Here is a 144,179-nt window from a genome sequence, read left to right on the forward strand (position 1 = left end):
AGGAACAAGTAGGACATTTCTTTACTATTTCTTTGGCTTGTTGCCAGGTTATGGAAAAATCTTTTTTTAAACCTTTACTATTGACGTGATGGTTTTTATGAAATTCTGAGGCCTCCAGCACATTTCCTATCAATAATTTATCAATCTCATCATTGCCTTGTGCTAGAGGGCCTGGCAGACCAGTATGAGATCGGATGTGAGTTATATATAAAGGATGACTCCTTTTCCTGATTGTATCTTGTAATTGAATAAATAGTGAAGTTAATTCTGAAGCATCAGGGATAAATTCTGCAGTCTCAATATGTAACACCACTCTTTCAGCATACTGAGAGTCAGTTACTATGTTGAGAGGTTCTGAAAAATCCATTAATACCAACAGAATAGCATACAATTCTGATTTTTGCACTGAATTATAAGGACTTTGTACCACTTTACTTAAATTTTCTGATTTGTAACCTGCCTTTCCTTGTTTGTTGGCATCTGTATAAAATGTACGAACTCCAGATATGGGTTTTTGCCGTACAATTCGAGGCAAGATCCAATCAGCTCTCTTTATAAAATCAATTCTGTTGCTTTTGGGATATTTGCTGTTAATTTCTCCCAAAAAATTACTGCAAGCTCTTTGCCAAGGTTCACTTTCTGTCCATAATTTTTCAATGTCCTCCTTAGTTAAAGGTACGACAATTTCTGCTGGGTCTATTCCTGCTAATTGACGAAGTCTCAATTTTCCTTTCCAAATCAAGTCAGAGATTTTTTCCCCATAAGTTTTTAATTTTTTTATTTGGTTTATTTGGTAAAAATATCAATTCCAATATAATATCTTCCCTCTGCATTAATATTCCAGTAGGAGAATGCCTAGAAGGTAAAATAACCAAAATGCAATCCAGCTTTGGATCAATACGATCCACGTGCCCTTCATGTACTTTCTTTTCTACCAAGGCTAATTCTTTCTCAGCTTCAGGTGATAATTCTCTTGGACTATTTAAGTCCTTGTCACCTTCTAAGGTTTTGAACAAATTAGTCAGTTCATCATTTTTTACCCCAACAATAGTTCGTAGATGAGAAATATCTCCAAATAATCTTTGAAAGTCATTAAGAGTCTGTAGTCTATCTCTCCTAATTTGCACCTTTTGGGGTCTAATTTTTTGTAGCTCTATTTTATATCCTAAATAATTAATAGAATCTCCTCTTTGTATTTTTTCAGGAGCAATTTGTAATCCCCAGCAAGGCAAAATTTTCTTTACTTCTTCAAACATTCTTTCTAAAGTATCTGCATTTGAGTCAGCTAGTAAAATATCATCCATATAATGATAAATTATAGATTTAGGAAATTTTTTACGTATCACTTCCAATGGCTGTTGTACAAAATATTGGCACAGAGTTGGGCTATTTAACATTCCCTGTGGGAGGACCCTCCATTGAAATCTTTTAACCGGTTGAGAATTATTATAAGTAGGCACCGTGAAAGCAAATCTTTCTTTGTCTTTTTCTTGTAAGGGTATTGAAAAGAAACAGTCTTTTAAATCAATAACTATGAGAGGCCATCCTTTTGGTAACAGAGTAGGCAAAGGAATTCCAGATTGTAGAGAGCCCATCGGCTGAATTACTTTGTTAATTGCTCTAAGGTCTGTTACCATTCTCCATTTACCAGATTTCTTTTTAATAACAAATACAGGAGAATTCCAAGGGCTGTTTGACTGTTCAATATGCTGAGCATTTAACTGTTCTTCTACCAGCTCTTCTAAAGCCTGGAGTTTCTCTGTTGTTAAAGGCCATTGCTGAACCCATACAGGCTTGTCTGTTAACCATTTTAAAGGTAGAGCTGTTGGTATTTTTGGAGGATTATCAGTTGTTGTGCCCTGTTCTTGTATAATATGGATGGCTGGTGACCACTCAAAATAATGCCTTCTAATATTTCTCTCAGCAACATGTGCTAGTTTATGATTTGTTTCTGAGATTGGAGGGATTTTAATCTGAGTATTCCATTGTTGCAACAAGTCTCGACCCCACAGGTTCATAGCTATGTTAGCAACATATGGTTTTAATTTTCCTCTCTGTCCTTCTGGACCTATACATTCGAGCCATCTTGCACTCTGTTTCACTCCAGATAATGTCCCAATTCCTAACAGTTGAACGTTTACCTCCTGAAGAGGCCAAGCTGGATGCCAAAATTCTGGTGCAATTATGGTAATGTCCGCACCTGTGTCTACCAGACCAGACAACAAAACACCATTTATTTTTATCGTTAATTTTGGTCTCTATTCATTAATAGAAGTTTGCCAAATAATTTTCTTTATGTTTTCTCCTGAATTTTCTATTCTCTCTTTTTCATCATCCTGACCAGCATGATTTATTCCAATAGTCATTTTGTTACTTAATTGCTCAGAGCAGGGATTTCCTCTACAGCTGCAGGAAAGGTTTGAACTGGTTTTGCTATGGGGGCCTGCATGAGGCCCCTCCGGGAGTTTCCCGAAAACTGAGGCAAAGGATTACCCTGTCTGTCCTTTGTTGATCTACATTCATTGGTCCAGTGTTTTCCCTTACCACACCTTCTGCATACTCCAGAAGGAAGGGGCATTCTGTTGCCATTGTTCCTTGAAGAAACATTGCTTCTAGGAATGACCTGTTTACAGTCCCTTTTAAAATGTCCTTGCTTTCCACACCCAAAACATCTAACACTCCTCAAACCTTTTGAAATTACTTCTCCTACCCACGTATCATCATGCTCATCAGCCTCAACATTAATTGTTTCTCTAATCCAATCTTCCAAATGTACAGATCTTGCCCTTAACGGCCTGATTATTCTTTTGCATGCTGCATTCGCATTCTCAAATGCCAAAGCTTCAATTATTGCCTTACTAGCTTCTGATCCTGAGACCATTCTGTTTACTGCTGAAGCCAGTCTTTCTAAAAAATCTGTGAAAGATTCTTTTGGGCCTTGCATAACCTTTGTGAATGACTCAGGTTTTTTTCCTGGTTGATCAACTCTGTCCCATGCATTCAAGGCTGCCATTCAACATAAAATTACGGTTTGAACATCATATAAACATTGTGTTTGTATTGAAGCATATTGGCCTTCTCCAATAAGCTGATCCTGACAAATTGTATTCCTTTATCCCTCCATTGTGTTTCTACATTTCTAGCTTCCTCCTTAAACCACGTTAGAAACTGAAGTCTCTGGCTGGGTTCCAGAACAGCTTGTGCAAGGTCCCGCCAGTCCTGTGGTATAATCCTATTATATGTTGACCAAGAGTTTAACATTTGCTTTACATATGGGGAATGCATGCCATAAGATACTATTGCCTCCTTAAACCTTTTAAAATCCATCAGTTCAATTGGAGCCCAAATATTTTGTGTAGCCATTTGATCAGGCATCTGCTGTACGGTTACAGGATAAATTAAGGGTGACTGTGTGAAAACAGGCTTTCTTTCTGTTACCTTATGATCCAAACTTGAACCAACTTCACTGTTAATTTCTCCTGTCTGAATTTTTACAGGTTTAACAGGTTTTTCTAAAGCTGTTATCCTGGCACTTAAATCGACTATCTTTTTAAATAGTAAAATGAGAATAAGTATGGTGATAAACTGCATAATTCCCATAATACTAATCTTTTCATATAGTTGTTCCATTGTCAGACTGCCTAAAATTTCAAACAAAACCCAATTTTCTTCCAATGTACACAGAAAACCCATTTTTTTTTAAATGTGGAAAAAATTTGTCGTTTAAATAGTTTCCTTTATGACTTACCAAATCTGCATAGAACAGTAGAAATCCTAGCGAATTTCAAAAGAGCCACCTAGTGTCCTAGGTGTGAATCCAGAGAGAGAGAGAGAGACAGAGACAGAGAGACAGAGAGAAAGCAAGAGAGAAAGCAAAAGCGAAAGTGAAAGCGTAGCTGGCTAAAGCTTAAATCCAGCCACTTGGTTCCTCTTGAGCCGAGTCAAGGCTTGGCTTTACAGGCAGGGGCCCTGTTTAGCAGGGCAGGCCTGAGCTGTTTGTAGCACTGGCTTTAAGCAAGCAGCTCACAGTCCGGCCTGAGCCCAAGCAGACCTGGGCCGGGGCTAGGGAGCAGGCTGCTCTGGCTAGGGAGCCGGCTGCTCGGGCTAGGGAGCCGGCCCCAAGCAGTTTTTAATGGATTCTTGTCACGTTGGGCGCCAGATGTAGATGTAACCAATCGTCTTTTTAAAATAAGAAACACAGAGCCAATGTAAAAAAGAAAGCCGAGAGGTCAGAGCTCAGAGATAAAATCTTACCTCCTGCAGTGCTCCTAGCTTCCCCGAGAGAGGGCGGTACTTCCTGTGTCCCTGTTTAAATAATCTTTCTGTTCTGCCTTCTCATTGGTTATAAACCCAACCACATGACTGCCTCATCACTGCCTGTAAGTACCGCCCTCCAGGTCTTAAAGGCGTATGTCTCCAATACTGGCTGTATCCCTGAACACACAGAAATCTACCTAGCTCTTCTAACCACCACGCTCTTACTATGGCTCTAATAGCTCTGACCCCAGGGCAACTTTATTTATTAACATAAAATTAAAATCGCATTTCAGTACAAATAAAATATCACCACAAGTTTTAGTTTGAAGAGTTGTTTTTTCAAAACTGCTATAGCTATACTTGATTATTTATTGGTTCTATTTGCCTAGAATACTCCTTTTCCATTATTTTATCCTAACATAATGTTTACTACTGATTATGATGTTTGTTTCTTGGAGGCAACAGACTAATAGATCCTGTTTCCTTATCCAGTCTGTTTCTGTTTATTGAGTAGTTGAAATCATTAATCTTAAGAATTATCACTGAACAATATGTGCTTATTTATGCCACTTTTATTTCTTTTGTGAAATTCTATTAGACAACTTTTATTCATGTTCTGAAATTGTTTATTGGTTCATTATTCATTCCTGGGTGTGCTTAACCTTCCCTCTAGACCTAAGTACATCTTCTAGTATCTTAGTAGAGCTGGTTTAGTCATCATACATTATTTAAATTTGTTTTTATTATTGATGTTTAATTTTTCCTTCAGTTACAACAGATAGCTTTGCTGGGTATTTTAGTCTGGTGTACCATCTGTGATTTTTGAAGATTTGTAGAATTCTAATCAAATCCATTGTGGCATTCAGAGTCTTCATTGAAAATATGCTGTTGTTCTGATAGACCTAACTTTGTGTATGACTTGATTTTTCTTTCTTGCTGTTTTCAATATCCTTTCTTTGTTTTGGACTATTACATTGTATGGGTAGTTTTTTCCCTTGTACTTGCCTATTTAATGATTTGTATGACTTTAGACCTTTATCACCATCACATTCTTCAGATTAAGAATTTTTTTGCCGGCGTTGGTGGCACACACCTTTAATCCCAGCACTTGGGAGGCAGAGCCAGGCAGATCTCTGTGAGTTTGATGCCAGCCTGGTCTATGGAGTGAGATCCAGGACAGGCACCAAACTACACAGAGAAACTCTATCTCAAAAAACTGGGGGGAAAAAAAAGAAAGAAATTTTCTTTTGTGATTTCTTTGAAAATGTTTTCTGTGACTTTTACCTGAGTCTCTTATCTTTCTTCTACACCTTCCATTCATAAGTTTGGTCTTTTGATAGTGTCCCAGGTTCCATAATGTTATATTCTGTTTTTGTTCCTTTTTTTAATTAAGAAATTCTTTATTCATTTTACATACCAATCACAGATCTCCCTTTTCCTTCTTTCTGTCCCCTCCCAGCCTTCTCCCAACAACCCAGCCTTCATTCGCTCCTACAAGGAGGTAAGGCCTCCCATGGGGAGTCAGCAAAGCCTGCAACATTTTTTTACACATTTTCTTTGACAGGATATTTCAATACATCTATATTTTTTTTTCTGCTTGGTCTAATCTGTTGGTGAAATTTTCCTGTAAATTTCTGAAATTTTAGTTTCATTTCACTTTGTTTGATTTTAATTGGCTTTTTCTGCAGAGTTTCTCTCTTCTTTAGATACTGTCTTTGTAAGTTGAACTTTTCATTATTTAATTTAAGTCTTTATAGTTTTGAGGTCTTCATTGGAGCATTTATTCATATATTTCATATTTTTTAAAATCATGTGTTTATTGGTATCTTGAAATCTTGTCTTGCACATAAGTCACTTTCCTCAGAGGTCATTTCTATGGAACTAATAACTTGTGACAGATACTTATTGTTTTGTCATTTGTGTTTGTGTATTTGAGATGGGACCTACAAATCTGGAGTTAGGTTATTGGTGGTGGTTCTTGGTATGGGATTCTTGCCTCTCTTTAGTGTACAGGTGTTTGAAGCTCTGTAGCCTGATATCTCAATTTTTTTTGAGGAAATTGGCCAGCTGTATAAGAGTTAACGAGTGCAGGTTCCGTCTTGAAGGTTTAGTGTTGATTTTAGAATGGATTATCAGAAGGAACCATGACTCATATTGAACTAAGTGAAGTTTCCAAACCCAGGAGCAAACCTTCTGTAGATTTAAAATTGCCAATCTTCAAGAATCTTAAGGGGGTGTTAAGAACTTTTCCATAGGAAACAGGTGCTGATAGAGTTAGCAATGAATGTGTAAGATCCCTACATGAAAAAGAAGGGACAGAAATTGGAACTAGAATGCAGGCATTTGACAATTACTCCTTGGGTAAGGTTCAGAGGTTAGTGGAGTAGCAAGTGTGATTCTAAAACCCTAAAGTCATAGAAAAGACAATAATTCACCAATAAATTTATTTCTGAGGATTGAGCAGAAAATTACCTTAGGTGGTGGGACCCCAGACTGCTGATTATTTGGAGAAACTGTCCCTGATTCAAGGGAATGAATTGATCCAGTACTATACAATATCCTTTGGTGCAATCCACATCCAGTTTTTGTTGATGTGGAAGAACTAAGTCTTTAATATTTAGGCCCAGTTCAAAACTATGAGGTACCATTCCAGCTCCAAATCTTTACACAGCACTCATCACAGGATGCCATTATCGTCTCTATGGATATTTTTTTTTATCTTTTTTCCCCTGAAACTACATGTATGACCTTTGCTTGGCTTTGGAGATAGGAAATGAAAAATGATACTGGAAGTTCAAGAATGGAATTGTTCCTCTATTGCAGATGCATTTCAGCTATTTCTCAAGGAAGTTGAGTTTGACATTTCTAAATACTTTATATTATACTGCCAGTGGAGCTTTGTGCTTTGTTTGTGGGAGAATGGAAATTTTCAACTGGAATGTTACTTAGCATCATCTGCTTATAAGACAAAAATCACAAAATGACATGGAAAACAAGACAGAGCAAGTGTCAAATACATGCAACTATATAAAGTATGTTCATCTTACATGTCTCATTATATCCATTTGAGTATTTCCACTACATTTTCTTCCTTGTTCTCTTCTTGTCTCTGTGAGGTTAGAGAGTAAAATCACAATGACAGCCCTACTTTACTAATTTTTTTTTAATTTGTAAGAAATACATACCAAAAGTATTTAATGTACTTCTGGAAATACTTCATAGAGCATTTTGGATCCATTTCTATAGCTTCTTCAGTGATTTGTCAATCCCCAACCACTATAATGGTGAAATAATTTGAGAACAAATAGGTTTATCATAATGACATAGATGTTCTGGGATACAGACCGTAGTAGATGAGTTTTCAGCCATATGATATGGGTCTGCAGGCAGCACCATGCTCTTCTATTGATGAAAAGTATTTCAGTCTGTTGTTCCCTTAACAAGAAGTGGGCAGCTTCAGGATGATGTTGCAGAGTGTAAAGTCACATGTATACCACCCTTCTAGTTTTTTATAAAAGAGTTTAAAAGAGGGAGGATTTGGTGCAGTCAAAAAGGAAAATCTTGACATTACCATTGATAGATTAATTGAATCCTGCTCACTCATAAGTGGATACTAGATGCAAAGCAAAGAATAACCCAACTACACCCCACAGTGCCGAGAAGCTAGCTAACAAAGAGGCATGGATTGTCCTGGGAAGGGGAAATAGATGAGATCTCTGGAGTATACTGGGGGCAAGGGGAGGCAATAGAGCGGAAGAGATGGAGAATAAGAAACTTGAGGGAACAAGATGTTCCAGCTGGGGGAGAGATGGAGTGGGAGAGCAATGAAAGAGAGATCTCGATAGGGAGACATTATTGGGTTAGGGAGAAACCTGGTGCTAGGGAAATTCTCAAGAATCAGCAAGGACGACCCCAGTTTAGATTACTAGCAATAGTGGGGAGGGTGCCTGAACTGTCCTACCCTTGTAAGCAGATTGGTGAATACCCTAACTGTCATCATAGAGCCTTTATCCAGTAACTGAATGAAGCAGATGCAGAGATCCACAGCTAAGCACCAGGCTGAGCTCCAGGAGTTCAATTGAGGAGTGGAAAGAGGGATTATATGAGCAAGGTGGGTCAAGATCATGATGGGGAAATCTACAGAGACAACTGAACCAAGCCCCACCTCCTGAGATCTTATAAACTATAGACAGACAGCTATGAAGCCTGCATGGGACTGAACTAGGCTCTCTGTATATGGGAGACAGTTGTGTAGCTTGGTCTGTTTGAGGGGCCCCTAGCAGTGGGATCAGGATCTATTCCTGGTGCATGAGCTGGCTTTTTGGAACCCATTACCTATGGTGGGATGCCTTGCTCAGCCTTGATGCACAGGGGAAGGACTTGGACCTGCCTCAGACTTTGCTGACTCTGAATGGGAGGCCTTACCCTTTAGGGAGGAGGGATGGGGGAGTGGAAGGGAGGGCTGGGTGGGGGGAGTGGAAGGAGGAATGAAAGGGCAATCTGTGGTTGGTATGCAAAATAAATTTAAAAATTCTTAAAAAGAAAAGAAAATATAAGCAACTATTAGCTGTTTAAATCTTGTCTGTTTTCTTTTTTACTATTTTGAAAATACAAAATGTAGAGATTACATTCTCCAATTGATTGCAAGTGACTGTAAAATATTAGTTCTACATTTGGAAAAGTATTTGTACCTTTGAACTCTTCACTTCGTAGAAGTCAATCATTGCAGAGATACCAGTGTAGAGGTAAGGCAAAGTTAAACATTTACAGATTGTCTATTTTCTCTGACTATCTTCATACAGTGAAGAAGGGATTGAAGTTCTTCTTGGGATAAATCAACATTAATTATAACAAACAATCTAGAATCACTACATTAAATATATTAGATGTATTTTGTGTAAATCTCACCTTAGGCTATCTCAGACAACACCTCTCCCTCCTCCTTTGCTGCTATGTATAGTCTAGCTAAAGGAAATCAGACAGGACTTTATTCCTGGTTCTGTATCTTTGTTATCAATATTTATTTTGTTTCTTTCCAACTACTCCTTAGTTTTGATACATTTATATTTAATTAAATATTTAAAATCCGAATAAGATTTCATGTTAGTCGAGGGGAAATTTTATGATGGTCAATACAGTGTTAACTAATTATTTATAAACAGTCTACAAATAATTCCATACTAAAGCTTGTTATTCTGTCAGAAGGTGACTGCAAATAATAGAAATCTTGCTAACAAGTGCTGCTGATAGAGAACACTGGCAAGGGGAGTGCTTGCTTCCACTCTAGTCTCCTGTAACACCAAGAGCGTCTGTTTCCTCTCCCAAGAGTTAGTTTTTCTAGGACTTGCTTCTGTGGAGAATCAGACACTGTTATGACTTGGAAGTAAGACTGATTTATAATGCCTCGGAGAGCCTACTTATTTATATGGTAAGTCCACTCTATTCATTTGTTTTCAAATAATCAGCTAGCATTTGACTTCTGTGAACTTTATAGAATTTTCTGTTCTTCAGAAGACATTCCTCTCTCAAAAAGAACAAATTGTGTATTTTGCAACTTATAACAGAGAGGTACCAGGTTAAATTTGATTTTATTTATTTTCATTATATCTAAAACTACTTAATAAATTACAATATCTTATTTAGAATATTTCCTGAGTTTTAATCAGTAAAATATTGGAAGTATTTCAATGATCAAAATAATTTGATTTTCTATATAGACTACAAATCCAAATCTATTAGAAAATTAAACATTTCAAACAGGCCATTATGCTCTTAAGTAGGAAAAAATATAGTAAATAAGTGTGATGATATGAAACATTCTAGTCACACCTTATCTTTTTTCTCTTGGGCCTTATTTGGTTTCCTAGTATCTTGTCAGTATGTTGATTTAGTTATTGTTATTTAAATATTTATTCAACATATACTACTGTAAGAAGTAAACACGACATATGACATATAATTCAAAGTTATATATTGCAAAAAGATAGCAGACATCATTTCTCAATACTCTTCTAAAACCTGAAGTCATCCAAAGATTATTATATCACTCTCACCGAATTAACACAAGCTAACTGCTTTAGCAGATAGTCATGATTCAGATTAAAAAAAGATGGTCCCTAGTTACAAATAGTTTAATTATCAAGCCACATTCTGCAGAAAATACTTTTTTAAATGAAGAAAAATTGATATGAATTGCAATTAACATTGCTGTTAGTAATTAAGAAGCATACTAATTATGATATGTAATTAATACTGTAATTTTTTTCCACAAGTAATATACCTGGATCTAAGTATCATATAAAAGTATATTTTTCTGTTTCATTGATTAAGGAAACTGATATTGCAAATAACAATTTATAAAAAATACTTTGTCTTTTTCCTATTAATAGAATTTCACTGTTAATTTTAATTAACACAAAATTGTACATATTTATTATGTAAAGTGTATTCTGAAATATGTGTACATATAGACTGGCTCAATCAAACTACTACATAATTTTCTCTGATATTTATTCTTTGTGATGAGACCACTCAGCACCTCCTTATTTATCAACTTGCAAAATATTGCTGTATCATATTGCTGTAACTATGGAGCCTAACGGATCACCAGAGATTGTTCGTAGCAGCCAAATCTTTTTCTTTTCATCAAAAACTCTCTAACCTCTGTCTCCCCATCTCTTAATAATTGCTGAGTTTCTGAGAGTTCAAATTGTTCTCCAATTCCATCTACAAGTAATGTCACATGGAATGTGTCTATATGTGCCTGGCTTAATTCTCTGAATACAATGTCTTTCAAGCCTATACATCATGTTGAAAGAACATGATTTTCTCCTTTGATTGGACTAAGTAGCAGTCAGTACTACTGTCTTTACTGGAGTTAAATAAGCTGTTTTCTGGAGATAGTAAGAGCATGCTTTGACATGGTATACTAGAGACATTGCATTAGAAAGCCACAAATTAACCAGTTGTTTCTTACAATGAGCATATCACCTATGTTTGTGTCACCTGTGCCCTTTTTTAAAAAACTATTTTCTTCTAAGATAGATTTTTATTAAATATTTGAGAGTTTCATACCTTCAAACAATGTATTTTTATCATAGTCACCCCCACTCCTGTCTGTAACTATCTGAAGACATGCATACATACATTTGAAATGCTACAAAACAGTAGATTTCTATACTATATTGGTTTTTGGAAACACCTTAATGTTATTCCTCACTTGGCCTCCTCCTCTGCCCTGCCATTCCACTCCTCTTTGCACTTAAACATCCCTCCACACTATTCTCCATTTTCCCCTATGTTTACCCGTGTTCTATTTTTTCCGGTGATTTTCTTTTAAAATATATTTCTATTAATTATTTGAGAATTTCATACATTCAAACAATGCATTTTTATCACACTCACCACCACTCCTGTCTGTAACTCCTTCAAAATTCATCCTCGGACTCCTCACTCCTCTCAAATTCGTCTCCTCTTTTTTCCTTTTTAAAATTTATAACCTATCAAATAGAATTGGTTCTGCTCATATACTCAATAGATATGGAGCAGGCTCTGGAAAGTAGTCAACTTATCCAGGTACACACCCTGATGAAAACGGATTTTCCTTTCTTTGGAATTAAGCAACTGTCAATAGTTTCTGTGAGTTGGGATTCATGGACTTCTTCTCTGTTCTGTGCTGGAATGTTGACTGTGCAAGGAAATATGGCTGCAGTGAATTTGTGAGTACAGCAGTTCTGTTATACACTGAAAATTTTATTTCACTCCATTCTTTCCCCAACCTCTGGCTCTGACTGTTTTTCTGCCTGCCTTCTCTTCTACGATGGGTCCTGATCCTTAGGAAGAGGATTATGATACAGATGTCCCATTCATGCCTGGGCACTTATACTTAATGTTGCATTTTGACTTGCTATTAATTTCTTTCTTCAGTAACTGCTGTGTACTATATGTACACACACAGAGACAGACACAAACAAACAAAAGAACAAACAGACATACAAAAAAAAAACCCTATCTCTGATGAGATCTGTCTGAAAGCTGCATTGATTAAGGGTATAAAAATACCAATTTAGAGCCGGGCGGTGGTGGCGCACGCCTTTAATCCCAGCACTCGGGAGGCAGAGGCAGGCGGATCTCTGTGAGTTCGAGGCCAGCCTGGGCTACCAAGTGAGTTCCAGGAAAGGCGCAAAGCTACACAAGAGAAACCCTGTCTCGAAAAAACCAAAAAAAAAAAAAAAAAAAAAATACCAATTTAGAGTTTTATTTGACTCTCTTTTAACTTAACAAAATGATAGTAGTAGATTCACCAAGAAGCCTATGAGCTTCTTAAGTGTTGGTCCTTGTCAACATTTACAGTACCAAGCCTTTCATCATTTGCCTTTAGATCTACGCAGAAAGCTGTTGGTTACTCCCACACACTCATGACACTGTTACACTGATGAACATATCTTGCCATTCCTTTTGTTATTGTAGCTCATAGGGTAAGTCACATATGGGTAAGTCTGTTCAGGTCTTTTCTCTCCTAGTAGTCTGCATGATAGTTTCTGGTATGAAACCTAGCCAGGAAGGAGAAACATTTCTTTCAGTTTCAACTATAATTTTACATGTGCTATGACCAAAGTGCATGATATTTTATTGCAATGATGACTTAGTATCAAGTTATAGTGAGCAACCAAAGCAATGAAAACGCCTGCGTTGGAAAGACAAACATGGTACGTACTCACTCATAAGTGGATACTTGATGTGAGGGAAGGGATGGCCAGACTGCAATCCACAGCTCCAGAGAGGCTAGCTAACAAGGAAAGACTCTAGGAAGGACACATGGATGGCCCTGTGAAGGAGAAGTGGATGAGATCTACATGAACAGACTGGGAGTGGGGGGGTGGTTGGTGGAGGGCATGAGAACATAGGGAAATGGGAGGGTTGAGCTGGAACAGGGACAGAGTGGGAGGGCAGGGAGGAAGATACCATTATAGATAGGACATCATGGGAATAGGAAGAGGCAGGGTGCCGAGGAGGCTCTCAGGAATCCACAAGGATGACCCCACCTTGGAGTGCTGGCAGCAGTCTAGAGGGTGCCTGGACTGGTCCTCTGGTGACCAGTCTAGTGAATACCCTAACCGTCATCACAGAGCAAACTTTGTCCAGTGACTGATGGAGGCAGATGCAGAGATCCATAGAAAGGCACCAGGCTGAGCTCTGGGAATCCAATCAACAAGAGGAGGGATTCTGCAGGTGGGGGATATCAAGATCACTATGGGAAGATGTGCAGAGATGACAGGCCACACAAGTGGAAGCCCATGAACTATAGACTAGTGGCTGTGGAGCCCCCATGGGACTGGAGTAGGTTTTCTGAATATGGAAGATGATTGTTTGGCTCAAACTGTTTGGGGGGGGGGGCACCCAAGCAGGGGGATTGGGATCCGTCCCTGGTGCACTGGCAGGCTTTTGGGAGCCCAGTGCCTGTGGTGTGACACCTTGTGCAGCCTTGGTGCAGTGGGGAGTGGCTTGGACCTGCCTAGGTGCAGTGTGCTGGGCTCTGCTGACTCCCCATGGGAGACCTTGATTTGGAGGATGTGGGGTGGCTTGGGAGGAGGCCTGGAGGGTGGGAGGAGGGAAGAGAGGGGATCTGTGGGTGGTATGTAGAGTGAGTAAAAAATTTCTTAATAAAGAAAAATGAAAAAAATAAAAAAAAGAAAGAAAATGCCCTCATTGTTTAAAGGGTCAGACGGCCTTGTCCAGTCCCATGGGGGCTCCACAGCCACTAGTCCACAGTTCATGGGCTTCCACTAGTGTAGCCTGTCATCTCTGTACGTCTTCCCATCATTGTTTAAAGGGTCATTAGGGCACTCTCAACCAACAACGTGGTGGGAGGTAGCACATATCAGACATTGTTTTTTATTTTTTATTTGTCAGTACATGACTTCTGGGAAGAGCATTAGCCATTGGGTAGGGTAATTCTGATTAAACTCCTGTATCTGAAGACATACATACATTTGAAATCTTACAAAATAATAGATTTCTATACTATATGCTTTTTTAAAAGACAGCCTTAATGTTACCCCTCACTCAGCCCACTCCTCTGCCCTGCCTTTCCTTTCCTGTCACCGCTTAAACATCCTTCCACACCGTTCACCATTCCCCTCTTTGTATCACCTGTGTTCTAGCTTTCTCCCCTAAGATTCTTCCCTCCCACAGTGATTTTCTTATGCAGCTTTTTCACTTTTTATTTTTTTCTAGTACCTTAGAGATGGAATGATAATGCCAATTCTCCACAAGATTCTCTGGAATCGTGGGATTTTTTTTTTCAAACAAATGAAGACAATTTTCAGAATTCTGGGGTTGGTTCATCAGTTCATGATATTTAGTGTAGGTATCTGGCAAGTCCATTCTATTCATTACCAGGGCTGCCAGAACACAAAGCTGAGACTCACATCTTGAACTTCAAAGCATGAAGCAGAGAGAACAAACAGTAAGTAGAAGAAGGATTTAAACTCTCAAAGCCCTCCCCTAGTTACATATTTCTTCCTCCAGCTAGTTTTTTACCTCTTAAACCTTTTAAACTGTGCAGCCAACTGGAGACTATGTATTTAAATATCTGAGGCCATGTAGAAGATTCTTATTCAAGCCACTACATATATAATTTCACAATCCAAGATAAAATTTTAATTAGAAGAGGTAGCAGCATAATGCAGCTGACATAAAAGGTGATTCAGGGAATAATTAGGAAAGTTTCAACAGGGATAGAGATATTGGGGAGAAGAGATGGTAGGGAGTGGGTTAACGAAACTAAAGAGACTTGAATAGGCCTTGCAGAAATTCATTAGTCTATAAACTAGTTATAGTCTATAAACCAGTTATATGTATATGTCTATATGTTCACATATACTGTAGGGAAAAGGGGCTGGCTAGAAAAACCCACCCTGAACCTGGAGCCCAGAATTGGGAAAGGATGGCTCAGAGAAGGCCAGTGAGAGAAACACAGTTTAGCTCAGATCAGAGCCATATCTGCCCCTGTCCAACTGACTTGTGAAAACAACCAATCACAGAGCAGGGCAGTAGAATCCTGGCCCTAGGGCCCAGGACCAGGGAAAGAAACACAGCCTGTATTTGAGATCTGAGGAAGAGAGTGAACACTTTATCCCCAAACCCAGAGCCCAGGAAATATGCCCTGACTCTGAAACTAGTACCAAAATAACACTCTTGGCCCCTAGAATCAGAGTCAGTAAAAGAAATGTGCCCTGGCCTTAGAGGTAGTGTCAAAAAGCCAAGAAAAAACAGTGAAAGAAACAGAGTTTGGCTCTGAAATCAGGGCCATCTCTGCCCTTTGCTCACAAAACTGGCCAATCCCTGGGCAGAAAATAAACTAACCAATCACAGTTGACTCCGTCCCCTAGACATCCTATATAAACTGCCTTGCCCGGTCAGTTGAGAGCTGTTTTCTCCACCCTGGTAGAGGTAGCTACTCTCCTGGACTCCTTCCCAAATTAACCTCTTTCTCAAAAGAGTATTGGGTGAAGACCTTCATTGACTGGTGAACAGAATAACCTTGCTGTGATGTCCCATAGTGGACTGAGCAAGGGGGATCTGAACAGAAGAACCTTGCTGGGACATCCCATAGTGGACTGAGTGAGAAAGAGCTGGTAACACTGAGCCAGAGATTGTGGCTCTCCAGGAGAGGAGCAGGATTGCTGTGTCCTGCGGGGAAACCATCCCCCATTATACCATCGTACCAGGAATATCCTGACATTCCCAAAGAGTCAGGATACCCTGACTTTCCCGAAGAGTCAGGATACTTTTCCTTGCTGAAGCAGTTTCCGGGCCTGACTCTCCCGAGAAGTCAGAAAATTTTCCTTTCCAAGGTTGGGCTGTTTCTTTGCAGTCCCAGCCATCAGAGCTGTGCTAAACAGCTTCAGGTGTCCGGGACACCTTCAGGGCAGATCTCTTGTTCTGAATATCTCAAGGTGTCTGGGATACCTCGCCCTCTAGGGCTGAACTTTCTCCTCACAGTTTCAGCCATCAGTTTACTAACATTTTGATGCCAAAACCTGGGAAACCAAACCCAGAGTTTTTGCAGTTTACTTACATATACAAATACACACACACACACACACACACACACACACACACACACACACACACACACACATGTGTATGTCATTAGTCTATAAACCAGTTATAGTCTATAAACCAGTTATATGTATATGTATATATGTACACATATACATACACATACACACACACACAAAAGCAAGTATTTTATATATAATATTTAATACCATTAGTCTATAAACCAGAAGTACTCTGCATGGGTGGAGAGTGCTGCTCCCAGAGGACATACATGGGCTATAAAATCTCAGTGCCAGGCATTTGTTATCTCCCTATTACTGGTTACTCCCTCACTGAGTTACTGGTCAGTGAGGTCCCAGAGGCACTCACACTCAACTGGTGATTGTCATTGCTCTAGTTGTTCACCATAACTAGATTATTGAGTACACTGTTTATTTTGGATGAAAAAAATATAAAATTAACCTTGAACTGACCCAAAACCTTGTTGCTACCTTGAATAGTGCCAGAAGCTGCTCCGCATGCTGCTGGGGAATAAAAGCATCAGTGGTCTTAATGAGCACTGTACCCTGCATGAGTGACCTCCTGGCAAGATGTGTCCACTGGAGAAATCATAGCATTATGATCACAGGAGTAACCTACTATTATCTGATTGAATATGAGGTGTGCACCACAATAAGATTTCATGCCTGGCACTGTAACATGGGTCAAAATCCCATGACTGACAAGCCATAGGCATCAGAAGGCAACTTGCTGTTTGTTTGTTTTTTGTAAATTACTATGCTATCAATGTGCATCCTAAATATTTATGCTTGTATCCATTGATTTGTGCTGCTTTCAACTTTTGGTCAAAGAAGCTTCTTTTTGCAGTAGGTAGTGATTAATGCAGGACTCATAACTAGCTAAAATGCTGAGTATAAATGATACTGAGTGCTTGACTGTGGAAGGGTTATCCTTATCAGCTTCTCACCATGCATGATTCAGAGAAATTCATGGAAGAGGGAGCAGAAAGAACTCTAGAGCTGTAGATAGAGAAGAAAACTGTGAAATGTTGACTTGTATGCCTAACGTGGCTGTTGCACACATCAACTCATAACAATTATGATCCATAGCACAACACTTGCATAAGATGAAGCCAGTAGACATCCAAGTATGGATGAGGGAATCAGAGGCTTCATCTCTATCACAGGAACAAGTGGTAGCTGCATAGTGAAGGAAAAGTATTCTCCTTTGGGGACTTGGCCTGTGGCAGGATGCTCCTGTCCACCCACCTAGGCAGCACTAGTTAGATGCAGGGGTCAATAACAGCAATAAAAAGAGAGCATGAAGTTGGGTCGGGTTGACAGGATTCAGGAACTATGTGGAATTGGTGGGATGTAGGGTGGATCAATATGATCAATATACATTATATAAATGTGCAAAACTTTCAAAGAATAACAAACATTATTTAATAAATAAAATCCTATCTGACCTATCATAAACACATATCTTAGGCTCTGAGGTAAGATTTATTATAACTCATCAAATCAAAAAGCTAACCTGCATCCTATGAAGAAAAACCTCTTAGGAGATGAGAGCTGTTGTCTACATATATTCATGAGGAAAGAGATTAAGCCCTTCTTTTACATCAATGATGGAACATGCACAGAACAGAAGCACACATTGGGTGCAGCCTGCTCTCCCAGAGGCCAGCAGTGAGGAGGGAGGTTGTCCTTGGATGATGATACTTTTTTTCCAAAAGCAAAGCAGCGGATGACATGATAGGCTGTAGTTACACATGGACACAGCCTGCAGCAGAATACCAGCTATGCACAGCTGGTGCAGTCTAATTTTAGAGCTCTGAAGCCTTGTCCATGGGCCTCTAGACACCCCCCTTCCCGTGTCAAGCTGTGATGTGAGTAGGGGTGGGGAGAAGCCTGGCATGCAGTGTTTCAGCGTCTACAAAAGTGCTGCAGACTATCTCCTTGATTCCGAACTCTGATGTTTTCATAATTAGGTATCATTCTGGACAACTTGCTTCCCCATTCTCTCTTCACTTAAAGTGATTAGTTTTATGGGAAATAAATAATCCTAGGACAGAAGTTTCATGGGTCCATTCTACAATCAAATTAGGCAATTCTTCTTTGCTGTTAATTCCTATCACAAGGTCAAACCAGACTATTCTAATGTAATTTCTTTACTTTTCTAACTGGTTTCCACCAGACCTAAGGGATCTGTGGTATCTACTAATGTTGTCATATATATTTTGAAATTGCCAACAGCACTGTTAATATTTCAAATAGCTAGTTTAGTAATACAGAAATTTATGCTGACATTAAAAGCCATCCTGAATTGCTAGTAGAGATATTTTAAGAATCTCTCTATTACTAATGTGACAAATGATGACTTTAATGGCATCATAAAGCAGAAATATGAAAGCATTATTAAAAAATTGCTTCATAAAAGAGTTATCAAGTAACTATCAGTTATGCTGTTTAGACATGATAAAAGTTCAGCTTACACACTGGACCACTTTGGATACACTGAACAAGCTCTATTATGAAACGTGGAGGTAATGAATAATATAACTTCAAAAATTGTCTTTGCTAATCTTATTCTGAGTAAATTATATTGGTTAGGAAAATTCTTACACCTTATGAGACCAATTCACATTTAAATGCCATTTTATTATGATGATGCATTTGTTCACTGCATTGACTAGATGTATAGTTTTCATGCTGTGACTACTTCATTTATTTTGGCTTAAATATTGAAATAGTGCACTTACATTTTAAAGACTTGGGACTCTGCACTAAAGGGTATCATTCTGTTAATTATTCAAATGCTATGTGGTGGTTAAACATTTATGTCCTGTGTACATCTTATCTTCTACTCTTTCCCCCTTATTATTAATGTGTCTGTAATACATGTGGTTATACGAGCTATTTGGATCCTGGTGCATATTTGATTGCAAACTGTCTGTCTTCGCAGAAGTATAGCAACAAGTCTGTGCAATCACACAAATAGTGATGGTAGAGTTTATATGCTATTTATGCATGATTCAGAACATGATTATCATATCTTTGACAGCCAGTCACCTCTGTATATCTATCAATAGAAGATGAAAAAAAGTAATGTGACCAGAAGGGTCATCTGCATTCTAGCTGTTCAAATGATTAAATTCTGTTGTTGTATAATTAGTTTCTTCAAAAAAATATCACCTTAAGCAGTATTCTAAATAATTTTATTGTATAAGTATTATCATAACTATGTTCTGGAGGGGATAGAATGAGTACATTGGTGTAATATAGCATTGCCTTGTAAAGATCATGATTATGGTTACAAGGTTTACAGTAACCCTTGCAATATGGGAGCAGGAACAGGCCCACCAGTGATGACAATGACGGGTCTTTTTCAACAATGGGGGTCACTATGACCATGAACTAAAATCACCTGCACTTCCTCTTGTGCACATTTTGCCACAGCTCTTGGGGTGGCTGAATGAGGAGGTCGGAGGAGAGGCTTTACACTTGAATTTCTTATAATTTTTCAGGTGAGCCTAAGAAACCTGGGGACCACACCTGAAGAGTTGCCTCCTTACAAGATCATTATGAATACATCACAAACTATTATATTCAGTTGACTTGCTGCTATTTGAATAGAATGTGAGGAATCTGATCATTAGTAAGGATGCAGTTACTAAGATAGGAATTTAGAGACTTCTGTTTATGTTAAATATTGAAATAATGTACTTACATTTTAAAGACATGGGACTCTGCATTAAAGCATATTATATATGTGTATGTTTGTTTGTATATATATATATATATATGTTATTGTATATATGTAATATAATACCATACATATATATGCATACATACATATACACATACACATGCATATGTATGCTTTGCCTGCTTGTTTGTAGGTACACCCATGCATGCAGTATCCACAGAGGTCAGAAAAAGAATGTCCATAACAGGCATTATAGACAGTTTTGAGGTGTCCTATGGGTGCTGAGAAAAGAACCAGGTCCTCTGTAATATCAGAAAGTACTCTAAATAGCTAAGTCATCTCTCCAGCCCCAAACTCCAGTATTTCAGTTTTACAAATGACACAATATAGGGATCAGGTGATCAGTTTTCCATCTGAAACATTTGTTTGTTCATTTTATCCCGTGTAAACTGATACCACTCCAAGATAATCCAACAATGTAACTTTTTAAAAATCATTTTATACTTTTTAATGATAAAAGCAATACATATTTAGAGGAGAAAATCTGAGCAGGATATAACAAATATAAAAGCAGAAGTAGTAGATGTTTTGTTTTTGGTTTTTCGAGACTGGGTTTCTGTGTGTGTAGCTCTGACTGTCCTGGAAGTTGCTCTGTAGACCAGTTTAGCCTCAAACTCACAGAGATCTGCTTGCCTCTGTCTCCCCAGTGCTGTGATTGAAGGTATGTGCCACCACCACCCCGTTTGAGTCTAATGAACATTTTATTCAGGAGCAAAAGAGAAGGACTTAACTTGATTAACACCTGCAAGCAACTTAAAATCATAGTCAGTAATTGTGGTATCAAGAGTAATGTCTCAGGTGGCTTCAAAATTGCTCACTTGCCTCTTTCAACTCTTTCATCATATGGCCATTAAGCTGCCTCCAATAAATGTCATTGAAGATTTCCTGTCTTTCTATAATTATTTTGCATGTTTACTTATGCAACACAATTTATCTCCATTCCTGGTCCTTCAAGTAATGAATTCTTAGATCTGAGACCTTTCAAATAGTTATTTGCTGTGGAATCAAGAAACATGGAACTGCAGCTCTTGGAAACACTTGGAAATGCAGTGTTGGAGAGATGACTTGGCTGTTAAGAGTGTTGCTGCTCTTGCAGAAGACCTGAGTTCTGTTTATAGACCTATGAGATAGTTCACAACTGTCTGGAATTCCCCTTACAGAGGTCCCTTTCATTATGTCCATGGATACTGTATGCATTGGCATTATGCATAGACAATCAGGCAAAACATACATGTAAACCAAAAATAAATATACTGGGATTTATAAATAAAGACATTTGTTTCTGAATCATGTTTTTATACCTGCATATTACTTATCTATATGATGCTAGATACTTAATGTTTCAAGGAATTATGATGTTGTGTTAGTTTTTCTTAGCTATATAATGTGTTACAGGTCTGGGAGCAACATGGTAGATCCTCCACTCGAAACTATGGGTGGAGCTATTCACCCCCACTCCCCCCAAAAACCCACCAAAGCGATGAATCCTTAACCCTTTATAATGAATAACTATGAATGTATTCTTATTTGGAAACAGAGTCTTTACAGATGTGATCAAATTAAGATAAATGCATTAGAATATTCCTGACCCAATTTACCTGACATCTTCAGAACAGGAGAAAAATACCATATTAAAAACAGAGACACATGTTAAGAACCTTGGGTTATGATTGATGCAGAAATTAGCAGGGTATAGTATCAAGCCAAGGAATGTAAAGATAGATGACCACTTTCAAAAGCTAAGAAAAAAGCAGGACATGATTTTCTCATGGTGTCTTGGAAGAAATATCTTGATTTTTACATTCAGCCTTTGGGAAACTGAGAGAAAAAACTAGTTAAAAATATTTTATTAAATTCGTTTACTACACATACATACACAGCATGCTTGTTATTGTCACTCTCAGCCTCTTTTACCTCCTTCCTATTTGAATCCCCTTCCAATAAGTCTGTTTCCCATGTTCACATATTATTTTTGTGACTCACCAAATCTACTCAGGAGCATCTGTGTAACCAAGGGGTTGGAACTAGCTATTGAAAAAAGATGGATTCATAAGTGCTATACTTAAGAAGAAGACAATTCTTTTAAAGTCAGTCAGCCTGCGGCACTTTATTAGAACTACTGGAGAAAGCTAAGCTAGTGACTAATATCCTGGTGAAGATGGATGTCTACTCCTCATCTACAAGTCAGGACTCAATACTTTGCAGCCACAGAGAATGCAGTTCTTTATGTTATCTTACTGGATACGGATTGAGTGTTGCCACCAACTGGTAGCTGACTTTCACAGTTCTTCATCATATGACTACCAGAAACAGCTGACAATATGGATGCCAGCTTTCTTTAAGCTCTGCAGATGTGCATCTCTTTCACTCTGCTCAAGCAGAAAGTCTATGCATTTAAAGATTTCCTGTTATTGTGTAATGCATGCCCATAAAGGCACTCTGTTTTAAGAACAAGTAATTTGAGCCCACAATTATAGTTATAAAATGAAATGTCCTCAGATCTGTATCTAGATTAGTAATTGAACAACTGGGAGAAATACTTAACACTTGGGCTCAGAAATTTGGGTAGGAAATTGTTAAAGTCTTTCCATCCTGGTGCATTCTGATTTATTATCATTGACAATACACAATAAAACAGTACACTGGCAATATTAGGAATTACTAAAGTAGTCATTTTTATCTTCACTCTCCATTATCAGAGCTAAAATACTGTCTGGTTCATTCAGGTAGATAAATAGATAGACAATAGGTAGATAGAGAGATGATAGATAGATAGATAGATAGATAGATAGATAGATAGATAGATAGATAGATAGATAGATGATAAATAGACAGACAGATAGATAGATAGGGAGATAGTCTCCATTTTAGCACAAAATAACTGAAGTTTGTTATAATGAGAACAAAATACATTGTCCCTACTCTCACATAGGGGTTACTGTCTTTTTTGAGTAGTAATAAGTTCTAATTTAATTTCTTCAAGTATACAAAGCAGGTACTCAATAATTTTGACTCAACAGGGAAAGATGAACATATTTTTCATGTTTTTTATTAAAAATAGTTAATATTACATGTGCTTCTATATCCTGAGATGTAAACAAATGTGAATGCAATGTTTTTATCTTTGAATTACAAATGTAACAATATAAATATTTTTCCAATTAACTTCCTGATAACTGATCTAGATTAGTTGATGGTCTGTTGTCCTTCTAGGGCATATATTGACTCTGGATAACGATAACGGCATTTGAGTGATTGCATCTTATTGGTATTTTCCAGAACAGGTACATACTTATCAAGTTCTCAAGTTTAACATATGCTTAACAAAAAGCCAGTGATTTAATGTCAGACTTTCTCTGGTGTTGTAGTTATAATAGGATTATCATCCTATTTAACTATTCTATGTCTTAATAGAAGTGTAGAAACCCCTTCTATTAAAATAGGTTACTACTTTTAAAAAGATTGGTAAGTCTAATTTGCAAAGACTATAGTGTAATACAAATTGCTAAATGATCTTTTAATAAAACCCCAGAGCCAGAATATTGAGGTGAATGCTGAAAAATCAGAGAGATAAAGGAACAAGCCACCTCTTACCTCTAGGACTCCTCAGCCTGAAAAGCTTTCCTCAGTTGTCTCCCCACACCTTATATACCTTTCTCCCCCAGCCATCACTTCCTGAGATTAAAGGTGTGTACTTCCAGTACTGGCATTAAAGGTGTGTGTCACCACTGCCTGGCTCTGTTTTGTCTCCTGGACTGAGTTAATCTCATACAGTCTAGGGTTGCTTTGAATCCACATGGATTCAGACTGATCTCTGCCTCCCAAGTGCTAGGATTACAGGTGTATGCTACCACTGCCTGGCTTCTATATTTAATCAAGGGGCTTGTTCTGTTCTTTGATCTTCAGGCAAATTTATTAGGGTACACAATGTATTACCACATTTCCCCTTTTTTGTCTAAAATAATAGAAGTTTATAATTAACATATGAAAAACTATATACAATAAGTACAATAAGTATATATAATATATACAGTCAAGAATTACAATCACAATGTCCAGTCTATAAACATTTGACAGATTCAGAGAAAGTACCCTGTTATTTATCCTATTTTGGTGATTCCAGAGTGTTGTACCTAATTCACTTTCTATCCTAAATTGTATTACCAACCAAAAACTATCTTTTTTATTTTTCAAACTTATACACTTTACACCTTTTTAGTGAGTTTCTCTTTTGAATTTTGAATTTTTTAACAAGGAAAACTATAACTATTTAGTCTTCAACTTCCTCCGAGACCTGAGAAGTAAATAATATTAACTGAGTAAGCAGGAAGTGCAAACAAGCAACTTCCAAAAAATGTGAGAAATTACAGAAACAGCTGGCTGCCTGGACAGTCACACAAGGTTCCTCTGCAACACTGGAGCATCCATCTTCAGTCTACAGGCTTAGCATATCTGACAGACTTTTCTGTGAAGCAATATTTTCTGAAGGGCCTTCCTAGTTTGTCTTGGCTGGGATCAGCAGTCCTTTGTTTTGTGTCCTGCTTGTCCACTTGGCAAGCATACTGTCAGCAGTTGAGGCAAGGATACTTTCTTGCCCAGTGGCTAACTCTACTCTTTCATACTGTCATTTCTATTTTTTTAGAGTAGTTTCAATAATCTACCTTTTTATCCTATCATTTCTATGTAATACATTTCTATATCACTACAGTTAAGTTTAAAGTAGATGGAACAATTATGAACAACCAAATCTCACTAGTCTAAATTAATTGGTTATTTGTATTGCTTTTAAGGTAAAGGTGATGTTAAAAATATTTGACCACAGGCTGACTATGAATTGCACCTGATTATCATAGTTGCCCTTTTCATTGTAAAGACTGTAGTCCATTCTCCTCTATGTGCCTTTAAATTCTAGTTGTACTTTCAGAGAGTTAGTACAGGATACTGAAAGTTATGGATGATAAATTATAATGTACCCATAATATGAAAAGTGGTGAAGGATGAAACCCTTGATTATATATCAAAACCCTGGGGAATACATATAGAATACATACATATGTTATATATGTAAATACAATATAATATAATATATATACATATACAATATGCACATATATCCTTATGTATGTACATGTGTGTTTCTGTGTGCATGATGAAATTCATAAGACATTTAAGATGTATGTAAATTAGTTTTATGAATCACTGGTTTAAGCAACTTCTCAATTAAAATTTTCAGACTGGCCTTAATTTTCTCAGTAAGAGAACACTTTCCTGTTTTTTTTTTTTCAGTTTATTCTCTATTTTTCTCTGAAGAAGAAGATGCTTTATAAAAAAATCTGCATTTCATGAGAAAAGCGATGTGATAGGAAATTATGACTTTTCAAAGCAGTTTGTCTCTCAGACCCGGATTTCTTGTCAAGTGGCACAGAAACAAGAGGGTGAAATGGGTGCTCAGCTCACTTGAAGTTAAGATTTGGTTAATTGAGCCCTGCAATAATCAGAAAGACAAAGACGATACTGACTCTTTCTCTGCCACATCCTTTGTCTTGCCTTGTTCCCTAATTCATTTGAAGTTGTTTATTTCCTGTGCTGACTGAAGTGGAGACTGATGGCAACAGTTTAAAATTCTCTCTTATCTGTTTGAAATTTCTTGTTAGCATTCCAGCTTGGCTTCCATCAAGGTATGAACACAGAAAGAATCAGATACAAACAGAGCATTAAAAATGCCTCTGCCTCCCGGATTCATTTAATACTCTCCCATATACACAACCTAATAATTCACACTCTGCAGAACCTCAGCATGTCTCTATTAGGTTTGATGTCCTCTATTAATGTGACAGCACACACCCAGAGCAACACCAGAGTGATGGGAATAGCAGCTAGGGCAGGGGGGAGCTTTGAGAGCCATGTACCAGAAGTGTCCCACTAGACATGTTAGCCCATTTAAAAACAGGTCTTGGTAAAGCTAAAATTCTGTTAAACAGCGTTAGTTTTAAGTGTGTCTATCTATAGAATTTCAACAAAAGTGGAGGAAGGCAGCACCCACCCTCTCCCTTTTCTAGACAGGAACAGAAGCTAACTTGCTTTTCTGTGTCTCTTCATTCCTCTCAGCAGGAATTAGCAAAGGAGCTGACACTACATTCTGGAAAAGGAATAGTACACACGTGGGATTAATAGTCTGGGGTTACAGGTCAGGACAGAAGAATCTGAGGTTCCATTTAAATGTTTTATGAAAGGAGTGTAAGAAGAAGAGAAGGAAAAAGAAAGCCATACCCCAGTGAAAGTTCAGAGCTTTATAAATCTCTCATTTGTATTTCTTTCTTTTTTAGCATTTTGTAAAATATAAGTAAATCAGGTGCGAAGAATGTTAAAAGAAATAATCAAGACTCAATAAATATGTTTGAACTCTATCTAATAGTAAATTTTATGCTACACAAATCAAACTTTCTTATTTACATAGAATTGGGTTTATTACCTGTCTTGTTTATATAGACACAGGTGATAATAGTGGTCAGAATTATATTTGTCTTTATCCATTATCAGTCCGTTCAGTATATTTTTTCTATATTTCAATCAAGATTTGCCACAGAAGATTTTAAGCACCGTACACAATGCTAAAAAAACCTTTGACATGAATTACAACCAATTTAACTTTATACTATGACTTCACATGAGAGCAAATATATTATTCAAGAAAATAAAAAATACTGAGTGGAATTTTTAGCTAAAACTATGTCTACTGAAAAAAAAAAACAAAATATAGAAGCCAAAGCAAATTAGACAAAAGCACTTTTATCTGTGTAAGTAACTAAATTGCTTAAAGAAATAATATATGACTCATTGGAAAGACTTTAAAATGATACACATTTAATGTAAGATTTCCTGAGGTTGAGCAAAGGAAGATTTACAAATATGAATATCTAGAAAAGAAAATCTCTAGCACAATGTCATCAGCTAGATATGACTAGTGGTGAGTCATAATTTTCTGCTCTTTGGACTAGTCTACCATTTATTAACATTGTACCATGTTGACCTTGACTTCCAGACACTAGTATCATGGCATGACAGAGCTGAAAAGGTAATACTGATTACATATATCTCTTATGTCTGAAAAGTCCAGAGATTTAAGGGACAAACTCAGTATTGATCTACTGGCATTAAGTTCCTTAGAGAAAATAGATAAGAAAGTATAAATCTGGGTTTCGATGTTGGGGAAATAAGTAGCAGTAATCATTTACATTATTAAATTGGGTAATCTCTTGTTAAGCCAACCTACTAACAATTATTCTTGTTAATTGTCTAAACTGCACCCTATTCAACTGATTGTGCCTTATGTTTGCACATAAACTAATATTATCAGGTGCTTACTCTCTTTCCATTTATGTCCTGTGCATCAGCTTATTTAACTCTTAAAAATCATCCTTTTTAAGATGAAGAACATGAATTTTTTGAGAGATAGAATTAATCTCTCAGATAATAAACCGTGGGAAGGAAAACTGGACTCAGCAGTATTGTGTAATCCGAGTGTTTCGGCTCTGCTGCATTCTGTTTTTAAGTGTTCGGTAGTGGAAGTGATGCCCCGGGTTTGAGACTCTCTGCTGTGCTATCTTCCACAATGCAGGGATACAGGAAATTGTGAAGTGATGGTGCTTTTCTTTTCTTTCTGTCATTGGTTTTATCATTTATTTATTCAACTGAAAGTCTTTTTACATCTACTACCAGGTTCTTTGGACATACGTTTTATTTAAGATACTTTTTTATTCATTTTACATACCAACCACAGATCTAATCTTTTCACAATCCTTTTTTAGAGGATAAAATAAAACAGTGGACACTACCCATGTGCTTGTGGTGTGTGTGTGTGTGTGTGTGTGTGTGTGTGTGTGTGTGTGTGTGTGTGTATGTTCTAGTTGTACCCCAACACCAGGTAGCACAGCATTCCGCTGGGCACCTGTTTCACTTGGACGAGAGCTATGTAGGGGACTGAAAATATTTCTGTAAGTAGGTGATGGCTGAGCTAAATTCGAATGATGTGATGGTAGTTTGGCAAGATGCCATTCTTTAGGAGATGCTGGGTAGGTAGGTGGTATTGGCTATCCTAAAGGAAAATAAACTACTATAAAGATATAAATCTCTCCTTGTATCATAAGGCTATTCAGTAGAAACTAGTTTTATTATGACAATGCAGCCTTAGTTTATCGAATAATTACACAGTGATATTGAACAGAAGCAAGGGTGACTGACATTTTAAATACCAGGTTAAAATAATTCATTCTGTATAAACATAAGAACATAATTGGGAAGAAAATTATGACCAGCTAATCAATAATTATTGATCAGTGACCTTTGACAAGTAACCTCATATTGGTGAATTAGTATGTTTGGTTTTTGTTTTCCAAATATAGAAGAAATGAATGATAAAAGATAAAGTATGCACCTGGAATGTCGCAAATACTTCACCAATTATATAATTTGTTCTTCATATGAGAAACATTTATTTAATGACTAGACACGATGTCTACTCTGCAGCATATAGGCAAAGGTTTGCTTTCAGTGTTAAAAGGTGGAGCCACACATCAGCAATCAGTCTAGGATACTGTTTCCTGCACGAGTTGTAGCTGAGTTCCTGAGTCAAAAGCAACTGATGCTGTGGCAGCTAAACCACAAAATATTCACTGGCACATGTTCAAGGCCACATTCATTATTTCTGAGGACACTTCCATCCCTCCCTCCTTTAGCCTCATCTATGCTTCCTTAATCTTGTCTTTCTAATCAATGGGAACTATGAGAACCATTGGAACTCTGAACAAGGAAAAGCACCAAGTTCTACAGACAAACAAAGAAGAGGGAAGTTAGAAAGTTCTATTAGATGGACAGACAGCAAATCTTCATATTGAGATGACTTTCAAAACTCTCTATAGTTCACCAAGTAAAAATGTTAGAAAAAGATAGTATTGTTTCACCCAATTTGTATGAAGGGTAAATAAATGAATATACCCTAAAAAATCACCAGTGAAATACTACCCATGTTTACTTATAGATTGTGTTTATTAATTATAATTTTCTTTGCCATTTTGCCAATCCATACCTCATAATCAGAAAAAAAGTGTATTACTTTAAAGATATAAATCTTTAAAACCACAAGAAAAATAAGTGAGTTTACTAATAAACTATAGTTGATGCCAGTCCCAATACCATGGCCTGTATGTACTTAAATATATAAAATTTTGCATTGTAATTTTATTACTTGTCTGAGATTTAGAGGTGAATAAGAAATAAAAAGCAGAAGAACCATAGAAAAATGAAGGTAAAGTAAAATAGCAACAGGGGATTCTATCTGCCAATAAAGATATTATTACTTCAGTAGATCATTTATTGATGGGAGATTCTGCCTTATTTTATTAGGAAACTTTATTGAATCAAAGTATTCTTTCTTAGTCTATCAATCAGCTTAAATTGCAGCCAAAGAAGGAATATGAAGCAATGTAACAACAGAGCAGTTCAAATCAAAAACTAAAGAAGCCCTCAGCTTTGCTGCACTCCAGTGGCACCCTCTCTGACACACAGGCTTTGAGGGAAATAAGGTGTTCTAGCTCAGGGCAACAGTCCTCATATACTGTATGAAATTGTCCTTTTCTGTAGTCCTCTGAGCAGACACCATCCCTTGATGGAGCCTTGTTTCCTTTATAACAGTATTTATGTCTTTGGGAAGCAGTAGTTTTACCTGTGTCAAAACCTGTGATCACATTAATGAAACTGTCCTGTTTTAGATATGTCTTCTATGTTTCCCTGGGTGCTAAAGTAGGAGAAAATGAAAAAGTCTGTTTATTACTTTCCCCCTGAAATGCTGACATGCTAGCCATGCTTGTATTTACCCAGCAGGCCACTGGCTGTTAAATAGGAGATCAGAGAGATGGTCAGGTTATATCTGAACACAACAGATAATATTAGTCAGAACCAAGTTATACCCTGGGTGCTCTCATGCAGCTGAACATTCATTGTGGGTTGTCAGACAAGAGGTCAGGTGCTTATGATATTAACCTATGACAACCATTTTGCTTCAAGTCCTCAATGGAAAACACATTTTAAAATTTATTAGCACTGAATTCAGTCCTAAGTAAAGACTTCAGTTAGAGTAAAAAAGACAGACAAACTCGTTCTTATGATACTAAATCATAAAGTGGGTAATAATTACAGTGTATGCAAGCAGAGAAGTTGCCTGGAGATCAGAGGTCAAATTGCCATAAAACAGAAGTCAGACAGTGGTAGCACATACCCTTAATCTGATCACATGGCAGGCAAAGTCTTTGTGTGGTCAAGGATACTGCCAAGCATGGTGACACCAGCCATTATTCCCAGTACCAACCATAGAGACCTGGAGGTCTGTATAAACAGGCAGTGATGAGGAAGTCATGTGGCTGGGCTTAGAGCCAATGAGAAGGTAGAACAGGAAGGCAATAAAAACACAGGTTAGATGGGAAGAAGTTCTCTCTGTGGAAGCTACTGCTGGTGGTAAGCTAAAGCTAGTTGTGGTTATTGCTCTGATCTCTTTGGCTATCACCTCTGATTTTGGCTCTGTGTGTATTATTTAAGAAGACAGTTTAGAAATTCGTCTACAAGGTTGTGAGGGTTGATGTGGGATGGTCTATATGTTAAATTGCTCTGATTGGTCAATAAATAAAACACTGATTGACCAGTGGCCAGGCAGGAAGTATAGGCGGGACTAACAGAGAAGAGAGAACAGGAAGGCAGAGGGAGACACTGCCAGCTGCCGCCATGACAAGCAGCATGTGAAGATGCCGGTAAGCCACGAGCCACATGGCAAGGTATAGATTTATGGAAATGGATTAATTTAAAATATAAGAACAGTTAGCAAGAAGCCTGCCACGGCCATACAGTTTGTAAGCGATATAAGCCTCTGTGTTTACTTGGTTGGGTCTGAGTGGCTGTGGGACTGGCGGGTGACAGAGATTTGTCCTGACTGTGGGTAAGGCAGGAAAACTCTAGCTACAGAGGGTGGTGTTGAACTCCACAAATCAGCATGCTTGTGCTTCTACTTGATATTTCTCCAGCACCAGATAGTTGTTTCTGGATTTAGCAGGAGACTCCAGTGAGAATAGCTGTGTTAGTTTGTAGACTATGATGCAGGTCAGAGAAGGGGCAGACTCATTTGGTCTATTTCTGGAACTTAAGTCTTATGCCTAAAAACAGCTTTTTTGTTGTTCAATAACTTGAATTTTAGGTTATCTAAAAATAGACAGTTTCAGTGGAGGAGACACCATGCAATCATTCAAGAAACTCTCTGACTTGCTGTTCTAGTCTTTGTGATTAAAATGAGATCTCCAAGAAGATTCACTTTACATAAGGAAAATGCTAATTATAAAGTACAAACTATATAGATGGCTTGGATATCATACTTATACAAAAATTAATACACTAGATACATTAGCATTTGTATCTAGTCTGCTATGAATGGTTTGAATAAGTCAGCCATCATCTTAGTCTGTTCAATTCTGAGTTACCAGAGAAGAAAAAAAAATCTAGTTGAACCTGAGGAATCAACCCTGCCTTTATTGATTAATAAATTAATTGGTCATTTCCTCTTTGTGAGCAAGTGTTTTTATAATATATATAGTGAAATGTCATGATTTGGTAATTTAAAAAATATTTTATCAACTATGAGAGAACAATATCTTCCTAACTCTCTTCCCTATCTCTTTTCTGTCATCTTCCTCCCCTACCCTCCTCCCTCTTTTTCTTCCTTTTTTTAAAAAAAATTAATATCGATTTTATTTAATGTATAGTCTAGGTTTTTCTTTTTCTAATTTTTATTTATACATCTCTTAAGCATTATATCCCTACCACAGTGTCCAGTTCCTTTACCCTCCATTCTTCCCAATCCCCTTCCTGTGGGAGCCCACAGTGACTCCACCTTATGACTGGATTTCATCTTGACTCAAAGTCAGAGAATTCAAGCTTGTCTTTACTCCTTTAGGCTGAATTATAGGATGATTGGTCAAAGGTGTGGCTACTAGATGTTTTGCTCTTCAAGGCTGGATAACAGGATATATGGCCAAAGGTGTGGTTGCCAGATGTCTTGAGAATTAATGAGGAGTTATGCTTGTTTGTTCCTTGAACCATGGTGTCCTTGAGATGGGGAGGTCTTTGGCCCGCCCCCTGGCTTTGGGAATAAAAATGCTGTGAGAAATAAACTCAGGGCTGCTGCAGTATTGACTCAGAACCCTCCTGAACCTATTCTATGCCTCTCTCTATTCTTCTGTCTCTGTTTTTCCTATCTGTTTTTTCTCAATTCTCACTACCCTATTCAGGACTGCTCAACAGGTCCATAGGGCAGACCTAACACCCTCCCTATTCCCTATCCCACAGATGCACTCCTCCTCCTTTTTCCTTCAGAAAAGGGCAGGTTTTCGAGGGATGTCAACCAAACACAGCATAACAAGTTTCAATAAGATTACAAACAAACCCTCTTATTAAGGCTGGAGGAAGTAACCCAATAGGAACAAAAGGGTTCCACAAGCAGGCATAAGAGTCAGAGACATCCTACTGCTCTCCCCCCCCACCCCTCCCCCATACTCCCACTGCTAGGAGTCCCAGAAGTACACCAAGCTACTCAATCATAACATGTATGTAGAGGACCTTGATCAGACCCATACAGGCTCCATGATTGTCACATCAGTCTCTGTGAGCCCTTATTCTGTTGGCTGTGTTCTAATAGTATCGTCAATCCCTTTGCTTCTATAATCCTTACTTTCTCTCTTCTGCAAAGTTTCCTGAGCTTTGCCTAATGTTTGCTCTCATCAGTTGCTGGATGAAGCCTCTCTGATGATGATTGGGCTAGGCACCAATCTATTAATATATCAGACTATCATTGGAAGTCATTTCATTGACTTTTTTTCTTGCCGATCATGTTTGGTTATATCCTAGGTCTCTGGGCTACCCAGCCTATGGTTCCTGGGCATTCAGGCAGTGTCAGGAATGGATTTCCTTTCCTGTCATGGCTGCAAATTGGACCAGTCATTGGTCCCACAAGTTCTGTGCTGCCATTACTCCAACACACATTTTAGGCAGGAAAAAATGTAGATGAAGGTTTTGTGACTGGGTTGATGTCCTTGTCCATCCACGAGAAGCCTTGTCTAGTCAGAGAAGATGAACAGTTCAGGCTCCATATCCCACATTATTAGGAATCTTCTCTTTGGGTCAAGCTCATAGATTCCAAGAAGTTTCAACTGCACTAGGTTTTCACATTGCCTCAGAAATTGTCCCCAATTCCAGTTATTTCTTCCTATACTCCCTCCCTTCATCCCTCTCCCTGCCTAATATCTCCTGTAGTCATCCTCACCCATGTCCAATTTAAATGTAAAATGTATTCTATTTCTCCCTTCTCAGGGAAATTCATGCACATCCCCCAGAGCCATTCTTGTTACTTAGTCTCTCTAAGTCTGGGAATTATAGCATGATTATCCTTCACTTACCAGCTAATATCCAGTTATAAGTGTGTACATACCATGTTTGTCTTTCTTGATCTGAGTTATCTCACTCAAGATTATTGTTTTTTTTTTTTAGTTCATCTACTTTCTTGCAAATTTCATGATGCCATTTTTTTTTAGCAGCTGAGTAATACTCCATTGTGTAAATGTACTATCTTTTCTTTATTCATTCTTCAGTTGAGGAACATGTAGGTTGTTTCCAGTTTCTCACTATTATGAATAAGGCTGGCATGAACATAGTTGAATAAGTGTCTTTGTGGTAGGATATAGCATCCTTTAGATACATGCCCAGGAGTGATATAGCTGGGTCTTGAGGTAGATCAATTTCAAATTTTCTGAGAAACTGCCATATTAATTTCCAAAGTGGCTGTATAAGTTTACACTACCACTATCAATGGTAGTGTTCCCCTTACTCCACATCTTCTCCAGCATGAGCTGTCATTTGTGTTTTTTATTTTAGCCATTCTGGCAGGTGTAAGATGAAATCTCAAAATAGTTTTGATTTGCATTTCCCTGGTGGCTGAAGATGTTAAACATTTCTTTAAGTGTTTCTCTGCCATTTGAGATTTTTCTATTGAGAATTATCTGTTTAGATCTGTACTCCATTTTTAAATTTGGTTTTTTGGTTTGTTGATGTCTAGTTTCTTGAGTTCTTTATATATTTTGGATATTAGCCCTCTGTTGAATATGGGGTTGGTGAAAACCTTTTCCCATTCTGAAGGCTGCCATTTTGTACTATTGATGGTGTCCTTTCCCTTGCAGAAGCTTTTCAGTTTTATGAGGTCCCTTTTATTAATTATTGACCTTAGTGTCTACACTATTGACACTCTTTTCAGAAAAGTGTCTCTTGTACTGATGCCTTCAAGGATACTCCCCACTTTCTTTCCTATTAGGTTTCATATATTTTATTTTATTTTGATCTCTTTGATCCAGTTGGACTTCAGTTTTGTGCAGTATGATGGATCTGGATCTATTTGGATTCTATTTGTAACCCCAAAAATTCTACTAGGGAGCACCTATAACTAACTGATAAACACTTTCAGTGACAGAGTGGATACAAGATTAAGTAAAAAAGAAATCAGTCATCAGTAACTCCCCTATATACAAATGACAAATGGACTGAGAATGAAATCAAGAAAACAACACCCTTTACAGCGCTACAAATAATATAAAATATCTTGGGCTAACTCTAACCAAGCCAGTGAAAGAGTTGTAGGACAAAAACTTCAAGTCTTTGAAGAAAGATTGAAGAAGATATCAGAAGATGAAAATATCTCCCACGCTCATGTATGTAGGCAGAATTAGCATAGTAAAAATGGCCATCAAACCTCTTTTCTTTGACATGACATGGTGCATAATAAATTCCTTGTGGCTTCAAAAGTCCTACATAGAAAACCTTTAGGAAGTACACTTATATGTACACAGCTTGACTACAGTGCAATTGCAGATATGTGTTTACATTGAAGATATTTAAACTATGGTTTGAGGGGCTTTAGTGTTATTTTAAACAAGGGAATGCATAGTTGAAAATCCATTACAGCTTTTGTGGAGAGGAGATGCTATGGGTTGAGTTCAGTCACTGCCTTTGTCTGTGTACTAAATCCTGAGTTAAGGTACTTTTCTTCAGTAAGGACTTCTATTCTCTTAGACTGGATTCTTATAAACTCTCATTCATTTAGAAGGGGAAATGATGAGATCTCCATGAGTAAACTGGGGATGGAGTAGGGAATGGAGGGTAGGAGATGGGGGAAGAGAATATAAGGGGACAGGATGGTAAAGCTGGAACAGGGAGGGAGTGAGAGAGCAATGAAAGAGATACCATGATAGAGGGAGACATCATGGGGACAGGGAGAAACTGGGTGCCAGGGAAGTTCCCAGGAATCCACAAGGATGACCCCAGCTTAGAGTACTAGCAATAGTGGAGAGGGTGCCTGAACTAGCCTACACCAGTAATCAGATCAGTGAATACCCTAACTGTCATTATAGAGCCTTCATCTAGTAACTGATGGAAGCAATGCAGAGATCCACAGCCAAGCACCAGGCTGAGCTCCAGGAGTCCAGTCAAAGAGAGAGAAGAGGGATTCTATGAGCAACAGGCATCGTGATCATTATGGGAAAACCTACAAAGACAAACAAACCAAACTAGTGGGAACTCATGAACTTTAGACCAACAGCTATGGAGGCTCCATGGGACTGGACTAGGCCCTCTGCATAGTGAGATGGTTGTGTAGCTTGATCTGCTTAAGGGGCCCCCTGGCAGCAGGATCAGAATCTATCCCTGGTGCTTGAGCTGGCTTTTTGGAGCCTAATACCTATGGTGGGACACCTTGCATAACCTTGTATGCAGGGGGAGGGGCTTGGACCTGCCTCTACTGACTGTACAAGGGTTTGTGGACTTCCCAAAGGAGGCTATACCCTGTTGGAGGAGGGAATGGGGAGTGGAGTCAGGGGAAAGTCTGGAGGGTTGGGAAGAAGGAAAAGAGGAGGATCTGTGGTTGGTATGTAAAATGAATAAAAAGTTCCTTAATAAAAAAAAAATCCTGCGGGGTGGTGGTGGTCCACGCCTTTAATCCCAGCACTTGGGAGGCAGAGGCAGGTGGATCTCTGTGAGTTTGAGGCCAGCCTGAACTGTAGAGTGAGTTACAGGAAAGGTACAAAGCTACACAGAGAAACCCTGTCTCAAAAAACCAATAAATAAATAAATTAATTAATTAATTAATCCTCCTTGTTAAAAAAAAAAAAGCATTTCTTGGGGATTGGAGAGATGGCTCAGAGGTTAAGAACTCTTGTTGATTAATCCATGAGTGTCGTCTTCAGATTCCAGAACCCACTTAATATATCTAGTGTGCTAGTTAGTTTTTGTGAACTTGACACAAATTAGTCACCTGTGAAAAGGGATTCTCAGTTGAGAAGTTGCCATCGTTGGATTGTCCTGTGGATGTGTTTGTGAGTGAGTCATTTCTTGATTGGTTAATACTGAAAAATCCACTGAGGGTGGTGGCACCATAGGCAGGTGGTCCTGGGTTGTATAAGAAAGCAGGCGCCGGGCGGTGGTGGCGCACGCCTTTAATCCCAGCACTCGGGAGGCAGAGCCAGGCGGATCTCCGTGAGTTCGAGGCCAGCCTGGTCTCCAAAGCTAGTTCCAGGAAAGGGGCAAAGCTACACAGAGAAACCCTGTCTCGAAAAACCAAAAAAAAAAAAAAAAAAAAAGAAAGAAAGAAAGAAAGAAAGAAAGAAAGAAAGAAAGAAAGAAAGCAGGCTAATTGAGTTAAGTCACAGGGAACAAGACAGTAAGCAGCGTTCCTCCATGAACTCTGCTCTGGTTTCTTCCCCCAGGTTCCTACTTCTGTTCCTGATCTGACCCCCCCTCAAAGATGGACTAGGATGATTGGCCATAGAAGCTAAAGAAACCCTTGCCTCCCTAGGGTGCTTTTGGTTATCTTGTTTATTACAGCAACAGAAAGGAAAGTAAACTAGCCATTGCCTCCCAAAGGTCTGTAGCTCCAGTTCTAAGGGATCACATATCTTCTCTGACCTCTGTGCATGCAGAGTTGTAGATACACACACACACACACACACACACACACACACACACACACACACACACAGAGCTGTGTATACATATACATTGACAGATGCACACAAGCCAAGGAAATACATCTCAAGAACATTTCTTGAATTTAGCACACATTCATGTTATTGTTGCACAAGACTTACAAAGATATTGAATCTCATGTAAAAATTGTCTGTTGAGATTAGTTCTATTAAGCCCTTCCTTTGAGTGCAATGCCAGCCATCTGACACGAAACACACATCCAAGTCCTCTCATGTCACTCTTCACTTGTATTGCTTGCACCAGTGTCTGAGAAGAGAGCCAAGAACCTTCCCAGTCTCTCCCTATTTAATCCTCACTACTCTGTGACCACAAGAAAATATCATATTCCCAAATATTTGGCAATTTTACAGACTTAAAAATACTTTACATTTATTTATCATAGTGCTCCTTCCTGTCACCAGCTTATTTTAAAATACGCTATTTCTTCCCTTCTTTTTTTTTTAATTCCCCTTGGCAGTTAAGGAGCATCTTAAAATAAAAGCTACAGGAATTTATAATAAAATTACTACTCCTTTCCCCCATTTCCACTTCTTCAATAAAATTAGAGAAATGCTGGTGATTGCAATAATCTGATTGGGAATTTAAATGCAAAGAAAATCAGAAAATTCTAAATTGTGGTTCCTACAGCAACTATAAAAAGACACTCAACATGACTGCATATTTATATTAAGATATAAAACTTAACAACTTCTCCAGTTATACAAATGCTATATAAAAACAAAGGGGTGGAATTATGGTTGCCATGGGAATCACAACTCTGAACCCACTGACTTTTCGAAGTTTAAATATACTGACATAGAATTTCACACTGAATATTACATAGGTACAGGAACATGCACGGGATTAGAGACAAACATGTGGCAAATGACATGAAAGGAAATAATGAACGAAATGTCACTCCAGTGCCTAAATGTCTCCTATTTATGGATCAGCCCCTCTCCCTGTGGTAATGCAGCCCATCTGAAAACAGAGCAAAATATCCCTGAGCTGTGTCTTATGAAGTAAGTGATCCTGTGTGCTATCTCTCCCTTAGTTCAGAGGTTCTGTCATACAGAAGAACCCTGGGAATTGTTAAAACTAAAATCAGTTTGATGACTGAATTAGCAATTTACTATCGTGAAACTTTTCATTATTGTCTCCAAGTCAGGGTAATAATTATAATTATATGGAGCCTTATGTGAGTTGGTTAAAGGAGATAATGTGTCTAAAATTCCTAGCTGAGATATGCAAACATTATATGGATTCTTGACTTCAATATTGAACACTTTTCACTATTCCACATCTACCATAGTAAAAACATTTTAAATTTTGAGAATTGTTAGTCACTGAAGTAATATTCTGGCTAAGCAATAAGCATTTACTAGTTGAAAAACACTTAAATGTTTATGATTGTTTAAGAAACAGGCAAAATTGGGGACAATTTCTTTCTTTTTGCCCTACATAATAATTCTTTTACAATCAGTGGTGGAGGTGGCCTTGCAGAAAAATAATTGCAATAAGAGTGACACTTCTATCCAAAGCATGTTAAGCGTGCTGTCTGCCAGGTGGCCAGCACTCTGCTAGGATAGTGTAAGTAAGTAAAAATTTTCCCAAAGTCTCACCAGCTTAGAGATTTTTATTTTATTTAGTGGAGGTAGATAAGAATCTTCTTTTCTACTCCCAGGTCACTTCAGAGAGGACAGCTGATTGAATGGTTTCCTCTTTCATCCTCAGCTTAGTGAGCCCTGGAACAATGTGATGCATTTGAAACTCCAACCATGCACCTAGGGGCTTGGGATTTGGTTCAGCAGTTAAGAGCCTTCTGAGAATCTGCATTTGATTCTCAGCACCCAGATCCACTCACTTACATTGCTTGTAACTCCAATTCCAAGAAGAGCCAAATGCCTCTGGAGCCTGGGGGGCACCTGCACTCAGGTACAAACCTCTTCATACACATGATTAAAAATAATATATATAAACGAAAGAGGCCTTTGAAAATAAAATACTATAATAGGTAGATAGATGGTTCAGTGATTTATAGTTTATACTGATCATTCAGAAGACCCAGGCTGGGTTTCAGCACCCACTTTAGGTGGCTAATAACCACCTGCAACTCCAGTTTTGTTTTGTTTTTTTCTTTTTTTGGTTTTTCGAGACAGGGTTTCTCTGTGTAGCTTTGCACCTTTCCTAGATCTCGCTCTGTAGACCAGGCTGGCCTCGAACTCACAAAGATCTGACTGCCTCTGCCTCCCAAGTGCTGGGATTAAAAAGTCTGACTTCCTCTTCTGGCCTCTGTAGGCACCTGCACACATGTGACATACACTCTGCCACATGCACTCACCCTGACCCCCCATCTGTCTACAATCTGGGTATTATTGCCAATCTAACAGTTTCTTGGAAAGGATCTCATACTAACATTAAACATGTAAATTATCTTGCATGTTCTGGTTGTCATAATGACGCTGACATGACTTATGAAATGATATCTGATGATTAACATAATGAATCCCTTGTAGCTATTTTTCCAAATTTGTATTTACATTAGGAAAGCTTCAGGCCTATAAACTGGACTGTAACCATGTCTACTGAAGTATTTAATTTATATAACATCTTTGAAGAGCTAAGTCTTAGAAGCCATTAGGACTGTGTACATGACAAAAAAACTGAGGTTCTCATGGCAAATCACATCAGAAATGCATCTTATATTTTCACCTGGTACATTCAAACATAAACCCTCAAGTTAGTCTGAGGACAAATGGTAGGCTTTGATCTGTTCTATTTGCTTATTTTAAAAATGACTTTACGTGCAGTTTGTGGAATTCTACAACCTAATAAAAGTCTTCTATTCATAGTATGAAAAAGCAGTAGAGAACTTTACCAAAAAAAAGTCAGAAATTGAAGAAAAAATCAGGTTATATACAATGATTCTCTCTCTCTCTCTCTCTCTCTCTCTCTCTCTCTCTCTCTCTCTCTCTATCATTGTGGAACAATCTTTTTGTATACCATAAATATGAGTTGCTCTTATTGGTTTAATAAAGAGCTAAATGGTCAACAGATAGTCTGGATTTTGCAGGCAGAGAGAATGCTGGGAAGAAGAAGGGCAGAGTTGTGAGGAGTCATCAGGAGATGTGTGGAGAAGCAAGATGAACATGCTGTGTTGAAAAAAGGGACCAAGCCAGGTGGTAGAACATAGATAAAAATATGGCTAGGTGTTGGTGGTGTATGTATTTAATCCCAGCATTTGGGAGGCTCAGGCAGAAGGATCTCAGTGACTTCAAGGCCAGCCTGTTTTACAGAGTGAGTTCTAGGACAGCCAAGGCTACACAGAGAAACTGTCTCAAAAAGAACAAAAAAACTAAGGGGGTTAATTTAAGATGTAAGAGCTAGTTAGTAAAATGCTTAAGCTATCAGCTGAGCATTTATAATTAATAATAAGTTTCAGTGTGGTTATTTGGGAACTGGCTGGTAGGTCAGAAAAGTCCACCTACACACACTCTCTCTCATAGATTATATATGCCCTTGCCCAAGTCATTTCTTTCTGGGAATTCTCTAGTCTTAGGTGTTTTGAGACATTTAATTTCTATGTAAAACAGGCTGAACTTGAACTTGTGATTCTCTTGCCTCAGCTTCCTGATTGCTTATATTACATAAATATGGCACCTGACTGCATCATTAATCTTTAATGTTGAAAATAGAGAAATATTTGCAGGAACTGCAAATGAACAGACCAGCACAAAGTAAATATTCTAGAGAAACAATGACTGTCATAGTATTATGAACAAACATCAAATGTCACAATGTGCAATGAGAATTAGATAAATGCAAATAAAATCTGGCCTAAGAAGGGAGTAATAGAGCAAGAATTAGAGATAGGAAAGTAAACGTAATGTGGCATGAGCATTATAGTAGGTGCCTGAGCAGTTACTGTAGTACTAAGAAAACAGCTATTTCTTCCCAAATATTCATACACATATGTACCTATGTTGTTTTGTTTTCTTTTTGTAAGATCTCAGCCATCCAGTATCTTGGAGCCTGAAAGGAGGGATACTCAAGAGGTTACAAATAAGTTGTAGAGTGCTGTCATTCTCTCCCTAGTGCTCAGTGCCTATTCTGCAGGTGGCCTCAGCAGCCACACAGCTAAGTCTTGCCCTCTGCTGTCACCGCTTCCGCCTTTGTATTGCTGGGAAATTTTATGAAGTGACAGCCTTGTGAATCTTACAAAGGAACCATAGAGGGATTATATAATTTTCCATCTAGTATTTGTTTACTCTATTTTTAACTTTGTATAGGGATATGTGGTGTGTGTGTGTGTGTGTGTGTGTGTGTGTGTGTGTGTGTGTGTGTGTGTGTGTGTGTTTGTAGGTGGTCTTAGAGGTCAGAGACATCAGATCCCCTGGAGCTGGAGTCACAAGCAATTGGGAATCACCTGGTATGGATTCTGGGAGTTGAACTCAGGTCCTCTTCAAGAGAAGTTTATGCCTGAACCTCTGAGCCATGTCTCCAGGCCCCATATCTAGTATTTTTGTTTTCTCCTATGTTGTTTCCTTTCAAGGTGTTCATGGGCATATGAGTTACTGCATAACACTAAATTCTTGCTGATTTCCAGCTTTTGCTACCAGATACATAAACATGTACCAAAGACAAAAATCAATAACTATTTGCTATTAGAATTTGATGCTTGCTGGAAAGGAAAGCAGAAACACATTTATGAACAACATGGAAAAAATCAAGAATCTAATTTTTATTTAATCTCAATTTTTATTTTGAACTTTCTCATTGTACATAGAAAGAAAATGAAAATCTTGAATAATTTTTCATCAAATATTTAACATACATAGCTATATATACACATACATATATCGAACACCCACACCCACACTTTCAAGCACCTAATATACAAGGAATTAGCAGACTGAAATCAAACACTATCCTAATTTCATTTCTGTTGTGATAAAATACCATCACCAAAAGCAACTTAAGTAAGGACTTATTTGGCTTATGATTTCCCGTTACAGTAGCCCACCATTAAGATGACGTTAAGACATGAATTCAGGTGTCTAGTCACATCTTATCCATGGTCAAGAGCAGGGGAAACCAATGCACCTGTGTTATCATGTTGCTCTCATCTGTCTTTCTTCTGTCACATATAGCACATGATGCTCCCCTTCCCCATCCCATCCCCGCCCCTGCACCGCCCAGGAAGTGACACCACCTACAACAGTCCAATTCATCCCACATCAATTAACAATCAGAATTATTCCCCATAGATATGCCCGCAGGCCAGCCTGATCTAGATAACGCCCTACCCCCACCTGAGCCTCTCCTCTCAGAAGATTCTAGGCTGTGGTAAGTTTGAATTTAAAACTAAGAATAATATGGAAAATGGGATTTGTTTCTCGTTACCCTCCAGCAGCATTACATGCATACACACACTTATTGCAATTCTTTGTAGTGAGATTTTCACAACCGCATGCCTCATCACCTGAACTTTATCTTATGTTTAATAGCTTGCTTGGAGTTATAATTCCCCAGCTATGTAATAATCACAGTGAAGGTGTGTGATTCAATGTTTAGGTACTTGTGCGATCATCATGACAGTCAAGGAAGTTTTCAGCTCCCCACAGGGAGAAAAAAATCATAACACTTAGCATTTACTCAACAGCCACACTTGCCCTTCCTGCGCAAGCCCTAGAAAGACATTGATGTGCTTTCTATCCTTATAAATGTGTCTATTCTGCACTTTTAATATACATTGAATCATGCAATGTTAGGTCTTTTGTGATGATACTTTTCAGTAGCACAATATTTTCAGGTTCATCCTTGTTGGAATATGTTCAGCATTTTGGTTTTTAATGGTTACAAGGAATCTATTGTATGCACGTACCTTATATTTTATCTTTCAAATACTGGTAACATTTAGATATTTCTACTTCTCCTATATTATGAATAATGCTGATTTGGACATTTGTGTGCAATATCTTTTATATATAGGTCTTTTGAGTGTTTTCCAAGGAATGGAATTGGGAAATTTTATTTTGTTGCTTTAAGGAAGTGCCAAACCAAACTATCTGTTAAAGTTTCTATAACTTTTTTTTTCTCTTTTTTTTTATTATTATTATTATTTTACAACACCATTCAGTTCAACATAATAGCCACAGAATCCCCTGTTCTCCCCCTCTCGCCCACCCCTCCCCCTAGCCCACCCCCCATTCCCACCTCCTCCAGATCAAGGTCTCCCCCGAGGACCGGGGTTGACCTGGTAGACTCAGTCCAGGCAGGTCCATTCCCCCCTCCCAGACCGAGCCAAGTGTCCCTGCATAAGTCCCAGGATTCAAACAGCCAACTTATGCAACGAGCCCAGGACCTGGCACCAATGCACAGCTGCCTCCCAAACAGATCAAGCCAAATGACTGTCTCATCCGTTCAGGGGGCCTGATCCAGTTGGGGGCCCCTCAGCCTTTGGTTCATAGATCCTGTGCTTCCATTCATTTGGTTATTTGTCCCTGTGCTTTATCCAACCTTGGTTTCAACAATTCTCGCTCATATAAACCTTCTTCTTACTCACTAATTAGACTCCCAGTGCTCCACCAGGGGCCCAGCCGTGGATGTCTGCCTTCAGATTCCTCAGTCCTTGGATGGGGTTTATGGCACCACTATCTGGGTGAAACGGGACCCCAAAAAAAGACACGGAGAAATGGACGAGATCTACATGAATAGCCTGGTCATGAGTGGGAACAATGAAGGGCGACAGTCGAGGGAAAGAGTGGGAGATCCTAACTGGATCAAGAAAAGAGAGGGAGAACAAGGAATAGGAGACCATGGTAAATGAAGACCACATGAGAAGGTGAGAAGGGGAGGAAGCAGAGAGCTAGGGAGGCCCACGGAGATCCACAAAGATACCCCCTCAAAAGTTTCTATAACTTTTAACTTTCTACTTGTTTAATGTGGTGTTTCTAGTCTTTTCATATCCTGTCTATCACATGTTATCCTTCTTTTGGGTTGTAGACAGATTAGTGCAAAGTAGTATCATGAACTTCTCTAAAGCCTACTTATGTTTAATATCTTTTAAAATGCACTAATTCTATGAATTTATTTGTGTTTCTTCTTTGGATAAATTTCTGTTTCTAAACAGATCATCTGCTCATTTAAATATTGATTTATTTTCTCAATTTGGTAGATTTTCCTTTCTATAGATTTACTCCTTATTTAATTTTAACAGCTAATAAATACATATTGTACTGTCATTATGTTCATGCCTCCATTATTCCTCCATACAAGCTATCTTCCTTCACCTCTGAACTTCTTTCTTCTTTCCACTAATTCCCCAACAACTACTAAAGAAAATGACAGTCCCTCAGGGAGTGGTGAAGTCTTGTATGTACCTTATCTATTCATTACTGAACGATAAAGGCTCCAGTCTTGAACAGATACCCCTTTCAGCTGTGTATTCATGATTGCAACAGCTCTGTTGGTTCTTGTCTCCATTATCTGACTCTTACATTCTCTCAGCTGGCCTCTTCCATAATATTTCCTTGGCTTTTGCGAGGAATATGGTATAGCTGTCCAGTTTATGGATGAATGTTCAACAGTCACTTACTCTCATCATTTTGGCTAGATATGAGTCTTTGCATTAATCATAGCACTCTGCAAAAGGGAACTTCTCTGCCCTAGGCTGAGTGAAGTTTATGAGAATAAACAGATGTTTAGAAAGAATTTTAGCAACATATCTATTTAGGGAAACAAGAGGAGTATTATATCCTTCTTGGGCCTGTGTCCTCCTCAGCCATAGACTTTTGAGGATATTTGTAGCCCAGGTTTCTACTCTCTCCTGCAGATTGAGCCTACAATCCAATTTCAAAGCATTTGATTACCCTAAATAGTGCAACTATTACATTGTTTTCATGTCTTACTAGAGGGTTGTAATGTAGCATACATGACCTACAACTGGATGGGACTATTGACAAGTTTTCTAACAGCCTATATTACCTTCCAGCACTTGTTAATGAATATGAAACTTTCAGCTCAGCTCCAGCTTGATTTCTCTTTCTCCTAGAACAAGAGTGTGTGGTATCTTCAGCAAGAGAGCCTTAACACCATCTAGTTCTGGTTGGAAACGGAGAGCAATGGATATATGTGTATATTGGAGGGGGAGCTCTGGGACCTCTCTGGTTTATAACTCATGGCGGGTGTGGGGGGGTGTTCTTCACTTGACACATATCTGAAAGACTATAACTTCTGAAAGCAACATTGTCCACCCATGACTCTACTTCTGTTCTAATCTCCTCATTATTTTTAATTATATTTTCAGTTTGTAAAGTAGTAGGTTTATAATGTCTGTTTCGTGCATTATAGACAATACATCTTAAGTTTGTGATAAACTTCTTTCAAAGTCCTGACACATCTGCCATACCCCAAACCAACTGAGGTCACAAAAAGTTTTCTCTCTTTTTACTAGTGTCATTTCTAAGTAAAAACATTTTTAGTTCTAGCAAAGTGTAATTTATTACTTTATTTATTCTTCTGTGTTTATGTAGATGCTTTCGTGTTTAAGAAGTATTTACCAGACCCAAGGTCACTGAGATTTATTCTATGCTTTCTTAGAATAGTTATAATTTTAGCTGTTATATTTAAGCTAGAATACATTTTGTACATATCCAAATTGTATATGTAAGGACTATTACATTTTTAAATAAAATTGTATATCCTATAAAGTAAAAATTAACCTTTTATCAAATAAAACAAATCTTCCTTCACTGTATAAACAAATAATTGTTTCTGTAATTTTTGTTGTTGTTAAGAGTGCATGAAAGACAGCAGCCATTGTTAAATTTATTTTAATCAATACACACATTCTTTACTGTTGCATCTATCAATCAAAATTCTTCTGTCAAAGTCTTCAGCATTACATGTCTCATTGACAGGCCTTGCTTGCTTAACAGACCCAGCACTAAAAAAGTATTTTTACTTTTTTTGACAAGTAATTAAATTTTTAACAATGTTCTGGATCAAACAGTTTACTCTAAATTAGCAGTCTGATTTTTAGCTGCAATTATATGTGTAAACAATTTCCTCGTCTCCCAGAGGTTGTAAATATCTTTATAAAAATAGATAGAAGAGAAGCAAGGGGTGGGGGTGGTGTTGGTAATCACCTACTCCACCCGAAAAAATAAAAAGGAAATCTATTGAAGTTAAAATTAAAAGGAAGTGTTTGATATGATAAATAATGATGAGATAATGGGTTTCTGTGGGATATGGAAATTGAGACCACAATGAAAACGAAGGCCTAAGCTAAGAGGTGATAGATAGGTTGGATGCAGATGACATGAATTTACAGTTCAGCTTCTCTTCTTTTTCACAAACATTGCCAGCATTTGGCAAGGTTATCTGTGAGTCTTTTTTGTATATTTGAGTTCTAAGAAGAGGTAGGTCATCTGGAAGCTGAAATATAACACTTATATCCGGAATCACAGGCTGGCAATACTTCCATAGTTTTATTTCTGAACAGTTCTATGTGAATCTTCTAGGCCAGGTGATGATGAGATGTTATCAGAAAAAAATCTGTCTTCTATTTAAAACCTACATAGGCTGCTAGGCAGGGGGCTTTCTAAAGGGGCTGTGCTGAGCAGAGCAGGTCATTCATTCTGCAGGAAAAGGTGGCTTGCCTCAAAGGGAAAGATCACAAATTGATTAAATATCCACAGCATTGCTATATTACAAGTTATTAAGGGCCAGTAGCACAGGAACCCTTGTCATCACTAATAAGGATTACAACCTGACTGATTTGACCTAATCATTGGCAGATAATAATAGATCTATCCCTTAAATTACTGGGTAACTTTGATGATTGCTCAGTAGCATGCAGACTAAAGCAGAGCCCAGCATGGATTTTTATCACTTATTTAATCTATTTCAGACTGAAATGTGTCAGAGAGAATACAGAAGACGTGAAACTATTTAGAGTTACTAAGATAATATTTGTCAAATATGATTTTTTTTTTAGGCCAGCTACCCTTTTCTTTAAACTTCCAAGAATATTTTTGTAATCTCTTTGATTCTTCATATGCTGTTACAGCCTTAATATACAATGCTTTTAAGAAAAACATGATTGAAATAGTCAGTTTAATACATTTCAAACTTGGAATGTTCTGCAATTAAATTTGAACACAGCTTCATGTAGATAACTAAACCTTTAGAGGGGGAATGAACAGATTTCTAGTAAAAATGATAGTCCACCAAACAGCTTTTTATAATCATCTCAGTTAAATCAATCTGTTGTACTATGATCATCATTTCAGAGGTTCATCCTAACTCTGGAAGTGTGGGAGTTATCCCTACAAAGCCTTGTCAGCATGCTTCATAGTTGCTTCTTTTGTAATAATTTTCTCTATAACTTAGTGAGCCTCATGAGATAACCTCTGTTATTTTATTTTTTGCATAAAATATTACTGGGGTATATTAAATACAAAATTAGTAAAATAAAGTCTACACTGACTTTAAAAATATTTGCATGCTGAAATATATTATACTTAATTATAATAAGTAGGTAAATCTGTGTTTAATACCCAATGAACAGAAGCGAATTAACCTCCAGGTAAAATGGCAATGACTGCTAGAATTTAGAAGCCATCTGGTGATCCATCTAAATCAAAGCCTCTCTGTCCTTACACAAGAAGTCACTTTTCTGTCTTAACTTCCAGAACTACAGTTTTACTTTGTCCACTTTTAAACTTTATGTAAATGAATTTATGTAGTACTACATCATATTTATCTCATTAAAGATTGTATTGATAAATATATCTATTAGTTTATGTGGAAAATAAGCTAATTCCTTCTCAGTGTAGTATTCAATTTTACTAGTTGATGTCAAATGGCATCCTGAGGATTGATACCAAATTACATGTTTTTCCAAAAGTAGAATTTACATGAAACACATATTTCACATTCATGGTTTAAAATTAAAAATTTCTGAACTGTTTGGTATGTTAAAGTACTAACTTCAAAATAACTCTCTAGAGGGAGAGATATCTATAGATGAAATAAGTTTTTAAAATTTGAAGTAATATTCTCTTGATATTAACAAAAGTAAAATACTGAATTTTCTTGAAATCTTGAAATCATTTGAGATTTAATATGGCTGATATTTCTTAATCTCTTTACTATATTTTTAAACTTAGTTCACTGAATTAAAGTGTTATTGGCAGTGATCAACATCTCATAGTGTTATTAAACTCAATACTTGAGTGGCTTGAAACAAATGCTCCACAAGTAATCGTGATTTTTTTAACAATAGTATTTGAAGTTGTCTTAATTTATAGTTGTATTACTTAACATTACTAGTAGTCTAAAATGACAAATTTCAGTTGAATGTTGGTAAAAACAGAATAAAGAGAGAGGAAAAAAAAACATTCTCTGAACTCCTGTTGAAAAGGGAAGTTTAATTTTGGCGCTCAGCATCAGAATGTGTTTCATTTCAGGCTTCAACCAAGGAGTACATTCTTTGTCCTTTCTTCTCGTTTCTATGAAGGCTGCATTTTTACTTTGTGCCTCTTCCTTCATTATTAAAGTTAGAAAATAAATGGAAAGTATATATTAGGAAAGTACTAGCACAGCCGTAAATACACCAATTTTATAGAATAAACATTTTTCCAGGCTAAAAGCTATTTCATGATATTAAAATATGTTTCTTAAATTTTTGAATATCTAATATCATTCTCACTTGTAAAACAGATTCTTGTAGCATTCTTCTCAACTAAGATGACTATGAGCCTTCATAGATAGTTCTATGTAAGTAAAGAAAACAGTTAAAATGTTATTATGTAAATAAGCAAGAAAAAATATCACTTAAAAATAAATATGCACCATGGGAGCCTAAGGGAGGGGTGATAATAGACCTACAGAGTGGCATTGGGGACTGGTAGAAATATTTCAATACATATATTAATTGAGTTCTGAGAAGATAGTGAGATAGTTAAGTTCATGTGTGATGCATCCCTGGGGCCTCACTCACTTTGTATCCATTTGTCTTTGATATCTTCTGTGTTTGCACTGAATGAAGCCACATGTCTTTAATTCTTTCCTATTTAATCTCTTAAAATATAATAAAATGAAGATCAATAATCTCTAAATGGTTGTTGGTAGAATGTTTGAATTTTTTCACAATATTGTGATAGTGAATTCTCATCATCTCTTTTAATTTTTATTTTTATAGATATAATATTAAACTATAACTATAATAATTTCTCCTTTTCCATTTTTCCCTCCAACCCTTCCAAAATCCCCATCCAACTCATTTCCTAATGCCTCTTTATTCTAAAATTGATACACTCTTTGTAATGGTTTGAAAAAAAATGGCTAAATTTTTGTTTTTATGTATTTTATCCTTTTTTTTCTATTTTTTTGTACATTATTGTTTTGTCTGCATATAGGTCTGTGTGATGGTGTTGGGTCCCCTGGAACTGGAGTTACAGACAGTTGTGAGCTGCCATGTGAGTGCTGGGAATTGAACCCAGGTCCTCTGGAAGAGCAGTCAGTACTCTTTACCACTCTCCAGAACTGTCTAAACAGTTCTGTCTAAATTGCTCCTGGCAGTGGGATTGGGATCTGTCCCAGGTTCATGAGTGGGCTTTTTGGAGCCCAGTGCCTATGGTGGGACACCTTGTGCAGCTTTGGTGCAAGGAGGAGAGGTTTGAACCTGCCTCAACTGAACTTTCCAGGCTCTGCTGACTCCCCATGGGAGGTCTTGCCTTGGAGGAGATGGGAATTGGGGGTGGGTTGTAGGGGAAGACTGGAGGGCAGGAGGAGCGGGGAGAGGGGGATCTGTGGTTTGTGGATGAATTTCTAAATGATATTATTAAATAAAAAACACAGAGCCATGTAGTGGGTTGTTGTTTGAGCTTTGACCTGGAAGTACTACCCCCATTGAGGCTTTGGTAATTGTCATGCCTACAAGGCGGGTGGAGACAGGAGCCCTTAAGACCCAAGATTGGGATGTGCTGGCTCTCTTGGTTCTTGGATCCTGGATGCTAAAAGGTAGATTGAGCAGAGTTTTCCAGAGAACTATGCTGGACTATGCTATACCTTTCCTGGACCCTGTAACCCACCCTTTACTTGTAAGTTAGCCCCCAAAATACCCCCCCCTGTTTTAACTACGTGGAGCTGCCTTAATACTACAACCAATAGAGCCAAATATAGGGGTGAAAGCCTTAGAGAGATCAAGAAAATAGGGAAAGCCACAGCCAACCTTACCTCACCAACTCTGCAGTTTGCAAATGCAAGTTAATTCCTGTCTACCCACACACATATGCCTTTGCTGTTCTGCCATCTGATTTGCTCTTTCTGCCCACCTACACAACTTCCTCTTCCTGCCCAGCTCTATCACTTTCTGTCTGTCTGTATAGACCTCCAGACCTCCATGGTTAACTAGTGTTGGAATTAAGGCGTGTGCCACCACACCTGGTTCTGTTTCCAATGTGGCCTTCAACATACAGAGATCCTGCCTGCTAAGTGATAGGACTAAGGGTGTGTACTACTGTTCCCTGACTTCTTTGTTTACTTATAATGGCTGGTGTTTTTTTTCCTCTGATCTCCAGGCAAGCTTTATTTATTAAAGCACAAATAAAATATCACCATATTTCAGCACAGATAAAATATAACCACAGTGGTTGGTATGTAAAATGAATAGAAAATTTCTTAGTAATAATAAAAAAGATAAAAATGGTCCTAAAGGGAGTGGCACTATTAGAAGATGTAACCTTATTGAACTAAGTGTGGCCTTATTTGAGGAAGTGTCACTGACAGGGTGGGTTTTGAGGTCTCTTTCACTTCTTGTTGCCTTTTTATCAAGATGTAGGCAGCACCATATCTGCCTGCCTTCCACCATGCTCCCTGCCATGATGGTAACCGACTGAAGCTCTTAAACTGTAAGCAAGCCACTGTAGTTAAATGTTTTATTTATAAGAATTGCCATGGTCATGGTGTCTCTTCAGAGCAATAGAAGCCCTAAGACACTTTTTTCCTTTGGTGTCTATCATCTATCCATCTGCACAAATACATGCACAAGCACAAACTCACATATTTGTTGTTGTTTTTTGTGTGTATATGATTTCAAAACTGACCACCTTGTATTGTAGAAACAATTAGCAGGTCCATCATTAGGAAAGGATCTTGTTTTCTCATCAGTTGTCACTTTCCTGTAGTTCCTCAACCAGGGATGTGGCCTCAAGAGATTTTCTCCCTTCTATGTTAAAATGTCTGTTGTTATTACCATTGTTCAGATCACTTTTTGCACTCATGTCTAGGAGATGCTGTTTCGCAGCAGACTTCCTCTTGGTATGGCTCTTATTATCTTTCTGCCCCCTGTTCACTGGAGTTCCTTAAGTTACAGAGATAGGAGCTGGGAAATAGATGCATCCAATGGGGCTTGGCTCTCAATTATCACTTGATTCCTGCATTGCGTCTAGTTGTGGTTTTCTGTGATAATCTCTGTTTGCTGTAAAGAGAAGCTTCTTTCATAAGGAAGGATAGCTACAGTTATCTGTGTGTATAAGGGTATGATTTAGAATGTGCCTATGAAGGAAAGCAGGCAACCCAACAGCAGAGTCACTTCTCCCTCCTTTCCTCCAAGTCCAATCCCTTTGTGTCACTCCCAACTCTGTAACAGACCACTTGTTTGGGCCTCCCCATCCTGTCTGTCTCAGTCTCCAGTGGATCATGCAGAACTTCTCCAAGCTACCTCCTCACACATCCCATTATCCCTGCACCCAACTCCGGCATTCTCTGGGAACCACCCTAGCCAAGCCTGCCAGACAAGTAACTAGGCCAGAGAAGTACAGGAGATAGGCATCTCCAGATATTCATTCTCCCTCCTCTCCTCCAAATTGAATTTCCCAGTCTCATCCTCTGATCTGTAGCAGGCGACCTGTTGCAGTCTCTCCACTCTTTGTACACATTCCCAGAGGACTAAGCAGATCCTGGTGGAATACATTGATTTTTCTCCCTCCTTTGGACCCTACCAGGCTCAACTCTTAACCCAATCCCATTCCTAAGTGTCATCCCCCAATACATAGAAACGCATTTTACTGTGAACCTCAAATGGCCACACCTAGCAGGATCACAGAATTCCCTATAAGGCAACACAAAGCCTTCACACTCTACTGAGAACCAGAGACAACAACAGAAATCCAGGAATGAAACACTCACTCAGCAAAGACAAGCCTGAATATCAGCATGTTGAATTGCCATTATCTCAAACCCAGATGCATAAATGCCAGCAGAAAAACACAATCAATATTAGCCAGGACAAAATGTCTCCACTAAAGCCCAACAACCCTACTACAGTAGGCTCTGAGAATTGCAATGTAGTTAGCTGAAGCACAGACAAAGACCATAAAATAGACTTTATAAATATGATAGAGGTCCTTGATGAGGAAATGAATATATCCCTTAAAGAAATCTATGAAAACATGAACAAACCATGGAAGGAAATGAATAAAGCAGTTCAAGAGTTGAAAGTGGAAATAGAATCAATAAAGAAAACCTAATACTGGGAACAGAGACTGTCTCTCACTCCTTTGCCTGCATTTGAGACCCTTTTCTTCCTGTTGGGTTGTCTTGTCCAGCCTTGATATGAGGGCATATGCCTAGTCTTATTGTAACTTGTTATGCTATGTTTGGTTGATATCCCTGGGAGGCCTGCTTTTTTTCTGAAGGGAAACAAAGAAGGAGAGGATCTGGGGAAAGGGGAGGTAGGGGGACACTGGAAGAATAGGAGAGAGAGGAGAGAATAATAAATTAATAAACAAATAAAAGAAACCCAAACTGAGGGAAATCTGTAAATGAACAATTTAGAAACTTGAACAGGAACCACCGAGGTAAGCTTCAATAACAGAATACAAGATATGGAAGGAAGAATCTCAGGCACTGAAGACAAGGTAGAAGAAATAAATAGTTCATTGAAAGAAAATGTTAAATCTAAAAACTCCTGGCACAAGACAGAAGAATAATAAATAGACTGAGAAAGAAATCACAGATACAATACCTTTCATAATAGCCTCAAATAATATAAAATATCTTGGGGTTAACTCTAAACAAGTAAGTGAAAGATTTGTATGATAAAAACATTACGACACTGAAGAAAGAAATTAAACATATCAGAAGATGAAAGGTCTCTCATGTTCACACATCAGTAGAATTAATATGGTAAAAATGGCCATTCTACCAAAAGCAATCTACAGATTCAATGCAATCCCCATCCAAATTAGTTTAATATTCTTTATAAATATTAAAAGGACAATTTTCAGCCTCTTATGTAAACACAAAAAACCAAGATAGCCAAAACATTCCTGAATAATAAAAGAACTTCTTGATATAGTACCATCCCTGATTTCAAGTTATACTATAGAGCTATAGTAATAATTACAAAACGGTATGGCACAAAAACAGACACTTTGATTAATAGAGTCAAATTGAAGACACAGACATAAAGCCACACACCTTGGACACCTGATTTTTTTTATAAAGGGGTCAGAAATATACAATGGAAAAAAAGACAACATCTTTAACAAATGGTACTGCTCAAACTGGATGTCTGCATGTAAAAGAATCCAAATAGATGCATACTTAATCATCTTGCACAAAGCTCAACTTCAAATGCATCAAAGACCTCAACATAGACCAGATACATTGAACCTGACAGAAGAAAAAGTAGGGAATCGTCTTGAACTCATTGGCACAGGAGAAGACTTTCTGAACAGATTAGCTCAGGCACTGAGATCTAGAATTAATAAATGGACCTCGTGAATCTGAAAAGCTTCCTCACTGCAAAGGACACCATCACTGGAAAAAGTAGCAAAATATTTTTGTCAAGTGTACATCCATTAGAGGACTAAAATCAAAATATATAAGTATCTTGAAAACAACTGATTTAAATAGAGAATTCTCAAAAGAGGAAACTCAAATGGTTGAGAAACACTTAAAGAAATGGTCAAAATCCTTAGTCATCAGGGAAATATAAATGAAAACTACATTGATGTTTTAATGTATACCCCTCAGAATGACCAAGATTATTAAAACAAGTAACAGCTCATGCTCGATAGGTGAGAAGAAGGGTGAACACTCTTTGTGCTGGTGGAACTGTAATCTTGTATGACAACTATGGAAATCAGAGTGGCAGTTCCTCAGGGATATGAGAGAGAATCCATCTCCCCTGAGATCCAGCTACTTAATTCTTGGGTATATAACCAAAGACACTTCATCCTACCAAGAGACACATGCTTAACCATGTTCATTGCTGTTTTATTCACAGAAATTGGAAACAACCTAGATGTTCCTAAAAAAAAAAGGATAAAGAAAATGTGGCATATTTACACAATAGAGTATTAATCACCTGTTAAAAAATAATGGCATCATAAAAATTTCAGGCAAATGAATGGAACTTGAAAAGGTCCTCCTGAGTGAGGTAACTCAAACCCAGAAAGACAAACATGTTATGGACTCACTTATAAGTGGACATTAGCTGTTAAATCAATGATAACAAAGCTTCAATCCATATATCTCCAGAGGTTTTATATAGAGTAAAGCATTAGGGGGAAAATGAAAGAGCTCCCTGGGAAAGTGAAATAGAGTAGATAGTTATGGATGGATGGGTGAAATTGGAACAGAAGGATCAAATCAGGAGAAGGAAGCGAGGGGGAACAAGATAAGGAATACAAGAAGAGACAGTAAACATTAAGGACCACTTGAACAGTAGTATGAAAACCTAATACAGCAGAAGTTTCCTAAAATATATACATATATGAAGGAGATTTAAATGAAATTGACCAATAATAGGGGAGACATAGCCCCAACCTCACATCTCTTGTCACTAAATGAAAGCTTCCAGTACAGGGCATAGGTTATATCTAATGGAGTTGTTGGCTATAGGGGTTACATAGAAACCTTCAAACAAGTAAGGCTGTTCCCAAGACTATAGATTGCTTTCCACAAATTAATGGCAAGAAGTTGAGTTGGTTCATATATAGAGTCTTCACCCCTATATTCTAGTGTCTTTGTTAGAGGAAGATATTCTGGATGCTATGAAAGGAGAAATGCAAAGCCAACTCGTTCAGAAACCATTTGACCAACAATTGTATCCTGCTTGCAAGTATGTTAGTGTAATGATGTAATAACACTTGTGTAACACATCAATATTGCTTTTGATTTAAAGCCCATTTCACAAGGTGGAACCCATACCTGACACTGTTTGGTGATCAAGAACCTAAGACTAGACATCTAGGGACCTATGGTAAATCAAATACTACTGCTCTTACAAAAGAATGTAGCAATAAATCGACTCCTTCTGATGTACTCATAGATCACTGCCTTGCTCAGTCACCATCAGAGAAGCTTCCTTTTGCAGCAGATGGGAACAAATACAGAGACTCACAACTAGACAATATATACAGAGTGAGAGAATTCAGAACACTCAATCCTAAATAGGATGTCTCCATCAGATCCCTCCCCTCAGGCTCAGTACCCTGCAGAAAAGGAGGCAGAAAGAGGGTAAGAGACAGAACTGATGGAGAACACCAAGGAAGCAAGGCCCTCTAAATCAACAGGATTAACGCACATATGAACTCGCAGAGACTGAGGTATCACACACAGGCTCTGCACAGGACTGCAGCAGATGCTATCTCCAAGTTGATAAGCACTAGCAAATGAAAGTTTAGTTTTCTCCAAAGGAATCTCACTGGAGAAACAAAATACTCTTAAGTGTAGGCTGTGTGCCTAGCATATATGACCAACAGAAAATTAACTCAAAGGCATCTTTAGAGGTTCCTAGTTTTTTAATGCTATGTTAGAGCTTTTAAAAATATTTGGTTTTAATTTTTATTTTATTCCATTAATGCATACATATTTTTCTCATTTTACCCTATAGGTCCTTTGTGTATTTATTATGGCTTCTAGTTTAGTGCTTTTATGGGATTCTTGATTGCTAATGAGAGGTCTCTGCATCTGTTATCTGTTTCTTGTGCTTTTCCTGGACTCGTTTCTTTCTGTTTGTTTTGTGCAATTCTGATGCATTAGCTTTTGTTCTATTTCATTTCAATTTTTAATATTCTTTTTCTTTGTTAAGAAATTTTTTTTGTTCATCTTATATACCAACCACAGATCCCTCTCTCATCCCTCCTCTAGATCCCCCCGATTCTCCCCCCACTCAACCCCCCCCCCCATCCCTTCCTCCGAAAAGGTAAGGCCTCCCATGGGGAGTCAGCAAAGCCTGGTACATTCAGTTGAGGCAAGTCCAAGCCCCTCCCCCCTGCATCAAGGCTGTGTAAGGTGTCCCACCATAGGTAATGAGCTCCAGAAAGCCATCTCATGCACCAGGGATAGTTTATTATTATCTTTTAGAAGCCTTTTTGTTTTCTATTGAGAGACGAAAAGGGAGTTATTCCAGATCGAAGGGGAGATTGGGGAGGTACAAGGAGATATAGAGGGTGAGGAAACCATATTCAAGATTTTTTATATGAGGAAAGAAAATCATTTTCAATACAAGGGGAAAAGAAAGAATTCAGTTAGGAATTATGCTGGCCTAGCAAAGCAGTTATAGTAGATTCTTACCTAGGGTTGATGACCTCACTAGCACCCGGGAGGTCAGCTAGGTTTCTAGAATCAGGCACGATTTCCCTCCTGTTGAGATATGTTTGCTCCTGCAAATCCTAATCTGATTTAAATTGGCCATAAATTCAATTAGACAGCTGTGGGTTACCATCAATATACAAGCGCCACTTAAGGCCCCTTTCCATATTTCTTGCCATAGTGGCTGTTGTTATAATTCATAGGGGTCACAGCTACGTGTGGATATTAATTGCTTCCCTCCCGTGGGAGCCTGAATAGTATTTTCTGGTACCATGGAAGCTAGACTGCAGATCTTTCAGTTTGGATCCAGCATGAGTCACCGGAAGCTTGCATTGCAATCTCTTTTTCAATGAGCCCCAAGCCACTCCTGTCTTATCTAAATCTCAAAACGGCAAGTCTAAGATGCAACTTTTATTTCCCCAGTCTGGTAGATATGCACAGTTCCTTAATAGTTAGAAAAATTCCAACTAATTCATTCTGAGAAAACTCCCAAGAGAAGGAAGGTACATGACTTGGTAATCCCCATTTTGCATGAACCTCCATTTTGTAGTTTTGGACTACAATTCTTCAGAATGCCTTTGCTTATTTAATTTTTTCTGATAATTATTTTTTGTCGGTAAGATTTCTGATCAACATTGCTTCATTAAAATAAATGATTTGATGAGTAAGGAAGCTTAAAATTCATATTTTGTGCTAATTAACAGATTCTTCTAATTGTTAGAATGCTCCTGATGTCTTTCTAATTCTTTCAACTCATTACTTTTTCCACTGAAGTTACAGTTCTTAAAGGAATAGTAACAGATACTATGAAACTTCCTTTCTGCATACACACAGTGCCTCAAAATACATTAATTTGTGAAAGCAGGCCAATAATTTAAAATCTGTTAATTGATGTGCTTTCCTTCCAAAACCAAGTGAAATATCTTTCCTATTTTCCATTTCTACTTTCCCATCTGGGTTACTAAAATGCATTTTTGAAAGATTACTTTTAGTTCAAAATAATGTAGCAAAACATATATGAAAAGCTGTAGCTGCTCCCACTTGCATACATTCTGGGTAGAATAGTCGATGAGATCTGAGCTTCTAGTACTACAGACAGGAAATCTAATTCATTTTTAGAAGTTCATTCTTCTATATGATTACAAACAAGCAGAGGTTATAATGCACAGATTTTTGCTTGGATCATTTTGAAGTGATAATTTTGGCACGGCATTAGTGGAGTGTCTGCCTGGTAATTTAAGAATGATAATTTTGCTTAAACACAATCATGGACATTTAAGAAATAACAATAGCAACTATATAAGAAGATAATAAAATAAATACAAAATAAATCTGAAAGTATTGTAATTTTGAAAACAGAGAAGCCCAAAAAAGAAGTAAATGTGTAAAATGGATAGCTTATTTCTTTGAATCGCAAATGTTATGCAATTTACAATTGTTATTTAAACCATTATGTGGTAATCATAAGCAGTAGCCCAAGACTCAATATGTTCCATATATATATATATATATATATATATATATATGCATGTAAATTTCAAGTAATTCTGATGATAATTTACAATGGTATTGACTGCCCTGTGATAGATTTTATAAGGAGCAATAACAATTCATGTTGATGCTTCACAGCTTTGTAAGCTTTATAAAAGCTGCCTCACTGAATATAATCCTAAATCTGGGCAACTGACCTATTTGTTTTTCTACTACAAATAGAAACAAGAGAAATATTAAGTGATTTACCTAACAATACCTAGGAATTAAAATTCTCAATTAGGAATAACAAACTATTTATAGTTTTAACTCCAAGCTTCAAAAACTCAGAAAATAGGAATTTTGTTTATATGTTACATGACTATCAAGAGATCATTAGGACATTGATTTGAAGTCAACATTCATAGGCTAAATTAGAAAACAGGTGTGTAAATTTATTTATACTTTAATAAGGTAGACAGCATCTCATAAAATTTAAGTTCCATGTTACATAAATTGATACAAGATTTGTCTTTCTTTGGGTTGACAAATCATTTGATAGATATTAAGTGAACATGCTCTACTGAAACTTACAAACACAACATTTATATAAAATCAGGAGCATAGTAAAATGAAACTTGTTAACTTATCCATAATTTTTCTGTCTTGAGTCCTGAAACTGTTTAGAAAGTCTTTGTACAAAGGGTATCCTTAAGATAATATAGGATCATCTCAATTGAAGAAAATATGGAACTCAGAGAAATTCTTCAAATAATATGTTCATAAAACCTATTTGATTTAAAACTGACCCTCTTTTAATTTACCCTCATGCATAGTTTATGTCTAATTCTTTAGAAAACTAAAACAATGGTGATGATATGTGAAGCTCAACTTTTTGTTGGATTCTCTAAGAGAAATTGGATCATAGAAGATCTTGAGGAATTGTTGTTATTCTATTCCCTAGTTGAGACTTTCCCTTACAAATATTAGCAGTGTCATCAAGACTTATAAGTAAACAAAGACCTTAACTCCATCTTTTCAGGTGTCTCTCTGCAATTTGAGGAATTCTTTCTTCCCTGGATCCTCAAGTCCTCATGTTGTCTCCTTCTCAATTCTTGTCTCCTGTAGTACTTACTGAAACCTGTGATACCTCACCCAGCCACATGCACTTAGGGAAGATTCTGGTTTTATAACCTATTCCCAGTGAGCCTTAGGTCAAAGTTCTGATTTCAGCCACTATTTGTAGACTCTAATGAACTTTGTTGCATACTATGACTTAAGTAAATACACTTCTATTTTCCTTTTTGTAAGATTTATTTTATAAAAGTTATATATATGAGTTTGTATAGAGACAGGTGGGCATATGCACATAAATGTGGGTACCTGTGGAGGTCAGAAGAAAGTATCAGATTTCCTAGGAGCTGAAGTTGCACATAGTTGTCAGCTTTCCCATGTAGGTGCTGGAAAATGATTCAGATCATCTGTGTGCTTTTAATTGTGGAGCCATCTCTCTAGTGCCCTGTTTGCTATTTTCAAACAGAGGTTGAGGGCTTTAAAACTTAAAAAACACACTGTGAATAAGCAAGGTGGTCAGTGAAGAAAGGAGATATATCATGGTGAAGTTTCAGAGGACTTACATTTCCTGGAAGGAAGAGCAGTTGGCATATCACTTTCATGTGGACCTTGGATTGAGACTCTCTGGTATGTTGCTAGTTTCTTATCATGACTGATGAATTGTGCCTTCAGGATTCAAGTACTTACTCTGTGGTAATTTTACATAATGTCCTGCTGTGGGTTCAGTAAAAATTTATCTTCCAGATCTATGCCATGAAAAACTGACATAATGAGCTTCTTTTTTTTTTCATTTTTTAAATTTACTTATTAAATTTAATTTTACATATCAGCCACTGATTCCCTTGTTCTCCCCCCTCCCACCCTTCCCCAACCCATCCCACCCCCCCCCGCCTTCCCCCCAGCCCATCCCCTATTCCCATCTCCTCCAGGGCAAAGACTCCCCAGAGGATTGAGTTCAACCTGGTAGATTCAGTCCAGGCAGGTCCAGTCCCCTCCTCCCAGGCTGAGCCAAGTGTTCCTGTATAAGCCCCAGGTTCCAAACTGCCAGTTCATGCACTGAGGACAGGACCTGGTCCCACTGTCTGGTAGCCTCCCAAGCAGATCAAGCTAATCAACTGTCTTATTTATCCGGAGGGCCTGATCCAGTTGGGGGCTCCTCAGCTATTGGTTCATAGTTCATGTGTTTCCTTTCATTTGGATATTTGTCCCTGTGCTTTTTCCAACCTTGGTCTCAACAATTCTCGCTCATACAAACCCTCTTTCTCACCAATTGGACTCCTGGAGCTCCACCTGGGGCCTGACCGTGGATCTCTGCATCCAGTTCCCTCAGTCACTGGATGGGGTTTCTAGCATGACAGTTAGGATGTTTGGCCAGGTGGCCTTCGAATACTTCAGAGATCTATTCAGAAGGCCTGATCCAGTTGGGGGCCCCTCAGCCTTTGGTTCATAGTTCATGTGTTTCCATTCGTTTGGCTATTTGTCCCTGTGCTTTATCCAACCTTGTTTTCAACAATTCTCGCTCATATAAACCCTCCTCTTTCTCGCTAATTAGACTCCTGAAGCTCCACTCGGGGCCTAGCCGTGGATCTCTGCATCCAGATTCCTCAGTCCTTTGATGGAATTTCTGGCATGACTATTAGGGTGTTTGGCCATCCCATCACCAGAGTAGGTCAGTCCTGGCTGTCTCTCGAGCATTGCCAGCCGTCTATTGTGGGGGTATCTTTGTGGATTTCTGTGGGCCTCCCTAGCACTTTGTTTCTTCCATTATGAGGTTTGAAGGCAAATGGATGGATCTAGAAAAAATCATCCTGAGTGAGGTAACCCAGACTCAGAAAGACAAATATGGTATGTACTCACTCATAGGATGATACTAGAGGTGGAACAAGGATGACTGGACTGCTACTCACATCACCAGGGAGGCTACCTGGAAAACAGAACCCCAAGAAAGACACGAGGACTGCCCAATGACTGAGAAATGGCTGAGATCTACATGAACAACCTGGACATGAGTGCGAGTAATGAAGGGCGAGAGAGAGAGAGCCTGTGGGAGCGGGAGATCCCAGCTGGATCAAGAACAGAGAGGGAAAACAAGGAATAGGAGACCATGGTAAATGAAGACCATATGAGAAAAGGAAGAAACATAATGAGCTTCTTTAGAAGAGTGAGCATGGTTTTTCAGAAGAAAGACTCTTGCTAGTTAGTAAGGATCTCATTTATCATTAAAACTCAAATGGGAATATCTACTACACAGAGTAGTTATAGGATTCAAAAAGGTCAAACTTACATTCAAATTAAAAATCATGATTATATACATTGTTTATAATAAATATTCAAAATCTTTATATGTGTTTTAATCATCCAAATCTGATTATCTTGGGGCATTAAAAGCAAAATACAAATCTATTTCCCAAATAGTTGGATAACATATTTTACTTAGATTATTCAAAAATAATTTTATGTTTCTTTACAAATTCCCTTAAGACTGTTGATTCTTAAATACACCTGGCCTCTGCCTTCTCTCTGTGCTATTAGCCTTCATATTTGATTTAGTGATTACTCTTTGATGCCTAAAGTTTTCTTTTACTTTTCCTCATAAGATTCTGACAGATTCTCTGTTTAGGCTTCTTCTTTCTTGACATAAAAAACACTCTGTCAATTTTGTCTGGAAATACATTTCAAAGAATCAAATGTAATAAGAATCTCATTACTTAAAGATACGCACACAAAAAAAGAAGAAAATGTAGATTGAAGAAGTCTTTATATGTTTAGAAAGAACTGTTTCAGGACACTACTGTATACACTACATAACACTATGCATAGAATTATCTATCAACTTATTTACATTTGAACTTTTCTGAAAGAAAGAATGTCATTAATAAGTTTTATTGAAATTTCCAATGTTTTAATATTTTAACCATAAACATGTTACCTTTAGAAAATTTTACTATTTATCCAAACAGGAATTTTAGGTTGGTAATTTAGAGTATTGGAAAAAAGGACCTCCCAAAGAAATACATAAAATTATGAATAACTTTATTCAGAAAGGCAATTATATCTACTTTTAGCTACTCTCTAAATGTCGTGCACCTCTAATATCCATTCCCTTTCACTGTCTTTCTGTCCTTGGTTCTGGGATGGCTACACAATGTGTTTATAACCAATAATAGATGGCAGACACTATTGTTTGCCAGAATTAAGACCTGATAATGCTTACTTTTGTGCTGTGAGGGAACTTTGCTTCTATGTACAGAGTCTGACTAATCTATCATTACTATATTACAAGGATGGCCACACTACCCACATGGAGGAAACATAGGTTACAACTGAGCAGATAAGATAGTCATTTATTTTAATATTTATATTTGGGAATAATTATGCAAGAGTAGATTATCAGAACACCTCTCTAAAATTCTTCATCATCAATGTAATTTATCCTCCAAGTCTCTTATGATTCAGATTGGATAATTTCTCTACTACTGTATTTTGAATAGTAGTATTTGCAGGGCACATTGCAGCTTGCAGTGTTCTCAATATTATGACTAAGATTAATGTTTTTTTTATTTTAAAATCCTTTTATGGTTGGAACATTACCTTGCTTAGACTAAGATGTCATGCATGTTCCCTTCATATACTGCTTTTTCTCTTGTCTTCCATTCATGCTCACCAAAGCTGGGAAGACCCAAGACAGTCAGTGTTCTTTGAAGAATTTGTCTGGTTTTACTCTCTGAACTAAGGTTTTTAATCTGGGTGTCTCCTTTTCTCTCCCCCTTCCCTTTCTTTCAGTAACAAGCCAATACCTCTATGCATTTTGACTTATATTTGGAGTAACATTTCAACTTATGTTCAGTTTACTATTGGCCAATTGGTGCAGATCTCACCAATTTCCTCCAATAATGAGGAAAATAATATAGGAAGAAGGAAAAATAAATTTAATTGTTAGAAATCATGCCTGCAAGAGAGTCTCCCTTGTGATACCCTTTTAGCCTTAGTGTGTGGGACAACACAGAAATGTAGGTTCCAGTTCAGTTACTCTTTCATGAGATCCTGTGTTCCTGTGGACAGAAAACCATTAATGAGAACTTGACAGACTCAGATAAGGACCTTAGTTTCATACAACAAAGGACTAGATACTAAAGTAGGTTTTGAAGTAGGAATACCCCAAACAGTTTGTATTGTAAGGTCTTGGTTATTCATCACTGTCCCAGGACTGCCTATCACAGAACCACAGGTCTTATTTCTATGCTTTGTTCACAAGCTCTGACCTTAGGCTCAGCGATGATCACATTCACCCAGTTCTCTATGACTGTGGCATTGAGATGCTGCAGAATGGGTGTCCAGTGCAAAGGAACCACACTGAATGGAAACTCAGGGGAAGGTAAACATTCTCTGTTTCTTGCCTTTGTGGCTGATACAGGTTTGTTCTGCAGAATCAGAAAAGAAGCTGAATATGTAAAATTTGATGTAATCATACTAAATACAAAAATATATGTTCTTAAAGTATCTACTTATAACTACAACTTCATCAACCTCAGAGATGAAAGCAGGGAGTCAGTGTTTCTTTTCTTTTTTTAAATTTTTTATTCATTTTACATACCAACCACAGATTCCCTCCTCATCCCTCCTCTAGTTCCCTCCTCCTTGCCTTTCCATCCCCTACCCACTCCTCATCCCCTCCTCCAAAAGGATAAGTTCTTCCATGAGGGGACAGGTAAGCGTGGTACATTCAGTTGAGGAAGAAAAAGCCCCACCCCACTGCATCAAGAGTGAGAAAAGTGTCGGACTATAGGTGATGGGCTCCAGAAAGCCAGTTCATGCACCAGGGATAGATCATGATCACATTACCAGGAGCCCCTCAAATAAACCCAGCTACACATCTCTCTCCCATATGCAGAGGGTCGAGTCCGGTTCCATGCAGGTTCCACAACTGTCAGTCTAATGTTCGTAAGTTCCTATGAGCTTGGTTCAGGTGTCTCTGTAGATTTCCCCATCATGATCTTGACCCCTGTTGCTCATATAATCTCTCTTCCCTCCCTCTCTTGGATTGAACTCCTGGAGCTCGGCCTGGTACATGGTTGTGGATCTCTTCATCTGCTTCCATCAGATACTGAATGAAGGCTCTATGATGACAGGGTATTCACCAATCTGCTTACAAGGGTAGGACAGCTCAGACACCCTCACCACTATTGCTAGTAATCTAATCTGGGCTTGTCCTTGTGGATTCCTGGGAATTTCCCTAGCACCAGGTTTCTCTCTTACCCCATAAAGTCTCCCTCTATCAAGATATCTCTTTCATTGCTCTCCTACTTTGTCCCTCCCCCACCTCAACCATCCCATTCCCTCATGTTCTTATAGTCCAAAGTTTTTCTGTGTCCTGCCTGGCCCACAGTCAGGACAAATCTCTCTCACTCACTGGTCCTGCAGCCACTCAGACTCAAATAAACACACACAGGCTAATATTATTTTTAAACTATGGCCATGCCAAAATCACCCATCATGTTCTCATTCCCCATCCCATCCCCTCTTATCCAGAACCTGGAAGCAACCTAGATGCCACTCAACTGAAGTAATCTATAAGGAAAATGTGGTACATATACACAATGGAGTATTACTCAGCTGTAAAAAATAATGAAACTTGTGGACAAATGGATAGAATTAAAAAATATCTTCCTGAGTGAGGTAACTCAATCTCAGATATACAAACATGGTATGTACTCACTCATTAGTGGATACTAGATGTAAAGCAAAGGATAAGCATACTACAACCCACAGCTCCAGAGAAGCTAGAAAACAGAGCATTTCCTTTCTGAGTGTGTGTGAAGTTTTAGGGATCTCTGTATCAGCTTATGAATCACTGGGCAGGAATCAAAAGTTACCTCCTTCAACTTATGTCAGAGGACAACTCTAAAGTATTTACCAGGGGAGCAGGGAGTGAAGAAGTAATGTATCCTAGCAGAATTTCAAATGTTAAAGTAGAGTCCTATTTAAATTCAAGGATAAAATGAAATTATCCAAAAGGAAAAAAAAAACCCTTCAGTTATACCTTCAAACTTCTCTTTAACATTAAATGCCAGAAGAATATATGGATACTTACACAGCCGTGAGGGACAAATAAGAAGACAAACAAGCAACAACGTTATCCTAATAGTGATGCTGATGTATAACAGAAATAGTAGATATAGAATCTCTATGAATAATGATGTCACTTTCATTAGAAAACACACTAAAACTCACTTTGGAAAAATTATCACAAAAATTAGTAAAAAGCATCCACAAGTGAGGACTAAATGTAGTAATAACTGAATTTTGCGAAATTCTAATAGAATTGTATGTTTATGTATGTATAGCATTTCATAAATAGTCACAGGGTTAAAAATAGTAATAGTATTAAAATTATAATGAAAAATGTACTCAGTAAATTACATAAATTATGAACAAGGAGATAAGAGCAAAATACTAAGGGAAAATGTATCAATTTACTTCTTTTATATCATGAGGATTTACTAAATAATCATTTTTATTTTTATGATATAATCATTATATTAGCTTTCCCTTTTATTGAAAATATATTTTTCTCTCAAACAATATATCCTGATTACAGATTTTCCTACCTCTACTCCTCCCAGTCCCTCCTCACACCCCCTTCCATCTGGACCTACTTCCTTCTCTCTTTCACTAGAAAACAAACAAGCTTCAAAGACAGTGGTTCTCAAACTTCCTCATGCTATGATCCTTTATAACAGTTCCTCCTGTGGTGGTGACACCCAATCATAAACTTATTTTGTCATCACTCTGTAACTGTAATTTTGCTGTTGTTATTCATCATAATTTAAATATCTGATATGCAGTAGATCAGAGTGGCAGAGCACCAGCAGGGCTGCTTAAGTAGGAGACCAGAAGCAACAGAAACTGCAACAATGATGCCTGAGTTCTTGACACATTGCACATTACAATATAAGTAATCCTAGTGTTTAAGAACTTCTCCTTTAGCTTAATATGAAAGGCATTCTGTTACACAAATTAGAATGATTAGTTTTTGGAGTAAAGAGTGGTATACATTGACACACACAGAAAACACTTGCAAAGCTATTAGTTCCTTTTCTGTATTTTGGGAAATGCACATTTGGTTTTGGATTTTCCCATGAGGCAAATCAATAAAGTAAAGCAAAATCCTGTTTATAATCACTCAGAAACCACACAATTTCCAATTTAATGCTTATTTTTAGCTTCTTTCTAGTGTCCTGACTTTGCCTTCTGTGCTTACTAATAGCACAGCTTTTATTACTTCATGCTTTTTCCAAGTATTTTTAAGTTGACAGATAATAATTGTATATCCTTATTTGGTACAGTGTTATGTGTCTATGCACTTAAACAATGTGTCATAATATTAAAAGAAAACACCATGGTTGAATCAGTTTCTGCATACTTGGATACCTATAATTGAAAACTGGTCTCATTAAGCAGCAAGTCTCATTGTATGAGTTGTGAATTTCAATAAATCTCAAGAGCTTTAAGATACTCCAGAAGTCTCAGGCATCTTCCATGGTCACTGTAAGCTATTCCTTGTCTTTTTCTGTCCTTTGGCACTGTGTGGACATCTGCACAATCCGATGTGGAAGAACTGAACTCTCTTTCTTAGTGTAAAAATGTTCTCCATTTTTGGCAATGTCATACAACATATTTTGATGATATTCTTTTGACCTCTCAACTCCTAGATACTCCTTGACTACCATACTCCCCTTATTTCAGTTTTTTTCTCCCTTTAAAAATATAAAATAAAATCACAAAAAAACATGAGATCCAATTTATGTTGGATGATTACTCCTTAGAATGGTGCTTTTCTGGAGTGAAATTTTCTTCTCTCTCAGCAGTTATCAAATGTAAGTAGCTTCTAGGCTAAGGAGTGAGGCATATACATACATGCTTGTAACAACAATTAATGAAAGGAGAAAGATTTGAAAGAGAGCAAGGAGTGGTATATGGAAAGAGGAAAGGGAGGAGAAAATAATATATTATTTTAAAATCTCAAAAAACCCCAAATAATTAGGAAATAAAAACAAATTTGACTCAAAAAAGGTCTGAAAAAGCCCTGAATGCAATTTCAGATTCCACAATATAACATTGAAACTAATCTTCACAGCATTTATCTTTAAGCTTACTTCTCAGGTTTTGATAAATTATCAAAGTCCTTGTATGAGGTCAGATTTTCTTCATATGTTTTACTCAAGACAGCCTCTCACATTAGTTTGAAAGTAGAGGCAAAGAGGATAATTCAGCTGTCTTCTGTAAAATTTGACCCTCCAGAGATTGGCAAAAATGAAGCATTAATCAGATAATTTCTTATGTTGGATGATAATTCTTTTACACAAAGATACAGTATAAGATATCCCAACCTGTTGTGAGATATTTGATTGTGTAAAGATATGTCACTATGACTGGTTTAATAAAAAGTTGATGGCCAATAGCTAGGCAGGAAAAGAGGTTAGATGGGACTTCTGGGAACAGAGAGAGCTCTGGAAAGAAGAAGGCAGAAACACCGAGAGACAAAGATCAAGCAAGGCATTCACGAGGAGAGGTAACAGCCAGGAGCCATGAGGCAGCACATAGATGAATAGAAATGGGTTGATTTAAGTTATAAGAACTAGTTAGGAGCTAGTCTACACTGAGCTTCCCCGATCAATAATAAGTCTTCATGTCATTACTGGGGAGTTGATGGTCCCCATGAAAAAGTTAAAGTTCTCTGCTTTACCAGAGGCCACACTGGCACCCCAAACCCAAGATGACTGTAAGACCCTACCCACAGACCACTAGCACTCCCTCGGTGTTGACCCAGCCTACCTCCAATTGCCCTCCCATCATCAAATTCTAGTCCACAACTTCACTGGAAGCCCCCTATTCTACCAGCAGCCACACTGCCCACTAGAACCCCAGGTAGGCTGGTTGCCTGCCGATTGTCCCCACTTTCTCAGTGCTTACCCAGCCTATCCCCAAACAACCCTCCCCTCCTCATTACCACATTTCAACTCTAATTCCATCAGAGGCAACATGCTGGACCACAGGTCATGTCAGCTCTCCATAACTCCAGCCACCAACTCAGATAGAAACGCTCTAGTCAAGCAGCAGCCAATCCAGCTGGAAGACCAAAGACAAAACAGAAACCAAGGAAAAATACCTCCATTCAAAAAAGACAAACTCAGAAATTGGCACCCAAATCTATAATTACCCAAACCCAGATTCCTAGAAGCCAGTGTAAGAACACAATCAACAACAGCCAACACTGTAAGTATATCATCACTGAAGCCCAGCCATTCTACTACTGTAAGCTCTGAATATTAAAACACAGTTGAAGCAGAAGAAAACCACCTTAAGACCAACTTTATTAAGATGATAGAGGTCTTTAAAGAAGAAATGAATAAATCCCTTCAAGAAATAAAAAAGACAAACAAAAATTTGGAGGAAATGAATAAGTCCCTTAAAGAAAGTCAGGAAAAAACACAAATGATGGAAATGAATAAAACTGTTCAAGATCTGAAAAGAGAAATAAAAACAATAAAGAAAATACAAACTTAGGGAATCCTGGAAATGCACAATCTAGGTAAGTAAAGAGGAACTACAGACACAAGCATCACCCACAGAATACAAGAGATGGAAGAGAGAATATCAGGTGTTGAAGATATGATAGAAAAATAGATACATTGGGCAAAGAAAATGTTAAGTCTAAAAATTCCTAATGTAAAATATCTAGGAAATCTGGGATACTATGAAAAGACCAAGCCTAAGAATATTAGGAATAGAAGGAGAAGAATCATGATAGGCCATGAAAAAAATTGTTTTGTTTTGTTTTTCAAGATAAGGTTGTTGCTTTCCCATTGGCACAGTGCCTGTACCTGAATCTACTGCTGTTTCAGCCAGTAATTGTGATTCTGCAGTTATTGGCCACTCCCACCAAATGTAGTTTTAACTAAATCTCTATTGCTCTATTATTTATCAGTAAAGACATGTGAGTCAGAGGCTGGTGTGAAAACCAGCTAGCTCAGAGAGATTGAGGAGCCCCTAGCTAAACTTCTGTCTTCGCTGGTGCTTCAGAAAAGAGAACACCCTTCTGCTCCACCAAACCAAAAAAGACTATCACAGTCAAAATCCCTTTCTATTACTTCCTGTGAGTCTCTCTCTCTATCTTCCAGACTCTCTCTGTTCCTGTATGATTACTTTCTTTCAATTAATTGCTGGCTCTGCCTCCTGACCCAATGCTGATTTTATTTAATTAATGCATACACAACCTTGGGGTTCTCAGTGTTATCAAATATCTTCTAACACAAAGTCTCTCTGTATAGCCCTGGTTGTCCTGGAACACACTTTGTAGATCAGGATGGCCTCAAACTCAGGAATCTTCCTGTCTCTGTCTCCTGAGTGCTTGGATTCAAGGTATGTGTCACCAGCCCTGGGCTCCAGAAATTGCTTTAAACAAAATTATAGAAGAAAATTTTCCTAACCTAAAGAAGGACATGCTTATAGACATACAAGAAGCTTACAGAACACCAATTAGATTGGACCAGAAAAAGAAAATCCCCTCACAACTCAATAAAACACTAAACATACAGAACAAAAAAAAGTATATAAAAAGCTGTGAGGGGGAAAGGCCAAGTAACATATAAAGGCAGACCTATTAGAATTATACTTAACTTCTCAGTGGAGACTCTAAACACCAGAAGGTCCTGGACAGATGTCTTGCAGACTCTAGGAGAACACAGATACCAGCCCAGACTATTATATCCAGCAAAATTTTCAGTATCCATAGATTGAATAGAAAATAAGAAATTCCATGATAAAGCCAAATTTGTAAAATATCTATCTACAAATTCAGTCCCACAGAAGGTATTGGAAAGAAGAATCCAACCCAAGGGGGTTAACTACACCCACAAAAACACAGGAAATAAATAATCTCATTCCAGCAAAACTGAAAGAAGGGAAATACATGTACATTCTCTCTCTCTCTCTCTCTCTCTCTCTCTCTCTCTCTCTCTCTCTCTCTCTCTCTCTCTCTCTCACACACACACACACACACACACACACACACACACACACACACACACATCCAACAACAACAATAACAAAGAAGCAGTAATTAACATTCATTGGTCATTTGATATCTCTCAATATAAGTGGACTCAATTCCCAAATAAAAAGAGACAGACTAACAAAATGAATGTGAAACAGGATCCATCATTCTGCTGCATACAAGAAATACACCTCAACATCAAAGATAGATATTACTTCAAAGTAAAGTGTTGGAAAAAAAATTCTAAACAAATGGACCCAAGAAACAAGCTAGTGTAGACATTCAAATAGCTAACAAAATATACTTCAAACTAAAATTAATCAAAAAGAGACAGGAAATGACACTTCACACTCATCAAAGGAAAGATCCACCAAAATGACCTTTTAATTCTTAATATCTATGGCCCAAATATAAGGACATCCATTTTTGCAAAGGGAACACTACTAAAGCTTAAATCACACACTGACCCTTACACAGTGATAGTGGGAGACTTCAATATGCCACATTTCACCAATAGACTGGTCAACCAGGCAAAATCAAAGCAAAGAAATACTGGAGCTAACAAATGGTATGAGCCAAATGGGCTTAATGGATATCTCCAGAGCATTTCACCCAAACACAAAAGAATACACCTTCTGAGTACCTCATAGAACATTCTCCAAATTGACCACATACTTGGTTGCAAAGCAAGTCTCAAATATACAAGAAAATTGAAATGAACTCCTGCATCCTATTAGACCACAATAAATTAAAGCTGGATTTCAACAATAGAACAACAGAAATCCTACAAAATCATGAAAACTGAATAACTATCTGCTTAATGACAACTGGATTAAGCCAAAAATTAAAGAAAATAGTAAAAGACTTACTGGAATTCAATGAAAATGAATGTACATATATCCAAATTTATTGGACACAATTCAAGTGGTGCTAAGCGAAAAGTTCATAGTACTAAATACCTACTTAAAGGAGTTGGGGAGATCTTGTACTAGCAAATAAATAGTATATCTGAAAGCTCTAGGAAAAAAAGAAGCAAGTTCATCTGTGAGGGATAGATAGAAAGATATTCAAATTTAGAGCTGAAATCAACAAAATCAAAACAAAGAGAATAAAAAGAATCAATGAGACAAAAAGTTGGTTATTTGAGAAATCAACAAGATAAAAACCCTTATCCAAGCTAAATAACTGATAGAGATAGAGTACCCAAATTAACAAAATCACAGATGAATAAAGGGACATAACAACAGACAATGAAGAAATCCCAAGAATCATTAGGTCATACTTTAAAAACACATACTCCACAAAATAGGAAAATCTAGAAGAAATGGATAATTTTATCCATAGACATCACTTACCAAAGTTAAATCAAAATTACCTAAGTAATTTAAATAGACCTATAACTCCTAAATAAAGAGAAGCAGTCATTAAAAGTCCCCCAACCAAAATGAGCCATGGCCAGATGATTATAATTCAGAATTCTACCATGCTTTCAAAGAAGAGCTAATACAAACACTTCTCAATTTATTCCATAAAATAGAAATAGATGAAACATTGCCAAATTCATTTTATGAGGCCACAGTCACCTTGATACCTTTATCACACAATGATTCAATGAAGAGAGTTACAGCCCAGTTTCCCTAATGAACATAGGTAGATTCAAAAATACTCAAGTGCTTGTAAACCAAATACAAGAACACATCAAGATCATTCACCATGGTCAAGTAGGCTTCATCCCAGAGATGCAGGGATGCTTCAACATACAAAAATCTGTCAATGCAATCCACCATATAAATAAATTGAAAGACTGGGAACAAAATGAACATATCTAAACATAATAAAGGCAATTTACAGCAAGCCTATAGTCAACATGAAATTAAATTGAAAGAAACTCAAAGCAACTCCACTAAATTTAGGTACAAGAAAAGACTGTCTTCTCTTTATATATCTATTCAATATAGTGCTTGAAGTTGTAGCTGGAGCAGTAAGACAACTGAAGGAGATCCATGCTGTGGGATCGTCTATATGTCAAATGTGTTGCTCTGATTGGTCAATAAATAAAACACTGATTGGCCAGTGGCCAGGCAGGAAGTATAGGTGGGACTAACAGAGAGGAGAACTGAGAGAACAGGAAGGTAGAGGGAGATGCTGCCAGCTGCTGCCATGACAAGCAGCATGTGAAGATGTCAGTAAGCCATGAGCCATGTGGCAAGATATAGATTTATAGAAAAGGATTAATTTAAGCTATAATAACAGTTAGCAAGAAGCCTGCCATGGCCATACAGTTTGCAAGCAATATAATTCTCTGTGTTTACTTGGTTGGGCCTGAGCAGCTGTGGGACTGGCGGGTGACAGAGATTTGTGGTGACAGAGATTTGTCCTGACTGTGGGCCAGGCAGGAAAACTCTAGCTACAGATCCAGGAGATACAACTTGAAAAGAAAGAAGTCAAATTATTGTGAACTGCAAATGATATAATAGTATACATAAGTGACCCCCAAAATTCTACTAGGGAACTCTTAGAGCTGACAAACACCTTCAGTGAAGCTGGTGGATACACAAAATTCACTCAAAAAAGTCAGTAGCCCTTCCAAATGCAAATGGCAAACTAGCTGAAAGAGAAATTAGGGAAACAATGCCCTTACAATAGCCACAAATAATATAAAATACATCGGGGTAACTCTAAGCAAGCAAGTGAAAGACTTGTGTGATAAAAACTTCTAGTCTTTGAAGAAAGAGATTAAGGAAGATATCAGAAGATGGAGACTAGGTGGTGGTGGTGTACTCCTTTAATCCCAGCACTCAGAGGGCAGAGGCAAGTAGATCTCTGTGAGTTCAAGGACAGCCTGGTCTACAGAGCAAGTTCCAGGACAGACTCTAAAACTACACAGAGTAACCTAGTCTCAAACAAACAAATGAGCAAAAAAATATGGAAAGCTCTCCCATGTTGGTGGATTGGTAGGATTAAGATATTTAATATAGCCATCTTACAAAATACAATCTACAGATTCATGGAATCATCATCAAAATTCCAACAGAAGGAATTTACAGACTTTGAAAGGATAATACTCAACTTCATATGGAAAAACAAAACAAAACAAAAATAAGACATATAAAACAATCCTTCATGATAAAAGAACATCTGGAGGTATTGCCATTTCTGATTTCAAGATGCATTACAGAACTCTAGTAATAAAAACTGCATTGTATTTCCATAAAAACAGGTTGATAAATGAAATTGAACTGAAACCCCAGACATCAGTCCACACACTTATTGACTCTTGATTTAAGATACAGAAGCCAGAAGTACACAATGGAATAAAGAAGGCATCTTCAACAAATGGTGTCGGTCTAACTGAATGTCAGCAGGTAGAAGAACACAAATTTACCCTGCAAAAAAACTCAAATCCAAGTGGATCAAAGACCTCAATACAAACCTGGATATACTGAATCTAATAGAAGAGAATTTGGTGAATAACCTTGAACACACTGGCACAGGAAACAACTTCCTGAACAGGGCACCAATAGCACAGGCACTAAGGATGACAATCAATAAATAGGACTGCAAGAAACTGAAAAGCTTTTGTAAGGAAAATGGCACCAGGTCAAAGCAGCAGCCTACAGAATGGGAGATATTTTTTTCTAGCAACTCCACATTCACAGAGTGCTAATATACAAAATACATAAAGAACTCAAGAAACTAGACATAAACAAACCAAATAATCCAATTTAAAAATGGGGTACAGATCAAAACAGAGAATTCTCAATAAAGGAATCAAGTAGCTGAGAAACACTTAAAGTAATGTTCATCATTTTTAGCCAGCAGGAAAGGCAAATCCAAAGGACTCTGAAATTCCATCTTATACCTGTCAGAATGGCTAAGATAAAAACCACAAATGACAACATATGCTGGAGAGGATGTGGGAGCAAGGGGAACACTCCTCCATTGCTGACAGAGAGGACAAACATGTATAGACACTATGGAAATCAATATGGCAGTTCCTCAGAAAATTGGAAGTTGATCTACCTCAGTATCCATCTATACTATTCTTTGGTATTTACCAAAGGATGCTCCATCTTACCACAAGGACACATGCTCAATTATATTCATTGTTGTTTTATTCATAGTAGCCAGAAATGATCTAAATGTCCTTCAATTGAAAAATACATAAAGAAAATATGGTACATTTACACAATGGAGTATTACTCAGCTATCATCATGACATCCTGAAATTTGCAGACAAATGGATGGAACTAGAAAAGATTATCCTGAATGAGGAAACCCAGACCCAGAAAGACAAACATGGTATGTACTCACTCACAAGTATACATTAGCTGTTGAGTAAGGAATAATCATGCAACAATCCACAGACCCAGAAAGGTTAAAAAACAAGGAGGTCTCAAGAGGAGATTCATGGATCTCCCTGGTAAGGAGAAATTGAATAGATTTGGGGGGTGATTAGGAGCAGATGGAGAGATGGGAACAGGAGGGATCATGTGAGACAGGGAGAGAAGTGCTGTGGGATGTCTTTCTGTATGCCATAAATATGTGTTCCTTTGATTGGTTGATAAAGCCATTTGGCATATGATAAGGCAGCATAGAGGCAGGCAGGAAATTCATGCAGATAGGAAGAAAAGAAAGAGAGAACAGATGCCAACCACTGCCAAAGGAGAAGCAAGATGCCAGCAGATCAGTAAAGCCATGGAATATGTGGCAAAACACAGATTAATAGAAATGGATTAATTTAAGATATAAGAGCTAGCTAGCAAGAAGCCTGACCCATAAGCCATGCAGTTGGCAAGTAATATAAGCTTCTGAGTGATTATTTTATAAGCAGCTGCAAGACTACTGGCTGGGCAGGACTGGAGAAACCTTCCAGTGACATTTGGCTGCCCAATGTGTTGGCTCGAGTTTCCACCTAAATCCTGCGAGAACTTAATAAGAGATTCTAAAATGGAGCTAAAAATAGCTTCCTAGTTGTATCTCAGGCAAACCATGAGCTACAGTATGGTGGGTTCACAGCATGCCGGCTTGAACTACAACATGGCAGATTCCCGCCGAGTTGCACAGAGGTTTCTCCAAGCCATGCAGCTCACTGTGTGGTGGATTTAGCTTTTGCTAGTACAGACAAAAAAAATTCTGGGTTACATGCTCCTTGATAGAGGCATAGACCCACTGCCTCCTGGAGTCAGCAGAGAGCATGGCTTCCAGAGCTGGTGGTGAATTATCTCCACCATGCTGGAAAGCTGAGATGGGGAGAGTGAGCAGCCACGGCTGCCATTTCAGTCCTAGCCATGCTGAAGTTCAAAGCAATAGATTCACACACACACACACACACACACACACACACACACACACAAAGGCAGATTCAGATTAAATAAACCTCTAAACGTGGGTCTAAGATTATGTTGCTTTGGAAAAGAGTTTCTGCTTTTGTTTCCACAGAAGATGAGAGCCTATGGATTGCTTCTAGGCTAATATGTTTTGATCAACCAAGACCCCCTGAGTGGTCTCCAGGTGATCCAACATCCAGAACAGCTTCAAGACAACTGGCTCAGAGAATGGAGCCTCACAGACTACTCTGTCAGGACTTGACTGTAATTCTTAATTTTCTCAGGATCCCCAAAAGATTGCCAGTGCCCTCAACTAGCAGGAAGTAGTATGAGAAGCTATGCCCAAATTCCCAAAATATGGTTTATAAATGTTTATTTTTCTTTAAAGGGGGTTGATTATAAATGCAATCTCTTTCTATTAAAGAAAAGGGCATATTATATACATGACTGGATGAAATGATAGATTATTGAATCTATTTTTAAAGAGTAATAACTTGTTTAAAATATTTTACATTGCTATGGATTTTAGTTTATTGATACAAATTTAAAGTTAATATTGTTATACTGTATGTATATTTCTACTCTTGTTTAAGGAATTATGTTTGTAAGGCTCATTTGAAATTGTAATGTATAATTAAGAAATACAGTTTAATAATTAGTCATCTATGATAATCATACTTATAGCCATGTTAGTTAAGTTTTTTAGGTATACATAGATATATTTCAATTAGGTAGGTGGTCTTCAAACACTTCAAAGACCTACAGAATGTGGCATTTAAAATGTTTTAAAAACTTAGACTTTTCTGGACACTGAGATGCATCTGCTCCTGGCAGCACCAATTTACTTCTAAGAGGAAGATGGACATTGAAGACACTCCATATGGAGTTTATCTTCTTCTTGTCAAAAATAGCCATTTGGTCAAAAAAGTACTCTTGCCTAGATTGCTGATAATATATTATATAAACTGGACATGCAAGATACATAAGAAGGTGACCACTGAACTTTGCAAGATGAGATGGTCCTTCAGGTTCCTGCTTTGCAGAGGAGACTGCCAGATATTCCACAGGACACAAGGAGAAATGACTGAAAAACTCTAGGCTGAAGGTGGATGCCCCAACATTGTAGAGAAGCTATGGGTGACTGTCCAGGTAGCCAGCTGTCTGTCATTCTAGATTTTTGGAAGTTGCTTACAATGTACTTCCTGTTTACTTAGGTAATATTATATCCTTCTGGGGTCTTTGATGTAGTTGAAGACTAGATAGTTATAGTTATATTTTTCCTTAGTTATGATAAAAGATAAATTAAATATGAACCTTTAGACTCACAAATATAGGATAGATGATAGAATATTTTCTTTAATTTTGACATATAAATAGACTAGATATTATAACTGTAATTCTTGCTTAATAACTGTTTGTTATATGTAATTTTACTATGTTAAAGTTAAAATCTTCCTTTTTGATTAGACAGAAAACGGGAAGTGCTCTGGGATGTCTTTCTGTATGCTGTGAATATGTGTTGCTCTGATTGGTTGATAAATAAAGATTTTTGCCCTATGGCAAGGCAGCTTAGAGGCAGGCAGGATATTCAAGGAGATAGGAAGAAGAAAAGAGGGAGAGAACAGACACCAGCTGCTGTCAAAGTTGAAGCAAGATGCCAGAAGACCAGTAAAGCCACAGAATATGTGACAAAACACAGATTAATAGACATGGGTTAATTTAAGATACAAGAGCTAGCTAGCAAGAAGCCTGACCCATAGGCCATACAGTTTGCAAATAATAAAAGTCTCTGTGTGTTTACTTGGGATCAAGTGGCTGCAGGATACAGAAGGGAGAGATTCATCCAGACCACAAGGCTGGGCAGGACCAGAGAAACCTTCCAACTACAGAGAAGGAGGGAGAAAGCACTAGGAGAGAAGACTGGAATTTGAGAGCATTTTGGGCATGATGTAGAATCTTATGTGAGTGAACCCAGAGAAGTCTCCTAGTATTAGAGGATATGGAGTCCAAATTGCCCACTTTCCATAACCAGGTAAGGCTCCTCACAGTGGGAGTGGGACATCAATCTAGCTACAAAATCTTCAGCCTTCAATGTGTCCTGCCTGCAAGATGTGCTGGGGTAATGGTGGTGCAGAACTTGTGGTGGTGGCCAACCAATGACTTGTCTAACTTATGGCCCATGCCAAGAGAACACCCATGCCTGATACCACCTAGATTTTGAGGAACCAGAGGTAGGGCAGTCCAGAGACCCAGAATAGAACCAAGCATAACTGGCAATACTAATACTAATACTAATACTAAAATACTAATACTAATAAATACTGATCTCAATTAAATGATTCCTAAAGATATTCTATATTAATAGATCGGTACCTACCCTAAATGTCATCAGAGGGGAGTCATCCAGCAACTAATGGAAGCAGATTCAAAGACCCCTAGACAAACACTAGGTAGAGACAGAGGAACTGGGAAAGCGGGAGGAAGAATTGTAGGAGCCACAGGGGTAGACACTAGGAGAATAAGAGTCACATAATCATCATCCAAGCAGTGTTTCAAGGGTCTCATAGAGACTGAAGCAACACACAGGAATGCTGCATGGGTCTGAGCTAGGTCCTCTGCACATACCTTAGGATTGTGTAACTTAGTGTTCTTGTGGAACTCCCAACAGAAAGAGTGGGGAATGTCTCTGACTCTTGCCTGCTCTTGGGTCTGTTTTTCTCCTACTGTGTTGCTTTGTCCAGCCTTGATATGAGGGTTTGTGCCTATTGATGTTATAGCTTGTTAAACCATGTTTGGTGGATATCCCTGAAAGGCCTGCTCTTTACTTTTCATTTTTTAAGGAAAAAAGTAGAGGAGTGGATCTGGAAAAGAGGGGATGTGGGGGCAGAGACTGGGAGGAGAAAAAGAAGGGAAAACTGCTGTTGGCATGTAATGTATGAGAGAAAAATGAATTGTAAATGTAAACAAAAGGAAAAAAAGAATTCCTATTCTAGAAAAGCTACTGCTTTCTGGGTTACACAGTGGGCTAGAGAGATGACTCAGCAATTGAGTACTGACTGCTCTTCTAGAGGACCCAGGTTCAATTCCCAGCATCTACACAGCAGTTAACCACGACTTATGATTTCATTTCCTCAGGGATCCAATGCCTTCTTCTGGCCTCTGTAGTCACTACGCACATGTGGTGCACAGGCATATGTAGAGGCAAATCATCCATACATATAAAACAGAAATAAATATATTTTGAGAGTAATAAAAATATACTATAGATGCTAATGTGCAATAAATTTATAATTGTTATTTTTCTCAGCTTTAATTTCCAACCAAATAAGCATGAATTGATAAATCCTACTTAAATAAAGCTTTTGATGGTTTGCAGCAAATTTTAAAACTATAAATAAGTTCTTAGATCAGATATTGCAAACTTGAAAACCAAAATTCTATAGACTTAATTTATGAATACAGTGTAATAAAAATGCCACCTGCATGTATTTTAACATAAGAAGACATATGATCACTTTTAATTTAAAATACTCATATTTGTGTAATTAAATATTGGGTAAAGAAATAAAATATTTAATATTCCACAAATCTAAGAGGTAGAGACAGTGAGTATCTTGTATGTGCAGATACTTGTGGATTAATCCAATGAATGTTTAGAACTAGATACAAAGAGTCAATTTAAAAGAATGGACATGAAAGAAAACAAGAAAATATACCAATGAAAGTGAAAATATAAGTGAATATTTTATAATTCATGAAAAATACAAATATATAGAAATATGTCTATTCAAAGTAAATAAGATGGAATTTTTTTCTTTTTTATTATTATTTTATTTTATTTTACAATACTATTCAGTTCTACATAACAGCCACAGATTCCCTTGTTCTCCCCTTTCCTGCTCCCCTCCCCTTCCCCCCAGCAAACCCCTCATTCCCACCTCCTCCAGAGCAAGGCCTCCCCTGAGGACTGAGATCGACCTGATAGACTCAGTCCAGGCAGGTCCAGTCCCCTCCTCCCAGATTGAGCCAAGTGTCCCTGCATAAGTCACAGGTTTCAAACAGCTAACTCATGCAATGAGCCCAGGACCTGGTACCACTGCCTAGATGCCTCCCAAACAGATCAAGCCAATCAACTGTCTCACCTATTCAGAGGGCCGATCCAGTTGGGGGCCCCTCAGCCTTTGGTTCATAGTTCATGTGTTTCCATTCCTTTGGCTATTTGTCCCTGTGCTTTATCCAACCTTGGTTTCAACAATTCTTGCTCATATAAACCCAATGAGAAGGGAGGTATTAGTATATAGCATGCTATCTTCAAAAATATCTCTTGGTCTTCTAGGTGTTACGATCTTCTTATCTAGATGAAGCACAAAATCTCTGTGCATAGCAGACACCCTATATTTAATAGAGAATACAAATCATAATATATATATATATGTATATGGTTTAGATTAATTGTTTTCCTAATCTAGTATAGATGAACTGACTTTAGACAGTTGTCTAAATGTGAGCTGACTTGTTACTCACCTGGAGTATTCTATTGAATCTTAATCCTCATCACCAATAACATCACATTTTCTTTTACATGTGAACTCAAAATATTAAAACCTGAAAAGGAGACAGCCCATCCCAAAGTATTAAAAATTTTAATAGGAATAATCTTCTAGGTTAAGGTGATGTATCTTTACATAGGAAAATTTGCCCAGAAAATACACTCTAAATACAACTTATGTATTTGAGCAATGCAATTTTAATTAATGCTTTATTAGAACAAATTACTGTAGGGAGAGGTTAGGACTGAGACACATTTTTCTTGCTAATCTCCAGCACATGTCCTGTTTTCTCACCACCATCTTGATGTGTTTATCCTGATGTAGAATAAGACCTTCTAAAGGGTCTCTACATTCCTCATTAATTTCCTCATGTTCTTGACAGTGGTGCCTTTTATTTCGTACCTGTCCCTCTGCCCTTCTCTGTACTACTTTGTGCTCCAAAGTATGATGTTCAGAGAAAACAAGAGAAGGCTTTTTTGTCCTTCAGTGTTCCGTTGGCTAAGGCCAATGACAAGCACTTACATGTTTATAGAGGATGAGGAAAATGAAGATTCAGTTTTACTTCCCTGATTTCTCACTGACACTTTGAGCAGCTCACCTCCTTTACCACACAGGTCAGCATTCTTGCGAAGCAGCTGTGTCCTTCTGCTTCACGGACACTTGGTTCCAGCAGCTACTTCCTCCGGCCCTTTTCTTGACAGGGAGAGAGCTGCCTTTCTTCGCTCCTGATCATGAGATAATGTATACTCCTTTGAGGATCTTTTAACATTTTATCTGGATGTTCTAAAGGCCCCTTTATTAAATCTTTCCTGTTAACCCTGATTGGTCACATTAAGTTCTTTTCTACCAATACTGTAACCAAAAGGCAACTACTAAATCTCCAGTCAGTCTATCTTTTATTCTTCCCTGAGATGATACATAAGCAGCTTGATAACACACTTTACAACATCAGCAACTTCATTCGGTAACACTTGTAGAATAAGTGTGTCAAGCAGTTTAATATTTACATGTATTGATTAATTTAGCATATGATTTTTTATAAACATCTGAGTTATTATTAATCCCATTAGCCAAGGCACAGAGGGATTAAGGTGCATCAGGAAACTGGGGGAACCTTTTCACACTCCTTATTTTGAGAACTCTGGTTATCCTTCATTTGCTGCTAAGAAATGTATGTGTGTTTTCTACATTTTCAGATTTTAATTTTGCAGTGACTTTTTTCATTTTAATAATTTAGCTGATTAATTGAGAAATAATTTTTTACCTTTTCATGAGTACCTTTTCAGGAACATACCTATAAATTATTAAAACTACAAATTACTTTATCTATCATGTTTCTTGTATTTCAGAATATGCAGTGTATAACCCGTGACCTTTTCATATGTGTTTCTTGCCTGATGACCTCTTCTCTCTGTTCTTGAACTTCTCAGTCCCTCAGAGAGTCATAGTCTTAATATCCTGCTTTAACTTACACATATACAGAGATCCACCAAGTGACAGCATGGAGTAAGTGGTGTGAACCAAGAACAATAAGGAGTTTCAGGATCATGAATTCATGCTGTTTTGCTACACATTGAAAATGTTAAACTGTTAGATAAGGTAAGAATCAAATTAATCATCTCAACTAACCTTATTAAAGTTATTAAAGATGATTAGCCTATTTCTGGAAAAGGCCCATTTTCCCATCAACTTACATGTGTCTTACTTAATTCATTAATGTGTCATGCAGGGTAGTTGGTTGTGATGAGGACTTCAGAGTTTGCTGTCATATATCAGATAAAAATTAAAAACTGCTTTTAGACCATGTTTTATCTATATACTAGAAGGAAAGTAGTTTTCACAATTAAAGTCATAAATACACATTAAACACAAATAGCACAGGGATCATTCCCACAGGACTGCACACACAATAACTAAAAGAATAGTGAAGAAATACTAGGAAGCAAGACCTGATAGCACATGGACATGGATAATCAGAAAGGAAAACCGATGTCTGTGACATGTTGACTTTATATTCAACATGGTCTTTTAGAAAGATTCTCTCCACCGTCTTTCTAACCCCTGAGAATGGCTGCTTCACTTCATGGCAGATGAAAGAAAAACATTTTAGCAATTAGAGTATGTGGATTCTCAGGACCTTGCCAATCCTGCAATACATTGATTCAGTTTTGTAGAGGGCATTTCTGTGCTGAAACTTTCTTAGGAGTCCTCTGATTTTTACCTTGAATACTCTTATTCATCAGAGAAAGGCTCAAGAGAGTGACATCATAAAGTATTTGTACTAGGAAATGTTTGGGTCATCTTTAAAGTTTGTCAGTATGTACCTAAGGACATGGAAAAGTTCTGAATGTGCATCCTGCCAAGGTCATACTAATCCTCATGGCACAACTGAATTATTTGACTTGAAATTTTGCCTTATTTTCTGCCACAGCACTTTTGCTTAGAAGCTATAGGTTCACTTTCTGAGAATTTCTGTGATCACACATTATTTATAGTCTGCTCAAACTACAAAATTTGCAAGGAAATGTGTCTTATTAGTAATATATTCCCCATCCTTGCCAATTTTATACTTTTACTTTCTCTTCTGTATCCACTCTCCTTGCCCACATTCCTGCTTGCTAGACCCTATTCCATATGGGATACTTGGCTTTTTAGCCCCACACCCATCAACTTAACTATTTCTTTCATGGCTCTTAGACTAGGATTCTTACTAACTCATTCTCATAGGCTCTTAGCAGATATTTCTGGAACAAAGTGAAGATGAATAATACCCAAGACTTCAGTGGTATTAAATCTCCACATAGATGGTGTTATTGAAATGGCCATGAGTAATAAATACATCTGGGAAGATTTCTAATGATGTTAGTTGAGCCATGGTTTAAACTCTTAAGTGTGCTAGTTGGTGTTAAATTATAAGGTGTGTGTGTGTGTGTGTGTGTGTGTGTGTGTGTGTGTGTATTTGTCATGATTTGAAATTTCATACAGAATATTAAAATCTGATCATAATTAAATTTTCTTCATTTCATAAATGGCAGAGGCATATATGAATAAAGAATGCATCAGATGCTATAAAGCAGTTTATATCCATCCACCTGCTCACTTATATCAAGGAATGTGAGGACAGCTAGACCTTAGTAATTGTCTGTGTCCACTCATGATAGCACTTACTGATGACAGATTAACTTCTGGTGTCCAGTGAATATTACCCTTCTGAAGAGTCCCTCATCCTTTGTCCATGACCATAACTTGCCATGGTTAATACTGAAATCAATTTATGTCCACCCATCATGTCACGAATGTAGGGACTTTGACCCTTGTTCCCAACTATAAGTGGAATGCAAAGCTTTTACAATGTGCAAATGTGAAGATACCTATAGGTGCAAATATGCTGCTAGAAGGATCCTGGGGTTGGGTGAATACAGCCTTTTCTATTTAGCAGAAAGAAAAGGTATAAGGAAGGGGAAGAAAAGCCAATTGGCTAATGTAGAAAACTATACTGACACTGAAGCGTAGAACTTCTACTTCTGGAATTTGTAACCATACTCTTGTAAAGTTTGGGGAAATCTATTTGAAGATGTTTGGAAGGGAGTTGTGAATTAGTGAGGGAGTGACACAAAGGGTCTCACACATGAGCGTGTGCGTGCGCACACACACACACACACACACACACACGCTCATAAACACATACAGCCATGAATGTGCGCATACACACATATATACAAAACATACATACACAAGTATATACATACAAACATGATAATACACACACTCATATATACATACATACATATACATATATACATATATACACAACACATATATGCATGTATACAAACACCCCCTTACCTCCCTTATTCCCCCTCACACACATGCATCCCATGTCTTTGAAAAAGTTCTATAGCCACCTTATCAGGAGATTGATACAGAGCAGTTGTCTGAAGAATGAACTGTTCAAGAATAGGGGCAGAATACTAATTGCCCAGGACTAATTATGGGCATTGTTATTTTGTTTTCAGATGATTCATGATGGAATGTGAGCAATGTCCTACTTGAGTTTTAAGTAATAGTAAGTGAGGTTTTGTCCGAACTTCTGAAGCAAAGCAATCTAGAGGGTTAGGGAGGGTTAAGAAGCATTTGTGTTTTTTATAACACAGCATTCTCAGCACCAAAGGCTATTGGTGTTAAACACCCATGTGTGTCATAGCTGGAATGATCACTACTTCTATCTAATGTTTTAAATAAATTCGGAGACATCCACATCTTAGGGTAAGAAAATACAAATATTTGTATTGGGATATAAAAATATTGTAGATATATTAATTCATGTTTGGAATTATTTTCTAGAATAGAGATTGAACTGAGGACCTTGTGTATGCTAGGCAAGCATTTACTATTGAGCCACATCCCTTGCTTTGAAGTCCTTTGTGAGTACACATGTGTGCGAAAATGTATATGTACATGCAAGCCCAAGCACGTGAACATCTAGGACAACCTTGGGTTTTGTACCTCTGGCATTATGTACTTATTTTATTGTCATTATTTTCTATTATTATTTTTGTGTGTGTGACTGCTTGACTGGTAGTATGTATATCCACCACATGCTTGCCTGGTACACATGAAAGTCTGATAAGAATGTCAGAGTCCTTGGAACTGAGTTACAGATGTTTGTAAAGCATCACAAGTGCTTTGAGGACTGACCCTGTGTCCTCTGCAAGGGCATCATGTGCTCTTAACTGCTGAGTCGTTTCTCCAGTCCCATCCATTCACCCTTTGGGAAAGAGGATCTCTCACTGTCCTGGAATTCACTAAGTAGGCTAGGCTGGCTTACTAGCATGCTCCAGTTTCCCACCTGTCTCCACCCTCCAGCAATGGGGTTACAAGGATACATCACCACAACTGTCTTTTGGTTGTTGTTGTTTGGTTTGGTTTGGTTCGTTTGTATGAATTCTAGGGATTAAATTCAGGTCCTTGCACTACTGACCAAGCTGTCTTTCCAGACCCTTGCAAATACATTTTTAATTAAGACAAATTTAGTACTGCTAAATCTTTCTATTATTAATTTGTTTTTCTTTCCCAATATTTAATTTTTATAATACTTTTGTTTTTAAAATTTGTTCTTAGAAAATTGAAAGTTGCAGATTCAGAAATCTACTCTTCTGGTGGCAGCAGCTGTTTGATATTACAAACAGGATATTTTAAAGGTTACATTTTGCTAAGAACTTTTAAGTGCAGAACATCTATATTAGAATTGCAATGTTCAGAGAAACTGGATTTTGTCATACAAGGCTCCCATCACCACACATGCAAATCTTCTTCCAGTGTTGTCTCTGCTTATCCTGCCAACCAATCCACCAAGCTCAAGCTATTCTCTGCAGTTTCTCTCTCAGCATCCACACCCAGACACCACAGGTAATAGTGATCTTCCATCTTTGGCCTCCTTATGTTTTCTGCTTTGGTGTCCATTTTCTACAGACTGGGCTATTTTATAGCTCCTCTCTAGTGTTTTGGATTCAGGATGCACTCTCCTTCATCAGTGCTTTGCCAGATATCTTTCTGGTAAGGAGGCACAATCACATTGGTTCCTTATTGAAATATAGTCATTGGTTGGTTGTGTATTTTCTGCTCCATAAGATAAAGGGATCTTCCTTTACTTGGCCATTCGAGATGATGATTATTCATCCCAGTACAGTTATGGTCTTACCTTCTGTCAGTCCCAGTAGATGTCAGCCATTCTTCAAGCATTCCATGCTTGTTGAGACTTAGAATCTTTGTTTTCAGTGTTTTCTCCGAATACACATTCTTTTGAAACCAAGTAAAATATCTGCCTCTAGAGTGCTTCCCTTTGCTCTTATCAGACAAATGTTTTGCAGCAGGAAGGGCAGGGGAAGAAGGGAAAATAAAATCTCTCTAGTTGGTGTCGAGGAAGAATTTGGAATCTTGCACATTTGGAGAAAATGTTTGACACTTTCTTTTGGAAAATATTTAGATTAAATGTAATGGGGGGGGCTGATTTTGAAAAATATATATAGAAATTACTCATATACTTCCCAAGAGATTATATCTGATTCAAAGATTGCATTCCTTCAGCCGTAGGTCACCACTAATACCTAGTTCACAGCAGCTACTCAAAACGAATTAACTAAATACATTTGAATAGATATACCAAGGAAATATCCAGCTGTTATATGAGAATGCCAATAGAAATATTGGAATATCTATAGAAATAGCTGTTATCTTTATTTATCTTCTTTCTCTCAAGCACAGTAGCTTATAGTAGTGAGAACTGAGTATTTTTTCATATGATTATCTATACATTATTTGAACAACTGTGTCCATTTTGAAGCATGCACCTTTGTGATGGATATTTTAGCTTTTGTATTCAAAGAAGGCATACTTATTTAGGCCTTTGGGGAAAATAGACATTTTACCCAACATTTCATAAAGAAAATGGAGAATAGTTTCATCCAAGTCTTCCTCTAACACCTTTTTAAATCATCTCTTCCCTTAATTATGAGCCATAGCCTTCTCTTCCTATTGAATCTCTTTCCGGCTTCACTGCTATTGACTGTTTATTCATTCCCAGGTCTCATTATTTCCTGTTTTGGGCAAATTTAACTACTTTGGGTTCTCTAAATTTATATTTATTTTTCAAATAGTACTGTATAAAACATGACATTGATTGTTTCTAGGCAAAAATTCCTTTCAACCAGTCTGTATCTATTTCTGATAGATTGGGGAAATATGAATATATTTTTTTTCTTGAAATTATTTTCTAGAAACACATTGGAGAAGCAATGCATTTAAAATAAGTTGAAGTGCTGAGAAAGAACAAAATATTTATTTTCTCTATTGTAAACTCTGTAGTTGCTAAAATGTGAAGAAATGTGAGTTACAGTAAACACTGAGAAGTCCAAAATTCTCACTCCATTCTAAGAAGGACATGTGTTAGTTAACTTGGTGAAACAGAAAAGAGAGAGAAGTGAAACAGCTTTTGTATGTTTTCAACATTTTTCTTCTAATAAAAGAAGACATTTTAATTAGAGAATAGTTATGAAAAACAAGTAAAAATAGTGTCAGTGTTTGCACACATATCTTTAAGTAGTTGTAAGGACTTTGCTCATTGGAGCTGGGTTTATGTATTATATACACTCATAAAGATTTCATTCCATATGCTCTTTGAAGCTTTTCAGTACTTTTATTTTCAAAGGCAGGATATTTTATAAGTGCCCATCCCTTTGCCAAATTGGACTAAAGTGTGATTGGCTTGGAAGAAATCACAAAGACGCTAAATCAGTACTGAGCACATTTAAAAGCTTATCTGTTGCTTCCAGCTAAAATCCTCACTATTTCCATCCCAAGATAATGTATTTTTGCCCCCACATCTCCACAGGGCAAATTTCAATAATAATGACAATTCCTTATTCTTGCAAAGTGAGTAACAGGGCAGCTTGTATATAACTTGGAAGTTGCCCAAATGCGAGTATCTGCAAACTATTGTCCCTCTTCATCCCTAACATGGCATTTTTTGACAATGACTTTGATTTAAAGAATAGGGTCATTTGAAATCTAAAATAAGCACATATCTTGGGTAATGATTTCATTACACCAGGGGTTTACTGTCCTGATAAAATATGTTGCCTAGCTTTTGTAAAAAAATAATTCAGAATTCTGTGTTGTCATCACAGAGCTCTGTAAATCTTGAATATCATTTTCTCTTTACCAATATCTACTTAATCCTCTCTATGTTTTATTTTTTCCCTAGTGGCATACCAAATAGAATTAAGGCAGACCCACAGCCAGTTTGTCACCATGGGTATTCTAGTGTGCTCCAGTCATCACCTTGCTTCACCTTTCTTATCTATCATCAACACTACAAGGGGAAAACAATGATTATATTGAGAACTTTTGGCCTACCAAGCACCGTGCCACAGCCTTTATGCAGATCGTTCAGCTTTGTGGTGGAAAAACACATCTTCATACCTTGTTTTATAGCTGATGGGAAAATAAAACAGGGCAGATTATTTTTCTCAAGGTGATAGAAACACCAAACGGTGATTTCAAAGTGCATGATTTTCCCCTTGGCCATGCAGAACTGTTTATGCACACAGCCGTTCCCTCCAGAAAGCACTGCCTGGAGACACCATGCTTTCATATTTTGTCCCATGTGATTTCCAACAAAAGAGAAAGAAAATATTTTTCTCTACTCTGTGAAAAGCACAAACTTGATTGTAATGTAATTAACTAGACAACTGCATTATTATTATTATTGCCATGTGTTTATGCTAGACCCTACTTTGATATTTGTCCTATGTTGTATCATTTAGTCTTCAGAGAGCTCCAAACAGGAAATTTTCTTACCATGATAGAAGCCATAAGACTGTTCAGAGAAGTGAATAACCTAATACAAGCCCATTTTTGCTACTAGGTGGCAATATTTGAATTCACACTTAGATGTTAATGGTCCCTGCAGGCCATGTTCTGACTGGAACCCCTCCCCCATCCCTCCCCAGACTTTCTCTTTTCAGAACAGCTGAATTTCACAGCCTCTCCTACTCACTCCAGACATCCAATGAGGCAAAGGTTTTATGCCTGGATGAAAAAAGTTTATAAAACACCAAGTCTTTTCTGTCTCTGGACTTTTACCATATTTATTAAGTCTACAGTACTACTGATGGCTAATGTTTTTAAGGAAAGAGCAAGTATGTGAGTAAGTGTGTGTGTGTGTGTGTGTGTGTGTGTGTGTGTGTGTGTGTGTAATAAATGCGTAAAAACAGGTATCTAATAATTATTTTTTGAAATAATCTCATGATACACGTAGGAACAAGGCTTTGCTCACAATCTGGGCTTTTCTTAGTGACTTTGGCACCTGACATTAGTGATCACAACATCTAATTTGAGAAATTACTATGTGAAAATCATCTGAACTAGGTGAATACATCAGTTGTAGTTAGTAACTTGTCAACCTCCCCTGTATCTAAGAATTCAGTATATATACATATGCAGACACTTCGCTGAAGTCTGCTGATCTTTTTGGATAACCTCCTCAGTTGGAGTCTAAATAAATTAGTTACTGGCTTTCAAAGCCTCACTATTGGTTTTATTTAATTTAAATGCCTGGGTAGTCATAGCTGTAGCCCTGTCTTTTTTTTTTTTAAGCAAAAGCTAATAAGGTCTTCAGTAATCTATGAACTCTGAGAAATATGTATCACATGCAATATGTTGTCTAATAGAAATTTTTCTTACTAACCTTAGGATGAAACTAAGTTTTCATTCTCTATGAGAGTAGGAGAAATCTTCTCATCTCAACAACTCCCTTAAGTAAATCTTCCATCCAACCTTCAATTCCCCTTGGAGTGGTCAACTTAATCCTTTATTCTTCAAAGTCGTTGGCAGAGATTGCTCTGGAGCAAAGATCTGCAAAATTGGATTGTCTCTGGTACTTTAGGTTCCATCCAGATGTTTTAGCATCCCGATTTGAAGGGTTGTAGTGAACGCCACAGCACTCCAAGGCGCTAAGCATCAACAAGCTTAGGAGAAAATGGCATTTTGTCATGTGATTTCAGTGACTATGCATTTATCTACTGCACCTCTACTTCACAAGATCGTAGAAGACTTGTAGCTAAGAGATGTAATGCCTAGATTCCTTGGTGATCAGAATAAGAAAAACTAAATGCTAATCCCTGGGTTGCTTTTGTTGGAGCTACCATTATTCTCACCCTACATTCTAATTTAACAAACAGAGCCAGAAATTAAAATAGCACAGCATTGTGAAACAACAGCCCTGTGCTCTGCTTCACAATTTTTTTCTGAGGAGACTTACTTCCTAGATAAACGGAAGTGACTGAGTGCAAAGATTTCTACAGGGATTCTGAGAATAGAATAGGTCTACAGTAGTTGGATTTCCACTGCATTTGTTACAGCCTTTGCTTTAATTAGACAGTCTTCTGTCATTATGAGATACGTGATCGTAGGTAACTTATAGAGAATGAATGTTTATTTAACTCTATAATGCTGTGGAATGGTCTTCCTGTATGCTGTGAATATATGTTGCTCCCATTGGAAAATAAATAAAGCTTCTTTGGCCTATGGTATGGCAGGATAAGAGTCAGGCAGGAAATCCAAGAGAGATAGGAGAAGAAAGGTGGAGTCAGACCAGATACCATCCAGCCATCCAAGAAGCAAGATGCCAGTAGACTGGTAACACCATAGCCACATGGCAGTATATAGATTAATAGAAATGGGTTAATTTAAGATGTAGCAGATAGCTAACAACAAGCCTGAGCTATAGACTAAAAAGTTTGTAATTACTATTAAGCCTCTAAGTCAGGCTTTATTTTTATTTTATAAAAAACGGCTGCTGCCCAGGTGAGACTGGGCAGGACTGGGTGGGACTGAGATACCTTAGTCTACAATATAATTCATAGATTTGGAAGCTGAAATTTCAATAAGGTATTAGTTTAGGCACAGACTTTCTAGAACATGACATTATATCAGTAGGGATGCAATATGCAAGAGGAAGGCATTGACCTGCCAGGGAGGCAGCTAGAATCAGGGGAGGTATCAGTAATGACACCTTGCTAAACCCTACCACTTAATGGTCCTATCACTTCTAAATATCACCACATTGATAACCAATTTTCCGATATGTGAATTATTACTGAACATTTCATTCCAAACCATGGCACACTAACATAACATTAAAAAATTGTATATTGTCATTTTCTGAAGCTCTCCTAGATGCCTAAAGTAAAACACAATGTATTATAAATACTACCTCCATGTTTAAGCTTTTGCCATCTTTTTTTCAAGTTGACACAAGAGCCTAGCAAAGTATGGGCTTGTATCACAGTTCGCCCCCAAATGAATTTACTGTCAAATAAATTAGCCATTAGGCAAAACTCTGAAATGAAACCAAATCACCCAAAATAATGCGGATCATGCTGGAAGGGAAGGATGAGACACTTCTATGACTTTAACAGAATGTTGTGACTACCTCTCAAGACGTTGTGTTTTTAACTTGTGAAAGAAAAAAGAAATAACAAAAAGGAGAAAGCTTCCAGTTGAAAAGCAAAGCATGTTTTAAAGAAAGTATAATAGACAAAAATGTACACAAACCCCATAAAAATAAAGTGTAAATGCATTTTCTCATGCCTATCGCTTTCTACTACAGGAGCATACTAAAATTAGCATTCCGATCTATGGTATAGGAATTCTATTACTAAAACAACTGAAGATTTTTAATATTATAAATATGTATGACTGTGAAACCAAGAAATATATTCTGCTCAAAGTTCTACTAATGCTGAATATTTTAATGAAAGTTAATGCATTTTATACAAGTGGTATAAATTATCCACTTTAAAATTAGATAAAATCTATTTGAGAAATAATTATGAGTATGTGTTCATTAGGTTGGAGTTGGCGGACTGCTGCATAAGGGCACTGGGTCACATCCTCCATCTGCACTCAATTCCGTGATAATGCCTCTGAGTGTGTTATGGCAATTGAATCTCAATATTTGGACAGTTCTAATTCACTTCTACTTCTCCTCCACAAAGCCATATCACTCTTACAAAGTGCTTGGATATAGCTGATCAGTAATAATATGTGTCTTATTTATACTTATTTCAGTACTACGTCACTAGTGCAGTCAACCCCTGTTCCATGATGCTTTAAACCCTGAAGCTTAGTGGTTTTATTATTGTTATATTCTTATATAGGCTATGGAGCTTTAGGGGAAAAAATGAAGTACCATTTCAATATTTTTAAAGTTTGTTCTTGCACAATTTTTCTGGCATTTAAGAAATGCTATCTGCCTCTATCACTCAATTATTGTTTGACTATTTTTGGGGGACCACTAGCTCACAAATAATGACACAGAGACTTCTTATTAATCATGGAAGCTTGGCCTTTAGCTTAGACTTGTCCCCAACTAGCTCTTATAACTCAAATTAACCTGCTTCTATTAATCTAAATTCTGCCTCTCTCTCAGTCTATAAGTCTCATTCTGACTTGTTCTGCATCTTGCTGGCATCTCCCAGGTTCTTAGCTTCATCTCCAGTTCCTCTCTCCTCACAGAAGTCCTGCCTATTCTCTCTTGCTTAGAATAAAATATTAAATTATTGAATCTGCTTTTAAACTAAACTAAAACAAAACAAAACGAAAGAAGCAACTACTAATCTCAAATATTTTACATTGGTAAGGATTTTTGTATATGATACAAATTTAAGGTTATTTTTGTTTTAACATACTGCATATGTGTTTCTACTCTTGTTTAATTTATTGTATCTATGCAGTGCATTTACAAACATAATGTAAAGTTCCAGTCCTTAAAGGCTGTTATTGCAAACTGTTTAGGATAATTAAGAAATGTAGGTTAGTAGTTACTCATCCATAACAATCTATATTTTTATTTAGACATAAAGGGGGAAATGTTGTGGGGTGATCTATTTGTACAGTGCGAAGATGTGTCTTTGCCAAGGTGACTTCAGATTGTTTTAATCAAGAGCTGAATGGTGAGCAGTAGCTAAGCAAGAGAAAATAGGCAGGATTTCTGGGAAGGGAGAAGAACTGGAGATGGATCTAGACATTCAGAGATATAAGCGAGATGCGGACCGAGTCGGGCATACCGAATGGAGGAGAGGTTAAAAAAAAGAAGTCACCCTTCAACTGAAGAATGGATAAATTGTTGCACATATACACAATGGAAAAAAGAAAGCATCTTCGACAAATGGTACTGGCATAACTGGATATCAACGTGTAGAAGGCTGCAAATAGATCCATATCTGTCACCATGCACAAAACTTAAGTCCAAGTGGATCAAGGACCTCAACATAAATCCAGCTACTCTGAACCTGCTAGAAGAGAAAGTAGGAAGTAGTCTTGAATGCACTGGCATAGGAGATCACTTCCTAAATATAACACCAGTAGCACAGACACTGAGAGAAAAAATCAATCAATGGGACCTCTTGAAACTGAGAAGATTTTGTAGAGCAAAAGATATGGTCAACAAGGCAAAGCAACAGCCTACAGAATGGTAAAAGGTCTTCACCAACCCCACACCTGACAGAGGACTGATATCCATAATATATAAGGAACTCAAGAAATTAGACATCAAAAGGACCAACAGTCCAATTAAGAAATGGGCTATAGAACTATATAACAGAGAATTCTCAACAGAGGAAACTCAAATGGCTGAAAGACATTTAAAGAATTGCTCAACATCCCTAATCATCAGGGAAATGCAAATCAAAACAACTCTGAGATACCACCATACACCTGTCAGAATGGCTAAGATCAAAAACACTGAAGACACCTTATGCTGGAGAGGATGTGGAACTAGGGGAACTCTCCACTGCTGGTGGGAATGCAAGCTTGTATAACCACTTTGGAAATCAATATGGCGCTTTCTTAGAAAACTGGGAATCAATCTCCCCCAAGATCCAGCTATACCACTCTTGGGCATATACCCAAGAAATGCTCATTCATACCACAAGAGCACTTGCTCAGCTATGTTTATATCAGCATTGTTTGTAATAGTCAAAACCTGGAAACAACCTAGATGCCCTTCAACTAAAGAATGGATAAATAAATTGTGGCACATATACAATGGAATACTACTCAGCAGAGAAAAACAATGACATCATGAGGTTTGCAGGCAAATGGATGGATCTAGAAAAAATCATCCTGAGTGAGGTAACCCAGACTCAGAAAGACAAATATGGTATGTACTCACTCATAGGAGGATACTAGATGTGGAACAAGGATGACTGGACTGCTACTCACATCACCAGGGAGGTTACCTGGAAAACAGGACCCCAAGAAAGACAGGATGATTGCCCAATGACTGAAAAATGGCTGAGATCTACATGAACAACCTGGACATGAGTGGGAGTAATGAAGGGCGAGGGTCGAGGGAAAGAGAGCCTGTGAGAGAGGGAGATCCCAGCTGGATCAAGAACAGAGAGGGAGAACAAGGAATAGGAGACCATGGTAAATGAAGACCACATGAGAAAAGGAAGAAACAAAGTGCCAGAGAGCCCCACAGAAATCCACAAAGATACCCCCACAATAGACTGCTGGCAATGGTCGAGTGACAGCTGGAACTGACCTACTCTGGTGATGGGATGGCCAAACACCCTAATAGTCATGCCAGAAACCCCATCCAACGACTGAGGGATCTGGATACAGAGATCCACGGCTAGGCCCCGGGTGGAGCTCCAGGAGTCTATTTAGCGAGAAAGAGGAGGGTTTATATGAGTGAGAATTGTTGAAACCAAGGTTGGATAAAGCACAGGGACAAATAGCCAAACGAATGGAAACACATGAACTATGAACCAAAGGCTGAGGGGCCCCCAACTGGATCAGGCCCCCTGAATAGGTGAGACAGTTGATTGGCTTGATCTGTTTGGGAGGCATCTAGGCAGTGGTACCAGGTCCTGGGCTCATTGCATGAGTTGGCTGTTTGAAACCTGGGACTTCTGCAGGGACGCTTGGCTCAGTCTGGAAGGAGGGGACTGGACCTGCCTGGACTGAGTCTACCAGGTCAATCTCAGGCCTGAGGGAGGCTTTGCCCTGTAGGAGGTGGGAATGGGGGGTGGGCTGGGGGGAAGGAGAGGGGGGCAGGAGGGGTATAACAAGGGAATCAGTGGCTGATATGTAGAACTGAATGGTATAGTAAAATAAAATAAAAGGAAAAAAAAGAAGCCACATGGCAGAATGTAGATTAATAGAAGCAGGTTAGTTTAAGTTATAAGAGCTAGTTGGGGACAAGCCTAAGCTAAAGGCTAAGCTTTCATGATTAATAAGAAATCTCCTTGACTTGGGAAATGTGGGCATGGGGGATGTGTTGGGGGGGATGGCTGGGGGGTGGGAAGAGGGAAGAGTGGGGATCTGTGGTTGGTATGTAAAGTGAATAGAAAATTTCTTAAAAATAATAAATAATAATAATAATAATAATAATAATAATAATAATAATAATAATAATAAAGAAGTCTCCATGTCATCATTTGTGAGCTGGCAGTCCCAAAAGAAAGTAAAAAAAAATACACAATAGTAAGCTTGAAGGTGACCAGGCCAGCAATGCTTATACCATGACTTGTTTGCAAAATGCATTCATTTGTAACTTTGCTTTACTTAATCACTACAGAAACCTTGAACACGAACCTTTATCATGTGCATGCTTTCTGCAAGGGAAGACTGGTTCAGAGGGCTAAAAAATTTCCTAAATTGATGTCCATACTTTATGACAGAAATGGAAATGCAAGGGTTTTAGTCACAGCTGAAACAATTCTAACTGGATGTTCTGAATATATGATGATCTGTGCTGTCAAGTTTTAGCTGGTGCCAAGTGTCTCTTTCCCATCATCTTTGGTGACTCCTCTCTGTGTTCTCGTTGCTGTCATTATGGATAATGCTGGGCCCAGTAGTTCCTCATGATACAGTGTTAAAGACATTGGAATAGCGAGCACTGTTGCAACAATAACATCTAACAAAGTTTATTTTTTAGATTACTACGTAGATCATAAGAGACCACTTGTCATCTAAAGATCAAAAAACCTTAGTAAATAATCTAAAGAAGTGATTCCCAAAACTGTTCCAAACCAAAATATTTTGAAAGCTACACTAATATAACTTTTAAATTCATCTTAATTCCATAAAAATTCTAAGTCATTTTACATTCCAAATCTTTTGGTCTCTGTAGCCTTAAAACTTGGTACTGAAGCATTGTGATTGGAGAGAAACCCTGTGCTTCCAGAGATGGCAATAATCCACATTTTCTTTATTCCAACCATTTGAAATATAATAAGGTTCCCCACCAAGGCATGGACCCTTACAGAGAAGAGAAATGATAAGAGAATAGGTGATCTGAAATGAAATGCTGAAGGCTCATGGGCTGTGCTCTGTTGTGAGAAAGGTCCTGAGTGGAAACAAAATGAGCTATATCACGAAGTCACAGTCTGCTGGGAGTGCTGCATCTTGCCAGACAGAAAGGAGGGCAAAGCACTGTTTATCAGTAGCTGGTTTGCTACTTAGGAGAAAGTCTGTTCATTTAGAATGGGAACGAGGAAGTGAGTACTGTTTATCAAAGTGCATTCTTTAAAATCCAGGTATGTGGGTTGTGATTGAGACACATTTAATTTAAATTTATATGATTTTGTCCAAAGTATATGGGTTTATAACAAATTTCATAGTTGGCTCTTACACATACTAAATTTGAAGAAGCAGTTGACTAGATCAGGTTGTACTACAGCCACAGAGAATTCAGGACATAGTGTTTCAGAATGTAGTTTCTTTCCACAAAGATGTATACACAGAATCTAATACTTCTCAAATCTACCCACATAGGCATTCCATTCACTCTCTTGACTGACATGGGTTTATTTCCCAGATTGAGATGAGAAATCAATTAAGAATTAAATGTCACAGCTCAAAGGGTTAGAAATTTTACTTATTCATGCACCAGGTATGGATCCTGATCCTATCAAGCTATACAACTGTCTTGCTATGCAGAGAGAGGGCCTAGTCCAGTCCCATGGAGGCTCCATAGATTTTGGTCTAAAGTTCATGAGTTTCCACTATCTTGGCTTGGTTGTCTCTGTAGACTTCCCCATCATGCTCATGATGGCCCTTGCTCATAGAATTCCTCTTCTCTCTCTTCCACTGGACTCCTGGAGCTCAGCCTGGTGCTTGGCTGTGGATCTCTGCATCTGCTTCCATCAGTTACTGGATGAAGGCTCAATGATGACAGAGTATTCATGATCTAATTACTGTGGTAAGTACTGGCTCTTTGGGGCCTACCTATGGTGGGATACCTTGAACAGCCTTGATGCAGGGGGGGGGAGCTTTGACCTGCCTCTACTGAATGGACGAGACTCTGCTGACTCCCCATGGGAGGCCTTACCTTGTTGGAGGAAGGAATGGGGGATGGCTTGGGGGGAAGCTAGAGGGGCAGGAAGAGGGAAGAGAGGGGGATCTATGGTTGGTATGTAAAATGAATAAAAAATTCCTTAATAAAATAAAAAAGTAATAAAGAAAAAAAGAAATTTTTCTTATTTGGAGATTATTTATCATGTTTTCATACAAGTTTGAAATTCCGGAAAAACATTAAGTTCATAAATATTTTCAGTGATTTCTTTTAAAATTTAACATCACTTTGGGGATTAGAATCCTCCAATCCCTTGAGTATTTTTGTCTGTAAACAAATTATGTGAGTAATAACAAAAAGCCAAAGCACGCAAGTCAAGAACGCACAGTGCAAAATGATCAACCCTCCCTAGCTGCTTTCTCTGCTTTTAACCAGGAGCTATGGCCAGAACTTACCTTGCTGAAATGTTGAAGAGGGATAGGAAAAACTAAAAGCCCATGTGGCTCTATATAAGAGTATGAATAATAATTCCAGAACATTGAGACTTTGATTGAGACTTTGGAAAATTGATGTAGTATGGACAATGTGCTTGCTTTGGGTTTAGAATAATATTTCATAAGAAAGTAAATGAAAGTCTTGTGTCAAAATTTAATCATTGTTTATTTGAATCTCAACCTTTCTGCTTTCAGGCCTACATGTTTATTTCTATCAGTTACTCTATCAAACAGATGCATATGAGTTACTTTCAAGGTTTTCATTTCCAAAAGTGATGGGAAAGAATGAGAAGAGTGGAAAGAGGGAGGGTGGTAGTTGATTTGATAAAAAAAACACACACACACACACACACAACATTGCATGCATTTATGGAAGTCTCAAGCAATAAAAAATAGCAAAATGCAGAAAAATATTTCAGTTGTCATATACAAGTTGCCTGAAATGACATACTGGCTATTGATGACTGCTGAGGAGGGAGAGTCACTTTCAATTGCAGGCAAGACCATTGATATATTGTCCATAATCTAGTGAGTGACCATTTGCCATCCTCTTTGGACAATGCTAAGTGGACTCATTGGTATATAAAAGGAAAGACTGAGGGCATGGACTTGGAAGATACAGAGGGGGAATTGGGAAATGCTGGAGGAGGGAAATGGTGGGCATATATGATCAGAGTACACTGTGTAAATATATGACATTCTTAAAAAAATAACATTTATTATTTAAAAAAAGAGTTAAAAAATCTAAACAATGTAGTCACTGAAGAACAATGTTGGCATGTCTTTACTTGAGGAGTATAAGCATGAAGAACATATTATGAACAATTATGGACATATAAATATTGTTAAAGTTCTCTTCAATGTGGACTTGCCACTTTCCATTTCCTTATTAAACTGTAGATAAACCTTTTTGTATTGAAATTTATACACTAATAATGAAACTTGTTTTTTTCCTGTTTATAATTGCCTCAACTCTCAGGAGTCTCTGGACATATTGCTCACTTTCAGGATGCATTATTTAAGAATAAGAAGAAAGAGGATGCCAGAAAAATATTCTTCTGATCCCGTTACGAGGAGGAAGTAGCCCTCAGGTACTAGGTTTCAAGGACCATGGTGATATTTCTTTCATCTTTCTATTCTTGGAATATGGCCAGGGCCAGAAGCAGCCATGTTGAAAGGCTCTGAAATGGAATGTCTCTTCAGTATTGCTCTGATTGAAAGCAGAAAGCTTGTGGGCATTTAGGAGATTTTTGTCTAAATGAAACTCTTGTTCCTTTTACGAACCCCAGAGATTAGACTGCACTGATAATAAGAGTTTAAGTTTCTCTCTCTAGAGTTATGAAATGACAAATTGCGTGCATGCCATGCTTTTTTTCACACCACAAAATGCCCTTGACTGGTGTTTCATGATCCCTTGGGGTGCAAAACCATCAAAAAAATCTTCATTCCCTTTTTTCTGATGATCATATTTTTTTAGGAAATTTAATGGAAGATGAGTCTGAAACATACATAATTTTTTTTACAGACTTTGGCATAACATTTTATTTGTTGAATATACATTAGAGGGGCAAAAACACAGCAATAATGATTTATAAAAATGTTTATAATATTCAAATACTGAAATATTTGAAAATATTGACTGTACTTTAAACTTATGGTTATTGGCTGAGACTATTCTCTGTGGTCTCCAAACACTGGTTGTCATTGTTTGACTACATATGATAGTTTTCAAAAGAGGTGAGACTTAGTGCTGGGTTGAAATTTAAATCTCTGATCTCTCTTCTCAGACTTGCTTCATTAAATTTTACATTGCTATGTTGTCTATTCCTCCATAGCAATTTTCTCCAAACATCACCTATGACAGTGGTAGTTCATTAAGTTAATGTGTTTTTTCCAAGGGTCAAGAATTCAGGAGTAAAAATATGCAGTTTGGGCTCGGGGTCTCTTACAAGGTTCTAGTCAAATTATTGGTTGGGACATCAGTTCTATCAAGCTGTGGTCAGTTCTGTATGTAGGTTCGGATTGAGGCTGTTAGTGGGTGATCTCAGTTTTGTTGTCAGGTCAGCCATTCTCTAGGGGTGATTGTTACATTGCGTATGCAGGAGAGAGAGAAAGAGAGAGAGAGAGAGAGAGAGAGAGAGAGAGAGAGAGAGAGAGAGAGAGAGAGAGAGAGAGAGAGAGAGAGAGATGAGAAACTAGCTCGTTATCTTTCCTTTTTTTTGAGAGTCTCACTATGTAGTCCAATTAGAGTGGAACTCTTTGTGTAAAGACAGGGCCTGTTTCAAACAATGAACTCACAGAAATATGCCTGCCTCTGGCTCTGCCTCCCAAGTGTTGGGATTAAAGTTGTGTACTAGGTTGCCTGACATTTAGTTTGATTTGATTTAAGACCAAAAGTCTGAGTTACATACCTTTACCCAGAGTTCTTATGGTAGAGTTATTAAGTACAGTCTACACTAACTGGAGGAGACAAGTATCATTGGGTGACATCTTACAGGCTGCCTAACATTCCTTCTGAAATATATGATCCATATTCTTTCTGTAAGCAAATCATAGTTATATCCTCCCAAAGCATCTCATCTGCCATTATTAAAGCATCAACTTGATGTAAGTGTATAGTTTATGAGTTGATAGTTCATTATTATGTGGTTTAAAAGGGATCAAGACTCTTAATACATCTCCTACTGTGAACTACAAAAAAACCGTATCATCTTCTTTATGCAAGCTCAAATTGATGAGGAAGTCAAGAAAACAACTATCACAAGATTTGAGTAAAGGAGAGGGAAGAAACACTTGGTATTCAAGAGCCCTTGAATGATAGCAGTCTTTTCTCTTCATTCTCTTTTGTGGATTGAATTGAATGGACCCTATAGATTCATATCTTTGAATCCTTGGTTTATAGGTAGTAGAACTATTTAGGAAGGCTTAGGAGGTGTGGTTTGCTTGGTAGAGGTGTGTCCTTGGGGGTATATTTTGATCTTTCAAAAGAATCTTGTCATTCTCTGTATGCTTTCTGCCTACTGCCTGGGGTCTAGATGTGAGCTCTCAGCACCATGCTACTATGCTCCCTACCATGATGGTCATGAGCTCAAGCTCTCTAAAAACCTTAAACCAAATAACATGTTTTTCTTTTATAATTTGCCTTGGTCATGGTGTTTCATCACATCAATAGGAAAAAAAATCCCCTTTAATAGAGCTATTCTTCATTCCTGGCCATTGATTCACCTTCCACCAACCAAAGTTACCTTTTGCTTCCTATGGCCAGGAAAGGGTAACTTACATGAACTAATAGATGGTTTCTCCATTTGCTGTCTCTCAGTAGAATTTTAGAAGTCTAATCACTCACCTCTTTACATTATAATTTGTCTCTTCTATTCAAAAGATAATTCTTATATGCTGTGATTATGGCTTGAGGGTCTTAAAAAATCTTGTTTCAGAGAATATATCCAATACAAATCTTGTCTACAAGTCTCTTAGCAATAATTCCTTCTTTGACTTGGGATCTTCTAAATATTTTTAGAAGTTTTGAAACTTTGTTAACTGAGAGGTTTTAGTAACATAATTAAAGTATTTGTAGGACCTTACATTTAGTTGTAAATTACCACCTTTGATATTTCTGAGGTCTAAGAAAGCATTTTATATCATACCTTGTATATCTTCATGTTTTGATTTCTTAAGAATTCCCTGAATTTAACATTTATTTGGAAGTTGTTTCTCAACTTTGGCATTGTTTACCATTGGGAAAGATTGAGCATGTTCAACATTAACTGGTGGTGATGTCTTTTTACTTTGTAGCATTTCCTTTAGTCTGTGCCTTGCCTCTTACATTTTACTCATTTTAAATTTTATTTTATTAAATTTGTATTAGTGTCTTGAGAATTTTATACATTGTATTTTAACCATATTCTGGATGGTATCAAGAAGACATCATTTCCTTGTAGCCACTCAGTATCGCTAAATCTTATACTCTATCTTTCCCATTTTTCTAGTAGTTACTGAGGATTATAAGGAGGGGTACAATATATGCATATATATCATATATGCATATATACATGTATATATGCATATATACAAATGATTTTATACATGTACACATTTATATATTTAAAAGACCCCAAAAGATTATATACATACATATATATGTCCCTTTGGGAGGTGGTAGTGATGAGAGCTCTGAAGTCTTCTACTCTTTGGCTATTTGTGTGTGGGGGTCTCTGTTTATGTTAATGTTATCACAGTCTACTGCAAATAGAAGCTTCTGTGACTGTTTTTCTTTTATAATTTGCACAAAATTAAAATTGTTTAGAACATTCATAGGCTGAAAATACCGAAACAAGTGTGAGACACAGTGTTCCTCTATCCTCTGTAGAACTGGTTTAGTGCTTATAAAGTCCATTAATCTGTTTTTATCATGGAAAGCTTTGATTTCTTCTTCAATGATTTTTATATTTTATCATAATATTTTTTAATTTTTATTTTTATTTTCTCTGCATGAGTATTTTGCCTGTATTTGTATGTGTATATCACATAGATGCCTGATGTCCTCATAGCCCAGGAAAGGGTGTCAGTCTCCTAGAACTTGAGTTCAAAACACTTTTGAGTCACTATGTGGATGGGTGTTGTAAAAATCAAACATGGGTCTTACACAGGAGAAGCAACCCTTTCAGTATTGCAGTATCTCTCCAGCCTCTGGATTACTTTTTAGGGTTTTTTTTTTTTTTGAGAATATAATACACTTACATCATTTCTCTTTCTCTTTTCTCCCTTCAACCCCTCCCGTATACCCTTCCTTTCAAATTCATGGCATCTTTTTCCATAGATTATTATTACATGTGCACATATATATACATACATACATACACAAAAATGTATATTTACATTATACAGATAAACATGTATTTCTAAATATTACTTGACCAGCCTGTACAATATTTAAAAGATCTTCCCGGCTATAGTATTCTGAATTGACAACTGCCTTTCAGAGCTTTAATGCTTGTTTTCTGAACCTTCTGGACAGAAAAGTTTTACATAAATAAGTAGGTCTTACTCTGATAGGCCTGCCTTTATAAGAGGTTCAACCTGTCTCTCAGATTTTTAATGTCCTTCTATGCTCTGTGTTTTAATATTTTAACCATCATATGTATGGGATTTCTTTTCTGGTCATGACTAATCTTTGAAGACCTTTGTGCATAGATGGACATTGCTTTCTCTAGGTTTGGGGAATTTTCTTCCATAGTTTTATTGAACATATTCTCTATGCCATCACTACACTATTCTTCATCAGTGTGCATAATGCAAAGGTTCAGCTTTTTCGTGGAGTCTCAGAGGTCTTTAACTCTATGTTTATATTTGTTTTGAAATTTACTGTTGACCTTTACTGAGTGAGATGAGTTTTTCTACCTCATATACTAACCTTGTTGGTTTTCTGCATGGCCCATTCTGTTGGTGAAATTTCCCACCTGAGGTTTGTATTTGACTTGTGGAGATTTTAACTTCCAACATCATTTCAGTTTGGCTTTACTTCAGCCATCCTCTCTCTATTTTTGCATATTTGATTGGCTTCTTCACCCATCCCTTTGCTTTTTTTCTCTTACAGTGTATTCATGTCTTCTTTGAATTGTCTGGACATACCTATGCTCATTCTTTTAAATTATTTGGCTGAAAGTTCTTCTAATTCATTTCATGAGTGTCATTATTATAAGGTTAGTGATTTGTAGAGGAGACATGTCTGGGTTTTTCATGTTGTTTTTATTTGTGCACTTGGATATATGCACCTGGAGTCAGTTTCTTGGTTGAGCTCTTCATTTTTTTAATCTTTAATGCAAAAATATTTTTATTTATTTATTTTTATTAAGGAATATTTTATTCATTTAACATACCAATCACAGATCCCCCTCTCCTTCCTCCTCCCGCCCCTCCAGCTTTCCCTCACCCCAGCTCACCCTCCATACCTTCCTCCAACAAGGTATGGCCTCCCATGGGAGGCAGGAGAACCTGGTATGTTCAGTAGAGGCAGGTCCAAACCCCCTCCTCTGCATTGAGGGTGCCTGAATTGGCTTACCCCAGCAATCAGATTGGTGGATACCCTAACTGTCATCATAGAGCCTTCATCCATTAACTGATGGAAGCGGATGCAGAGATCCACAGCCAAGCACCAGGCTGAGCTCCAGGAGTCCAGTCAAAGAGAGAGAAGAGGGATTCTATGAGCAAGGGGCATCAAGATCATGATGGGGAAACCTACAGAGACAACCAAGCCAAACTAGTGGGAACTCATGAACTTTAGACCAAGAGCTGTGGAGCCTCCATGGGACTAGACTAGGCCCTCTGCATTAGCAAGACAGTGTTGTGACTTGATTTGCTTAATGGGCCCCCTGGCAGTAGGATCAAGATCTACCCCTAGTTCATGAGCTGGCTTTTTGGAGCCCATTACATATGGTGGGATACCTTGCACAGCTTTCATTCATTATTTGATAGATTATCATTTTTAAAATTCTAGTCACTTTTTTTTTTTTCTTCTTCCAGTGGTGTCATTTATAGTGATCAGTGGAGGACTAAGTCCTAGTATGGCTGAGATATACTTTATTTTTTATGAAATTGGAATTTATGGCAAAAGCCTCTATCTTGAGTCTCCCTCTGATGGCCTGGGTTATGCTTTGTCAGCTAAATATCCTACTTGGGTCTGAGTCTTGCCCAGAATCCAATCTGGTCTCTATATTGGTTCCCCAGAAATTTTTGAATCTCCTGGAAAAAGTGGAACATTTTTGTGCATGTATGTTCCTAACCCAATATATCCACTCCCCACCTCAGCTGGCTCTGCAGCTTCCTTTGAAGTTGTTGCAAGATGCACAACACCCCATACATTAGTAGATCTTACATGGATTCAGGACTGATCTGGCTACTTGGGTTGTCAGCAACTGTTAGCCCTTCTAGGAAATGTGGAACTTACCATGGTCCTTTTGGATTTACCCAAAGTTAAATAAATCCTGACTCCACCCTAGGTACATAGCTTCCTTTGAAGTCATTGAAAAATCACCTTCTTTCTTTAATGCATATCTTACCATTTTCAAATTCAATTATTTAATCTACTTTTGTCTTACAACTTTAGCAAGAAAATACTGCTTTTTAACTTTAATATCACTCTTTTTGCATTGATTCCTGTTGTCTGAATCTTGGAGGGTCTTTTAATAATAATAAAAAAAAAAACCCAGTGCCAGATATCAGGGTGAAAGCTGAAAGATCAGAGAAGCAGAACATTCAGCCACTAGTTCTTACCTCTGCAAAATCCTCAGCCTAAAGAGAGTGAGTTCTTATTTCCTCACGCCTTCTATACCATTCTCTACCCTGCCATATTACTTCCTGGGATTAAAGGCATATGTGTTTCCCAAGCAAAGGCATGAGATCTCAAGTGCTGGGATTAAAGGTGTGTGCCACCACTGCCTAGCTCTGTTTCTCTCCTATACTGGATCAATCTCATGTAGTCCAGTGTGGACTTGAACTCACAGAGATCCACATGGATCTCTGCCTCCCAAGTGATAGGATTAAAGGTGTGGTGTGTGCCACCACTGCCTGACCTCTATGTCTAGTCTAGTGACTGGCTCTGTCCTCTGATCCTCAGGCAAGTTTATTTGGGTATACAATATATCACCACAGATTCCTTTGGTTTCCTTTCCTCTGAGAAAAAAATACTATCTATTGCATGTTCTTAGAAGTTTTATGAAAAGTACAAATTGTGTATCACTTTTGTGTATTATTCACACAAAATGAGAACTTCTGCTTAAACAGATGTTTAACAGTTCATTAATTGATCTTTCCTAATTCAGAATTTCCCCAAGTTCGTCAACCTTGTGTATTATATTTTTTCTTTTGTTTTTGTTTTACTGAAAATATATTCTTCTCTCATACATTACATTCTGACCACAGTTTCACCCCCCTTCACTCCTGCCTGCTTTCTCTCACAATCCCTCTTTCCAAAATCTACTCCCTCTCCATTCCTCTTCAGAAAAAGTTGCCCTCCAAGAGACAACAACCAAATATGATGAAACAAGATATAATAAGACAAGTCAAAATCCCTCATAGCAAGGCTAGATAAGGCAACCCAACAGGATGAGAAAAGTCCCAAGAGCAGGGAAAAGTGTGAAAGGTACACCTGCTCCAACTATTAGAAGTTCCACAAAAACACCAAACTGACAGCTATAACATATATCAGAGATTCCTGGTACAGAGCCGTGCAGGACCCTTGCTTGCCGCTTCAGTCTGCTGTGATACCAGACGAACCCTACTTAGTTGATTCTGTCGGCCATGTTTTCCTGGTGTCCTCCTTGCCCTCTGACTCCTATAATCTTTCTTTTCCTAGGGGTTCCCCAATGTTCAAGGGGAAGGATCTCCGATTTAGACTCTCCTTATAATGTCTGACTGTGAGTCTGGGCACCCACTCCCATCTGCTGCTGCAGGAGGAAGCCTCTCTGCCTCTCTGATGATGACTGGAAAAAGGACTGATCTATGACTATGGCAGAATATCATTAGAAATCAGTATATATATATATATATATATATATATATATATATATATATATCCAGTAACATGTTTGAAATGTGTAAGTACATGTATAAGTAAGTTAAAAGTCTAGAACTGTCTTTTATTTTCTCCTTAGTTTTCTGGAATCACTTTTCAATGTTATTCTTCCATGAAAAACACTGTTCCTTTTCAGGAGGCTCCTTACCCATAGAATTTCAGCTACTCAGCTAGGTATATTTGAAATCTTCAGTGTGTATTGAAAATATATAGTATTTGGGTATATCAACTTCAACATTGCATATATCTTCATGAAAAATTAGAAAATTTGAAACTGTATAAGGATACAGTAAAATGCAAATGGCCCTAGCAACAGATTTACATAGTGTTGATTCCCACACACTCTTTAAAATTTCTGTATATGATATTAATGCTTGCATCTTCAGTATGTCTATATAACAGGCAAGATATATTTTGTCGGCTGGTACTGCTAACTAGTAGTAGAGCTGGGACATGAACTCACATGCTCTGTTTTCATATTCTCTACCCTTTCCACAAACTAGAGTATTCTGAAATGTTTTGAGTTAAACATTCATGCCATATGCACTTTGCTTAAATCCCCATTGCTAGTGATTGTTTTGATGAGATAAGAACTTTAAAATGTTTTCGTGAAACCCATGGCACAAAAAAAAAAAAAAAATGGAGCTTTCAGAAGCTTAACAAAAATTCAACAGTTTGTTAGTAAAAGATTTCAGGGTAGTACTTCATGCTTTTCTAAAATATAACTCTCTGGCATTGCATATAACAACAGGTCAACAACACATATCATATCATCACATGACTGTTGACATGGTGTGAGAAAATAAACTTGCTAAGGAAACTAGATAAAATGCCAGTTAGAATTAAAAACAGCACTGTTAAAATAAAATGTTACATGCCTTTAGAAAGAACCTAAGTAGACATTTTTTTTCATTTGCCAAAGTTGACATAGTATGTTCATAGTCAGCATAGTTCTATGTCTGAATAACTTCAAAATTTTTTTATTTGTATGTGGCTATCATTTCCCTAATACCAAAGCTCAAAATAAAAAAATTTAAAACATTAGGAAATTGAATCCAATAAAATGTGAAAAGACTATCACTTGGAGATAAAAAGAGATTTAATCTTGCTCTATGAGAATGACATATGCTCTGAAGTAGACAATGAGGTTTGTAGCTTCAGTATACAGTGGAGAAAATCAAATAAGTACAGGAATTAATGCAAAAACATTACAATTCAGGATTTCTTCATGATCAAAGCTCCCAGTAAAGTAAAAATAAATAACTGTTTTAAGTAGTAAAGAAGACCATACTACACATGATTGAATTTGCCATTGGGCACTAAACTACAGTCAGAAGTGAGAACTTTGGTGTGCTACTGGATAGTAGAGTATCTCTATATATGAGCAATTTATTGTACATTTCAAAAGTACACATCCCAAAAGATGAAGTAAAAAGATGGTAAGAACCAGAGGGGTCAATGCAAGGAGTTGGAGAGGGTCAAAGAAAGAACAAAAATAGTGTAAATACAACATTTTTATGTATGGGATTCTCAAAAATAATTAAAACCGTAGAAGCATCCATACTTCAATTATGCACTGTATCTCCAATAGGCTCTGAATACCGTTCCTTCAGAGTCACACCCACCTCTACCTCCCACATCTCTAACTCTTGGGAGTCCCTAATCTGTCCTCCATATTTTAAAATTCCAAAGTTTTGTATAATATAATGATTCCAATTTTAACCTGAAGTGGATACTAGATGTAAAGAAAAGGATAACCAGACCAACTCACAACTCCAGGGAGGCTACCTAGTAAAGAGGACCCTAAGAAAGACACAGGGATCACCCAGGACAGAGAAATGGATGAGATCTACATGAGCAAACTGAGGGTGAAGGGAGGTAATGGAGGTCAAGGGTCGGGGCAAAGCAAGCTTAGGGGAGCGGAAACAGAGTGGGAGAACAAGGAAAGAGACATCATGATAAAAGAAGACCCGATGGGAATAGGAAGAAGCAGAGTGCTAGAGAGTTCCCCGGAAATCCACAAAGATACCTCCACTATAGAATATGGGCAGTGGTCGAGAGAAAGCCCTAGCTGACCTACTCTGGTGATGGGATGGCCGAACACCCTAACTGTCATGATAGAACTCTCATCCAGTGACTGGTAGGAGCAGATGCAGAGATCCATGGCCAAGCCACAGGTGGAGCTCCAGGAGTCCAACTGGTGAGAGGAGGGATTATATGAGCAAGGGATATCAAGACCATGATTGGAGAAAACACAGGGACAAATAGCCAAACTAGTGGAAACACATGAACTGTGAACCAATGGCTGAGAAGCCCCCATGGAACTGGACCAGGCCCTCTGGGTAAGTGAGACAGTTGATGAGCCTGAACTGATTAGGAGGCCCCCAGGCAGTGGGACCAGGACCTGTCTTTGGTGCATGAGCTGGCTTTTTGGAACCTAGGGCCTATGCTGGGACACTTTGCTCAGCCTTGGTGCAGGGAGAAGGGGACTGGACCTGCCTCAACTGAATTTACCAGGCTGGGCTGACTCCCCAGAGGAGACCTTGCCTTGGAGGAGGTGGGAATGAGGGGTAAGTTGGGGGGGTGAAGCTGGGGGGTGAGAAGAGGGAAGACAGGAGAATCTGTGGCTGATATGTAAAATTAAATTAATTATAAAATAAAAATATTTATTATAAAAATTTTTAGAGCTCTAGTCAAGATGTAGCAATCCACAACAGCCTCTGTATGTATGGACCATATTTGCTTTTACCATTAATGCATATAAAGAACAACTTGATTGTCATTTTTGGACTAAATTGATAAAGCTGCTCTAAGTGTTTATGTATGAGTTTGTGTGAAAATATGCTTTTCACTTCCTTGAGATAAATATCCAAGGGTAGCATTGTTATATTCTTTGACATTTGCATAGTCAGTTTTAAAGGAGAATGCATTTTGCTATGTGTTTATAGCATTTAATATTCCTACTTTCAATGATTGGTTGAATCATTTGGTTTCTTGGCATCCTCATGAATTTTATGGTCTTATTTTTTGTAAATATGTTTTAAATTGTCATATAATTACATCACTTTTCCCCTTCCATTTCCTCCCTCTGGCCTATCCCAGACACTCTCCTCCAAACTACTCTTGTGTGCTCTCTTCTAGTAGATAACCTTTAAAAAATATTGTTACATATGTGTGTATGCAAGTGTATGCGCAAATGTGTGTGTGTGTGTGTGTGTGTGTGTGTGTGTGTGTGTGTGTGTGTGTGTATGTGTGCAACCTGCTAAGTCTATTTTTGTTATTGGAGTGTATGTATATGGTTTCAAGGCTGACCACTCTGTTTTGGGCAACTCTAGGTCTTAGTTTCGAAAGCTATACTGATATCTGTAACTAGGAATGGTTTTCATTATGTGTCAGCTTTTATTTTGGCCTTAATTGTAGTGTTCCCAAAAGTTAGTTTCATTGACCAACTTAATATGGGTACATTTGCTGTCTGTATTCCCACTTTAGTGAAATCATCCAAATTAGTTACCCATTTCTAAATGGAGTTTTAAAGTACTGAGCTTTACAGTTCTATTTAACTCTAGATATGAGCCCAGTGTAAGATATATAATTTGCAAATATTTTATCCAATATAGCTATACAAATATTTAGTATTTAATTCTCTTAACAAAGCACATTTATAATCTTTAGTAGGTCAAACTTATTTAATTTTTCTTTCTTATCACAGTTTTAGTATTAAATTAAAAAAATATTTACCTAGTCATAGATTATAAAAAAATTTCATCTGTGTTTTCTTCTAAAATATTTGAGCTTTAGAAACACTATGAAGAAAAAAATCTATAAAAGTTTAACAACATTACATAATAAAGAACCAAGAGGAACTATACATATTTGTAGTACATAAAGTAAAATGGAAAGTTTATTTTATTAAATATTTGAGATAAAGGTGAAAATCAGAAGAAAAGCAGGAGATTATGAACAAACAACATGAAACAATTCAAATGACCAGCACACAGAAGTTAGGCCAGACCTCAATGTCTGGTTCAGTTTTCAGGAGTGCTGAGGGTCATGCATCAGTTAGTTCTATTCTCATCTTCCTGATCAAAAAATGAAAAATGAAATAAAATTGCATGAAATGACAGTAAAATTTAGTAGATAGGTCCTTGGACCCTCCTATTTTCTTTAGAGGCTTTAGCTTGCAATTAGTGGTCCAAGCAACATGTAGAAAAGAAATCTGTTGAGAGTTTCTGGTTTGTAATTTTTATAGCAGCTGGTTGAGAGTCAGCACCTATTTAGGGCACACAGATTGGTCTGTTCTCATATGAGAATGTCACTGTTATAATTCTAGTTTCTGTGTCACAGAACTTATTCTAAAACATCCATGTTTTGCCACATACATGTGGGGTGTGTGTCTGTGTTATATGATATTTTCCCTCACATGATAAACTACAAGTTTCCTGTTTATAACTCATAAGTGCTAACTCCTTTAAATGTCTGAAGCAATGGAAAGAAGGAGGGTATAAGATCCTTATCAGCTGCAAATCTTACTCATAAGTTCCTTCTGCACTCTACCTTGCCCCTGCCAAAGACCCCGACACTACTTCTTTGATTGTTCTTTTTTAGGCTGATAGATTTTTCACTTAGCATAATATTGTTGATATCCACCTAAGACATTACATACATTGATAGCTTACTCTTTTGCATTGTGACATTGTTTTCCATTGTTTGGACTGATCGTGTCTATTCATCTATGAATAACATTCAGGTTATTTCTAATATAAACAGAGCTTTTTGTTTAACATTTGCATAGTATTTTGTGAACATGTGTTTTTATTTTTCTATATTAAATGGTGGGGAAGGAATTATTTCATCGGAAATAAAATGCATGTTTCATCTTAGGTAACGCTATCTAGTCACTTTCTAGAACCACCATACCTCATGCATGGTTTCTACAGCAATACACTGAACTGATATAACATGGGATATGTGTTCACAAGACATTTAGTTCTTAAGGGTTTCAAATCCTAGGTGAGTTTGCACCATTCAATACCTTTAGAAAGCAGGGGGATAAGTGAAATGTCTACATTTTATTACTCTAACTATTATCATTCTGTGAGTTTTCTATTGATAAACATGTCACAATTGTTGTAGTTGGGAGTTGTGGAAAGGATCGGTCAGACCTCCTATTCTAAAAGTTATTATAATATAATTTCTAAGAACACCTTGTAGCAAATCCTTAGCTTGGTGTGTTTTCTGGGTGGCCTAATACTCATGTACTGCAAACTCAGACTGGATTATGGAAGACTCTGGGGTGGGGATGGAAAGGTTTCCTATTCAATATTTGGACAAGTGTAAAAAGAGTTTTCCAGAAGATACCATACTTAAAAATTAGGTAAAGTCATAGGAAGCAATATGGCTTCCCATATCTCTATATGAGGTATAGTTTTGATTTTCTTCCCCCAAATATTGCTTACCTTTTATAGCCCAGTTACTTCTTTATAGACCACCACAATCTATCTATAACCATGAGTCATTCATCCACTTATTCAGAATTGTATCTAAGCTCTTACCCTTCCTCAGGACCAAGAGTGGGGTCAAATAACACTGTGTGCCAAGATAAAAGACATTGTTATCCTCAACATATATTGAGAGTTGTAGACTCCTTTAATTATGGAATGACATAATTAAATTTATGTCAGCCAAAGATCCCTGTATGCTGTATAGGACAAAGAGTGGTAGCAGGAATACTAATGTAGAAGTAATTCAGGAGTACCCAAAAAGCTGCTGGTGATGAAATTTGGGATCCTAATAGAAAATAAATGATGTTGAAAACCTGGGATCCAGGGATGAAGTTTGAAACTGAAGGACAACTTTGTCTTTTATGTACATAGTGCAGATGCCCACCATATTTTCATAGCAGGGCTATGAAAACTTGTTTGATCTATGGGTAGAGCCATAATGTTGAAAGAAATGAGATATCTGGAAATCATTCCTTGTTACTTAAATTATAAAACGGTGGTTCACATAATAGAAATATAAAAGCACCTAAATTATTGCTGTAGCCTTGGGATAAACATCAGTTAAACACATGTCTTGGTACCATTTCTTAAAGTCCTTAATCTAAGGGATAAGATCTGTTGTGGTGACAAGGAGAGGAATACAATAAAATCCTATGAAATCAGTAGTCATGTGGTATAGTTTGGGTATTGAATGATCCTTCAAAGGTCCACAGGGTGAAGCCTCGACCGTCAAGGTTGTACTACTATGTACATGGTATGCATGTTTCAGTGGTATAGTTTTATACAAAGGAGGTCCTTAAATAAGTGGGAAAAATCCCTAATGAAGGCTAAATGATCCTGGCCCTTTCATCATTTTTTTTCTTCTCTTGCTGTTGAAGTGAGTAACGTTATTCTGCCACACTTTGCTGTGCTGTGATGAGATTCCTCAGCACAGAACCAAACAATGGAGCCAAATGATCATAAGCTAAAGTTTTCAAAACTATCAGTCAAAATCAGGCCTTTTCTTGACAGTTATTTTTCTCTGGTATTTAATTGTAATGCTAGGATGTTGACTGACAAATCTTACTGACATAAAATTTATTTTATAAATAAATAAATAAAGTTGTATCTTAAAAACTGTGTCTTCTGATCTGGATTTCAGTTGGTATATAGTCTATCCTTGTTGTCTGATTCAAGAGTCATGGTTCTTTGAGATCCTGGGAACTCATTACATCATTGTCTCATGTTCAATATTCTGGAACTTAACATTAAGACCTAGCCATTAAAAATAAGGATTAATAATAATAATAATAATAATAATAATAATAATAATAATAATATATTTACTGCTCCTCAGCTATACTTTGCAAATGTACAAAATAGGTTGAATAATATTTATATACATGTTATTACTGGAATAAAATAAGATTTTAAGGACATGAAATATGCATGGAATATAGGATGTAATCAATGAGTGTTGGTGGCTATTAATATTAGGTTGTGAAACACCTGAAGGAATAGAATCCTTTTTACAAGTTCACAATGGTCATTATCTGTAGAGAATGTTCACAACTTAGTTACAATGAAGGTACTTGGGGGCAACATAACTCTCACCCAAGATAAATGAGTATCCCATAAAATGTATGAAGGATCTTGAGTGATTAGCCCTTACAGTCAATGGGATATATAAATGATCTGAGTCTGATTAGGACAGCAATTGACTGTGAAGCCTGGCTAGTATTTTCTTTTTTCCTGTGAACAACTTACTTCTAAAATACAATAACCTGGATTTGTAAAAGCATGATTTAGTTTTAGGGTATGTTTTTAGCTTCAATTTTGCTTTTTTTTTTAGCAAACAATAAAGCTGGTGAGTTCTGTGTGATCAAGAATGCCTAGAAACTGGGTATAACTGCATGCACCAAGAGTTCCTAGCTAGGAGGAATGTAAGGAAGGAAGTGTTAAGGCTTGCTGGAGACTGCCCACTCTTGTTCATGATGAGATTGTGAATATCTAGAAGTCTTTAATTTTTGAGGTGCAATGAGTACCCTGGTAGGAAAGTGTAGAGTATTAAATCTGGCATGGGTCATCTGGTTTCATTTGTTCCCAGTCTCCAGGAGCAGAGCAGTGCAATTTGTTAAAGCTTTGGAGAATGACCCCAAATTCCAGACTGAGAACTGGGGTTTACCACTGTTCTTCAGAGCTCTAGAAGGAACATAGAATCCCATGGCAGCTTGTTCTTTGTATCTCAGCTACTTGTGCATGGATCTTAAGGGCAAATGTATTCTTCTTTCACTCAGCATAAGTTTGGCAGTGTAAGTTGATGTATTCTTCCCTTAGTCATTGGAAGTCTAGTGGAAATAGACATCTTCCAGGAAGCAGTCTCTACTGCTGTGTCATCATTCTCCAATTAACTTTAGCAGCCAAAAATAATTGTGTTTCCTTTCATCTTCTCTACCTCTTTCAGCTTAATGAAAAGACCAGATGTTGCTAAATTGTGATCTTCTTTATAGTACAAGGCAGGTGTCTCCAGGGCTTTAGGTTCAGATGCACAGCCTCTCCAAAGTCACATGCTCAGGGAATATGTTTGTGTTTGCGCTTCATAAATATGAAGACATTAATTTTATTTAGCAGTCCCTCCGCAATAGGTCTGCATTCACTAATGGCACCTTTTGTCCCTTGGGATAGTCACACATTAAAACAGAAAATCACAGATTGTCACAACTGCAAACATAAGAGATCTTAACTACTGAGTAGCCAGTACTTTCACACAGGAGGATATAGGTATGTACATTTCAAGACTATGATTCATGTACTCTGGGACCAAATATAATTTTGTTTTTCAAAAAGCACCATTGATCAAACTTTACGGAAAAGATGGAAGAGACATAATGTACTCCCGTTGATTTGTAAAGTGATTCTGAAATTAAAATAATTAGAAAAATATGAAATCACTTGGCATTTTGCTTGTAACATAATTGGTTCCAATTCCTTTCCTGCGGTTGTCAACCTTTGGTAACTCAACTATATGTAAGAGTGTACATTAGAATTTTAGCAGGTGAGAGAATGATTAGGATGTTTAGACCTAAATAATATTTTTGATGACTGCTAGATTTTATACTCTCATACAAAAAAAAAAAAAGTAAAGACAAATGGCTATAGTGGCCACATCATTAAGGAGTGTGTAGGAGGAACATCCTTTTGACACTAAATTCCTTTATGTGCTCTGTTTAGCTTTGATCAAATTAGTGAGGTTCATCTAGCTTTGATGTCTTCATCTGTAAAATGGGGAAAAAGTTATTATTTATAGCGGTCACATAACATCCCAGATACTTTTTTGTGAGCTTTGCCGAACCCCCATCCACAATGTTTTATAAAGATAGTAGGTGGTCAAGCCGGGCGTTGGTGGCGCACGCCTTTAATCCCAGCACTCGGGAGGCAGAGGCAGGCGGATCTCTGTGAGTTCGAGGCCAGCCTGGGCTACCAAGTGAGTTCCAGGAAAGGCGCAAAGCTACACAGAGAAACCCTGTCTCGAAAAAGAAAAAAAAAAAAAAAAAAAAAAAAAAAAAAAAAAAAAAAAAAAAAAAAAAGATAGTAGGTGGTCTTATCTGCGTTGTGTTAAAGTGAGAAAACAACATTCCCAGCCCAACAACAGGGAACTGAGGTCAGAACTCCGGCAGTCATAGAAAAAGCCTGGAGTGAAGGAACATTTTGCTTCCAGTGCTAGGTGAGTGGTACCAGGAGGAGTCTTGGTCTTGCTGGCAGCCACCCTAGCAATATGACTGCACACCAGCTTCACTGAAAACTTTACAATACAAGGTAAGGTGCGAAGTGATTGGGAGGAAACTCTCAGTGCTGACTCCTGCCCAATATGCACATGTGCACATATATGTATGGACACCCATATACTACACACAAACACACATGCTTCCAATGAGAATGTGGCAGTAGAGGACTATACTGTCTGGCTCAAGGTCAGAGCTAGTGAATAAAAGACCCAATTTCCGACATGATTTGGCTCCTATCTCATCCCCACATGTTTCTCCTAATATAAACACATCCACACATTTCCTTGGAACATCTGTTCCAGAGTCCTTCCATGGAAGTTGACAAAATGAATAAATTTAGTGTTGTACTTGACTGCAAAATACATATAAATCTAATCTTTTCCCTGTGAAGCTACTATAATAGGAGCAGATGATATAAAAGCCATGATCAGTTTTTGTTGTTGTTCGTTTTTGTTTTTAACGTTGGACAAGGTTAATCTTGGATGCTCAGGAAATTGGGGTTCTTTCTGTGCCACGGTCAACAATGTTTCAAAGGATTGCTATTAAAACTATTAATTCCAACAAACACATGGTCATTAGTGAGTCTTTGTCATGTGCACAGATTAGGTGTTTTATGGTTCCAGATTTGTAATTCTCTCTCTCTCTCTCTCTCTCTCTCTCTCTCTCTCTCTCTCTCTCTCTCTCTCTCTCTCTCTCTCTCTTTCTATCTCTCTATCTCTATCTCTATCTCTATCTCTATCTATCTATCTCCCCCTCTCTCTCTCTGATTTTTAATGTCCTTAAACAGGGACATATTATTGTCCACAGAGGCCCCTTGAAACTAGAGGGTACTTGGTAATCTGGCATGTTGGTTTCTCCACTATAGGCTGCAGGCTGTTACCAGCATCTAGTGGGCAAGGCCAAGAAATCTACCAAAATTCTTAGGAACAAGACTGGTACAACTGACTCAAAGTGTCAAATAAAAATAACTTTTTTTTCAACAGAAAAAAATTTCAACATTTTGAAAATTTTTTTTATATACATTATCTTCCTGGTCCAAACCAAATCACCTTGAGGTGAGTTTCTCTCTACTTTATCAATAAAAGCTACCCTCTCTTCAACCGTTCTATATTTTTCTTAGCAATCTTGAAGACAAAGACAATCCTAGAATGGCACATTACACCTGCTATAGGTACAAAATAACACATTTGTTGATTGATTAATCATGACAGAATTAAAGAAACATCATTTATGTTATTCCGACCTAAACTTTCTTTTATCTGTTTATACAAGAATTGTCAAGTTATTCAAGATTTCTATGTGAATTGAACATACCTTTTTTGCATATAAATAAATTCTATATTCCATAATTTCCATCATTTTTCTGCATTGTTAATCTGAGCACATGTCAAGTGTAAAAGCCTAACACTCTCAGCTAGCCAAAGGATGAGGCACTTTGGAATCACTCTTGTCTTACATGAAGGATTCCCAAGCAAAGCAGCTAGGAGGAAGCAACTTTCTGAGTGACAGCTCATGTCAAAGGTACTAAAGGGACAAATTGGAAATAGAAATGAAAGTAATGTATTAAAGAAAAAAGGAAAGTAAAAGAAAAACAAAACAGAATGCAGGACTAGGACTCTTGGATGGATTCCTACCTCTAAACTAATCTAGTAGGGTGGTATGTTAGAGCTGGCTGATAATAGCTAGGCTAGCTTAGCTTTATATTTATCTCAAGAAGTGATTAAAGACAGAAAGAAAAAGAACACTCAGACTGCACACGATGAGCAAACCACAAGATGCTCCACACATTTGTTTCTCAGACAGTAGAAGTAACCCACCTGCAAGTGTGGAAATGTTTGCCAAATTTGCTTAAAATCCTAGCGAAACCCATTACTCCCTACAACTAAAATACCCTACAATCATTTCCAAAAGATTGTAAAACTGAAGCAATTAGTTGATTTTGTCAATCCAGGAGGAAAAGTGCTGTTATTTGGCAATATGTCAAAAGATATTCTGAAGGGAAAAAGAACACATATTCTCAAACTGATGCTTTGGCTGAAATGTTCCCTATTTAATTGGTGCTTCTGTTCTGAGGCAGGCCATTTTTTTATTTTTTTATTTTTAGCAGGCCTTACCTTCTTCCATGGTTACAGCCTCATTTCATGCTTATCTTTTGTCTCATAAAATTTAGTTGCTAAAAAATAGGACTATTTTTAGCAGTGTTTTATACATTTTCTACCTGATACATAAATGTGCAGTAAAGACAAAATAAATGAATATTTGCTGTTAGGATTTGATATTTGCTGGATTGGAAGACAAAAACACATTTATAAACAACATGGGAAAAATTCAAGTATCAAATTTTTGTTTAATCTCAATTTTTGTTTTGAACTTTCTCAGTATTTATAGGAGAAAAATGAAAATCTTGAAAAAATTGCTTCATCAAACATTTTACATATATGGTTGTATATACAAATACACAGATCTCTCTCATACATACAACTACATTTCCTTGATACAAAGTGAGTGAAAAATCTCTTCCCTCTTTTTTCTAGGCATGCTTTACACTTTAGTAACTTAATGTCACAATAGCTTGGTTTTATTCAGTCAGTGATGTTTTATGAAACATACTTGATACAGTGAAGCAATGGCGGAAGATGAGCCTGTCATATTGTCCTTACTTGTATCTTTACGGTGGCATTGCACCAGTTCACAAGGAGCATCTCAAATCAAAATCAATTACTCTCAGAGCAGTATTGCTGCCTCTTTTCTCCTCTCCTCTTTCACTGCACACTCCAGTGCAAGCTACTAGAAAAATCAGAATCTTAAAAGTCTCTTTAAAGATGGGAGCCATGTCCTTGAACTCATGTGTGGGCTCTTTAAATGTTGTTATAGAAGATCTCTCTGTGTTGAAGTTATTTTATAGTTCAGGATTTTCCTGAGATCATATTTTATTGTATTTTTACATATTTTGGTTTTTTTTATATTCTGAGAATTTTATACGTGAATACTCTATATTTATATTATATCCACCCCCCTTTCCTCTACCCTTCCTATGCCTCTTATGTCCACTACTATACCCATTATCAGATTCATAATTTTGTCTGTAATTATTCTTGTTACTTATATACATGTACATATGTATGCATACTCATTTGTACACAAAATATACATATATGTTTACAGAGTTGCATATATGTATATAGAATATACATATATGTATATATGAGTATGTAGACTATATATTCTATGTATACATATATTTATATGTGTATTCTATATAGAGATATATCATCTCTATACATATATAGATGATAGACAATAAATAGATATACTGAGTACATTTTATGTTGCTTGTATACAGATCTGTTTAGGGCAGACCACTTGGAACTTGACAACCTATCAATGCTCATCTCTGAAGAAAACTAATTTTCTCTTCCTCAGCAACAAACAATTGCTTATAGCTGTTTATCTAAGGCTGGGACCTTGTGATATTTCTTTCATCCAAATTTTCATGTCAATTGGTGATGTCATTGCACAATTCTTCCTCAGGCAACCAGATTCTTGAGATTCTCTGGGTTTAACTTCCTGTCATGTCTACAAGATGCTATCCAGCCATAGGTAATCTTGTTCTCTGGCTCTTACAATCATTCAACCCTCTTCCATAATTTTCCCTGATCCTTAGGGATAGAGGTGAGATTGTATCAGCTGGGGCTGGGCACACCAGGTTCACTTATTCTTTGCACTTAACAAATTTATTTCATTATTTTTAAAACAATTGGTTATTTTTAAGTACATTTATGTTTCTTTTATGCAGATATATTTAGGGATGACCTCTTGGGACTAGATAACCTATCAATGGGCTCATCTATAATAGCCTCCATCTGTTGCAAAATGAACATCCTTTGATAAGTAGTGAAAACTGCTTTTATCTGTGAATACATGAATAAGTGTTTTTAATACATTTAAGAACTGTATTGATTTAGAAAAATGCTAGTAGTCATCTGTTAGGTTTGCATAAATAGACATGAATTACCTCCTATTGAGTCTAACTAGACAGCTTTTATTTACCCCAAGAATAAAAGTTCTTGCTCTATTGTACCATTAGGGATGTCTTTGATTCCTATGGTTTATAGGCATCATGGCTCAGTTGACAAGTGATTGTTTTTCCTCTTTTGGCAGCTTGCATAGCACTTTCTGATACTATGAGAGCCAGTCCCCAGGCTCTTCCCAGTCAGCTCCATCTTTTTCTCTCTTAGACGTGTCCAAAGAATCCAAAATGGGTGGTGTCTACTGTAATAGAATCTTACTTCAACGTTCTGGAAGGTTGGTAACCAAGAGTTGCAACTGTAGTCTATATTGTTTGGTGAGTGGATTTCTCTGACCCACGACTCAAGGGAGGTTTCCCATGCTTGACAATGGGGACTTTGCAGATTAGCCTATTGTTTTGGTGGACAGTGGTATCACCCTGTGTGTCATAATTCCATTTAAATTATGTGTATGAGCACACATATGTTTTTCAATAAGTTTACGTTATTATATGTTTCTTTATGGCTTTTTCATCCTGTTTATCTCTCCTTTTCATTCTCTATGATTCCTTCCCTAGTTAAAGTCTCCAGTCCCATTTTTTATGTTTCCCTCTCTATAGAATCCATGTCCCTTTCTAGGGCTCCTCCCACACTCCTTTATACTTGCCTGGATTCTGAGGTTATTCAGGTGACACACTCAAATCTAAAGATTAGGAGCTAGACTCACACATATGAAACAATATTGTGTTTGTTTTTTCCTCACTCTGAGCTACCTTACTCAGCCTATTTTCCAGTTCCATCCATTTACTTGAAAATTTCATGATTTCATTTTGCTTTACAGTGATAGATAGATTTTAAACTACAACAAATAAAAATACATGTGAATGTATTTGCAGGAGTGGGGAGATTTTTTTCCCCAATTTGTTAATCCAGAAGGGTTGGACTGATTACTCTGATCAGCTTTTATCAGATTCTCAGTGGTATTGATGTATTGCTACCTTTAATATTCAATACTAAGACAAAACATTTGGCTACATCTTGCAACATTTTTTTGTCTACATCTCATTCTGTTTCTGTCTGCCTTTAGCCTTGGATGTAACATCATTTCTGCTTTACAAGGGTCAGGCCAGCAGATGCGTGTTGTAGCAGTACAGACAAAAAGGTTAGCAAAACCTCCTGGGCAATGACCTTGTCATGAGACATGCAGTATAATTACATGATGCCAGGAAACAGCAGCAGCAGGCCAAGCAGGCTTGCGGCCACCCAGAATGGCACTACGCATGTTGTCATGAAAGAGTTCAGATGACTTCCAGACCAAAGAAAGAGCTCTAAGGCAAAGGACAGTTGTCCCATATGCCTTGGGTAGAACGTTCCATGTTTGTTTACACACACATAAGAAAAAATGCATCTGTATTATTGCTGTTATATTTGAACACATGTGAAGACAGAATATGAAAATCTACTCTTTTCAGTGACCTGAAGAACTTACAGGATTCTAAAGCTTAACTGCAGACTTTTCCAAATTCAAGTGTCTGGAATGGTGGTTCATTTAGAGAACTGGGAAACATTAAGATGTTTATTTTTATTACACGAAGGGAAGAGCCTGGTATAGAGGCATGCATGTATAATCCTAGCACTCAGGAGGAGGATTCAGGAAAAACTTTGAAGTGGGGACTAGACTACACTGCTATGTAGTGAAATCCTGTCTCAAAGAACAGGGTGTGTGGAAGAGACTTTAATATTTTGTCAATAGACATAGTTCTGTTGTTTCTGTTGTTCTATGCCTCAAAAATATTAATACAGTTAATTGTTAGAGACACAAAACTCTAAATACTTAGAAGAGAGGAATTTTAGTGTACATACTACCAAATAATAAAAAAGTTTTAAGATGAAAATATGCTAATTACTTTAAGTTGATAAATACCCAAGAAATACATGAATCTGAATATCACACTGTATTTAATAAATATTGACAAATATTAAGGTCCAATAAAATAAAATTAAATCATTATCAATGGTAAAAATTATACAAGTATTTAATATATCAACCAATATTTATGCATGGTACAAATATTTATAAATCTCAAAATTAATATGTAGAAAGCTAACAACCAAAATTATGGGTATTGGGAGCAGGCAGTTAGAATATGAGTGCTGTCCCCTGTAAATAAGGTTAGTGCCTTTATTAATGGGGCTCCTGAAAGCTGTGTAGCCCCTTCTGCTGAGGACAAAGCCAAGAGTGTCATTTATGAACCAGAGATTGGATTTAGCAGTTACTTCTTTGTGAATGTCTAGACTTTCCTAGAAATGGATGAATAAATTTATATTTTGTATAACTTATAAAGCTAGGAATTAGGAAATTTAATTATAATTCCCTAACATATTAAGTATAAATGTACTTTTAAAAAATAATAGGGACAAATAAAGAAATTCTTTCCTTTTAAAAAAAAACTTATGCTCTAAGTATGTTTAATTTGAAAAATATTTTTTTGTTCTTGAAAATTTCACACACACACACACACACACACACAAATGAAGTATGATCACATTCATCTTCATTTATCCTTTCCAACTCCTTCCAAACCCCTTTCCCACAACCCTTCTAAAATGCATGCCGTCTTATAACCCACATTGTCTAATTAATTTATGGGTATGAAGTTTGGAGCATGGGTAATCTAATGATGGCCATTCTTTCAAAAGGAAGGTTCATTTCTTCCCAGATGCTGTCAACTGCCTATACCTCACCAGTAATGGATGTAGCCTAGAGAGCACCTACCTCATTTAAGTCTGAATTTTGCCTGGAAAGACTTTATGTAAGTTGTGCAGGAATTACAGCTGCTGTTAGCTGATGAGTGTGATAGCCTTACTGTTTTGTAATTGAAGTTAATAATGTTAGAATCACAAAGAAAACACTTTATATTTTGTTTTCTCCTTTTTCTTTATTATTTTGTCTGCAATTTTATGTATTTTTCTTACTTTTCTTGTATTTAACCATTACGCCTTTAAGATAGCCAAATAAAGAGCATTTCTGTCTTGTTCCTTTTTTCTTAGCTTTGTATTTTCCTCTTCTTAGATATCATTAATGGGGAAGCCAGCCACAGGCCTGCCCAGCCCTGTGGCCCAGATGTGTGTGTACCACTATGATGAACAGGGATGTGGTGAAGATATGGGAGAGAAGTGGAGCTGTCCCTGTGCTGTGGAGAGAGGAGGAACTGAAGATGAGACTGGTGAAGAACAGGCCAAAATTCGTGTCCTACGCTGCCACCTGGGGCCGTGTGATGTCTGGGTCAATGTCCTAACACAGCTGGGGTCTGTGATGATGTCCATGGCCCACGTGGCCACTGAAAGCCCTGAGGATGTCTGGTGTCTGAGTGGCCACCTGAGGCCATGTATGTGTATACCTTCTCATAACCCACATTGTCTAATTAATAATTTATGGGTATAAAGTCTGTAGCATGGGTAATCTAATGATGGCCATGCTTTCAAAAGGAAGGTTCCTTCTTTCCCAGATGCTGTCAACTGCCATACCCATCTGAGTGGCCTGCACTGCCACCCAGGGCCATGTGGATGCCCGGACCAAAGCTGCAGTAGAGAGCCATGTCTGGGTGTGTGGTCCTACCTACAATAGCTGGGGTCTGTGTTGATGTCTGTGGCCTGTGTTACCACCAGAGGCTGTGGCAGACTTGGCCCCAGTGGCCTGGGCACCGGATAGCTGGACCTACCCCTTGTAGGCTGCCTGAGGGGGAAAGCTAACCCCCATCTCCCAAGAAAACTGGCCCCAGTGGCCTTGGCAGGGCAGGAAAACAGGCCCTGAATTCAAGAAAGCTGGTCCTGCACCTCACCAAGCATGAAGAGCTGGCCCCAGTGGCATGGGCCCTGGAGAGCTGGCCTTAACCCTAATTTGAGGGGGGCAGTCCTGGTGGAGGCCATACTGAGATCACTTCAGCAACTATCCAGGCCCATGTCCAGAGCTTCGAGTTATCCCACCTCAACATCTACCAAGTCTGTGACCTGGTGGAGTGCATGAAGGGAACAGTTCTGAGGATCTCCATGACTGCCAACAGCAGAATATCCAACAGAAGTTTTGGTGAGGGTCCAATAATGATGGTGTACCAGAAGCCGGGATACTGCATGGCACAGCGCAACTCCAAATGCTACTAGATAAACGAAAAGGTGATGGAGAGGCGAGAAAGACTGAAGAGTGAAGAAGTGATTTGTTATTTTATTTGGGGATGGAGTCTACAAAGGTGAACAAGGAAATACTGGAAAATAATTGGGTTTGGAGTGCATGACATGAAATTTCCAAAGAATCGATTGAAAATTATGCTAATAAAAATATTATTGTTGCCTTGTGATGGTGGCACACATCTGCAATCCCAGCACTTGGGAGACAGAAGAAGGCAGATCTCTGTGAGTTCGAGGCCAGAATGGTCTACAAAGTGAGTTCCGGGACAGTCAGGAAGGACTATACTAAGAAAGCCTGTTTCGAAAAAAAAATACTATTGATAACATTATAAATTTACTTTTGACATCATTTATTTAGTGTTGTCTTGAACATATGATTAGAATAGTCAGGAGAATATTTTTATATGTATATTCTTAACGTAGACTTTAGCTTAAAGATTGAGAATCTATAAAGACACATCACATCTATAAAAAAACAGAGTTAATAGTAATACCATTTTCTTGGTTTATAAAAGACTGTTCACCTAGTGAATTAGCATCCTCATCTGAATTGATAGACACGCTGTTTTCTGACCATTTAGTAGCTGATAATCACTTACCTCCCTCATTTTTAATCTTTATTTAGCAAAACAAATTACTTTAAAAAACATCAACAAAAAACCAGAATTTCTTCCTAACTCATGAACACCACTTTTGGGGAAATGTGTCATCCAGATGGACACATATTTTAATTTAAGACCCCTATCAATTTTATTGAGAGTGCTTTGATAGTGAACATTTCGAGGATTCACAGAAGTTGGCTGAGAAAGATGAATAAGGATATGTGGAGCGATAGGTGAAAGGGTAAGCCTTAATTTGGAAAAGTGTCTTTCAATTAGACCTCAGTCTCAGTTGGTTTCCCATTATTTTCTTCCATTAATGTGGTTATAGAGAAAATATTCAAACACAGACCCTACAATCTCTCCCATAGCCATCAGATTGTCTCCTTCACAGGGAATGAGAGAAAGATGATGTCAAAGTAGAGCAAGGATTATCTTGACCCTGTCCATTGCTATCAGAACCTTCCTGTGAGTCAATGACTATAAAACTTACCAGCCTAATGCATTGTCTCAGGGTTGCCAAATGCTAATCTTCAGTATCAGAATCTGGAAGAGTGAAAGGATTCGTGCGTGGTATGGCCACACATAATGAATACAGCAGTGCTGACCATATTTCATTGATTTAAAGCACAGAAGCTATGCAGTCACTTTAAAAGTTGATTTAACATCAGAAATTATTTTAAAAAAAAATTATCAACCCTGATTTTCTTCTCCATTACTCTATCACTGTCTTTTTCTTGAGTCTATTGACCTTCTAATGAGCTTTGCTTGTTAAAGATACTCTGACTGGCCTACTCTGCTTTATGGGAAAGTGGCATTTTAACAGTGTGAGCAATCAGCAGGCATGGATCCAGATTTTGCCATATTAATCAGATAAAAATTATGTTTGAGAAGGGAGGGGATTATCCTAATAAAGGCAACAGATATCAATAAATATTTGCTTACCTAAGATAGATATGGAATCAAATAGTTTTTGCATGCGTATGTTATTTAAAGAATTGAATACTTTGCTACTGGCTTTCTGAATGGTTAGTTCATTTGCTAAGGAGAGTTAGGACACAACATGATTAATTAGCTTAATGTATGTGAGCTAAATGCAAATACAGAGACAGCAGTGCCAAATTATTCATGCTTCACTTTCACTGGGGTTGAGCAGGGGAATACAGTCTGGAAGCACAGAGATGTCTACTGAGTCTTTTATTCTCTGGGGACAAATTTCAAATCAACTACATAGGTTTTTTTTTTCTTTATTAAACAAGAAAAAAACTTGAAATTTCTTCTGAAATTTAATAAATCTATCTATAGATGTTATGTCAAACAACATTGTATCTTAATATTAGGGAAGTATTTTTCCAAAATGTATAGTAACAATTCAAACAGAATTGTTAATGCAATAATAACCATCCTTCACTCTCTTTAAAACAGCGGCATTATTCCATGCATTTAGAGGTGTATACTTCTTGTAACAGAAGTGGATCACAAGGGAAATATTGGGGGCATTCAACAAAATATTGCACATATCCATATTTAAAATAATGTAATTAAAGAACTGCAAGGAAATTTGCAGTTTGGTAGCATAGCAAGAACACAAGACAGTGTTTCTCTATGAACAAAGGTGCCTTTCAATTGAGGATTGATACTAAGAAAAGTAGAGCCTATTAATTCTAATTCTAATGTGCTTCAAGGCTGGACTCTACTCTGGTGTGTTACACTGCAATTCTGGATTTATTACTACTACATAATTGTAATTATAGTCATTTTGTACTATTACCTTTGCTTTCAGTCTTCCCTTTTCTCTCTCTTAAATCATCTGTCAGAAGCATTAAAGCAAGAGAGCTAATGAAAAAAAGAAGGCTGGATACTATAACACAGATGCCCCCTGACAGTTCTGAGAACCCCAGTAACACGGGGACTGTCAGACTTTGGCTTTTCTGACATACAGTGGCTGTGACAATTTGTCCTGGGCTACCTTGAACTAGAAAATATCAAACATCTACTGGTTTACTGGTTGAAACAGAGTTTCTTGTTTTATGCACAGTATGCTTATGGAACTCCATTTAAGAGAAAGCAGTTTTTTTCCTTGATGCTTAGGAGAATTATCTACAGATAATTCATAAACATCCTTCAAGTCAAGAGGTGTAAAGTCAAATGAAAATCCTAGGGCGGCCTCTGCCAAAAAACTCTTAAAGCAATGCACAGGAGTCTTCCTGTAATGTCATAATTATCAGCTGGAAGCCCTCCATACAAAATGTAAAAATAACCATGTGCCATCTGGTAATTGGTTTTCCCGGCAAATACATATGCAAGAGGGAATCAAGAGCAACAACAAAATTGAAAAGCCAGTGTGCAGGAATGCTGTATGATGGCCGGAGTTTTAATAAGCCCCTTGCTGTGAAATAAGTTTTACAACTCCAGAGCATGAAGAGAGACAGCAGTATAAGGTATCTGAGAGTGCTATTGTATTTTTGGATAAGAACAAAGTGATTGCACTTAACATTTGCCCTTTCCTTATGGGGAGACAACATCCTTAGGAGAGTTTGCCAGTAGGTAAATAATAGCTAAAGAAAGTGCTCTAAAATTACCACTACATTTAGCCACAAATTGGGAATTTTCTGTCTCCTGGATGATTTCTCATGATTGAGTTTGCTACATGACTTACTATTACCAAGAAAAGAAAGTCTGTTTTTAATATAGCACAGATTTCATTATGCTATTCATGGTTTAAAGTGTTCCTGTCCACATCAAACTGTTCAATTTTGTATTGAGATTATTTGGTCAATAAGAAATCACATTTATAATTATCTTGACATAAAGGGTTTGATTACTTGATTTGTAACCTGTATCTGTGCTGACCTTTTGAACAACCTTTGGGACATATTATTCATTCCTCTGTAGTAAGCAAACAGGAGTTCTAGGAAAGGAAAGTTTATGAGCAGTTCCAAAAATGTCACTGGAATCATCAGGTATAAGCCTGTTCCATTGACGGTGTTCTAAGCAATGGCAGTGGTGGACTATGGCTTCATGTGTCTTCCTTTCCAACATCTCAGAGCAAAGTTTAGGTATTTAATTGGATTCTATTCAAGTCATGTTGGGAAATGAAGACATTAAACATGGTTTTCCAGCAAGTGTCTTCTCATTCCATGAACTACTACACTCCTGAGAAAGGAAATCGGAGAGATTTGTTAACACTGAAGGGTCAATGTTTTTCATCCTAACTTCATGTGTCTAGAGTTTAATACCAAAGGAATCAAAGGGAACTCAGCAGTCAGGCCACATACTAACTGCAAAGGCTTCTAGATGTTTAGTGACCCCTACCCCAACTCTGCTCCCAGAATAACATTCCTTTCAAAAATGGGCAAATGAATGATATTTAATACTAAAACAAATTTTGAGTCCACTTGACAATGTTACTAATTATTTGGCATACAATTAAAACCACTCCCCCCAATATAATGAGAAGATAAATGGTCATTTACTCAAACTGGTATATACAAGGGCAGCACGCAGCTCCTTTGCCATGCAGTACTTCAACATTGTTAGTCTGTCAGCTGGACCAGAAGACAGGACTTCTGATTTTATATTTTCAGGATCTAGGTGGTAACAGAAAAAATAATTTGCTGGTTTCCACAAAGGTAATACTTATAGAACTAAATAGATAATGGTGAGTAAAGCTCTAACCCAATGAGGAAGGATACATATGAATTTATATTAGGTAATATCACTTAATAGTGTGCCCCCTTGGCTTAATTTCAGCACTGTGACTTTGAAATGTAAATTAGGCAATACCCCTATTCTAAGCCTAATTCTCTTCATGTGTAAACTATTGACAATGATAGTACATTTTCATTAGAAAGGAAGAAGTATAACATAATGGTCAAGGGGTCCAAGAATAATAGCGGCTAGATTTGTATGTAGCCTTCATGTTTTATTGCTATAGTATATAGAAAAAAATACTCATTTATCTTTCTACTGAATCTTTATGTTGAATTCCTATGACTGTGATCACTGTAACAGAATACCTGACATCTAATTTTAAGGGAGAGAGGGCCTTATTTTACCAGCTAGTTGCAGAAGTTTCAGTCCATGGTTGCTTGGTCATCATACTAGTCTGTGTTCTATTACTGCAAAGAAACACCATGACCAAAGCAACTCTTACAAAAGAAAACTTTTAACTGGCAGTTTGCTTTCAGTTTCAGAGGCTTAGTTCATTATCATCATGGCTGTGTGCATGGTGCTGGAGCAGTCGCAGAGAACTACATCCTGATTCACAGGTTGAGAGAGAGACCCTGGGCTTGGCATTGGCTTTTGAAACCTCAAAACTCACCCCCAGTGACAATCTTCCTCCAACAAGGCCACACCTTCTAATCCTAATCCTTTCAAATAGTGCTGCTCCTGGTGACCAGGCATTGAAATATATAAGCCTATGGGGGCCATTTTTACTCACACCACCACAACTATGCTGCTTTCGGGAGATGGAGAAGGAGATGGGAAGGGGGTTTTAAAGAATGACAAACAAATCCGGGGACACAAAATCTTTCTTAAGGAAACATACCCAATTATATAACTTTCTTTAGCTAGGCCTTACTTCCTAACAGTTTCATTGGCTCCCAATAGCGTCACAACTCATGGACAAATCACATGATATGATCAAATTATATTAACTCTGAGTAGTTGTTTGAAGTTTGTGTAGACTACTAGAAAGCATGATTAATATTTCTGGTGATCCCAATGCAGAGCATTCTTCTCATTGCTTAGTCTCTGGAATGTTGAAGGGTGAATAATCATTGTTCATTCTATTTTGATTATTTTTATTGGATTATATTATAATGCAATTTTTTCTTAATTGTGCTATTTAAACTTGTATTCTATCACCAAGACTGTCTAGAGAAGCCTTACGCTCTGACCTCTCTTGTCTCCATAAGCCCTGGTAACCTTCCCATTTTTGAAACAAAGTGGAAGAAGCCATAAAGAAAGGATAGGCTGGAAGTGACAGTTCTCCTATTTATTGAACTACTGTCTTCATGCAAATGAGAAAATGTTTATGGCCTAATGGGGACAGATACTTTTCCTGCTATACTTTTTAAAAAAAAATCAGTAATTTGCACATTGCCATATTTGAGTCTCAGTAATCACTCACCAAGACACAATTTTGTCATGAATTTGTTATGTATGTAACAGTATACAGGAACTTCTGTTTTGTTGAATCTGGTCTTACAGGATAGTGGAAATGCCTTAACATATTTTGATACAGATGAGGGAAAATGACCAATGCAGTTCCTTGAGTAGCTTAGCATTGCACCAATGTGATGAATCTGTTCCTCTCTGGTTATTATTTTAAAACCAGAAATTCTGCAACTGCTATATTTTTACAAAATGAGAAGTACTTTGCTGAATTTATTTTGTTTCTCCACTTTCCAAATATTTAATTCAGTATACATTGTTTTCATATTCAACACATTGTGCACAAAGTGCAATATTTGTTTCTTGAGAAGGTAAAAATAAGATGGGATAAACAGAGGATGATTATTTCTAGGCAATCTGTACAATTCCCCTCAAGGCAAAGGTGTTTCTTGACTGCACTGTAGGCAGGAGGACAGAAACATGACTGACTATTAGGTAGATTTGTAGGTAAAATGAAGAGACCTCATTGCTAAAAGAATGAGAAAGACTTATGGCCATTATTCCATTTTCCATCCACTTCACTGTTAGCCTGTGTGGCAGGAAGTAGTTCTGCTTCATCTGTGCAGCAGGAGTGCAAAATCAAACACTGGAGAAAAACAGGGACAAGATTTGAATTTTCCAGCTTCATAAATCTAAATGGAGTTCTGATAATCCATGTGTTTTTGTTGTTGTTGTTTGATAAGATGATGTAAGATAGAATAATGTAAAGCATGAACAGAATACGAACAGAATTTCACATTTTACTCTAAATGTTCTAGATTATATTTTAGAAGAGAAGCAAGCAAAACATGCTGCAGGGTTCAAAGAGGCATTTATTTTTTTTCTAAATTACAAAAAAGGAAAAAAGTAAGCATTTTGTGTTCCAAGCACAACAGAATTTCAATACAGGGCATTAAACTTCATTTCTGTTTTAAAAGGAATGAACAGAAATATCTGGTAACCATGAATTTTGACAGTTCCACCAAGAATTTTGACAGTTCCACAGGGAAAAAGAAAAACTATGTTATGAGCAGAGACATTTGAGGACAATGCAAGGGCTGGTGGTCAAGCAAGGGTTCCTGAAGAACTTCCCCTGAGGCCTGTGTCCACTGCTGAGTGTCTGAAAGCATGGCACAGGCTGAGGACAGACTCCAATATTTAGTATATTTATTTTCCCACAAGTGCTCTTCTGTGACTGGCCATAAGAACTTGCTTTTCATAGCCTCAACTCAAACTCTAACTTGCCATGTTTGCTGTGAGGAAACTACTCAGGTTTCTGATTCTTTCAACAGGAAATTGTGTTTCAGTTATCAGTATTCTGGTGCATCTTTCTTTTTGACAAGGAAGTTATTTCACAAACAAACAGCCAAAATAAAAGGGTAGTGTATTTTCACTGAAAGACTGTGATATCATTAGAAACATGGCTAGCTTGTTTTCTCTTATTTTTGTGCTCAATTTTTTTAAATCAACTTTTATACAACCTGCTTCTAAATTACCTTTCTGATTTGTGATACTGTATCTACTTACTGAGATTAGCATATTCATTTTAAAAGTTATTTTAAGGAAAATATTCTATTCTAAAATAAAGCACTAACAGTCATTCAACCTTCACTTTATTTATCATACACTACATAGAAAATCATACGTCAAAATGTTCACCTTAGAAATATGAAAATAAGGCAAACATTTTAAGAATGGAAAGTTTATATAATATTTTTCTTTATTATTAATTGAAAACAAAAATCATGATAATGGTGGTTTGTTGGTTTCATTAAGAAGGACATTTTGGGACACTAACCAAGGTGAAGTGATACAGTGGATACTGGGTAGTATAAGAAGCAAGTAAATAAATAGTAGGAGCTATCACATTAAAGCAGAAGAATTTTGGAATCCTTCAGTAAGAGTACATATAAATTTAAGCTCATTTCAAAATGCAATTTGTAAAGTCTGACTGCCCATGTAATCAAATGAATTATATCATTTGATGGAAAAGTTATTATATCTTAATACTGCACTGTATTTCTAATGCAACTAAGCATTGGAAGTTGCTTCCATTGCATTTACTGAAATATGCCAAAGATTGATATATCAATGGCCACTTGTGTTTAAACAACAGATGGAAAGTTGGGAGTGTAACCAGATTTGGGCATTCTGTCTTCATATGCTAGTGATGGTACTTATTCAAAAAAAGATGAAAACAAATCCCTTTGGTAAACTCTTTGAAGATACCACCAGTAATCAATTAACTCACCATTATGGGATGGTGGTCCAAAGAAAAATGATCCAGGTATATGGTACACTATTTAACCAACCAAATCCAAGGCAGAATATCTTCTCCCTCAACATGCCACCTGAGTCAAACAAGCAAACATATATTTAACCAACTGCTATTACTTTGTTAGCAGAAGCATAACATACTAAGAAAGTGTTCTCTGCTTAAAGAAGTAGACAATGCATTCTCATTGATATGTAATGTAGAATTTCAACTTGGTTTAGTCTGTAGTATGTAGTCACAATGCCTGTGCATTGACATTCTTTGAAAGAGCGCCATCAAGTACCGAGGCAGAAGTGGAAGGAGGTTTGAATGTCATCATTCACCACAACTCTGGAATCTAGAAGTATTCCAGAAATTACGTCGACTTATCATCTTGTTAAAAGGATCTAACATTTGAGCTACTATGATAACATATTTTAGCAGACTGTAATATAACTTTAGGTAATAGGAGTGAATAAAAGATAGGAAATGAGAATGAACATACAAGCGTTATATTCCTCAATGTCTCAGATGTGAGCAGAAAATAGTTAAGCTAAAGAAAGTTGTGTCTTCAAGACATGGAGAAGTAGATGTCTTCATTTTCTCAGTTTATTTTCAAGTCAATTTTGAGAACATAAATCTATTTTTAGTCATTTAAATCCCAAACTGTTGGTTTACTTGTCTCTCAATTGCTCCATATATGCAAATAAGTAACATGAATTTTCTTGCTTTTACAGCACAACTAACACTTTCCAGAAATGCAGAGAGCATTGCAGCATAAAAGAAGTATCCATGTCCTCACTTTATGGTTTACTCCCAGGAAATCAGTCCCCTTTATAATCCCAACAACAGCTATCAGTTGTATCAGTTAATCCTCATGAACAGTTATTGTGTATTGGACACTGTTAGAATTACTGTTTATTACTCATTGTAATTATTTTTCATACTGTATAAGAAGAAGAATCCAAGGACTAAACAGAGAAGTTTCTCAAAATCATGTTCAAATTCACAGAACTAATAAGCAGCTGGGCCATAATTCAATTCCAGCCTGGCTCTGAAACAGATATGCTGCTCATCGTACTTACAAACAAATGGTGTAAAGTTTTCAACTCTCTCTACACAGGAACATTCATTTATGTGAATGTCAGTCTCTCATAATTTATATGAATGAACAGGGCAATAAGAGACAAATAGGTCTACTTTATACACAGATAGAATTCCAAGAGTTTATATACAAGTCCATAATTTGAACCTTACTTCTTCATCCTGGCAATCAGGTTGAGATTTCCATCCAAGTGACAGTGTCTAATGTGTCCTTTACCTGAAAAATGACACTTGTAAGACTGTGATAACGACATTCTAGACTTTCGAACAGACCTCCCAGTGTTGCTCTGAGCAAGAACTTAAGAAAGTCGGACATCCTCCAGCAACTTCGATGAAATTGAAGATTGCTTTTATCTTCCCTTCCTCAGATCTAGACAGTGGTGGAAGAGTCTTTTTCCAACTAGACTCCCGTGATGATGATTTGGGAAGGATCTCCCAAAGAGTGTTAAAGAAATAGACCCAACAAGATGAAAGACAAGGCAAGGAAGAAGTTAAAAGGCTGCAATTTTAAACCAGACAAACATAAGTGAGAATTTGCTTAATTATAAATTATTTAGAATTCTAATTGATACATTAATTAAGTATAGTGTGTGCATTAAGAAAATAAGGATAATTTTTCCATCTCAGATATTCATTATTTTTTGGTTTGGTGGTCTTATAACTCTTAGCTTATGGTACTGTGTGTGTATTTGTGTGTGTGTGTGTGTGTGTGTGTGTGTGTGTGCGCGTGCGCGCGTGCGCTTGTTCACATTAATGCATGAACGTGTTCTTTTTTGAGCATATTCATATGGGAACATGCTCATGTGTGCATTTATTCATGCATGTGAATATTCACATGGAATCCAGAGTTTAGTGTCATGTGTTCTCTTCAGCAGTTCTCTATATTACTTTTGGACACAGGGTTTCCCACTGAGTATGGAACTCACAAACTCAGTTATACCATTTGGTCAGCAAGCCCCAGGTATCCCCTTCCTCTGGCTCTGGAGACTTGGGATAACCACTACTCCAGTTTTGTTTTGTTTTTATATGGGTGCTGTGTGACCCGGGTCACAGTGTTTGTGTGATAATCATTTATTGACTGTGCTGTCTCTCCACATCACTTTAAATTCTCAACTAGTACACACTAAATTGTGTGAACTGTACTCATCGTACTGTTTTCTAATGGCTTAGACAGAATTCCTTACAAGTATAATTTTTTTAACCAAATTATGAGATCTTCCTAAATCTTTCCTCATCTTTTATCTAGCTTCTATGACCAATGTTTTCTGCATATCTCTGAAATCCACTTTGTACCATCATTGCATATAAAAACGTATCTTTGACATTCTGTGCCTAAATTTTCACTTAACATAATAAACAAATGTGCTGTTAAATTCTATCAGTCTCTTGTTCCTTGCATTAAATTCTGAGCTTCTTTTAATTATTTTATATACAATCCCATATTTACTTCATCTGGTTGTGGATCTTGAGTAAATGTCATCTATGCTAAGAATCTAACACAGTGTTCACTAGATCTATCAGTTTCTATTACTATAAAATAGAGTTGGAGATGGCTCAGTCCAGACTACATTTTTGGAAGTACTTTTCATTTCATTTTGGCTCACCTTCTCATTCCTTTATTCTTTTTAAGTTATGGGGTATACATTTATAAAATAACTATACACATCTGAAGATTAATATTAAAGTCTGTGCTAATGTGGAAGTTTTATTTATCTACAGTTGAAGCAGAGGGGAAGGGCGGGTATTTCTTTAAAACTCCATAGTAAGCTATAGACAATTAGACAGCAAGTGGTGAGTATGCCTTAACCTGATTAGTAGATTTTTCTTCAGTTGTTTCTTACAGAACAGTATTTTGATGTTCACATTTATAGGTAAAAAACAAAGCAAATCAAAAACAATAAAAAGCCTTCATTGAAGAGCCCATTATTGTATGCTTTTGTATAAAACAGTAATTCTCAACCTTACTAATGTTTTGACCCTTTAAAACAGTTCCTCATGTTATAGTGACCCCCAAACAAAAATTTATTTTCATTGCTCCTCCATAACTGTAATTTTTCTACTGTTATGAATCATAATGTAAATATATCATACGCAGGATATCTGAAATATGAAATGACCTCTGTGAAAGGGGTCCAGAATCACAGGTTGAGAACCACTGATATAGAGTGTGTAGTTTTTGTTTGTTTGTTCTTGATTTTTTAACTGTCTTCTTAGATTCATAAGTTGATAGGCTAGGGTAAGTTTTTCTATAAAGTGTTATAAATAAATTAGGTCAATAAGAGTCAGGAGAGCACCCAAATTTTCATCCTATGCTGGTTGAGTCAACAAAAGAAGGATTTGGGTTTCTCTTGTTAGGCTGATGTTCAGTGTGGGCTTTCTGCACATCATCTTTATTACATTGAGGTATGCCTCTAGTATCACAAAAGGAACTCAGTGGTATTTTAGGAAGTTTTTTTTTTTTCCTCTCGTAGTTACTCATCTGGGCAACTTTTTTTCCTTACAGGTCTTTAGCATAGATATTGTTTCTAATTTGTATTTTTATGGGATTTCATTTTGTGCAAATGTGTGTGTATCTGTATACATTTCTTGTAATTTTTCTTTGGCTTCTTTTTCCTATTGTTTATATATTTTCTAATATTCTGGTTTGTTTAGTTTTATTTTATTATTGTGTTTTACATATCTGTGTAATTTCTAATAAAAGAGACAAAGAAAGGATTTGGGTGGGTAGGGTGTTGGGGGAGGGGAATCAATATATTGTATGGAAATAATCTATTTTCATTTAAAAAGAAAAAAGAAATCAACTAAAAAGATCTACACACACACACACACACACACACACACACACACACACACACACACACTACGACTTGGGTTTATAGCCTTTGTAGATGTTCAACGTCTCTGACCCTGAACAAGTTGTTTAATTGATAGGAACTGCTTTCTTGGTATCAATATGGTTTAATATTGATATTTATTATTCTATTGGGTGTGCGCCAATAGTTGCTTAATTCTTGAATGTTTTAAAATTTCTTAAATATAAAATTAAAGTCTTCAGCTAACACAAAAGAGAGGCACCATGAGAGAAAATAGTAAAAGGAAAAGGCTATTGGAAGTTTATATCAGGTTGCCATGTAGAACAACAAAATTTGGATAAATTTGAAACATGAATAAGGTGTACGATTTCTGTAAATGTATCCACAACAGTGTATGGAACATACTTATATTGAAAGTTTATTAACAGCTTGTTCAAATTATGAATTTGACTCTGTAATCTGTGTTTATATGCTAAAACTAGAAGTCCTGGTTGTCCATGAAAATGACAGAAATGTTCATAGCTTCATCAAGCTTCACTTTCTCTACATCATACTCAGAGAAGCACATTGCCGTACCAGTTGGCTTCAGAAGACTTCTTGGGGAAACCTCCCTGCCATGCTACTGATAAAAGAGTAACTTCTGGCTGTAAACAAATGTTTTTCTCCACTGAATATTTCAGTGACCTTTTTTATTTGCTTAATGAATAATTTTATTTCCTTTTCTAGCATAGTTGAAAAGACCAAAAGGATCACTTTAAAAAAAAATCTTACTAGGATGGGGGAGATGGTTGTAAAATCCTTATTTTTGAAATGTATTGATGTTAAAATTCATTTAGAATGACTAGCCATTTTCTCAGCCTTAAGTACCACTAAGGTTGAGAACAAATTCATTTCTCTTCCATCCAACAATGGGAACACATGGAACCTCTCACACTAGTCTTTGCTCCTTTGAGGGCTCACATAAGACATTTTCCCTTGATCCATAATAAGAACATATGGGAAACCTTCTGGTTTATTTTTGTTATTCTCTAGACAGCTTTTCATTCTCATGTTCACATAGCAGATGACATATAGAATCTGTCCGTCTGGGGGCAAAATCCTGCCTTCTGCCCCAAACCACTCAGTACATCCAGACTCCAACTAAATCCCAACACTTCAAGAAATCAAGGCCAATTGTGACAACAGAATGCTCTGAGGCATGCAACTTACAGTATGACCATTTTAATTAATGCAAAAAGCCAGATTCATCAGTTTCCTTAGTGCCACTGCTACAAAGTGCCACAGATGGGTGTCTTTAACCATGAAAACTTATTCACACACAGTTCTAAATAGTTCTTAAAGGAGGAAGTCTGAGATCAAATTATCTTTGGAGATTATTGCTCCTACAGATCACAGAAAAGAATTTATTATAGGCCTTTCTTCTTGACTTGGAGTTGGTTGTCTGAGTCTTGTGTCTTCGTATGTCTTCCATATGTACATAGCTGTATACAAATTCCATATTTTTATAAGATACTGGTCATATTGTATCAGGGCCCACCACAATAAATTCATTTGCCTTTATTTTTTTCTTTTAAGACCATTATTATGAAAACATTAACATCTTGATGTACTGAGGTTTAGGGATATGTTCTTATTATGGACCAAGGGAAAATGTCTTATGTGAGTCCTCAAAGGAGCAAAGACTAGTGTAAGAAGTTCCATGTGTTCCCTTATATGGCATTTTATGATATACAGTACAGTTCAATACACACATCTAATAACATGAAGCAAAATTGTTTTGTTCTGTTTTCCTTTTCTTTTTATCGTTTGAGAATTCCATACCTGCATGTAACGTGTTTTGATCAAACCCACCCCTTAATGCAAATCATCCAATTTCTCCCCATCCTTTTCAATACTATTCCTTATGAATTTCATGTTTTATTTTTAAATAACCACTAAGTCCACTTACTGCTGGCAGTATGTACATGGCTATAGGACCATCTATTAGACCATGAATAAGCTATTGGACCAGCAGCCTTGTCGTTTAATAAAATGGACTCTTCCTGTGCTAGCATGCATCAACTTCCAGTAACTCTTCAGCTATTTGTAGGACATCATGAACACCTCCTTCCTTCATGTTAGGACTTTTTTTTTGCTTGATCTTGTACATATCTTGAACATGTTGTCACAACAAATATTAGTTCTTGTATACAACTGCAGTCTTGTGTTCAGGAAACACTAATTTGTTATAGTCATCTACTACTCTATATTTTACAATCTTTCTATTCCCTTTTCTACTGTGCATGATTTAGATGTCTTATTTAGAGCTGAATACATCATAGTGTTATCTATCTATCTATCTATCTATCTATCTATCTATCTATCTATCATCATCTATCTATGTATCTATGTGTCTATGTATCATCTATGTATGTATGTATGTATGTATGTATGTATGTATGTATGTATCTATCTATCTATCTATCTATCTATCTATCTACCTATCTATCATCTATCTATCTATTGTCTATCATCTATATTCTTATTTCATATATTACATCCTGACTGCAGTTTCCCCTTTCTCCTCTCTTCCCAGTCCCTCCCCCGCTCTCTTCCATATTCACTCCTCTTCCTTCCATTTCCATTTAGAAAAGAGCAGGCCTCCCAGGGATATCAACTGAACATGGTATAACAAGTTACAATAGGACTAGAACATACCCTCAGATCAAGGCTGGACTACGCAACCCTTAAGATGAAAAGGGTCCCAAAAGAATGCCAAAGAGTCAGAGACAGCCCCTGCTCCCACTGTTAGTAGTCCTACAAGAACACCAAGCTATTATACAGCCATAATATATAAGCAGATGACTTAGGTCAGACCCATTCAGACTCCCTGATTGTCACTTCAGATTCTGTGAGCCCCTATGAACCCTAGTTATTGATTATATGGGCCATGTTCTTGTGGTATCCTTAACTTCTCTGATTCCTACCATACTTCCTACCTCTCTTCCATGGGATTCCCTAAGCTCTACCTAATGTTTGGGTTGTGCATCTGCCCCTGTTAGTTGCTGGATGGAACCTCTCTGATAGGCATCGTAATCTTTTATTCTCTGCATATTAACATGTGGATCTCTTTATTAACCACTATCTACTAAACAAAGACTATTTTCTGATGGTAGTCGGGAGATTCACCTGTGCTCACTCTCCAACACCCACTTGGTGGTTTATAAATGTCTGTAGCTCCAATTCCAGGGAAACTTATATCCTCTTCTGACCCCCTGAAGATATAAGTCATGTACATAGTGCACATACATCAATAAGCATAAAATACATTTTAACTTTTTAACAATGTATAATTTGCATTAATTATTTGAGAATTTGATATGATATAAGATTGGCATGCTTATAACTCATTTTGGAGCTGGTTTAATACTACATTCATTTTGTGCAACAATAGTGACAGGTCTTTCCTAGAGTCTTTGACTTTTCTAGCCACACTTGGCCTGGTTATCGGTGCAGACCATCAGCTTCACTTTGTTGAGTAGGCCTCAAATCCAATCAGAAGGTAGTTGGTTACTTCCATGACATTTATGTTATTATTAGGTGTATCTTTTTTTTCTTTTTTTTGTACTGTTTTTTATTTTTTTATTTATTTTACAATACTATTCAGTTCTACATAATAGCCACAGATTCCCTTGTTCTCTCCCTTCCTGCCCCCCTCCCCTTCCCCCCAGCACACCCCCGATTCCCACCTCCTCCAGATCAAGGTCTCCCCTGAGGACTGGGATCGACCTGATAGACTCAGTCCAGGCAGGTCCAGTCCCCTCCTCCCAGATTGAGCCAAGCGTCCCTGCAGAAGTCCCAGGTTTCAAACAGCTAACTCATGCAATGAGCCCAGGACCTGGTACCACTGCCTAGATGCCTCCCAAACAGATCAAGCCAATAGACTGTCTCACCTATTCAGAGGGCCTGATCCAGTTGGGGGCCCCTCAGCCTTTGGTTCATAGTTCATGTGTTTCCATTCATTTGGTTATTTGTCCCTGTGCTTTATCCAACCTTGGTTTCAACAATCCTCGCTCATATAAACCCTCCTCTTTCTCACTAGTTAGACTCCCAGTGCTCGACCAGGGGCCTAGCCGTGGATGTCTGCATCCAGATTCCTCAGTCCTTGGATGGGGTTTATGGCACAACTATTAGGGTGTTTGGCCATCCCATCACCAGAGGAGGTCAGTCCCGGCTGTCTCTCGACCATTGCCAGCAGTCTTTTGTGCCCTTCAACTGAAGAATGGATAAATAAATTGTGGCAGATATACACAATGGAATACTACTCAGCAGAGAAAAACAATGACATCATGAGGTTTGCAGGCAAATGGATGGATCTAGAAAAAAATCATCCTGAGTGAGGTAACCCAGACTCAGAAAGACAAACATGGTATGTACTTACTCATAGGAAGATGCTAGATGTGGAACAAGGATGACTGGACTGCTACTCACATCACCAGTGAGGCTACCTGGAAAACGGGACCCCAAGAAAGACATGGAGAAATGGATGAGATCTACATGAACAGCCTGGACATGAGTGGGAGCAATGAAGGGCGAGGGTCAAGGGAAAGAGAGCGGGACATCCTAGCTGGATCAAGAAAAGAGAGGGAGAACAAAGAATAGGAGACCATGGTAAATGAAGACCACATGAGAAAAGGAAGAAACAAAGAGTTATTAGGTATATCTTACCAGTCAGTTGTTACTGTAGCTCAAATGGTGTAGAGCTGTGTAAGACTAATGATTACTTTCATCTCCCAGTGGTGTGAAGAGTCTTCCAGACCTAAAAGGACAGGTGAACATTCAAACTCACAGCAGTTATGACAGCATACACAATGCCTATACAAGCTCAAACCAGACAAAATAACAGTATGGAAAAGGGAGGAGAGATTAAATCCCATCTCTAGCTGGAGAGTTATTGGTAATTGATAGCTACTACAAAGGGGAGAGTTAATTTTCTTTAAGGGTGTGAACCCTGCTAACTCTTACACCCTCCAATGGATGGCCATGAACCTGAGGGCATACAGGCAGCATTAATTATTCTTGAAGAGTTTTAAGAAATGAATAAGTACAGCAAGTTGGTTAGGTATGGAATGAGAGGTAGATCAGGGAGGGGATAAATATGATAAAATACAATATTCTCAAAGGATTAAAAATATTTTAAGAATTTCTCAGCCATTTGTGCTTCTCTTTAGAGAGCTTACTGTTTAGTTCTATACCCTCAATTTTGATTTGGATGTTTGTTTACTTGATGTTTAGACACCAGCCCTTTGTATTATGTACAGCTATTAAAATTTTTTGTCCCTATCTGTAAGCTGATTCTTTATTCAAGTGATGGTGTCCTTAGATATATAGAAGCTTTTTAGTTTTATGAGGTTCTACTTATAATTTATAGTCTTAATGTTGATGATACCCTAGGGTCCTGTCCAGAGCACCCTTTCTATATTTAGATGTTAAAGAAAATCCTCTTGTTTCTCTACTAACAGATTCAGGATAGTACAAATTTGAGTGGTTACAGGCCCAAGAACACTTACATTGAGGTCCTTTATCCATTTGGAGTTGAGCTTTATAAGGGTGAGACCTAAGACTCTAGTCTCATTATTCCACATGGAGTGGTCCAGGTTGATGGATACCATTTGTTAAAGATGCCTTTTCTCCAATGTGTATTTTTGGCCTCTTTGTTAAAAAAAGAAAACAAAAACAAAAACAAAACAACAAACAAAACAAAACCCACATAGGTTCAGGAATGTGAGCTTGTATGTGGGCCCTCCCATTCTACTCCATCGATCACAGTGTCTGTTTTCATGTCACTGCCAGTTTGTTTTTATTACTATAGCTCAATGGAATAACTTGAAATCAGAAACAGTGATATTTCCAGCCGTATTTTAATTTTCAGAAATGCTTTGGCTATCCTGAGGTCTTTTGTGTTTACACATTAAATCTCATGTTGTTTTTCAATTTCTGTAAATAAGATGGCTCAGTAGTTAAGAGTACTTTCTGTCCTTACAGAAGACCTGTACTCACTCCCCAACATCCACCTGGTGGTTTATAAATGTCTGTAGCTCCAGTTCTAGGGGAACTTAATCCTCTTCTGACCCCTGAAGAGACAAGTCATGTACACAGTACACATACATCAACAAGCATAAAATATATTTTAACTTTTTGATAATGTATAATTTGTATTATTTATTTGAGAATTTTATACAATATATTCACTCATCACTTCACCCCAAATTTCTCTGTAATTCACCAGCTCTCCATTACATGTCCCCCCGTCTTTTTTGGGGAAGAGATTATTAAGCAGTAGACTTCCTTATCCTCTGACTCTTAAATTTCATTCTTGAATGAATGTGATGTTTCTTTTTTTCTTATTCTGTTTTTGTTTTTTTATTATAAATATTGTTATTTTATAATTAATTTAATTTTACATATCAGCTACGGGTTCCCCCATCCTCCCTCCTTCCACCCCCCAACCCTCCCCTGCCAATCGTGCCCCCATTCCTACCTCCTCCAAGGCAAGGCCTCCACAAAGATACCTCTACTATGGACTAGTGGCAATGATCAAGAGAGTGCCTGAGCTGACCTACTCTGGTGATTAGATGGCTGAACACCCTAACTGTCATGATAGAACTCTCATCCAGTGACTGGTGGAAGCAGATGCAGAGATCTACAGCCAAAACCCAGGTGGAGCTCCAGGAGTTCAATTGGTGAGAGAGAGGAGAGATTGTATGAACAAGAGATGTTGAGACCATGATTGGAAAAAACACAGGGACAAACAGCCAAACTAGTGCAAACACATGATCTGTGAACCAATAGCTGAGGAACCCCGATGGAACTGGACCAGGCCCTCTGGATAAGTAAGACAGTTGATTAGCTTGAACTGTTTGGGAGGCCCCCAGGCAGTGGGACCAAGACCTGTCCTTGGTGCATGAGCTGGCTTTTTGGAACCTAGGGCCTATGCTGGGACATCTTGCTCAGCCTTGGTGCAGGAAGAAGGTGAATGGACCTGCCTCAACTGAATCTACCAGGCTGAAATGTGATGTTTCTTGAACCTTAGGTATAGGGGTTGTGTTGTAAATTTATTAATTAAGGTCTTTTAATCTCTAATTTGACCAGTTGTAATTTTTTTTTAAATGATTACTGTCTTCTGCTAAAAGAAGTTTTTATTATGTAGGGTGGGTGCTATCCTCATCTGCAGATAAAACTGTGGGCAGCATCATTCCATGGAATGGGATCTCAGGCCGATAAAAAAAAAATACTCTTGATGGAGCAAGAGTATTCCTCTCTCTGTCTCTGTCTCTGTCTCTGTCTCTGTCTCTGTCTCTCTCTCTCTCTCTCTCTCTCTCTCTCTCTCTCTCTCTCTCTCTCTCTCTCTCTGTTTTCTGATTGTGGGTCAAAGTGAGCAGTTGTCTCAAGCTCCAACTACTGTATTTCTCAGTAATGGAGAGTCACTGACTGTATGCTCGGAAAACTAAGCTCATCATTCCTTAATTTGCTTTTGTTGGATGTTTAGCCATAGCAACAAGGAAAGGAATTTTTAAATTACTGAAAGGTTATTTTTTTTCTGTATAGGATTCTATATTCATATATTTTCTTTCAGTATCTGATAGCTTTTATTCCAGTTTTCTCAGGTTTTAATTATCACTGAGATTTCTGTCATCTGTCAAATTGCCATTCTTTTGTAGTAGATCTCCCATTTGTTTTTGACTTGTTCAAACAAAGTTTTGTATCTTCTGGTGAGTTCTCATCTTATAGATCTAACAATTGATTTCTTTGAACAATTCTTCAAAAACAAAAGAAAATTTTAGCTATTTTCTCTTTGAATATGTCATTGTATTTTCTTCTTGGAAATGTTATTGAGGTATATGAGTATATGATATTAATGATTTTGTTATTGACACACTTTTATTTTACATAATGATGGGTTTCATACATATTTTATCTCAAGTATATTTTGCATATTGACCATGTTCAACCCATTGCACATATTCCCATTTTCTCATCTTCTGCCATCTATCATATCACACATAGAAATTCTATATATTTGTATAAAATCTAGGATCCATGAAGTAATATGTTATTTGTCAGAGTTGGAGCTATTTCACTTAATATAATGATCTTCAGTTTTGTTTTTCCTTGGGGTTAATAAAGTTTCTTTGTGTATATAGGTAACATTGTCTTTATCCATTCCCTTGTTGATGGTCATGCAGACTGATTTTATACTTTGTTGATTGTTCCTAGAAGTATAATAGCATGGGATAAGTACCTCTGTGGTGCTTTATCTAGAGTCTGTAAGGAATATATCTAGTTAACAGATGGGGTATGTAGTAACTTTGTCTTAAAGATTTTTTGTTTTTGTTTTTGTTTTTAATTGACATATTGATTTCCATGTCTCAGCAGTGTATAAGTGTTCTCTGATTTGTTGTTATTTATTTTTCTTAATAATAACCATTCAAATTGGGGAAAGAAGTGGCTCAATGTAGTACCAATCTTCATATATATATATATATATATATATATATATATATATATATATATTCTGGAGTTGAAATTTTT

The sequence above is a fragment of the Peromyscus maniculatus genome, chromosome 1, assembly GCF_049852395.1.
Source record: "Peromyscus maniculatus bairdii isolate BWxNUB_F1_BW_parent chromosome 1, HU_Pman_BW_mat_3.1, whole genome shotgun sequence".
Lineage (NCBI taxonomy): Eukaryota > Metazoa > Chordata > Mammalia > Rodentia > Cricetidae > Peromyscus > Peromyscus maniculatus.